General features: G+C 41.6%; 3 protein-coding genes across 4 annotated transcripts; all 3 read right to left on the bottom strand.

The window, feature by feature from the left end:
* Positions 1–5,573: 5,573 nt before the first annotated feature.
* On the bottom strand, positions 5,574–35,481 carry LOC100020573 (carboxypeptidase A5). Its single transcript, XM_007504321.3, has 12 exons — positions 35,297–35,481; positions 28,553–28,749; positions 27,935–28,016; positions 26,468–26,602; positions 23,956–24,054; positions 22,713–22,814; positions 21,584–21,685; positions 21,081–21,191; positions 19,901–19,991; positions 13,249–13,448; positions 7,155–7,239; positions 5,574–5,895 (listed from the first exon to the last, which is right to left on the bottom strand). Exons 2-12 carry the CDS (start codon positions 28,645–28,647, stop codon positions 5,708–5,710), a joined length of 1,290 nt encoding a protein of 429 aa, XP_007504383.2. The 5' UTR covers positions 28,648–28,749; positions 35,297–35,481; the 3' UTR covers positions 5,574–5,707.
* A 13,348-nt stretch (positions 35,482–48,829) lies between these two features.
* LOC100020543 (carboxypeptidase A4) lies at positions 48,830–81,072 on the bottom strand. Of its 2 annotated transcripts, none has more exons than XM_007504319.3 (11): positions 80,952–81,072; positions 71,497–71,578; positions 69,160–69,294; positions 68,408–68,506; positions 60,743–60,844; positions 58,803–58,904; positions 57,379–57,489; positions 56,267–56,357; positions 54,770–54,969; positions 51,179–51,263; positions 48,830–49,999 (listed from the first exon to the last, which is right to left on the bottom strand). In XM_007504319.3, exons 1-11 carry the CDS (start codon positions 81,026–81,028, stop codon positions 49,812–49,814), a joined length of 1,272 nt encoding a protein of 423 aa, XP_007504381.2. In that variant the 5' UTR covers positions 81,029–81,072; the 3' UTR covers positions 48,830–49,811. The 2 variants fall into 2 exon arrangements, with proteins under 2 accessions (XP_007504381.2, XP_007504382.2); XM_007504320.3 differs by lacking the exon at positions 80,952–81,072 and adding an exon at positions 79,273–79,559.
* A 2,180-nt stretch (positions 81,073–83,252) lies between these two features.
* Positions 83,253–137,217, bottom strand: LOC100617853 (carboxypeptidase A2). The gene is given in 15 exon segments (XM_056800659.1): positions 83,253–83,342; positions 83,344–83,507; positions 84,765–84,876; positions 97,732–97,888; positions 112,182–112,331; positions 115,411–115,441; positions 115,574–115,682; positions 116,274–116,390; positions 120,992–121,135; positions 122,706–122,807; positions 124,105–124,200; positions 125,158–125,292; positions 125,935–126,016; positions 128,910–128,929; positions 137,149–137,217. Coding segments are annotated over 15 exon segments (1,518 nt in total). The 3' UTR covers positions 83,253–83,312.
* Positions 137,218–144,179: the final 6,962 nt, after the last annotated feature.

Raw genomic sequence — 144,179 nt, 5'->3', positions numbered from 1 at the left:
CATTGATTGTAAGATGGAAGGTAAGGGTTTTAAAAGAGAGAGAGAGAGAGAGAGAGAAAGAGAGAGAGAGAGAGAGAGAGAGAGAGAGAGAGAGAGAGAGAGAGAAGAGGGGCAGGCAATGTGTTATGAGAAAGGTGAGAAGGAACAGATTCTTTTCTTTTTTAAACTTTTCCTATTAATGCCCCCGGTGGTGTGTGTGTGTGTGTGTGTGTGTGCACTGCAGGACTAAGATCAGGGTGCACATGTAAGGAATGAGGAAAATAATAGAAGAATAACAAAGGTAGAAATTATAGGAACCTTTCCTGTAAGTAAGGGTGAGGGAAAAGATAAGAATCACAGTCATAGTCACAGTGTGGGGTCAGAAGGGAACCAATGCTGGTGACAACGGGTTCAAGTTTATTGCAAACTGATAGATCTTTTAAAGGTAAAAACCACAGGAATTACAATCACCTGTGAGAAAGGTCTATGGGAAAGTGTAACAAGAATGTAGATAGTGCAGCTAGTGGGATAATGGTTGGGGCAAGATAGTGGTTCCAGGAATCATCCAGGGTTCATGGAATGGTCAGCAATCTTGTTATGGGAAACTAAAAGAAGATGGAGATGAGGGCACTTGGATTGTTCTCAGACAAACCATGAGAATTCAACCTCTGAGGAGGGCTCTCAGATCTTTATCTAAGATAAACCCAGAGATATCAACCTCTGACACTTTCCTTCTGTCATCATCAATTCTGACAGAAATGTGGCAAGGACTATGCAGTTGAAGTTAAGTAATTTGCCCAGAATCACCCAGCTAGGAAGGGTATGAAGCCAGATTTGAACCTAGTTCCTCCCAACTCCAGGCCTGGCATTCTATCCACTGTGCTCCCTTGACTGCTTCTGGGACAAATCGCCTTCATCGGGCGATTTGTCCCAGAATGTCCAAGAATGGTTTCTTGGAGGAAGAGGCACCTTAGTTGGTCTTTGAAGGAAGGGACGAAATTCGATAGAAGGAAAATACACCAGAGCAGTGGCAGAGGGTGAGGTAAGGGGAGGTGGGGAAGAATTCATTCAAGGATGAGAAACTGAGAGCAAGAGCATAGGGATAGAAGAAGGGGAGAGGAAAATGTGGGCTGGAACGTAGTCCAGTAGGGTTGCAATGTAGCATATGCAAAGACGAATATGAGATAATGCTGGAAGGGTAAGTTGAAATGAGACTGTAAAAGAGCTTTGATGGATACAGGATTAGAAATTAGACATCTCCAACCCCTGGCAATAAAGACATGGAAACAAAGAGAGGCAAAGGAAGAGGGAGACACAATTAAGGAGTGGGCAATTAGGTAGAGCTGTGGATAGAGCACAGAACCTGAAGTCAGAAAGAACAAACCCAGCCTCAGACACTTATGAGCTGTGTGATCCTGGGCAAGTTCCTTAACCCTGTTTGCCTTAGTTTTCTCATGTGTAAAATGAGCTGGAGAAGGAAATGGCAAAGCACTCCAGTATCTTTGCCCAGAAAGCCCCAAAATGGGGCTATGAAGACTCAGACACAACTGAACAGGAATTAAGAGGGAACTCAGGATTAAAAAGTCAGCAAAGAGGTAAGACCATTTTCCCTTTCATAAGCCACCTTTCTAAGAAAAGGACCCAAAATGGGTAAGGAATGGGATCCAAAATGGGTAAGGAATGGGATCCAAAAGGGACAAGGCTTTCTATAGGGAATGAAGTTGGAAAATGTTCAGAGAGTAGGGCTCAGGAAGAGAAGACAGAGAAGGAAAGGGGCACTGGGGTCAGCATGTGGACACTAAGTACTTGGATAGCAAGGTTACAAGATCTGGATGGAAAATGTTGAGAGTTAGAGAGAGGGACATCTAGGTGGCTCATAGACTGAGAGCCAGAGGTCCTGGGTTCAAATGTGACCTCAGATACTTCCTAGCTGTGTTACGCTGGGCAAGTCACTTAACCCCCACTGCCTAGCCCTTACCACTCTTCTGCCTTGGAACCAATGCTTAGTATTCACTCTAAGACAGAAGATAAAGGTTTTTTAAAGAAAGAGAGTTAGGGAGAAAGAAAATGTGGAAAACAAATTTTGACTACTTACCTAGGTCAGCCCTGCCTTTCACCACAGGTGCTGTTGTGTTGGAAGAAGATATCCTTAGACTCTATTCAGCCATAGATACTATGCCTGAGATAGTTTTAGATGACCACCTCCTCATAAACCACCTTTTTAAACCCTTACCATTTGTCTTAGAATTAATACTAAGTATGAAGAGTGGTAAAGGTTGGGCAGTTGGGGCTGAGATATTCTTAGCTCTGGAAGCCACCAGTTCTGTGAAATGAAATCAAGGACTGTGTCTCTTTGGGGGAATTACCTTATGATGCTGGAATAGGAAATCATACCCATCCCAGGGCAGCACCAGGCCAATGGCTGCCCAGCTAACCAATGGAGAAACCCAAGGCTGAAAGGAGAGAGACAATATCCAGGAGTAGTCCATGCATATCTCCTTAACGGAGCATAATCTGTGGTGTACTAACACACCTGGGGCTTTTTCTGTATTGGAAGGTCACTTGGTTACAGTGCTGAGAGAATTTAGAAGAGCTGTACCTTCTTCAGAGCTGGAGCTCCCATTGCTGCCAGAGATGTCACAAAGTTGTGACCCAAAGACGTCATCACCTCCGGAGCATCCTCCTGGTGGCCAGCCTTCTGAATGCCATGTGCCCAAACTTTCCATGTCTCTTTCTAGAAACTTGTATGCCATAGGGATATCATCATCCCACAAAAAGCCTTTCCATCTTTGGTAGGTCCTATTGTTGTTAGTTCTCTTCTGGAATAGCTTCAAGAGCTCTGAGTCACCTTCCATGAGGTCCATCAGAATAGAAAGGTGGTATAGTGTTAGATTTAAAATCAGGAATTCTTAGGTTTAAATTCTGTCTTGAAAATTAGTTTTGTAACCCTGGGCAAGTCACTTAATTTATCTGTTTCCTCATCTATAAAAATATGAATGAAGAACTCTAAAGAGTTCCCATCAGCTCCAAATCTATAAGCCTAAGAAAAAGAAGAAAAGGGAGTATGTGTTTTTTATGTTTTACCAAGTGTTTCCCACATCCATGACTTCATTGATTTCTTCATGATAGCCCAGTCAGTTGGGATCTCAGATGTAGAGATGAAAGAGATCTTGGATGCCATTTTGCCCAGCCCATTCATAGGATAGGCAAGGAGACTGAAGCCCAGAGATGAGGTGATTTACTCAAGGTTTGAAGGTGACAAGTCAGGCCTTCTTAACCCCATTGTGATGATGAAGAAACAAAAGAGATGAGAGGGAAGTAAGGTAAGACAAACAGAGATGGACACAGAGAAACAAATGGGCACAGAGAAAGATGGTGGGGGAGAAAAAAGGGGGAAGAAAAAGGGAGAGAGACACTCAGAGAAATGGACACAGAAAGAAGAAGAGAAGGAGAGGAAAAGGGAAGAGAGACAGAAATAGAAAGGCAGAGGGAAATTTAAGTGACTTATCCAAGGTCACAAACTAACGGTTCAGCGAAGAAAGCATTCCATCATCCCTCTCTTTTCTTCCACCTAGCCAAAGAGAAATATGCTTAGGAATATGGAACAACTTCAGTGTCTCAAAGGGGGGGGGGGGGCGGGCTAGAGATCCTCAGGTGGTCTCTGGCTTTTGTGGCTGTTTGCCAAGCGAGGTAGAGCACTGAGTCAACAGAACCAAAATGATGAGTTCCATTCCCAGGTGGGTCAACTAGTTTCACTCTGCTCTTGGGCCAAAGATTTCCTCCCAACCCCAGGCATCTCTCCAATAGAACGAGGTAGGTGTGATGACTCATTGCGAACCCATTCCTCCGAACGTAATGCTTCTGCAGAACTGTAAAAACATTTCTTCTTAGCTGCCCCCACTGAGGAACCCAACCATCCATCATGGCAACCCCTCCCAACATGAGCGCCATGTTCCAAATCTGAACTCTGCCCTTCTCTATGAAGAGCAGTGGGAAGGCGGAGGTCCCTTCAGGGCCAGCTTTGTTCCTGGGCAATTCCGCAGAGTGCATTCGCTGCTTTGTGGTTGTTGCTGCTGCTGTGATCTCTGTTTATAGTATTCTCTTCCGCCAACAGAGTCCAAGCTCTTGGAAGGCAGGCATCCATGTCTGATCTCCGTTTGGGATCCTCCACTTCAGCCATTTCAATTCAACAACTGCAAACTAGGCGCGGGGAATGGAGAGAGTAAAATGCACCCCTCTCTGCCCTCAAGAAGCGAGCATGCCTTGCGAGTCCAGAGGGAGGTGCCGCCGTCTACGCGCCTTCTTCCCACATCCCGAATATCCGGGATGACTAATTAGGTGAAGCCATGGCGGGGCACCGCAACTGCAAGTGTTTTTGACGGGGTGAAGTCTACGGGGAGCAACGACTTTGGTCGCTGGAAGGAGTGCAGAGCCCCAAACGTCACCAGTTCTTCTCTTTCCTTCAAGGCTTTCTGACTCCGACGGGTCCGCACTCGCATGCAGAGAGCCGAAAGGGATTTCCTTCCTCTAAGTAAGGAACTGAACTTAAAGGATGACCGTTTAGACATAAGCAGAGAACCTCAGCAGGAGTATTTCTTCTAAAGCTCACTTTGAAGTTAAATCCCAGAAGATCGCCAGCTCTCCCTGACGCTCCGGGCTAAAAGAGATTGGGGGGGGGGGGGGAGGGGAGGGGGAGGGGAAGGAAGGGGTCTTTCTCCTTTGGGGAGGGATGGAATATAGCCGGACGGAGGTAGCGGTTCTGCAGAAGAACATCGGGTGGCGCCCAAGAGCTATCTAGAGGCGGTGATTACCGAGGACCCGCCACAGCGCTGTCCGGAGGCGGAGAAAGATTTCTAGCATCCTTCTCCCAGTCCAGCACCATCCTTAGGAAAGAATGCATGAATGCAAGCTGCCCCGCGGGGTGGGGGAGGGGCGCGTCTAGGTGGCTCAATGGATGGAGAGCCAAGCCTGGAGCTAGAGGTCCTAGGTTCAAATTTGACCTCAGACACTTCCTAGTTGTGTGACTGGGCAAGACACGACCCCAATTGCCTAGCTCTTACCGCTCTTCTGCCTTGGAATCAAGTCGGAAGGAAAAGGTTCAATAATAATAATAGCTGAATCACTCATTTGAACCCTGAGAGGCAAGTACTGCGGGGGTGGGGTGGGGGATGTTACTATTACTACACTCATTTGGCAGAGGAAGAATCTGAGGCAGACGGAGGTTAAATGAATTGCCCAGGGTCACACGGTCAGTAAGTCCAAATTTGAAGTCAGGTCTTATGATTGCAGGCCCAGGGTTCTCTCCCATCCCATTCCCTAGTCCCGTTCTCTCTCCATGGTACTATGATCCGAAGGAGAGTTTGCAGATCCTTTTGGTTGTCATTTATTCAATACATTACTTAATTAAAAGTCTTCTGGTTTTCCATAACTGGTCCTCCAGGGAATATAAGGAATGGCGGTGGGAGCTTTCCTGCTTCCGATGCTGACCCAAACTGCGCTTTGGCCTTGGGGTGGACTTTCCGGGCTCCCCCTGTAAGTCCCTGTGCCGCCGCCCCCAGACGCAGGGAAGAGAACACCCATTTCCGAGGCAGGACAACGGGGCTAAAACGTGTTTTTATTGCTCGGAGGACAGAACTGGGGGGGCGGGGGGGAAGGCTGGCTGGAAGCGGAGGCACAGGAAAGGAACCGCTCTGGGTCTGGGGGAGGAAGGAGCCACTTTTCAGAGTGGCTAGTAGGGGTGGTCAAGGGCGTGCTTCATGATGGTCAGCAGAGCCGGCCATGTCTCTTCAGCCGTGGGGATGATCTGACTGGCGGGCAGCAAAAAACCGTAGACGCCGGTGTCCCGCAGCTCGAAGGAAAAGGAATACTTGATGTTGTGTTCATAGGCCCAATCAATGGTGATCCCATTGGCCACATCTGTGAGGAGAAAAAACGTGGCCACCGTCAGAAGCGCTTACTAAGCTCATCAGCTTTTCTTCCATGGGAGCAGCGAAGGAGGATGTCTATGGTGCTGGGAAAATAACCAAAAGGTGGGCGTCGGGAGGGACGGGCTGGTAAACTGAGGAGAGGCTGAGGAAGGCAGGGATGGGAAACGTGTTCACAGCGACAAGGAGATAGTCACTTTTTAAAAACCCTTCCCTTCCATCTTGGACTCAATGCTGTGTATTGGTTCCAAGGCAGAAGAGGGATAAGGGCTAGGCAATGGGGGTCAAGTGACTTGCCCAAGGAAGTATCTGAGGCCAGATTTGAACCCAAGACCTCTTATCTCTAGGCCTGGCTCTCCATCCACAGAGCTACCCAGCTGCCCCCTAGTGTCACTTCTTGAACAAAATGGTAGTGAAAGTCTAGAACATTCTAAGATACTTTTATACAGTAGGCTTCTGTTTCACAAGACCAATAGGATCTAAGATACTTTCTGTACATTGAAAATCATGCATAGGGGGTGGGGGTGGGCGGATGGGTACTCAGTGGACAGAGAGCCCGAGACTGGAGGTCCTGAATTCAAATTTGACCTCGGAAGTGTGGGCGAGTCACAACCTGCATGGCCTAAGACTGAAGGTATGAGGTTAACAAAACGATACATCATGGCAACCCCCACTATTTAGTCTGCATTTTTTATTCTAGGCACTTGATAATTTTCCTAGGGCTTGTCAGAGCTCCTCCCTCACTACTCATTATGAGTAACTAAAGCGTTAACTCTGCTCTCGCAGGCGCCAAGCAGGCGCTCCAGAAGAACGCCACGGCATGACGCAGTGGCTTCCAGGCTGCCAGACTGTGCAGCTGTGGAACGTGGCCTCCTGACAAACTCCTTCCGGCTACGCCCTCCTGCGCTGGAGCCCTGCCTCGGCATGGGCCGCGTTTGTGTGAAACAAGGTCCCGCCGTCTCCTCGAAGACATAAATACAAGGGAACCTTCTCGAGCCTTTCCCATCTCCAAAGTCCGCCTGTCTACTACGGCCCCTGTAGAGGAGCATCCCCTCGCCAGGGGGCCGCCGGGAACACGAGGTCCGGGCACACGAAGGGGCCGAGAGACGGCTCCCCGCATGGAATGAGAGGCTCTCTGGGGGAGATGACGGAGAGGAAGCAAGCGGGTCTCAGCTGGCTAATGGGCCAGTGGGGAAGGCACACGTGGCCCCGGAGTCTGCCGGGGTGGGGGAGGGGGGAAGGCTCACTCACAGATGGTGTTGATGGTTCTCCCAAAGACGTACTGGGTTCCGTGCACCTGGGAGAGGGCTTCCACGGCCTCCTGGGCCAGAGCATGCTGCAGAGAAACATCACCAGCGTTAGGAGAAGGGAGGAAGCAGGGCCTGGAATCTCTCTCCGAATGGGCACTGGCCCCGAGGCAGGAAGCTCGGGTCCTAGTCCTGGCTCAGCCAGGAACTTGCTGTTGGGTCTTGGGCAGGCCGTCCTAGGCCTCAGTTTCCTCACCATTTTTTTTGAGCCCCTACCTTCAGCCTTAGAGTGAATACCAAGGCAGAAGAGCAGTAAGGCCTAGGCAATGGGGGTAAAATGACTTGTGTGGTACCCGTCTGCTTCATGTGACCATCAAATAAATTGTTTCCCCTGGCAGCCAATGCATTGGAGGCTGCTCTAGCCAGACCAGTAAGCCTAGACGACTCCATCTTTCAACCCTAGTTGGCTTTGCCTTTCTGTTGAGTGAATGGAGAATGGAGAAGCAAGAGACACGGCTCTCCTGGCTCAGAGATCTGGGCCTGGAAGGACTGGAGAGTTGAAACCCTCATTTTACAGATGGTGAGGGTGAGAGAGAGCAGGGACATGCCCAAGGTCACACAGTTAGTGTCTGAGGTTGGATTTGAACCCAAGTCTTCCTATCCATTATGCCACTGTTCCAGGCAGGGTCAAAATCCAGCCTTCTGGCCCTGTGCTTGATCCCTCAGTTTAGGTGGAACTCTTCTGTCTCTGACCTCACATTGCTCATCATTTATAATTCTCTTATCTTATAACATTTACATTTGTGCACACGTGGATGCCTTCTTCCTCCTCCACCACCTCCCCCAACAAAACTGACTCAGTAAAATAAAGGACCCTCCCAGCCTCTAAGGACGCCCCAGCTACAATAACCTGGTGATTGCTACAGCATGGACATTCTGGCCATCAATGCCTCTCATAACCATCCGTGCCTGGTCATCCTGTGTGCCCAGGCCAGTGCTAAGTGTGGATTGGTGTCTACTGTGCTGCCAACAAGATGCTCCCCGGCTCAAGTGCTGGTGGCCCTCCTCTGCTCTCACTCCTGACCACCCAGCTTCCTTCTGGCCCCAACTGAAATCCCATCTTCTGTAAGAAGGCTTCCTCACCCCTCTTCACTCCAGGCCTTCCTTCTGCTCATTATTTCCTTCAGTACTGTACATAACTTGCTTTGTCTAGATTTGTTCCCATGTTGTCCCCCCACCCACCCCTCTTGGACTGTAAATTCTTTACGGGCAGACACTCTCTTTTGCCTCTTTTGGGATTCCCGGCACTTAGCCCATAACAGGTGCCTAATAAATGTTGATTGATTGATTGGCCATCCCATGCAACTCTTGTTTGCTTCCTCTGTAGCTTTATCATAGGAGGGGCACCCATGGTCTAGGAGACTTCTGAGGCTCAGTTGACATTGTAAGGATACTGGTGGATGGCAGAGACTGTCCCCATCTCTGCATGTCTTATCTATCAGCATTTTCTGTTTATGGATGTCTCTGAGGACTACCTTCCATGAATCAGCTTTGATATTTTCCTGTGGTTCCAACAATATCTTCCTTCCTAAAATCATTCTTCTTCCCATGAATAGTGCCAATCATTAGGTGTGGAGTCAGAGGGTTGAGATTCAAATCCCACTTCTGATGCTTATCTAGGTAAACTTGGACAGGTTACTTTATCTCCTCAGGCATCATTTTCCTTCTCTATAAAATAAGGGGGACCAGCCTCGATGGCCTCTAAGGTTCCATCTAGTTCTAAACCTTTGATCCTTTGAATCATACAAGGAGTCAGACAAGGTAGTAGTGGTAGTCTCTCGGTGATTGAGAATGACTATTGTCTTTGTGCAGTTTCATCTACGGTGTACCCCCATGTGACTTTGGAGTCCAAAGGCTGAGGCACAGAGTTTGTGGCACATGGGGCATGGAATGCCAGTTGTTATGGGAGGTGCGGTTGTGGCCTGGTGTTGGCATTCATGCGCAGCGGCAAGACGTCGACGTCGCTCATCTTCAAAGGTGGTGGTGGCATGGTTAATGTGGGTTCGCCAGCTGCTTCTGTCAGAGGCAGCCAGTTCTAGTTGCTTTGGTGTAATGCCAGCCCATTTCAAGTTGGACTTTAGCTGATCCTTGAATCTTTTCTTTGGTCGGCCTTGTTTCCTGAGTCCAGCTGACAGTTCACCATAGAATGCCTGTCTTGGTATTCGCTGTGGGTCCATGCGGATGACGTGTCCAGACCATCGTAGCTGGGTTTTGAGGACCATGACTTTGATGCTGGTGGAGCTGGCTCTGTCGAGGACTTCCTGGTTGGTGATTCGGTCCTGCCATCAGATCCTCATGATTGACCGGAGGGAGCGTTGGTGGAATTGCTCCAGCTGTTTCATGTGCTTCTGGTACAGTGTCCATGTTTCACAACCGTACAGGAGCAAGCTGAGGACCACTGCATTATATACTTTGAGCTTCATCGCAGTGCTTACACCTCTGTGTTGGAGGACTTTGCAGCGCAGCGGCCCGAGTGCCTGGCTGGCCTTTTGGATCCTGGCATTAATCATGTGGTCTAGGGATCTGTTGTTGGCGATGGTGCTGCCCAGGTACTTGAAAGTGTTGATGTTAGAAAGCTGCGTGCCATCGATTGTAATGCACGACTGGTTAGTTGGCCTCCCTGGTGCAGGTTGGAACAGCACCTCTGTTTTGCTGAGGCTGATAGTCAGGCCAAAGAGTTTTGTTGCGGTGGAGAACCTGTCCACAATGGTTTGGAGATGATTTTCTTGGTGGGCCATGAGAGCACAGTCATCTGCAAAGAGAGCTTCCAGGATGAGTCTCTCTGTTGTCTTTGTTTTTGCAGTCAGGCGGCGAAGGTCAAATAGTGAGCCATCCAGTTGGTATTTGATGTAGATGCTCAGGTCTAGATCCATCCTAGCATGTCGTAATACTTGGGTGAAAAATAGGTTGAATAGTACCAGAGCGAGGACACAGCCTTGTTTCACGCCATTGGAGATGTTGAAGCGATCGGAAGTCTCTCCACCAGATAGGACTTCCCCTGTCATGTCAACATGAAAGAGCTGGATCAGTTTGACGAATTTTGCTGGGCAACTGAGCTTGCTGAGGATCACCCACAATGCGTCCCTGTTCACTGTGTCGAACACCTTTGTCAGGTCTATGAAGACAATGTAGAGACTTAGGTTCTGCTCAAGGCATTTTTCCTGCATTTGCCTCACTGTGAAGACCATGTCGATGGTGCTGCGATCTGGTCAGAAGCCACATTGTGATTCAGGCAGGTTCTGCTCTGAAACAGATGACAGGAGTCTGTTGAGTATAACACGGGCGAGGATCTTTCCAGCAGTGAAGAGTAGTGAGATGCCTCTGTAGTTGTCACAGGCTGCTTATGAGCCTTTGTTCTTGTATAGGGCTATGATGGAGGCATCTCTGAGTTCTGGGGGCATGTCTTCCTCTTCCCATATGCTGGTCAGCACTATGTGGAATGCCTGGAGCGCCTTTCCATTTAAGGCCTTGTACACCTTGGTTGGGATTCCGTCTTTACCGGGTGCCTTGCCTGCACTCATTTGTTTAATGGCTTTTTGGACTTCCTCTATTGAAGGAGGGACATCAAGTTGTTCAATGGAGCGGTTTTGGGGGATCTGGTCAAGGGCGCTTTGGTCGACTGAAGAGGGTCGGTTGAGAAGCTGACTGAAGTGTTCTTTCCACCTGTTGCTGATGCCTTTTTTATCTTTTATGAGAGTGTCACCGTCAGAGGATAGCAAGGGAGTGGTGGTGGGTTTTAATGGCCCATAGACAGTCTTGAGGGCACTGAAAAATTCTTTGTAGTTTTTCATATCAGCAAACCGCTGGATTTCTTCTGCCTTTTTTTCCCACCATCGATCTTGCATCTTCCTGATCTCACGTTGCGCCGTGGCTTGGAGAGACTTGAATCTGTCCTTTTTAGGAGCAGAGTTTGGGTTATTTTGCCACTCCATAAAGGCTTTGTTCTTCTTGCTCAATAGGTCTTCAATAGCAGTGTTGTTCTTGTCAAACCAGTCCTGGTGGTTGTGTTGTTTTGGGCCTAGGACTGCCTTTGATGTTTCCTTCACTGCGTCTCTGAACTGGTTCCATTTCTCGGTTGAGCTTCTAGTGAGTGGTCCCTTGGCAGACAGCTTGTTGTCCAGGCAGGACTGGAATGTTTGCAAATAAGATGGATCTCTAAGATGACTCACGCGCGTTTTGGATGGCAAGGCGCAATGAACATTTGAAGAGTCGCTCTAACCAATCGGTGGTCTGTCCAGCATTCAGCTCCTCTCATGGCTCTGGTGATCTTTACATCCTGGATGTCTCGCCGGCGTACAATGATGTAGTCAATGAGATGCCACTGTTTTGATCTTGGGTGCATCCACGTTGTTTTTTATTTGTTCGCCATTCTGAACACAGTGTTCATGATGGTGAGTTCGAACTCTGAGCATTTGCTGAGTAGCAGTAGGCCATTGTTGTTCATTTTGCCCACACCGTGTTTGCCAAGCACTCCTTTCCATCTTTCATGGTCCTGGCCAACATGGGCATTGAAGTCTCTCAGTAGTATCAGCTTGTCATTTGTGGGCACTGAGTGCAGGACAGCACTCAGGTCAGAGTAGAACTGCTCGATGGTCTCCTCTGTGCTGGTCAGTGTTGGGGCATATGCGCTGATGATTGTGGCATACCGGTCTTTGCTGAGAGGCAAACGGATCTTCATGAGTCTCTCGCTGATGCCCACAGGCAAGTCTGGCAGCTGTTTGAGCAAACTGGTCTTGATAGCCAGGCCAACACTGTGGATTCTGTCTTCATTTGAGGCTCTACCTTTCCAGAAGAAGGTGTATCCAGTGGTGGGTTCACTGAGTGATCCCTCTTCTGGTAAGCGTGTTTCGCTTAGGGCTGCGATGTCGATGTTATATCACGCCAGCTCTTTACCGATTAGAGCTGCTCTTCTCTCAGGTCTTGGGGTATTCTCTCTATCCAGTAATGTCCTGATGTTCCATGCTCCTAGTAGGAGTTTCTTTGTATTTTTTCTTTGATTTCGACCGCTTAAAGGGATGACCCGCCAGCCGCGGTGTGCTGACCGGGTGTTTATAGGGCAGGCAATGTTTGGGACACCTTTTCTAGTCCCCTCCCTTGATTAGTATGAGCAGTGCTGTCCTAGAGAGGGCTGCTCAGTCGCCCAGGATGCTGCCAAACGTCCCTGCTGCCCACAGGGCCGAGCGACCACTGGTTTGTGGGCCGCCTACGTGCAGGATCGTGACTACAACTGCCAGTAGTCACCTCCACCTGTTGTGTTGTCACTCCCCCATCGCCGCAGGTCTTGAAGAGGGTGGACGGGGTTAGGATAGATGAGTGTGCACAAAGATACTTGTGTGTGAAAGAGATTTAAGTGGAAAAGCTGATGCACAGAGACAGTCCCACTCTCTCGGCTTTGGAAGCCTGCGTCCAGTGGCACGAAAAATTGTTACGTCTGGAGACTTCCTCAGCTGCATTGGATGGCCATGTTGTCCTTTGTGCTCCAACATGCCCTAAGCACTCCACAGTGCTTTGCTGCGTCGCCGTCTCAGCCGTTGAACCTTCTTATTGGTTTCTTCCATCTGTTCAGCCGAAGCAGTCTTCACATGCTGGGTGAGCAAAGCCCTGGTTCACCATGGGTCGACGACCCAATGGCTACCCTCACAAGGTTTGGCCGGCCTGTTGAAGCCGTTGCCCGGGGTGTGGCCGCTGCCACATGCTAGCAGCTACTGGGAGCCACAAGTGAGAGTTGGGTGTCAGGTGGGGGTCAGAGGCTGGAGAGCTGCCCTGGAGGGCACAACAAGCCCTCCATACCAGAGATACTACCCCTCCCTGTGCACCCCATACACCCCATACACAGACAGGGTAGGAGAACAACTTCCACATAGGGCATTTAGGCTTTTATCATGTGCATTGTGGAGGGTACCTGTGTTCTTTTCCTCCTTTAAACAGAGGGTCTGACACAAACCCCTGGGAAGTTGCCAAATCGGTCTTTCCAGTCTGCTCTGGGAAAATGGTTCTTCTCTCCCCATCCCATCTCTGCAATGTGGAAGGAATCTTACCAGTTCTTCATTATCATGAGTAGGCTCCTTCCTATAGCCATAGGGATACAGGAGCATCTGGGAATAGCTGTGGATGGAGATCAGGGCCTTGAAATGCTTGTGCTTCTGGATGAAGTTGGCAACAGAGGCCACTTCTGGCTCAGAGTGAGGGAAAGGTCCATGGTAGGTCTCTGAGCAAGGGTTCTTGCTAGAACCAACACCTAGAATTAAAATAGAAATTATACAACTGTAGTCTAGAAAAGCAGTAGGGTATAATAGAAAGAACCCAGATTGTGCTATATAAAACAGTGAGGGGGATTGTTTCAGAAAACCCTGGGAAGACTTATATGAACTGATGCAGAATGAAGGGAGCTGACCCAGGAGAGCATTGCATACAGTAACAGCAATATCATAACAATGATCAAATGTGAAAGATTTAGCTACTCTGATCAATTCCAAAGGACTTCCAATGAAAAATGCTATCCATATTAAGAGAGAGAGCTGATGATCTCTGAGGGCATATTAAAGTCTATTTTTAACTTTATTTTTCTTGTCTTTTTTGAGGCATCATAACCAATACTGAAATATGTTTTACCTGACTTCATATGTATAATTGATTATTGCTTACCTTCTCAATTGGCAGAAAAGGGGCTGGAGGGAGAGAGAGAATTTGGAACTCAAAATTTGAAAAAATGAATGTTAAAATAATGGAAATGAAGGAAGAAAGAGAGGGAGAGAGAGAGAGAGAGAAAGAGAAATAGAGAAGAAAAGAAGGAAAGAAGGAAGTGTGAATTTTAGATTTACTCCACCCTGCTTAGTCTTTAGAATTCTAGCAACCAGGAATGTATACACCCCCACTAAAGGGTTGACTATGAGGGAGGAAGGTCTGTGGCCCAAGTGTGCTAGCAAGTGATAAATCAGAAACAACTGACCCCCTGGGCTGTCCAAAGTCAAGATTAAGCCACAATTGGTGCATGTGAAACACAGGAAATGATGTAAAGAACTGCCTTTATATTTCTGATCACTTCCTGTGAGAGGGACTTTTGCATCTTTGGTGGTGGAACTTGACTTGGAGCTCAAGCGTGGGACCTCAGACAGCTTCCCTGAGATGATCATGTGGTGAGTGCAAGGCTTAATCCCCTTTCCCTGGCTTTCTGGAGGCACTAGCCTCCAAGGAGGCCCCTCATCTTGGAGGAGGCCTCATCGCTGGAAGCCAAGCTAGATTTAATCTTCTGGGAAGGCCCTTTGTCTGAGGCCTCTGAACTCCCCCCTGGCTCACTCCAAGCTGGAGCAGATCTTCCCCTTTCTCTCTCTATCGTTCCTAACTTCTTCCTTCTATTTTAAATAAACCACCATAAAATTCCATTCTCACTTGAGTATTTCATTGGGATTTAGAATTTAAATCCCTGGCAACCACTAAAAAATATATTCAGTCTCACCCCTAAAATTTACCCTTAACAGAAGGAAAGAAAAAAAGGAGGGAGGGAGGGACATGGGTTAGTTTTGGAGTCAGAAGGCCTGAGTTCACTATACCAGTGAATATATATAGTACCTTTGTGTCCTTGGACAAATCAATAGATTCATCTGTAAAGTGAGGGAGCTGAAAATAAGGGCCCTGAGCTCACAGAGTCACAGATTGTCTGAGTGGAAGGGGCCTCAGGAGCCATCTAACAAAAACCACTGCAAATTCTCTCTCAAATACACTTAGCAGGTGCTTGTACAGCCTTTGTTTGAGGCCAACCAGGGAGGGGATGATGTTTCTCCTCTCACTCTGGGATGCTCTTTGGCCTATGATATAGGACCTTGAGTAAGAACTCCAGAGAAATGGTCCTATCAGGCAGGTGGTCCCCTAATTTCTTGGCAAGTCACTGACCCAGCCTGGAAGCTCTCTGTCCCCCTAGATGTCTCAGCCCCTCTCCAAGAGGATTAGGACAGTCTTGGGGCTCCCATCAGCACAGCTAATCTCAGCTCCCTGAGTCAGAGTAACACCAAAGAAGGCCCCTTTGGAGGACCCTTGTCTTGTCCTGATCCCTTCCTCCTGGAGATTTCTAAGTTCGTGGTATACTGGGTCCAGGCCTAGAAATCAGGACCCCTGGGCTTCCCAGGACTGGCCAGGTGGTATCAGGCAAGCGATTTGACTTCTCTTGTCCTCAGATCCCTCCTCTGTAAAATGAGCGGGCTGGGCTAGAGGAACCCTAAGGCTCTTTCCAACTCTTAAAAACCCGGCATTCTAAATATCTGAGAACAGGAGGCAAATAAGCATAGGGTTGACTACTAGGGCTTGTAGGACAATTATAACAAATATTAGCTTACATATATAAAGGCTTTTCCTCACAAAAACCTTCAAAATACGTAGGACAAGTATCACTATTCCCATTTTATAGACAAAGAAACCAAGGCCTAGAGAAGTTTTGTAACTCACCCAAGATCATCATGAACAGAGTTAGGCCTTGACCTGAGACCACTTGCCTCCCCATTCAGGCCCCTATGTTGAAGTGAGATATTTGTAAAGCATTTGGCAGAGTGCTTGGCACATAGTAGGTATTTTTTAAACCCTTACCTTCCATCTTAAAACCAATACAGTGTATTGGTACTAAGGCAGAAGAGTGGTAAGGGCTAGGCAAGGGTGGTTAAGGGACTTGCCCAGAGTCGCATAGGGCGGAAATGTCTGAGGTCAGATTTGAACCCAGGACCTCCCATTTCTAGGCCTGATGCACAATCCCCTGAGCCACCCAGCTGCTCCCATGATAGACATTAATAAATGCTTGTTCCCTTTCCCCCTCCATTACACCACTCTACTTGTAAGGGCTCTCGTTCTTTAAGCATTTTAATTAACTGTATTTTCTCCCCTTATGAAAAGGTATAGATGACTGCAGAGCCTTCTTGAATGCTCTTCTCATGCTCTTTCCCTTCTTAGCCCTTGCCCAAGCCTCCCCCCAAACTCACAACGTAGTATAGAGGGCAGGGATGGGGGAGGTCTGTGCCTGGCTCCTGGGCCTTTGGACAGAAGCCCCTGGGGGATGCCTCAGGAGTGTGGCCAGTGGCCCACCCCAATGCCCCAACCTGAGCCTCCTTCCAGGGCCACAGACACACCAAGGGGACCCCAACTCTAGAGGCGGCTCCCCAAGTCCTTCCCTGCTCGTGAGGCCTCTTTCCCTGGGTCACCTCGGGAGCTGTATAGGTTGGACAGCCTGGACGTTGAATAACTCGACCATGGGATCCCTTGGAGATGCGCAGTGAGTGCCGGGCCTGGAAGCTGCAAGGTTCATCTTCCTGAGTTCAGATTTGACCTCGGACACTTATAGGTGACCCTGGGCCAGTCACTAACCCTGCTGGCCTCGGTTTCCTCATCTTTAAAATGAGCTGGAGAAGGAAATGGCCAACCCCTCCAGAATCTTTGCCAAGAGAACCCCAGATGTCGGCCAAGCCTGAAATGACTGAACAACAACAACAAGCTACCTCCGAGGAAGAAAAACCCATACTTGAGTCAGGGTTATTGGCAACAACTGCCGCCATCTGGTCCCTCCACCTTCCCCCAGACCAACGGTCCTTCCCTCCTTCCTTTGGTGATCGTCACAGGGAGCTCGCCCCTGCCCCAGGCTTCAGGTCAGTGAAGGGCAGTGGCTGTGGGAGCCTCTCTGGGGAGGTCACACCAGCCCACCCGACATCCTAGGCACCCCAGGGGCTCAGCAGCCAGCTGATCCTGAGCCTGAGCCTGAGCCAGCAGCCAGGCTCCCTGTCATCCCACAGGAATCTCAAGTTGGGATGGGGTGGGGGTCATGGGGCAGTTTCCACATTACTCATGAGAACAATTGAACTGAATTATGTGACTCCTGCCTGAGTCACCAAAGCCGCCACATCCTGCTTCTGGCCATAGCCAGGTCCCAGGGCCTCCTCCATCCCTCCTCCGCCCGGCTGCTTCCTCTCCTGGTTTGCTGCAGCCACATCTGGGGTAATGGGTCTCCTGACAGAAGCAGGATCTGCCCACGAGCCGGAGGCAAAGATCCTGCTGGAGACTCACAGACTAACTGAAAAGCTGCTTGGTGTGTCTGCCCGGAGGCTGCGCACCTGCTTCTGGGAGCAGCAGGGGAGAAAAACTCTGAACACTGAGAAATGGAGCCATTTGACAGCTCCACCACCCTTCCCTTCCTCCCAGTGTGTGCCAGGCACTCTGCCAGGTGCTGTGGGACACCAAAGCCTCAAAAGACAGGGGCTCTCTGCCCTTACACTTGCTGGAATAAGGGAGGCCCTAAAGGGACTTCACAGAGCTTCACACAGTGTTATAAGAATTCAGATGAGGAGCTGATCGCTTCTGGCTGAGATCAGGAAAGTTATCCTGGCGTCTGCCCCTTTGTAGGGAGGCGTGTGACCACCTGTGAGCATCCAGAACCCCCAATATGGAGAACTATCAAGGGGGGAGAGAAAGAAAAGAGAGAGAGAGAAAAATAGAGAGAGAAAAATAGAGAGAGAGAGAGAGAAAGAGAGAGAGAGAAAGAGAGAGAGAGAGAGAGAAAGAAAGAAAGAAAGAAAGAAAGAAAGAAAGAAAGAAAGAAAGAAAGAAAGAAAGAAAGAAAGAAAGAAAGAAAGAAAGAAAGAAAGAAAGAAAGAAAGAAAGAAAGAAAGAAAGAAAGAAAGAAAGAAAGAAAGAAAGAAAATTTCCATTTGCAAATATTATACCAAGAATGTGATTCTGTTGAATAGGGAATGGCTAAATAAGTTTTGATACAGGAATCTGACTCTCAGATTCTGAAAATTGGAGAATAAAGAAGCCAAGTCTGGGCTGTTTCTTTGGCATCTCCCTGACTTTCAGAGTCCTGAGGATCATGTCCAAATGCCCTCACTTAACAGAGAGGGAAATGGAGTCACACAGGGTCACAGGGCCAGGGCTCTTGACTCCAGTTTAGTCTTTTTTTTCCCTCTGAGTCTTCTAGAGCAGAATTCTTCCTGAGCTAGGCATTCTAATCCAGAGTCAGCCCTTAAGCATCCCCTGGTCATGTGGCCACCACCCTTGCCCTCCAGGTGAGACTCCCCTCGACCAGTGTCCTCTTCCCAGAGCCACAACTGATGAATCAACTTCTTGGCCTTTGGCCAAACACCTGGGATTCTTCCAAAGCTCTAGACAGAAATCTTCACAGCATCATCCATTTAGAGCTAGTAAGAATATTGAAATGCTGGAAAACTAGTACTGAATTATGGTACTGAATTTGGAAATGGTTTCTCTTTTTGGCCCAAGGACAATTTGGTTTTCACTTGACCCCCATTGCCTGCCCTTGCCACTCTTCTGCCTTGGAACAGATACACGGTATTGATTCTCAGACGGAAAGTAAGGGCTTTTGAAGGGAAAAAAAAAAGAACAATGTGGTTTGAAAGCTGAGGAAAGAATTTCTCCCCTTGAGCGAGGGGGAGAACCCCATGAAACTGGCTTAGGATCTCCTTTCTTTGGGTAAGATCTTTGTTAGGAATGAAAGGATTAAAGGTGAGCCTCAACCCATGTGAGAGAGGAGGTCATGTGATCCTCAGGCCCGAGGCAGCCATTTCTGGACTGCAGAGGATGTGGGTTGCCACACTGGGTGAACAGCTACAATTCCCTGACTTCAGGAGAAGGGGTGTCCTGCTCCCCAGCAAGTATCTGCAAGCAATGAAGGGGTCATGGGAACAGTAATCAGCACGGGCTAAGTCTTCGGATAAGACATATAGGTTGCTTGAGATTCGCAATTATGAGAAAACTCCTTCCATCCATCTTTAGATCTAGTCCACATAACCGGGGTCCTGGATTAGGGTCCCTAAACAACAAGTAGGGGGGGCGGGGAGGGGCGGCTCCGTTTCCCGGCTGTGCAGGGCCAGGTTCAAACAACGCTCAGTTTCCACAATCACAGCAAACCCCCAAACAACCACCTCCTCCCCTGCCAACGGAGGGAGATAAGAAGCACTGAAAATCCCCTCCTTCCATGGCCAGGCAGCCCAGCACCTCCCTCCCTCCCACCCTCCGCCTCGGAGATTGTTTGAGCGGCCAGTTTTCTGGACCAGACCCTAATCTCGCAGCCCACGTCACAATGACCCGGCTCCGGGGAGGGTCTCCTGGCCTCCTTAGGCCTTGAGGGCTCTGTGCTGACAGGCAGGGCTGTGACCATGCCAGGCCCTTGGAGGACATTCACCTTAGAGACCAGCCAATCCAAGCCCCTCATCTTTACAGAGAAAGAAAGGGAAGCCCCGTCGCCCTCTCTACCTCTCTTTTTGCTCTCGTCCTCTCTCCTCTGTCTCTGCCTCCTTCTCTGTTCCTTAGTGTAGCGCATATAACACGCTATGTATGTCCACAATATAAGCTATCCAAATGCAGGGATCGAGCATCAGTGCTGGTAAATATGTAGCGTTTAGCGCTGGGGGAGCCGCGTCCGCGGGACACCCTTTTAAGCTTAATCTGCATCAGGCCCTTTTTTCCTTCATCACGAGCTAAGTTTAGACAAGCCCCCAAGCAGTGAGTGGAGCTTGGGTTCGCACTGGTGACTGATTTGCTCCCGTCCCGCCTGGGTCTCCATCTCCAGCCCTCCCGGCTCCCTGGATCCCGCCCCCCCCCCCATCAGCCGGTATGCATTTAACTAGAGGATGGTAGGTCTTCTCAGGGCACAGAATGCAGCCAGGAGCCTTCCAGCCCCTCCTGGGGAAGATGCCGTACCTCCAAAGCCAGTCTCCCAGTTCCTGTTGGGATCTACCCCCTTGCAAGTGGAATTGAAATTGGAAGCTCTGTTCTTGCGCCACAGACGGTTCTAGGAGGAGAACACAGAGCGGGGATCTTAGTCTGGGGAAAGGGCACGGGCACTCGGGAGGGCGTGAGACTTGGTTTCGAATCCAGAACAAGGACTTATGGGCTGTGCCATTCAGGACAAGCTCTCTGGGTCCCAGCTTCTGAAGCACAGACTTTTGGGGCTGGAAGGGATCGAGCGGTCAGTCAATAAGCATTTATTAAGCGCCTCCTGTATGCTAGGTTATCTCATCCGACCCCTTCATGTAAAAAATGAGGAAACTGATGGCCCAAGAAGAAAAGCCAAGCCTGGGGAGGGGTCTCCTGGCTCCGTGTTTCAAGGATGGTTAGGAAATGAGGACAATAATCCTACTTCTTCTGTGCTGAGCGTAAGGAATTCGAGGGGTAAATGCAAGAGCTGGCTCTTCAGCTAATACTAAGCCAGGGGCCAGGCGGGGCTGTTACCATTATCTGCCCGGTGATCCCGGCCATGGGACAAAGGCCATTCCTGTGCTTTGGGTCACACTCTGGGGCAGCCCCACGGCCACCTCTGCTCCACAGAGAAGGGGAAGAGGAGTAGAGAATGAGAGGAGGAGCTAGCAGGGAGGGGTCATGATCAGAACAGGAGGGGGAGAAGGAGGCAGAGAGGTGGCCCAGCATACAGAGAGCCAGGCTAGAAACAGGAGGTCCCGGGTTCAGATTGGGCCTCAGACATTTCCTAGCTGTGAGACCCTGGGCAAGTCACTTAAGCCCCACTGCCTGGCCCTTACCGCTCTTCTGCCTTGGAGCCATGCCCAGCACTAATTCTAGGATGGAATGGGAGGGGATTTAAACATCATAATAATAGCAATTAGAGCAGTGGGGGGCCAAGGTCTGCCATGGAGACCCAATGGACCCAGACAAGGGGGTCCCAGATAGATGAAGTCCTCCACGGTTCTCTCACTCTGTGCCTGGGGACACGTGGCTTCCTGGGTCAGAGGGGCCTGAGGCGCCTGGCCCTGGCCCACAGCCTCCTCCGGGACAGGTGCCCGAGTTCTAGGGGAAGGGCAGGAGCCCCGCATCCCGTCCCTCCCTCCTTCCCGGGGGCTCCCCTACCCCCTCCGAAGCCACTCACCATGCTTTGGGTATAGGCAAACCCATCAGGGTTGGTGATGACTTCCAGGAAGATGTCCATGTGGTTCAAGACTTCGGTCAGCACCGGCTCCTCCCCATAATCCAAGGCGATCTGAAAGGAAGCAGGGACAGTGGCACAGGGGGTGTGGAGTGGGGACGCCCCCCAAAGCAGGCACGGGGAACTCGGGGGGACAGAACCAGGCAACAAGGCGCTGAGAGTCTCAGCGGCCACTTGCGGGATCCCTTCTCCGGCTGCGGCCTGGCTTCCTCTTCTTGTTAGACCCTTTACCTTTGGTCTTAGAAGCAATACTACATATCGATTCTAAGGCAGAAGAGCAGAAGGGCAATCGCGGTCAGGTGACCAGCCGCCTATGGATAGGGTGGGCTGGTTCCAAGGCAAGAAGAGCGGGAAGGGCTGGGCAATGGAAGTCACGGAGAGAGGCCGCGTCGGAGGCCCGATTCTACACGCTTTGGCTGAGGCCTGGCCTCGCGGTCCCCGCTGACCTTCATGGCCGTCCACACTCCAGTGGCCTGGGTGATCCACTCCCGGGCGTGAATGCCGGTGTCAATCCAGACGGCGGGCCGGGTCTTATTGCCGGTGCTGAACTAGGAGACAACAAAGCCAGCCCCCGAGGGGCGTTCCAGGGGCTCCCAGGGGCTCCGGCCACCCAGCCGGGAGGACCCTCCCCACAGCTCCGGGGCACGGACCAGCTGTACAGGAGGCATCCTTGGGGGCTTGCAGGTAGCCTGCGAGCGACCACTGGCACGTGTGTGCGTGCGTGTCGCCGGCTTCCCCACACCTCTAGGGACGAGGCCAGAAGAAAGGAGTGAAAAAGGATGTCTTCTCCAGGGGGCGCGGGGATGGGGATGAGCGCCGAGGAAGGAGAGCCCTTCGGCTGTCCAATAGAGGGTCCGCCCGGGCAGAGCTTCCTGGTGACAAGGCCCGGCCTTCCCTGGGCAGAGGGTCCTCGCACCATGAAGGCCGCCCAGTCCAGGGGAGGCCCTCGGCCACCTCTCGAGGGTCCCCCAGATGAAGGCTCTGACCCTGCAGTGGAGAGCTCTCTCCCCAAGAGGCTCACAATTATTTCCAAGACACTCGTGCATGAAGCAGAGTCCTCCCTCTTGGCTCAAATTCATTTATCAAGACAGCCTGTAAGTTGGCGGATTGTGGATAATTCTGTAAAAGGAAAAATCTCAAAACCACCTTTGTGGGAAAGGGCAGGAGGACTGCGTATCCCTGTTCCTGGCTAACAGACGGAGCGACAGAGACACCTAGAAGGACGACGAGGCCCACCCTGGGGCCTCTCCACCCCAGGGTGACGGTGCCAATCGGCAGCTCTCATTCCTCCATAATCCTCCCACCGAGGAGCCCCCCGAGTGTGTTTGGGGGCCCCTTGCTAGACGGGGTGCTGACGATCCCTGTCCGGGCACCCTACGAGGCGGGGCTCAGAGGTCCCTGCATGGAGACCCAAACGTGAAGCAAACCAGACAGACGGGCCCTCTCCCTACGAGTCCCAGAGGGGGAGACCCTCCGGACCGCTTGTCCTAACAGTCACCCGACCCCATGACTCCACGGGAGCACAGAAGGGAGGGGAGCCCCCAGGAAAGGATGAGCAGGGGGTCGAGGCATTACCTTCAGCACGAAAATGGACCGTTTCTCAAAGGTTTGACCAATCACAATTTTCGAGACCAGGTCTGCGTGCTCGGCCACAAAGTTGTCCATCCAGGTGTAGATCTGAAAGGAAGGCAGGTGAGAAGGCTGGCAGTGCCCGCGGAGAGGCATTCCAGCATTCACCTTGCCATCCACCAGACTGGCGCAAATAGGGGCCGCCTCCCTGAGATGAGCTCTCCCGGAGAAAGGACACGTCTTGGTATACAAGAAGAACAGTAAGGATGACGGGCCAGGGTCAGATTTTAGGCAGGAGGCAGATTTAGGGGGAACGTGCAGCCTCTCTTTAGGTCAACGTTAGGAAATCATGGCGGCGGTGACGATGGTGCTGAGGATAAGAGCATTAGCGTCCTTTGAATATGAAGCAGGATGTGTGTTCTGAGTTGGTTTTTCCAGGAGTAGAGATAGGCCAGGCTGCCCTGACTCATTGATTTGCACCCTAGGCCTCCCCAACCAATAACAGTCCTGTGGTGGGAGGCCTGAGGTGGGGAGTCAGGAGCTGTGAGACAGAATTAATTTGGGGAGGGGGCAGTTAGGTGTCTCAGTAGATAGAGCACCAAGCTTAGAGATGGGAGGTCCTGGGTTCAAATCTGGGCTCCGATACTTCCTAGCTGTGTGTCCCTGGGCAAGTCACTCTACCCCCATTGCCTAGGCCTTGAAACTCCTCCGCCTTGGAACCACTATGCAGTATGGATTCTAAAATGGAAGGTAAGAGTTTTAAAAAAAAAGATTTAACCCTGGGGGGGGGGGGGGACTATTCCCTCTGGGACCCAGAAGGTACACCTGCCAGAGCCAGAGAAAATAGTGGGGGATACTGGCCTATTTCTATGGAAAGCCAGTCCTGATGTTCTTGGCTGTTTTGATCCATCTTCCAATTATCTTAGGCTTATTTCCTAAATATTTGTTTTGTTCAGTCACGTGACCCATAGGCCACAGCATGCCAGTAACGTCCACAGGGCTTCTGGAGCGGTTGGCTTTTTCCTTCTTCCGTGAATTAAGGCAAACAGAAGTCAAAGGAGTCGCCCAGGGCCACACAGCTAGTAAGCACGAGGCAGGATTTGAACTCAGATCTGAACCCCAGGCCTGGTGTTCAGGCCCCCTCACTCTCTCCAGTAGTTGCTTTTTTGTCGACATGCTCTCTGTCCTGCTCTCCCCCAGCCCTCGCGGGGGCTCCCTAAGTGCCCACCCAATGGGGCTGAACACCTACCTCCTGGAGCGTGTGGTAAGAGTTGTACCTGAAGCCGCTCGTGCTCCTCTCCGTTCTCTGGGACGCCGACATGCCTTTCCGCTCCTCATCTAAGAGCACCTGCAACACAGCCCCCAGGCCAGGGGTCAGGGCCCAGGCCAGCCGCGCCCCCGAAGCACAGGGCTGGGGAAGGGGTCCGGAGTCTTGGCTCCGGCCTGGCTCCGCCACCTACGGGCTAGCTAACACGGAGGTCAGCCCGGAGCTGGGGAAGAGCCGGGAGCAGGCTTGCAAAGCGCCCACGGCGGGCGGGCAGGCCGGTGTGCTCGGGGCCCAGCTTCCTCAAGGTGGGATGAGGAGGCCCGAGATAACAAGCAAGCCGCCGCGGATGGGGCGCTTCAGGGTCCCAGAGTGCCCTCACAGAGGCCGCTGGTGCACACAGATAACACAGCCCCAGCCGGCACGCGCATAGGTCGCCCATCCTCTTAGAAGATAGCAGAAAGCTAGCAGGCTCTGGATCCACAAGATGGCCACGCATTAGAACACGAAACTTGGGCCGATTTGTCAATAAGTCAATTGATTTCCTCAAGAGATCTGCCCCTGTAGATTGCGCCCAATCTATAATTTGCCATCTAATGTAGATAAATGGAAAGTCCTAAACCTGGGTTTGAAAAATCAGTTTTATAAGCACGAAATAGAAGAACAGCCGGACGATCCTCACAAATGATTAGTTATAACAATTTACTCCTCTAGAAAGGATTCAGTATGCTGTAAGCTTTAAGGTTTGCAAAGAGCTTTACAGCAGCCCTGGCAGGGGGCACCATCATCATCAGCCCTAATTTCACACAGCAAACAGACGGGGTCCGAGTGGTTGGCTCAAGGTCACCCAGCGGGTGGAGACCTGAGGCGGGGTTTGCACGCTCCGTCCCGCCGCTTGGTGTGAAAAACAAAATTCTAGGAATTTTAATGGACGGCAAGTTTAAAGTAGGTCAATTTAGCCCCCGAAATATCGAAGGCCGCCTTCTGGTCCGCTCCTTACTCGAGGGCGCATGACAAACCCAGGTCAGCACGTGGTCCTGGGGGGCCCATCGCTCTACTGAGCTGGCCCGTCCACGGGCTCTCTAAGGTCTGGAGATGCCGCTGTCTTCGTCAGTGAACGCATCCATCCCTGGCTGACCACAGCCAGACAGAGTGTATGATCTGATGGTTCTGGAGCCAGACTTTTCCCAGATTCAAAATAACCCAAAGAGGAGTTTGGTCTGGAAAGTCTAATTTCCAGGCTAAAACTCGGCCGAATTCCACGTACGAGGGTACCCATAAGGGTCCCTCCTTGATCGTCCCTCCACAATAAATCAAACCAGTGCTCAAGAGAAGACGCCTGACCATTCCAGCATGATCTTTTTGTTCACCTAGCGACCCTCTGCATATAAAAAAGCAAATGTTTGCAGACTCGGGCTGAACTTTGTTGTTGTTTGGTCATTTTAGTCCTATCCAACTCTTGATCCAACGATCCGATTCAGGGTTTTCTTGGCAAAAAGACGAGCTTGGTTTGCCATTTCTTCCTCTGGTTCACTTTACAGATAAGGAAACGGAGACAAATAAGGCTAAGTGTCACATAGCTAGTAAGTGTCTGAGGCCAGATTCGCACTCTGATCTTCCTGACTCCTGGCCTAGCCCTCTAATCCCTATGCCCTGGATTGAACAGAGAGAGATGCTCAGACCTTTTCTAGTAGAACAAAAAAAAAAAGGAAAATTTCTAATGACAGGTTCTCTTACAAGTTTGAAATTTAGTTATTTGAATATATTGCTAACTAAGTTAGAAATTATATTTTGGATATTTGGATGTTCATTGGACCAGTTCTAGAAACTGCTCTTAATTATCTATTAGCCTTTCCTGTCCTCTTCCCACACCCTAAAAGGCAGGATGTGGATCAAAGGGCCTAATGGCTTCTTGCCTGTGACCGCCCCTGCCTTTGTTTAGCATGCCACCCAATGGAACCTATAGACGCACACACATACATAAATACAGCACAGGCCTGGGGTCAGGACGTGCCATTTACACCTAGAATCCCAAGTACTCGGGTCAAATCCGGAGCTCTGTGGGACCTCCGAGGTGGCCTAGTCTGATCCCCTCACTTCACAAGCGGCAGCCCGAGGCTCTCTACTACAGGCGACTTTCCCCACTGCAGCTTCAAGATATCGGGGTTCAGCACACGAAATCGAATGGGAATTTGGGGTAAGATTTGTGGAAGCCGCAAATGATACGTGAAAGGGAAACAGATGACACAGAAAAAGCTTTGAGATTCACCAACACATACTTGACCCAAAAGTTACAGTCAATGATGATAAACACCCCCAAAAAGAGGTCGAAAAAACTTGGGCTTCTCTGGTATGAAGGGAAGGTTTCGTTTAATTACATGGATTTTCCAGATCATGGGGTGCTGAGCCCCCAACCCCGCGACATGGACAAGACACCCCTACCACATTAGGGTAAGTAAAGTGAGGCACCAACCCCAGACCTAGTAAGAGACCTTACCTGGACGTCCTCTATCATGATGGTATAAGACATGCCGGTGGAATTCAGGTAGTTTTTGACAATTTTCAGGTTCGCGAAAGGCACCCTCATATCCACAGGGAGGCTGGGTCTCGCTGGGGAATGCCAGAAATCAATCTTGGGGCAGGCGGGGGTGGGGAGGAGAGAAGGAAGAGAAATGGAGTGTCCCTGTGTGATCTTGGACGCACACATCAGAGAGGCCGCGCCCCAATGTTGCTACTGAAAGGCCTCCTGGGGAGCAGTTAGAAAGCCAAGGCTCTCGCCCCAAAGAATGCTCCGTGTCCTGGGATGCCCAGGCCTACTCGGCACTGGGTAAATTCAGCTTTGCACCGGGGCCCCGCCGGGCCCGAGGACTCCCCAGCACCTCTAACGGGGCGAGGAGGGAGGCCGTGTCACTGGTCCTCGGCCCACGGGGGGACTGACAAGGGCCAGGAGCCGGGAGGAACTGCAGGCGGAGGCCATCCCTTCTCTTCTGTCATGGAAATGGCAGAAAAAAGTAGGGCAGGCATGTGGGATGCTTCGATTCTACTCTCAGGAGTCGACTGTGTCCCTGACATTAGCCGATGGCTTGTTTCTCCATTTTTCTCTCTGTCAAATGGGCGCGTGGTGGATCACAGTAACATTTATATAGTGCTCGCTAGGCGCCTACTACTGGGCTAAACCGTGTGCAGGGGGCACTACTGTCATCCCATCTTATCAACAGCATTACTAAGGGCGACACTAATAAAATAGCGAGCGTGTGTAAAGGCACTCACTGTGTGCCAAGCACTTCACAGACAGGCTCTCATTTGATCCCAACAACTCTGGAAGGTCCACGCTGTTGTGACCCCCGTTTTACAGATAATAATAATAACCACCACCAAACTGGCCAACATTTTTAGCGCTTGCTATGTGCCAGCCCTGTGGTAAGTGCTTTGCAGATATTATCTTATTTGAGCCTCATAAGACTCCTGGGAAGCAGGTGCTCTCATTATCCCCATTTTATAGTTGAGAAAACTGAGGCAGCCAGAGGGACTTGCCAAGGTCACACAGCTAGTATCAGGTTTGTACCAGGGGAAGACAGCCCTCCTCCAGCCCCAGCCCTTGACCCCCCCCCCCCCAGTTTGACAAGGTCTGCCTGGTTTCCCCGATCCTGCTGGAAGCCTAAAGGGGCAGCAGCTTCTTCTGGTCCCCAGCCCTATTTAGGACATTGTATTTTCCCAGCTGACTCCGGCCAGCCCCGGGGGCGGGGTCTGTCGCTCTTAGCACGGGCTCCCTCCCTTTCTAAAAGCACCCACATACATGCATCCACTTCTGAAGAGTAAAGTGAATTAAAATTAATCTGCGCATTTCCCAAGGGCTCCCCAGGGGTTCAAGAGACCAGGGAAACGGCTTCCTGCCATCTAGACTCGCTCCTATACTAGCATACAAGGAAACTAAGGGCAGGCAAGTGCCATGACTTGTCCTCACCTTCAGGGAATCTGAGTCCTTCAGTTTCCTCAGTAACTGAAGCTCCTTCTCGTCCTTGGCCTTGACCCGAAGAACCTGGTCCCTGGGAAGACAGAAGGCAGGGAGGCAGTCTGTGGTGGGGAGGCGGGAGGCGCGGGGAGAGCCGCCGGGACAGGACAGAAGGAGAGAAGCAAGGAGCTGCCAAGGATGGGGACCGGGCGGCGGCCGCCAAGGTGAGCATCGGCTGCAGAGAGTGAGGAAGAAAACGGAGAAAGAAGAGGCAACTGGAAGGGGAAGGGAGGGAGAGGACGTGAGGACGAGGAAAGAAGGCTGTCATGGAGAAGAGGGCGCCAACCTTGTTCTAGGATCTGTTCAGGGGCTCCGGACCCCCCCCCCCCAGGCTGGCTGCCCGGCCTTCCTCTAAGGGGCACCCAGTAGGATGCTAATCCGAGGAATGAATGAAGAGGGAGGGGGGATGTTTGACTGCCAATGGACCCATTGCACGGTGCTGAAACGGAGGCAGACCGAGAACAAAACTAAGCAGAAGAGGCGCTGAGACCAGAACCCAGCAGCGCTCCCCGCCTCAGCTCCATCCCGGCCACCCTGGTCCCGACCCCGAGGCGGAGAGCCTCTACTGACCCATTGAACATCTTTTGACTCCAGGTTGCCGCCAGGAAGAAGCTCAGGACCAGGGCGGCCCTCATGGCGAGCCGGAGCGGAGCCCCGTGTAGCATCCTTCTCCGCAGGACAGCAGGTGCTGCCCCTCTACTCAGGGCTCATGGCCACAGTCAGTAGCCGCGCACTCCCCAGCCGCCGCTCTCCGCGCGCTCGCTTATCTGGGGACAGACAGACACGTGTGACGTAGACGCGGCAGGATGCTCCGGGCTCCCGACACCTGGCTGGTCCCCACCTCTGAGCAGAGCCCCGCGACGGGACGGCAGAGAGGGAGCCTTCCTCTCAGCCCTGACATCCTTCCATTAGATTCCCCTCCGCGGATTTCACGGGAATCTTTCCTGACTTCGAGAGATGGCCGGGACCCCCCCGCCCTCCGTGGCGTGGCTCTGCTCCAGGACGATTTTAGGGAACACTTACCGGAAGCCAACAGAAAATCAAGACACCCCCCCCCCCCCCCCGTGTCATTCTGGGTTAGGCATGCCTCCTGGGCGAATGTCACTGGAAATAACAACGTTTTTAAGTCTCCATCGCACTTGTCTAATACTAAAGCAGCTCCTCTGCCCTGCCTAATCTAGTCCCCCTCGCCACCGCATCCGCCCTACACACTCTGCCACGTTCCCTTCGGCGAGTCCTGCTCCCGGGAGAGCCGGCTCCGCGTCCACCCTCAAAGCAGCCGGACCCCCTTGCCCTGGGGAGGAGGGTAGACCACAGCGCCAGCCGGAATCAGGATCACTTGAGTTCAATTTCAGCCTCAAACACTTACTAATTGCCTGACCCTCAGCAAGTCACTTGGTCTGTCTGCCTCAGTTTCTTCATCTGTAAAATGCACATAATCATAGCACCTACATTCCAGGGTTGTTGGAGGAAAAAATGCCATTAGATCTGCAGAGCGCTTAGCACAGGACCTGGAACGTGGTCATACACATTTGAGTCTAGATTTCCGTAGAGTCCTGAAGACCTGGGTTCAAGGCTGCCTCTGATGAGTGACTTGGGGGCCCTAGAGCAATGCCAGTACATCCGTCTGGGTCCCAGGCAACTAGCTGAGGCTTTTGAGTTAAAATGGGTTGCTGAGGGGCAGCTCCCTGTCTCGGGGGATGGAGAGCCAGGCTTGAAGACGGGAGGTTCTAGGTTCCAATCTGGCCTCAGACACTTCCTAGCTGGGTGACCCTGGGCAAGTCACTTGACCCCCACTGCCTAGCCCTTACCGCTCTTCTGCCCTGGAACCCATACACAGTATTGACTCCAAGACGGAAGGTGAGGGTTCAAAACAAAAAAGAATTCCTGATCGGTACCAGTGGAAGAGCACCCGTCCTACCACGATGGAGCCACAGGTCTGGAAACACCCCCAATATCTCTGCTCCTTAGAGCGGGGCTCCCTCTCAGCTTCACTCAGTCCACGTCTCCTTCAGAAATGTTTATTTGAGTTCATTGCATTCAATCAGTCAATATTGGGGTGCTCCCTCACAAATAATCTCACCCTGATTTCATGTTTCTGTTTCTCCTCCCACAAGGGCTCCTGGAGGCCGGGGAACAGGGGTGCTTCTTGTCCTTGTATCCCCACACCGACGCACAGAGCCTGGCCTTTAAGACTAATACAAACCCGCTGACTGATGATCTGTTAAACCCCAGGTGTGTGTGTGGGGGGGCAGTCAAGAGGAGGTCACTGGGCAGAAGAAACAGGACAAAAAGGCAGCCTGTAGGCCGACTCTGCAGGTGGGGCATCCTCCAGGAGGCCGGGGCATCACGGGGCTGGAGCCGGCCCAAACATTCCCGAGGATGCTCTGGCGGCTGGCCTTCCCCAGGCGGCCACCACCTCAGCCGCTCAGACCAGGGCACGGCGGAGCCTGTCATCGGGCTCTTTGGGCTGCAGAACCCAGTGACAGGCACAAAATCCACAGCAGAGGCAAAAAGACAGCCGGGCTCCTTCGACCTATTTCTGGTCAACAGAAAGGTCCCTCGTCAATGGCATTTCCCAGAAACCCTCCCCCGGCCCCCCCTTTCCCAGAAGCACAGATGGAGTGGATTCCAGGAAGAGAGGTTGGGGACATCCTGATGCTTTATGGCTGTTTGCTCCCCAGCCCCGCTGGGCCAGGAGGCTGCTGGACGCAGACAGGGCAGGCTGGATGAGGGAGGGCTCGGTTTCACCAGAAAGGCCCCGGGAGCAGTGCCAGGCAGCCCCCTTTCCTGAGTCACCCTCATCCCTGGGCCCGAGGCGGCTCAGGGAAGGCAGGAGTGGTCCAGGGAGACGACGCCCCCCACTCATCCTTGTCTCACATACCAGGCAGATGGACATCAATGTTGGAATTATGCATACATATATATAAATAACCGACATTATGTATTGGATCCTATGTAAGAATATGTGATCATAATATATGTGAGAATGGTATGCTGCAGTTATGCATAGTCAGAAATATATGGAGGACTCTATATTAGAATTATATATTCAAATAATATATGGGAACAATATATAGGAATGCATCAAAATAATACATATGAAAATAATGTTAGAATAACATATAGGAATAAAATCTATTAAAATAATATATAGGACTATGTATTAGAATAACATAGGAATATATTGGAATAATATGTGTGAGAATAATATATTAGAATTACATATATTAGAAAAATACAAATAGGACTCTATATTGGAATAATCTATATAGGAATATAGATTGAAATAAAATATAAGAGAACATATATTGTAATGACATATAGGAATCTATATTGGAATAATGTGTATTAGAATCTGGTCTCAGACACTCAGTATCTGAGTGACCCAGGGCAAGGCACTTAATGGCTGCCTGCCTCAGTTTCCTCATCGATAAAATGGAGCTACTATTAGCACCTCTTCCACAGAGTGGTTGTGAGGATCATATATGAGCACAATCTTAAAATGTTTATCATAGTCCTTGGCCCATATTAGGTACAATCTAAATGTTTATTACTTTATAGGGTTTTCTTTTCTTTTTTTTTTTAAGCACTTCCCTTCCATCTTAGAATGAATACTGTGTATTGGTTCCAAGGCAGAAGAGTGGTAAAGGCTAGGCAATGTGGGGGTTACGTGACTTGCCCAGGGTCACATAGCTAGGAAGTGTCAGGTCAAATTTGAACCGAGGACCTCCTGCCCCTAGACCTGGCTCTCAATCCACTGGGCCACCTGACTGCCAATAAGAGATATTACCCTCATCAGATCTGATGAACTCTAAGTGCAGACTGAAACTTTATCACTTTCTTTATTTTTCTTGCTTTTCTCCCCAACAGGACTGTCATGGAAATATGTTTTATATGATTTCACATGTATATTTCATATGATTGGTGTGTGTGCATAATATATATATACACTTTCTCATTGGATAAGAGAAGGACTGGAGGGAGGGAGAAAATTCAGAGTGCAATTTTTAAAAATATTAAAAATAAATTTATTAAAAGGAAGATTTTTAATAAAATGTTTCATTACACACTACCTATATCTAAAAAGGTCAAGCTGGTGATAACTAAGTGTGTGAAGGTGAAAGAAGGATGAGGCTGGTCCTATGGCAGGTGCAACTTATTGTTTTGCTGATTATTTGGACTTAAGAAAGTGATAGAGGAAAGGCAGATAGGTGGCTTAGTTGATAGAGAGCCAAGCCTAGAGACAGGACTTTGGCCAAGGCACTTAACCCCAGTTTCTTAGCTCTTACTGTTCTTCTGCCTTGGAACTAATATTTAGTATTGATTCTAAGATGCAAGGGAAGGGAAGGAGATGAAGGAAAGAAAGAAAGAAAGAAAGAAAGAAAGAAAGAAAGAAAGAAAGAAAGAAAGAGAGAGAGAGAGAGAGAGAGAGAGAGAGAGAGGGAGGGAGGGAGGGGAGGGGAGGGAGGGAGGAAGGAAGGAAGAAAGAAAGAAAGAAAGAAAGAAAGAAAGAAAGAAAGAAAGAAAGAAAGAAAGAAAGAAAGAAAGAAAGAAAGAAAGAAAGAAAGAAAGAAAGAAAGAAAGAAAGAAAGAAAGAAAGAAAGAAAGAAAGAAAGAAAGAAAGAAAGAAGAAAGAAAGAAAGAAAGAAAGAAAGAAAGAAAGAAAGAAAGAAAAAAGAAAGAAGAAAGGAGGAAGGGAGGAAGGAAGAGAAAGAAAGAAAGAAAGAAAGAAAGAAAGAAAGAAAGAAAGAAAGAAAGAAGAAAGAAAGAAAGAAAGAAAGAAAGAAAGAAAGAAAGAAAGAAAGAAAGAAAGAAAGAAAAGAAAGAAAGAAGGGAGGAAGGGAGGAAGGGAGGAAGGGAGTAAGTAAGTTAATGTTTCAGGTATACAATCTCCACTTGCAAAAATTACACCAAGAATGTGATTCTATTGATTAGGGAATGGCTAAATAAGTTTTGATACAGTAATGGGATATTACATTATAAGAAAGAGCAAACATAAAGATCACAGAAAAACATGGAAAGATATATGTGAACTGATGCAAACTGAAATAAGTCAAACCAGGAAAATATACAAAATGAAGACAATAATCGTATGTGAAAAGAGCAACCACCACAAAATAATGAAAACTGAAGTTTCAAAATCAGACCAGACTAAACTTGCTCCCCTTGATCCTTACCAAAAAAGAATTATGAAAAGATACTTCCCTCCTATTTCATAGAAGTGGGGATTCATGGGTGTGAAATATTATATATAATGTTGGATTTTTTTTTGAGTGAGCTGATTGGTTTTATTGATTTTTAAATTTTTAATAAGTTGACATGATTTTGTTAATTGGTTTTATGGATTTTTTAATGAGTTGATTGATTTTGCTGATTTTTTCCCCATAAAAAAAAATATTTTTTATAAAGGATGGCTCTTTGGAAAGGCTAAGGGAAACAAGGGAAAATATAGGCAATCTAACAACAAAATGAATCAATAAAATAGATTTTTAAACAAAATTTCAAAAAATAAAGTTGCATTTCATCAATTTTTAAAAGAATGTGATTCAGCTTATACAAAATATCAGATTACTGTCCAGAAATCTGTGTGAATAAATATATGTGCCATCGAGCACTCAAGAAGCAAGAGGTAAATAACATAATCAGAGTTCACAGATTCTCAAGCTGGGCCCCATCCACTAAGCCAGGGCTCTGATGCCAGCCTTCAGGTCTGCACATCTCATTTATGACTCGGGCACCAGCTGCCAACAGGGCCTATATTGTAAAGTGAGACCGATTCTCTATTTCGTGAGACTCAAGGGGGTTTGGGGACGCTAGCCAAACCCAACACCACACTTAAGTCTGCCATTAGGGAGAGAGAGGGAAAGGAACAAGCATTTATTAAGCACCTACTGTGTGCCAAACACTATGCTCATTTTACAAATATTACCTCACCACCCTGGGAGGTAGGTGCTATCATTTTCCACTAGCTGGCTGTGTAACTTTAGGCAAATTACTCAATACTGTCTTGTATCTCAGCTTCCCCATCTATAAATGGGAAGATGGAACTAAATGGCCTCTGAGTGCCATCTTTATTTTCACTAGCCTCTCCATGAAATCTAGTATTTCTTTGAGTATTATTATTATTAAACCCTTGCCTTCTGTCTTAGAATCACTACTAACATTTGGTTCCAAGGCAGAAGAGCAGTAAGGCCTAGGCAATGGAGGTTAAATGACTTACCCAGGGTCTCACAGCTAGGAAATGTCTAGAGGTCAAATTTGAACCCAGGACCTCCCACCTCTAGGCCTGGCTCTCAATTCCCTGAGCCACCTAGCTAACTCAGTTTCCTTCCATTATAAAAATCTAAATACCTTACTCTGGGATGGAGCTTCTTAGAAAAATGTGTTTTTAATCTCATAATTGACGGAAATTGCTAAATTTCAAAAAGTACCAGAGGGGATCATGACCTAAAAAAAACAAAACAAAACAGCAAAGAACCTCTGCTTTAAAGCAGTATAGAGAGTAAAGCAGACCATTCTTCACTTTATTTCTTCCATGAATTTTCTCTAATGTAAGTGATGTGAACATGGAAATATGTTTGTATGATAATACATGGATAACATATATATTGATATCTATTAACTACCATCATGGGGGGGGGGAGAAGGAGAGAAAACATGAATCATAAAATGTCAGAAAACAATTATTAAAAAGTGTACAGACCTATATAAACATTTTAATGAGAAAAAATTGAGTCAGTCCCAGAGATGGGAGGTCCTGGGTTCAAATCTGACCTCAGACACTTCCCAGCTGTGTGACCCTGGACAAGTCACTTAACCCCCATTGCCTAGCCCTTACCCCTCTTCTGCCTTGGAGTCAATACACAGTATTAATTCTAAGACAGAAGGTAAGGGTTAAAAAAATAAAAATACATTTAAGGCAATACAGAAAGCAAAGACTCATTATTGAGTGTCGTCCCCTCATTTCATACAGGAGGTAACCATAGCTCAGAGAGTGGCCTGATTTGTCCAAGGTCACACAAAGCAATAAGGAAGAGAATCAAATTAAGGATAATAACAGCATCCGCCTCCCAGGGCTGCCGTGAGGATGGGAGGAGAGGATGTTCACAAGGCGCTTAGCTCAGTGCCTGGCACACAGCAAGTGCTTAGTAAAGGCTTCTTCCCTTCTCTCCCACTGTGACAAGGTGCCCAAGGACCCACAGGGTGGGGGGGAGCACCCAGCCCCCCAGAGCAGGACCCCGCCCTGCCCCCGTCCCCCGTTTTCCGCTCCCCTTCTTTCCCATCCCCCACGCCCTCCACGCAAGCACTCACCACACCGCAGCTCCAGGTCTGGCCTCTCAGACCCACCTGGCAGGGGGACAGTGGGTGGGGTGGAAGCATTTCCTGCTGCTTCCTGCCTGGAGGTCGGAGCCTACAGGCTAAGGGGCGCCACTGCAGCCTCCGGGAGGACCTGTGAGAACTGTCTATCCAAGAGGCATCCCGTCCGCCAGTCAGCAAAGCGCCTCAGGCAGGGGAGTCCGCCTTGTTGCCCCCTGTGGTCAGAAAGAGGACTGCAGGACAAATGAACTCATGTTGATAACATCTGTGGACTGATAGCTATTGATGGTACAAAGTAACAAGTAGGAAGTGTAGGTTGAAATCCTGACTTGAGTGACCACGGGCCAATCTGAGCCTCTGTTACTTCATCTATAAAATGAAGGGACTGGAAGTCTTTTCTCTCCTCCTCCTCCTCCTCCTCCTGCTTCTCCTTCCCCCTTCCTTTGCTGCCTCCTTCTCCTCCTTCTTCCTCTACATTTTCTCCTTTTTCTTTCTTCCTCCTCCTCCTCCTCTTCCTCTTCTTTTCCCTTCCCTTCTTCTTCTTCCTTTTCTTCCTCTTCCTCCTCCTCTTCCTCTTCTTTTCCCTTCCCTTCTTCTTCTTCCTTTTCTTCCTCTTCCTCCTCCTCTTCCTCTTCTTTTTCATTCTCTTCTTCTTCTTCCTTTTCTTCCTCTTCCTCCTCCTCTTCTTCTCCCTCATCTTAAAATTAATACTAAGTATTGTTCTAAGGCAGAAGAGCATTAAGCGGGGGCAGCTGGGTAGCTCAGTGGATGGAGAGCCAGCCCTAGAGATGGGAGGTCCTAGGTTCAAATCTGGCCTCAGACACTTCCCAGCTGTGTGACCCTGGGCAAGTCACTTGACTCCCATTGCCTAGCCCTCACCACTCTTCTGCCTTGGAGCCAATACACAGTATTGACTCCAAGATGGAAGGTAAGGGTTTAAAAAAAAAAAGAAGAGCATTAAGGGATAGGCAATGGGGATTAAGTGACTTGTCCAAGGTCACACAGCTAGGAAGTATCTGAGGCCAGATTTTTAAAAAAGTCCGTCTCATCTGTCAATAAGCATTTATTAGGTACCTTCTCAGACAGGGGATATAAGGAAAGGCAAAAGATGGCTCCTGCTCTCAAGGAGATCACAGTCTAACAGTCAATTCAAGCTATACATCTGTAATCCTATGGTTTGTTTATTTTTTTAAACCAAGACAAAAAATGCAAAATGCATGGATGTCCCCCTTTGGAAAATGGCTGAACAAGTTGTGGTATATGATGGTGATGAAATACTAATGTGCTCTAGGAATGATGAATTGCTTGATTTCTATATGAACTGGAAAAATCTCCATAAACTGATACAGAGTAAAATGAACAGAACCAGGAGAACATTGTACACAGAAAGTGAAACATCGTGGGATGATCAAATGTAAATGCTCTGCTACTAGCAACAACGCAATGAACCAGAACAACTTTGAGGGGCTTATGAGAAAGAACGCCATCCACATCCAAAGAAAGAACTGAGGTTGGGGGTAGTTAATGACTTGCCTATGGTGAAAAAAAATATATTATTATATAGTCAGGTCAACTTGGTGGCTCAAATCGCCAGATCCAGACATAGGAGGTCCTGGGTTCAGATCTGGCCTCAGACACTTTCTAGCTATGTGACCCTGGGCAAGTCACTTAACCCCCATTGCCTAGCCCTTACTGCTGCTCTTCTGCCTTGTAACTAATACTTAGTATTGATTTTAAGACTGAAAATAAGAATTTTTAAAAAAATTATATTATTGTCATTTTTGGTCTTGACAAATTATAAACTCCTCAAGGATGTGAACTGTCATTTTTCTTTTTTTTTTAATTTTTCTTTTTATTTTCTTTAATTTTTTTAAAATTTTATAGTATTTTATTTGATCATTTCCATGCATTATTCATTAAAGACAAAGATCATTTTCTTTTCCTCCCTCCCACCCCCCGTAGCCGACGCGTGATTCCACTGGGTATCACATGTTGAACTGTCATTTTTCATCTTTTTATCCTGACCCCTTACTACAGTGTCTAACATATAATAAAAGGATCTCATCAATGTTTATGGAAGTGAATTAAATTCATACAGAAGTACAATTAAAGACCCAGCAGTTGTAAAGTTCCCTGGCTTATATGTAACCACGACCTCCCAACACTAATGAAGGTTGAATCAACTAAATCAGGTCCAGATCTTGAACTGCCAGTTACTGCTTAGCCCTGGCCCCTGAATGGATTATTCCTGACGCTGACATCCCTGTGGGGGTGTGGGGGGGGTGGTCCTTTCCATCTCTAAGTCTATGATCCTATTAGAGACACATTCACATCACAATGCTTTAATGAACCATAAGCAGTTAGATGATGCAATGAAAAGAGCACTGGGAAGACAATCTGGAAGACTCATCTTCATGATTTCAAATCCAGCCTCTAGCTGCATGACCATGGGAAAGTCCCTGAATCCTATTTGCCTCAGTTTCCTCATCTGTAAAATGAGCTGGAGAAGGAAATGGCAAACCTCCAGTATCTTTGTCAAAAAAAATGTCAGACATGACTGAAAGAAAAGTCATCACTCATATCAAACATCTCCACTTCCATTTTAGTGCTACCTGAATCCATCAAACATAGAAAATCCTGTTTGGGATCATTTCTATGTCCTCATTCCTGCCCAGAGGTCTAGAGTCAAACAATGGGAAAATATAGTCTCTGTTCATAAACGTCTTGGCTCTTGACACAACTGGAGTTTGGATACATGCAATTAACCCACCAGTGGTTTAGAAAGCACCCTATGAACTGGGGTATCTCTTCAGGTTGCAGCCAAAGGGTTTCGAGGGTCTTGGGAACACTCCTCTCCATGATTTGAAATTTCTTTAGATTTCTGTCTGTCCTAAAACTCCACCTCTGAAACAGGACACTGAAAAATTGCTGCCGGGGCTATGGCCAGGTGGTAGCTTCCAAATGTCATGAATTAAGCATCCAAAAATGGAGTGGGACAGCTGCCACGGAATCCTTTCCCTTCCACTTTTAAAGAACCCCACACCTAATATCAATGTCGCTCCCCAGGTTCTTTTGAACCTACAAGTCTTGGGAGGTAAACCAGGCAAATGAAGCTATGATAGTCTATTTAATATATATGATTGTATGTACTGGAAGCCAGAATGCCCCCTTTACAATAAAGTTATATTATAAGTAGATATCTGTGTGTATATGTAGTTCCCAGGCTGCATTCTAACCCTCTTCATAAAAATCAGGATTTATTTGAGGTTTAAGACCTTTCAAAACTTAGCCCCCTCCACCCTTTCCAGTCTTCCTACACCCTACTCCTTAACATATACTCTTCTATATGGTGAAAATCGTTTTCTGGTTATCCCACAAACAAGACACTCCATCTCTCAGCTCCAGGCATTTTTCCTGGCTGTTTTCCCGTACCTGGAATGCTCTCCCTCCTCTGAGCTATCTACTGGCTTCCCCAGTTTTCTTTAAGTCTGCACTAAAATCCCAGACTTCTACATAAAGAATTCTTCAATTCCTCTTGATTCTAGTGCGTCCTCCTTTTTATTCTGTATATAACTTGTTTGTATATATATATATATTTTTTTTTGCATGTTGTCTCCCCCCACTAGACTGTGGAATTGATAAAGCAAAGAAGGTGTCCATTGATGGGGGAATGGCTAAAGAATGTGGTAGGCATATGAATGTAATGGAATATTATGGCATTATCAGAAACAAGGAATATGAAGAAATTGGGGAAAATTTGGGGTGACTTTACGAATTGATACAATACCTTTTTTTTCCAAACCCTTATCTTCTGTCCTTGGAACAGCTCTTAGAGAAGGGCCTTCCCTCTGTTAATTATCTCCTCTTTATGGTCTTGGCACCTAGTAGATATTTAATAAGTGCTAATTGGGTATTGACTGATACTAAGCCCTGGAGATTAAAAAAAAAAAGCAAAAGACAGTCTCTGCCATCAAGAAGCTCACACTTCTAATAGGGGGAACCAAAACACATACAAACAAGCTACATTTGGAATAAATAGGAAATAATTAACAGAGAGAAGGCACTAGAATTAAGAAGGTTGGGCAAAGGCTTCCTGTAAAAGATGGGGTTTTTAATTGAGATTTAAAGGAAGCCAGAAAGGTCAGGAGGTAGAGGGGAGGCTGGGGAAGTTTTAGAGTCAAGAAATAAGAGGGTCTTGTTGTGGAATAGCTAGGGTCCTGCTACAATAAAAGTACTGCCAGAGATTGATATATGGTCTAATATTTATTTTTCCTCTAAATGATGGCCTCCTTTCATTTTCATCCTTGGAATATCTTTGTTTATTGGAATGTCTTGCCAAAGTATCTATAGACTGGTCTTGCCCTTTACTGCTTCTCTCTGTTTTATGACAAGACAAACTGCTCATGATGTTCATCATCCTTCCTCCTAAGATTTTACATTTTTAACCTTTAAAAATGTTTTACTTTTTATTTTCAGTTCCAAATTCTCTCCTTTCCAAAGTAAAATGGGGTAAATTATATCACATAAAGAGATGCAGTGACAGGGGGAATACTATTATAGTGAAGGGGAGAATGAGGTGGTGCAGGTAAGCTCCTAAAGGGGAGTCCTACTTACCCAGTTGCAAAGAATATGGCAGCTATGTGATCAATTTCAGTTGGTTGTCCAAAATGGTGGAACTTAGGAGATAATGTGATCCTGACCTCTCTCTTAACACTCACCTTTCAGATAGACATATTTAACTTCTATTTCCAGGGCCCATGATTTAGCCAGTATGGGTCCTCCTCTTATTTAGGCAAATCACAATTTCATGCCTTAGTAGTAATAATAATAGTTGGCAACTCTGTAGAGTTTTAAGTTTTCAATTAGCTACACCCATTATTTTAGACACATTAGCTAGACACTGAAGTCAGGAAGACCTGATATAAAATCTGACCTCACTCTTACTAGCTGTGTGACCCGATGTGAATGACAATCTCTTTATGCCACATTTTCCTCAACTATTAAAATGGGAATCATAATAGTACCGCAATTGTAAGGATTAAATGAGATAATATTTATAAGGCTGTTTTCAAACCTTAAAGCACTTTTCCCTTGCCAAAAAGAGTGGAAGAGTTTGCCATTTCCTTCTCTAGCTCATTTTGTAGATGAAGAAACTGAGGCAAACATTATTAAGTTATTTGCCCAGGGTCACCCAACTAGAAAGTATCTGCAGCTAGATTTGAACTCAGGTCTTCCTGACTCCAGGACTGGCACTCCATCTATTGAACCACCTAGTTATCATTATCATTATTATTATTAGATTAATTATTATTATTAGATAGATGTTACCTTCTAAGATATGGAAAGAGGGTAGCATGAGATAAAGCTGGAAAGGAAGACTGGGGCTCCAGAAAATTTAGGCTTAGAATAGTTAAGCGACTTTCCATTGTCTCAGATAGATGGGATTTGAACACTAGCCTCTTGTGATTTCAACCCTAACCCTAACCCTAAATACACTATTAGATTACACACTGTTTCTTTATTATTAATTAATAACTGGTTTATTAATATGGTTAATAATTCATGATTCAGATTGTTCTTAAAAAAACAAAAACAAAAAACAAACAACCCTTACAGAAGAACAGCAAGGGTTAGGCAATCAGGTTTAAGTGACTTGCCTAGGATCACATAGCTAGGAAGTGTCTGAGACCTGATTTGAATCCAGGACCTTTCAACTGCAGGCCTGGAACTCTATCTACTATATTGTGCCCTTTGTGCTCCACATTATTAATAATTAGTAATTAATATTATTATTAATTGATGTTCTTTGTTAGTTTCTGTGGCTAAAAAAATCACCTAGTAAATTGGGATGATAATAATAATAATAAATAATAAAATACTTTACATGATTTTATTTTATCCTCATAACAACCTTGTGAAGCAGATGCTATTACAATCTCCATTTTACTAATGAGGAAACAGATTGAGAAAGGGTTATGCAATCAGGTTTAAGTGACTTGCCCAGGGTCACACAGCTAGTAAGTATTAAGATAGCTTTTGAACTTAGGTCTTCCTAACTCCAAGTCCAGAACCTTTATCCACCATGCCAATCAACTACCCCTACAAATTTGGTTAAGCTGCTCCTTGGACATGTTAACTTGGAAAATAATTTTGAAGACAAATCTATCTTAAAATCAGAAGAATATATTGAGAGAGAAAAGTTAAGCATGCCTACAGGGCTAAGCCTCTCCCACTAGGAGAAGCCACCTACCATGGGACTGTGAGCAGGGCTTTTAAAGGTTAAAACCATAAGCAGGAATGGGATGATGGGCTAGAGATCCGTTCCTGAAGAGGATCAGGTCAGGATTCCTTAGGGATCCTTCATGAGAATATCTGGTTGAGCATTGTCTGTTCAACTGATCTCATTAGGGCTGCCAGGAGTTTTTCTGGAATGGAAGCCATGGGCTTCTGCTGCTGGAATTAGCAGGGATGACTGACATTCCTTACCATCACCCTCTGTATTATTACTATTAAAATATTCTAAGTATTTTAAATATCCACCAGTTCAAAGATGACAGTGACATAGTTAGTGCTTGGCCTGAGTCTTAAACCTTTCTACTTCAGGTGACCCTGCCAGAGCTTAAGTTCTACTGGCCCAGCCTCCAAGAACACAGGATTACCCACCACTCCCCATAATGAGGAATCCAAGAAAATTGTTAGTGGAGAGTATGGTTAAACATTTAATTAGAAATCAGGTTTTTCCTGCCTCTAACTGGGATATTAACCTTATATTTTATATTCCTGGGAATTTGGGTATGTTCCAACATATACTTGTCTCCCTGCACTCCACCCACAGTTTCTGTTGGGGAAGAAAAATTGTTTTGTCTTCTTTTGCTGTTCTATCTAGTGCTTCTTAAATTCCTGTCCTGTTATGAATCAAATCAACATGTGTTTAATGCGTTTCTATTGCGTCTAAGTCATCTCCATGGGAGACGTTGAAATTATAACTCTCGTTTGTATGGCGATTTCACAAAGCACTTTCCTTATAACAGTCCTGTAAGATGAGTCGTTAGAGTGGTCGATTCCCATATTCTATGCAGTGTGATTTTATTACTGGAGTTGGACAGGGTGGGATTGCTACGAGAGGGTGGAAGTAACATAACTCAGTTTTAGTCTTGCTTTGGGGTAATTTTGAGCAGCTACATGTCCTAGTGGATAGAGTCAGGAAGACTCACTTACCTAAGTTCAAATCTGGCCCCAGACACTTACTAGCTATAGCACCCAGTGCAAGTCGCTTAACACTATATTAACTAACTCAGTTTCCTCATCTGTAAAATATGCTGAAGAAGGAAATGGTTAACCACTCCAGTCTCTTTGCCAAGAAAACCCAAAATGAGGTCATGAATTGTTGCCAGGACTTGGGGAGAAAAAGCCCCCCAAAACAATCCAATAAAACCTGGTGTGATTGGCATTGGCCCTGGGGCATGATGGAGTGGAAAACTCTCCTCCTTACAGTCTCATCCTCCTTTGCAGTCTTGCCAAGTAGAGTCCCTATGATGATCTGAAGGGACTGAGGCTCCTAAGACTTAAAGGGAATTTTCTGATCTTCACTCAAAGAAGAGTTTCTTTACAAGGAGACAATCAAAGGTTCAGCAGAGAGGTTCACTTTCAAAAGGCAGATGAATAATACCCCAGGGCAGTGGAGACATTCAGCAGGACATTTCATCAGAGAAAGCAGCCCAGAGCCCCCTGTCATCACCAGAGGACATCAGTGCCTCTGCAGGATAGCAAGCAGAAGTGAGTATGTGTGTGTATTGTTGGGGGGCATTGGGGAGGATGCCACACTTGGAATATGAGCTGTCATGGCCATTGATGTTCCCCAAACACGCCTAGGTCTCCATGGGCCAGGATTTTAGGAGAGTGCCACCACTCCCCAGCTTTACAGGTCAGAGCAGGTCACCCAAATGTGAGAAACTTCTCTATTCAGCAAGAACAGAAGTACTGATATGGTTTTCAATTAATTTGAGCATTTATTAAGTGCCTACTCCATGCAATTTATTTTTCTGGATGTTTGGGGTTTAAAGACAAAAAGGAAACAAAACTTAAGGAAATGACATTTTCAGGACCCCAAGAATGATGCATACTCCCTCCTCATCCCCCCCCCACTTCACAGAATGCCTCAGTTCCTCCAAGATGGGCATCATAAGCACCACTTTCTATCCAAAGACTTGCATGATCCATTCAACTACTGGTGCATTCTACTCCTCTTTAATTATTGTTATTTAGTTGTGTCTTCATAACCCCTTTTGGAGTTTTCTTGGTAAAGATACTGGAGTGGCTTCCATTTCCTTCTCCTGCTCATTTTTTACAGATGAGGAAATTGAAGCAAACAGTTAAGTGACTTGCCCAGGGTCATACAACTAGTAAGAGTCAGAGGCTACATTTGAACTCAGGCCCTCCTGACTCCAGACCCAGTGAGCCAACTAGCTGCCCTTCTTTCTTAATTATCTTGTACTTAACTATCTTGTATTGTGTGTACATTTATTTAGAAAATATATTTTACTTGTCTCTCTTATTTGACATAAGGTCCTCAAGACTAGAGATTATTTCTATGTATCCATCCACAATGACACCTAGAAGTCACTTAATAGATGCTAGCTGATGGTTAACTGATGCTGAAGAAATACAGTGTGCACATAGAAAAATAAATACATGATAATTTGAGGAGGAAAAGAGCACTTAACAGCATGAGGGATAGGGGCCATAGCACACACCAGGACAAGGCTTCATGGAGGAGGTCATAAATGATGAGCCTTGAAGGAAGATTCCAAAAGGCAAGTATGTGGGAATTCCAGTTTGTGTAAACACAGAGACAGAAGGTAGAATGTTGTGTCTAGAGAACAAGTCATTGCCCAATTTGAGTGAGTGAAACCATAGGAAAGAAGCTGCAAAGGAAGGCTACACTAAGACTGGAAAAGAATATGAATCATGTAACTATGGGAAAATATTCTAAAATAAATAAATAAATATAATTAAAAAAAATAAAAATAGAAAAAAAAACTGTGCATAGCCAAAGAAATGACAAGCAAGATGATTTCAGAAAAAAGCTGGAAAGATCTGCAGGAACTGATGCAGAGTGAAATCAGAAGAACCAGAATAATGCTGTACACAATAAGAGCAATATTGTATTATGATCCAATGTGAAAACTTGGCTACTCTTAGCAATGCAATGATCTGGGACAATTCTGAAAGACTTCTGATGGAGAATGCTATCCAGTTGGAGTCGAATAGATGCAGATTAAAGCATACTCTCTTTCATATCAGTGTATTTATTATTTTATTTGGGGGTTTCATTTATGTATGAGTGTGATCTTACAACAATGGCCAATATGGAATTGTATTTTGCATGATAATAAAAATAAAAAAAATTTTAAACTGTGCATAGCCTTTGATCCAGCTATATGACTACTAGGTCTATATCCCAAAGAGGAAAAAAAAATTGGGGGGGAACCTATTTGTACAAAAATATTTATAGCAACTCTTTTTGTGATGGCAAAGAATTGGAAATTGAGGGGATGTCCATCAAAAGGGGAATGGCTGGAGAAGTTGTGGTGTTTGAGGATGATGGAATACTATTGTGCTATAAGAAATGACAAGCAGGATGATTTCAGAAAAACCTGGGAAGACTTACATGAACTGATGCGGAGGGAAGTAAGCAGAACCAGGAGAACATTTTATACTGTAATAATAATATTATATGAATAATTGTGAATGACTTCGTTATTCTTAGCAGTTCAGTGATCCAAATCAGTCCCCAAGGACTCATGATGAAAAATGCCATCTGCCTCCAGAGAAAAAACTAACTCTATACATACTATGTATATTTCATTTTCATTATTTTTTGTTCATTTTTTCCCAAAAAATGACTAATATGTGTAAAATTGAGATTTGAACCCCAGACTTCAATTCCTAGAAGTCTTTGGTAGTTCCCAGAATTCCCTATAATATCACCCTGAGTCCTCACCTGAGTGCGGGAACACAATTTGTATTTAAACTGACTCTCTGTCTACTTCGCCCCTCTCTCTACTTCCCGTTTTAAGCGGCTCTCTACCTAGCAGGCAAGATGTAGAGTAAGTGACTGTGCCGAGGCACATGCTTTCTTATTTTGTATTTTCTTTATTTCTTAATCTTTAATAAACCTCATAAAGCTATAATACTTTTAGCAGAGAAATTAATTTTAATTGTTACATGTGGAAAAATATTTTACATTATTACACATGTTAAAATCAGTTTGCTTGCCATTTTAGGGAAGGGAGAAGGGAAAGAGAAAGGGAAGAGGAGACTTTGGCTCAAATTTTTTTAAAATGAAAGTTAGAAATTGTTTTTATGTGTAATTGAGGGAAAAATAAAATATTAACTAAAAATAAATCTGGGCTGAGTTTATATTTTATCCTAGAAGTAATAGGGGGATAGTAAAACCTTTTGAGCAAGGCCACAACATGGTCAGAATAAATAATAATAAATAATAAATAATTCTGATGACTGCATGAAGGATAGACCAAGTAATGGACTGGTTGCATATTATCTGAGAAGTAGCCTAGACAATTCTGAGAAACTCATGATCGAGTTGACTATCAGGAAATGAATTATGCTCACTCTCACCTCTGAAAAGGAAGCAAGAAGAGCTGTTTTTTTGGAATCACCCTTCTGGAAAGTTCCCATTGGAGCTGACTACCTTGGTTGGTTAATGTACTATGTTTGTGGACCCTGTGACAAGGAAATCAACTTAAAAGACTGATGTATATTAATTTAAGGTTGCCAAGGAATTCAGCTATGTAATTCCTAAATGAAAACTCAAGTCAGCAGTCAACCTTTTATGGAGTTTAATTACAAACAGGAGGAAGAAAGGTATTAGAGATAGAGAGAGAGAGGGAGAGAGAAAGGGGAGAGAAGGGAATAGGGCTTAAATACCCCCTCTGTTTAGGCTGGGCCAAAAGGCTCAAGCCCTTAGATAGCTGAGGCAAAGAAAAGAGATCAGTCCCTATCACTCACATGACCAAAATGGAGAAACAGTCTCAGGGGCCTCCACCTCCAGCTTCCTTCAGAGCAAGCTTCTCAGAGCACAACCTCTCAGAGCAAAAACCTCTCCAACCAACCCCTCGTCCTCAGACCCCGCTATCTTTAAGCAAACCATCCAAGTTCCCTCCCCTCAGTTCTCACATCTACCAATCACTGTCCATGTCTTCCCTGTGCCAATGGTGGCTCTAGCTTAACCCAGGACCGCCCAGAGGTCTGTGGCTTTGCACATGTCTGTTGAAGGTCATATTCTCAAATAATTAAATCTTGATCCTTTGCTGCAGCCCTTCCTAAATCCTGTTACCCTGAGTAGGGTGGAGATTGGAATAATTAAATTTTGATCTATGCTGCAGCCTTTCCTAAATCCTGTTAGGACTGAGTAGGGTGGAGATTGTAATTTCCAAGACCTGGTTCTGTCATTCCAAGTATCTCTATTGTATCAATTCTAAAATCAATCATGACTCAAAGAACTTCTTGTTCTATGCTTAAGCATAAGGTCAAAGCCCTTTCCATTGTTCAGCAAAAGGTTTCTGTCCTAAAGTAATCTTACGTAGGGAGGAAAAGGAACCTCCCATGCCAATGGGGTTCACATTCCAATAGACTATCAGTAAGAAATTTTCCAAGTATGAAATTTCCCAATGGTGAAATTTCCAACATTTATAAGTCTAAGAAATTTTAAGGTTTACAACCCAAAGATACTTTCACTCTACACCATCCAGTTAACCCAACAGAGAAAACAAAAACCTAGCCTGTCTTTACTATACACCTAGCCCTGCCAGCTGCATCATAACACGTGATTCTAGGGGCAGTAGGTCTAGAGATGGCAGGTCCTGGGTTCAAATTTGACCTCAGACACTTCCTAGCTATGTGATCCTGAACAAGACACTTAACCCCAACTGCCTAGCCCTTGACTTTCTGTCTTAGAATTGTTACTAAAACAGAAAATAAGGGTTTGGGGGGGGGGGGGGCTGGAGGGATTCTAGTTATGAAAGCTACCAAAAAATCTGACAAGTTGACTCATCATGTTCTTCCTTATTGGGGGGGGGGGGTGGAGTAAATTTTTTCTATCTAACAGTTCTAGAGAAGGGAGGACTTAAATTGGAATTTGACCTCTGACACTTCCTAGCTATGTGACCCTGGATGAGTCACTTAACCCCCATTGCCCAGCCCTCACTACTCTTCTGCCTTGGAACCATTACTTCAAGTCTAAGACAGAAGATAAGGAATTTTCCCCCCTATGGATCACTTTCTGCCCTCTTGAATGAAATGTTTCTGTGGAGCCTGGCTTATATTTTGCAAATACACTGACAGAACAGAAAAATAAATACCTTTCTAATGCTTATGGAACATTTTCTGAGTTCTTTTCAAGTCAAGGAACCTAGGATTCGATCTTGATTTTTCTCCTGATTGACTGTAGGATCTTGGGTGAGTCACCTAACTGCTCTGTGTCTCAGTTTCCTCATCCATTAAAAAGTCAATAACACCCACAGTCGTAGTATGGTATAGAGTAAGGAAAGCTGGTTTGGGTCAGGAAGTCCGGAGTTAAGGTACTACTTCTTTTAAACCCTTACCTTCTGATGTGAAATCAACACGAAGGACTAAATATCAATTCCAAGACAGAAGAGAGGTTAAGGCAATTGGGATAGAGGAAGGTCCAGGGGCACACAGCTAAGGATATGTCTGAGATCAGATTTGAACCCAGCACATCTTGCCTCCAAGCCTGACACTCTACCCCCTGTGTTACCTGGCTGCCCTGCAAACATTCTTCCTGACACACACTAGCTGTTCAGTGCTTCATGAATTGCTTCACCTCTCAGTCCCCCAGACAACTCTGAGATTATAAATTGCAGGACAGTTACCAACCTGCATTGGGAAAGGACATTTTCCTTATAGGAGGTCCTTAACGCTGATTCAGACCCCCAAAAAAATCCTTAAAAGACAAAATGAAAAAAGAAATTGGGCCAATCTTCTTCATGCATAGCTTTATTTTATTTTTTATTTTTAAAATAAAACATTTTATATTTTACGTCTTGGAGTCAATACTGTATATTGGCTCCAAGGCAGAAGAGTGGTAAGGGCGAGGCAATGGGGGTCAAGTGACTTGCCCAGGGTCACACAGCTGGGAAGTGTCTGAGGCCAGATTTGATCTCAATCCACTGAGCTACCCAGCTGCATCCCCCCCCCCCCCCGTGCATAGCTTTATATATGATATAACATGCAAATACTTTGGGAAAGTTTTTTTAATGCTGCAAATATCAGATATTTATTATAACCATCAATCATTTCTTGGTCAGATTCTCTCTAACACAAGTTGCCAAGAAAGTCAGATTTCTTCCTTGAATCGGACACAAAGTAAACGAGAATGTAAGGGAACTTTTTTGTCATTCCCCAAAGTGAAGCACAGACAAAAGGTACACCCCAAATCATGGTGTCAACCCACAAAAGCAAATAAAGGAGAAGGAAACCAGAGCCAGTCTCAATCATGAGTATTTATTGAGTAATGTCTCTTTGCTATATACATCATAAACCAAGCATGGTGACAGCCTGGCACAGTTGGCAGAAAGGGCAGAAGTATAAAAGGAGGAAGAGAAAGAAAAGGAAGGAGAAAGAGAGTGGGGTTCAGGGTGAGAGAGAGAGAGGGAGAAAGAAGGAGAAAGAGATGGGGAGGTGAAAGGGAGGAAGAGAGAGAGGGAAGGAGGGAGAGGGAGAGAAGAGAGAGAAAGGAGAGAGGGAGAAAGAGAGAAGGGGAGAGAGAAGAAGAGGGAGAGAGGGGGGAGACTAGGAGGAGGGGGGAGAGAGGAGAGAGGAGGGAGAGACACAGAGACAGGCAGACAGAGACAGAGAGACAAAGAGGGAGAAAGAAGGAGAAAGCGAGAGAGAAGGGAGAGAGAGGGAGAGAGGGAGAAAAAGCAAGAAATTAACTTTTTGGGGTCATTCTTTTTATTTAAATGTTGGCAAACGGGTACAGAGGAGAAATATGGAAAACAGTAGATAAGAGATTATAGGTTAAGAAGTAGGAGGGACTTCAGAATCCATATCTAAAAAAAAAAAATTCCAGTTTCCTCCAATGCAGATCGTTTAAATATGCAATCGTTTAAATATGAGAAAACCAAGACCCAGGAATGTTGAGTGTCTTGCTTGGCCAAGGGCACTCAGGTAACAAGAAACAGAGGTAGGGTTTGAACCCAGGTCCCCTGACTCTAGAATCATCCTTTTCCTCTCCTTATCAGTCTGCCTATATAGAATGTTAGAGCTGGAAGAGACCTTGGTGATCATTGAGTATGACCCACAGATGAGAGAATTGCAGGGCAGAGATGTTAAGTGAGTTATCTAAAGTCACACCAGTCCTAAGTAGAAGATGGTTTTCTAGAGCTCCTCGAGAATATGTGTCTCTAAGTACACGTGTGAGCACAGCAGTCTTCCAGGCAGATGCTTCTGTGCTCCGGAGAGAGCTCTAGTAGAGGTGGTGGTGGACGTGCTTCATGATCACTTTCAGGGCCAGCCACGTCTCCTCGGCGGTCGGGAGGATCTGCTGGGCTGGCAGAAGGAAGCCGTAGTGTCCAGTGTCTCTCAGCTCGAAAGTGAACGCATATTTAATTCCATTCTCATAGGCCCAGTCTATGCTGCTGCCACTGGCCATGTCTGTAATTGAAAAAAGGAAATCCCTGATAGGTCTGGGTCTCACTGAACTGGCCTGTTGCCCTGAGCCTTCCAGGGACCTTCTATTCTTTCTGGAAATCATGACGTAGCCCCGAAATGTCCATCTCTTCCTGCAATATTGCCGAGAAGACTAACCAGCTGTGTGATCCTGAGCAAATCATAGCTTCTTAAGATCCCAGTTTCATCCCTCAGACCCTTCCTAGTTGTGTGACCCTGGGAAAGTCACTTCACCCCCATTGTCTAGCCCTTACCGGCTCTTCTGCCTTGGAACCAATACTCAGTGGTGATTCTAAGATGGAAGGTAAGAGTTAAAAAAAAATTCCAGTTTCCTCCAATGCAGACTCAGTAGTTAACTTGGGGGCTATGAGCTTGTTATAGGTATAAATATATATTAAAATATAATATATTAAAATATTTTTTAAAATATATAAAAAGTTTTAATGACTATGTTTAACTATATTGTGTCTAATACATTTTACAATTTCACTGGTTTCTTTTACAATCCTACATTTTATTTTATTCATTTAAAAACATTATTCTGAGAAGAGATTCATAGGCTGTATGTAGCAACAATAAACAACCTTGTAATGTGACGTCTGTAGTCCCTAGGAGAGACCCCCATCATGATCAATGGACAAGATCATGAAAAGAGTCTTGGATTCAGGGCATCTGGGCTCTGATCCTTCTTTGCTGCATCTCCTTGGGCAAGTCATTGACCTTCCCTAACCACATTCCTCATGTGTACAACGGAGATGATTGTACTACCAACCTCATCGGGATGTTACCAGGAAAATAATTTATAAAGCACAATAGGGAGAAGAATAATATTAGCAATAGCTAGCATTTGGGGCAGCAAAGTGGCACAGTAGGTAGAGTGCCAGGAGTCAGGAGGATCTGGGTTCAGACACTTCCTAGTTGTGGGCAAGTACTTAACCCCAGTTGTCTTGGAAGATAGAAAGTGAGGGTTTTAGAAACAGAAGCAATAGTTAGCCCTTGTAAATTTCCTCTGATATCATTATCATCATCATTTTAAAATCAGTCTGGTCTAAGATGGCACCCTCCCTGGCTTTGGTGGGCCAACCCTGGGTGTCTAATTTCTGGTCCCCTGCCACATTTCCATTCATGTATCAAAGCACTTTCCAGGTCACTGAGCAAACTTACATATAGTTGAACAGATGGGTCCCACTCTGTAGGAGGTGCCATACAAGGAAGCAAGGGCTTTGGCCGCACGATGTGCCACTTGGTCCTAGAGGGAGAGAAGAAGAGCAAAGTGATAAGTCATCATCCACCCTGAGAGGACCAACATTTCCATGCTGCTCCAGCTTATTTGATTTCCCTCTTCCTCATTCTCTTTGGGTCTCATCTGAGCAGAGAATGCCTAGCTGATGAGCTAGGTGGTGTCTAACTTAAATAGGGATGGATCCTTGCATATATTGACTCAGAAAACCACAAAACATTTTCCGTGTTGCATTACTTTTTTTTATTATTTTTTAAACATTTCCCAATATTTTAGTTTGGTTCACATTGTATTCTGGATATACCTCTCCAGTAGACAGTGTTAAACTTCAAATCAAGAAGACCTGAGTTTTAATCCTCCCTCAGACATTTATTAGACCCTAGACAAGTGGCTTAACTTCTGTTTCCCTCAATTTCATTGTCTGTAAAATGGGGACAACAAAAGCACCTACCTCCCAGGATTATTACAAGGATCCAGTGAGATAATAAGTATAAAGTACTTAAGATAGTGCCTTGCATACAGTAAATGCTGCAATTTGTTTTTTGTTCAATTGTTTCAGTCATTTCTGACTCTTCCTGACCCCATTCGGGAGCAAAGATCCTGGAGTGGTTTGCCATTTCCTTCTCCAGTTCATTCTACAGAGGATAAAACTGAGGCAAAGAGGGATAAGCGATTTGCCCAGGGTGACAGAGCTAGCGTGGGGCTGAATTTGCCCTCAGATCTTCCTGAATTCTTTTCAATGCTTTACCTAGCTGCCCTCTAAGAAGTGATAGCAGATCTTAATGCTGGTTCTAAAACCTAAATTTTGCCCTTGGCCCTGTGAATTTCTCTGGGAAATGGTTGTTTTCCCACCCTAGCCTATAGGACAGTGGGTCTTACTTAATTTTTATAATGTCATGGATCCTTTTGGCAATCTGATAAAACCTATTAACTTTTTAGAAAAATGTTTCTGGATGCATAAATCATATAGGATTACAAAGGACTAAATTTATTAAATGCTATTAAAATGCTTTTTTAAAAAAAGTTCATGAACCCCAGGTTAAGAATTCTAAAAGGTTCTACTCATTTTATGTGTGGAGTGGGCACAAAAACAATTCTGTTGCTCATTAACTTTTTTAATTAAAAAAAAAACCCTTACCTTTCATCTTAGAATTAAGATAATGTATAGGTTACAAGGCAGAAGAGCAGTAAGGATTAGGCAATGGAGGTGACTTACCCAAAGTCACACAGCTAGGAAGTATCTGGGGCCAACTTTGAACCCAGGACTTCCTGTCTCTGGATCTAACTCTCAATACGCTGAGCAACCTGCCCTTGCTCTTTAACTTTTTTTGGATTATTTGCTATTCTGTATTAACTAAATATTTTGCTATTAGATAAGTTAATGAGCAACAAAATTGTTTTTATGTCCATGCTACACACAAAGATGAGTAGTATCTTTTTGGATTCTTAACTTGGAGTCCATAGACTTGAAAAAAATATGTATATGTATATAATATTTTAATAACATCATTTTCCTTTGCAATCCTACATGTTTTATGTACACAGAAACATTTTTCTAAATTGATAGGTTTCATCAAATTGCCAAAAGGATCCAGGACGTTACCAAAATTAAGTAAGGTCCTCTGTTCTATAGGCAAGAGTGGGGAAATAACTGGGAATGGGGACTGTGACCTGGAAGGGCAGCTAAACCTGGCCCAAAAGATATCATTGAACTCTGAGGTTCAATGGGTCCCAGCACTGAGAGGGAACCTCAGGTACAAAGAGTTGTTGAATGAATACTAGAAGCCTTTCCTACTTGGTAGGACCTTCCAAGGGTTAGAATTCTCTAGGATCTCACAATGAGATATCAGAAAAAGACATTAAACAAAATTCTATATAATTAAGTTAATTTAAAAATCAAGGCAGAAGAGTTGTTCCTTGACTGGAGAATGCCTGAACAAATTGTGGTATATGATGATGATGGAATATTATTGTGCTATAAGGAATGGTGATCTGGAAGATCTCTATATGAATTGGGAGAACCTCAATGAACTGATGCAGAGGGAAACGAGCAGAACCAGGAGAACATTGTCCATAGAAAGTAAAGCATCGTGGAACAATCTAATGTAATGGACTTTGCTACTAGTAGCAATGCAACAAGCCAGGACACTCCCGAAGGTCTTATGGGAAAGAATGATGACCACAATGAGAGAAAGAACTTTGGGAGTAGAAACGCAAAAAACACAAAAAAAAATATGACGTCACTTGTCACATGTATATATGGGTATGTGATTTCGGGTTTAGGCTTTAAAAGATCCCTCTATAGCAAAAATGAATAATATGGAAATAGGTATCAAATTTGTACAACCCTGTGGAATTGGCTCTGGGAGTGGGGAGGGAAAGAAAATGAATCATGTAAATATAGAAAAATATCTAAAAATAAAAATTTCTTAAATGTAAAAATAAAAAATAAAAACCAAGGGGGTGCAGCTGGGTGGCTCAGTGGATTGAGAGCCAGGTCTAGAGATGGGAGGTCCTGGGTTCAAATTTGAATTCAGACACTTCCTAGCTGTGTGACCCTGGGCAACTTAACCCCCATTGCCTAGCCCTTACCACTCTTCTTCCTTGGAACCAATACACATATTGATTCTAATGCAGAAAGGAAGAGTTTTTAAAATAAAAAAAATAAAAATAAAAACTAAGGTACTTTTTTGGAGGTCGATAATATTCTGACTGACTCTTGACCTATAATCAGAAATAGCTCATGGTGAAAAAAAGGACATAGAAATTCCTATTCTTTCTCTGTTAATTACCATTGCAGATGAGTGTCATAACAGGAAGCCAGAAGTAGCAGGGCTGGGCCTCAGGGCACCTGCACCCCAACATTGCTCAGGTAATACTGATATAGCATTCATACCTCTATGGTGACAAATAATCCCCAATCAGCTTTCAGCTATGTGACCTACATGAGAAAGGGGCACTGTTGGGAGAGAGGAAGATGCTCGTAGAGTCCTACCTTCCCCTTACCAGACTTCTCCAGAGAAAACAACCTTTGGCATTTTCCCTACCGTAAGGTCTACCACTCATCGTTCCCCCATTTTGGGGTTCCATAAATTCGGACAACAGAATGAGGTAAGTGAAAAGGCCAGAGCAGAGAATGAGCACAGACTTCAGGGAAGTCCCAGAAATTCCTAAATTATTCCTCAGACTTGCTTGAGTCTGCCATGAAGCTGGTTCAAAAGGAAAATAAGAGAGCTATGGAAAGACCCGTTCTCTCCTCTTTGGCTGTTTTCACAGCCCAAAATGCAGAGGAGGAGCAGACAAACAGTGAACCTCTACTAAAATTGACCCAGGGCTTCGGACTTTTCTTTAAATGCAGGAAATCCTCAGAATCTTAGTGCAGGCTTAAGCAGTGAAAGGTTGGGGACACGGGACGGAGTGATGTTCTGATACCCCTTGGGTAAGATTCCAGAAGGGAGGGAGTAGCAAGGGTTAAAAGTCACTTGGGTGGAGGACCAAGGGATGTGGCCACTTACCAGTTCAGCAAAGTCACGGGGGTGCTTGCATGTGTACCCATAAGGATACATCAGGAGCTGTGAGTAGCTGTGGATGTCAATGAAGCTTTTGAAATTCCCATGGTTTTGGATGAAGTCTACCACAGATTTTACTTCTATTTCTGAATGGGGCTTGGGTCCATGGTACGCTTCGGAGCAGGGGTCGTTACTGGCTCCTTCTCCTGTGACAGGAAGCAAGCCAAGCAGACATAAATAAGAGCATAGACCCTCCAAGACTTGGGACAATTCAATACAAGAAGCATCTATGAAGTCGTGATGTACCAGGCACTGTCCTAGGTGCTGGGGACATACCAATGAAAATGGTCCCTGCCCTGAAGGTGCTTCCATTCTGCCATAGGATGACAGCAGGTAGACGGGTTTTTACTTCTATTATACTATATAATACAGCAATTTTTAGTGCAAATCCCCCCTCTCCAAAATTGCCAGGAGCCCTTCAGTCTCACCCCCAAATTTTCCTCTCTTTAAGCAGACATCCAGCTTGGTTTTGTCTATAATAATTTGACTGAAATGATAGAAGGCATCAAGTAGCTTTTCTTGTACTTGAAAGTTATCATTTACATTGGAAATCTCCCTCTACTACCATCCCATTTCAATGTCCCACCATGTTGTAGATGGGACCATGAAGTCACAAAAGCAGATCCTAGACAAGGTCAGAAAGGCTTCAAAAATAGAACAGAAACAGCCCAAGTTTGGAAAGGCTCACCACCAGCAGGTTAGTTACTGTGGAACCCATCAAAAAACATAGAGGAGACACCTACTATGTGATCAAATTAAATAATTGTAAAAAGTGCCTGGCACATAATTGGCTCTTAAAAAAAAAAAACCACACAACTCTTATATTCTGTCTTAAAATCAATAGTAAGTATAGGTTCTAAAGCAGAAAAGTGTGGGCTGGGTAATCAGGGTTAAATGACTTGCTCAGGGTCACACAGCTAGGAAGTGTCTGAAGTCACACTTGAACCTGGGACTTCCCATCTCCAGGTCTGGCTCTCTATCCACTGAGCCATCTAGCTATCCCACATAATAGACTCTTAATAAATATTTGTTCCTTTTCCTCCCCATCTCCTTTATTTGTTGTAAGAAGAGATGACTTTCCAGGAGAAAAAATCTATTGGGAGGTCAGCAAGCATGTTTCAATGAGTCAGCAAACATTTATTAAGAAGCACATACATGGGGCAGGTGGGTGGCTCAGTGGATTGAGAATCAGGCCTAGAGATGGGAGATCCTGGGTTAAAATTTGGCCTGACACTTCCTAGATGTGTGACCTTGGGCAAGTCACTTAACCCCCATTGCCTAGCCCTTGCTATTCTTCTGCCTTGGAGTCAATAAACAGTACTGACTCCAAGACAGAAGGTAAGGGTTTAAAAAAAAGAAGCACATGCTGTGCACCAGGCACAGTGATGATGTAAGTGATGTAAAAACCAAAGATATGGCATAAACTTAAGGCATATATCCTACCTGAAAAGCTTGCATTCCAGTTCCTATTTGGGTCAACTCCTACACATTGAATTCCAGGTACACGGGATCGAGTCTTCCTCCAGAAGCGGTTCTATGGAAAACCCACCCAAGAAAGAACAGTCAGATGCAAAGGATCCATTGTTGCCATTCAGTCATGCCCAACTCTTGTGACCCCATAGACCATGCTGCCCACGGGATTTTCTTGGCAAAGACTGGAGTTGTTTGCCATTTCCTTCTCTAGTGGACCAACAGAGGTTAAGTGACTTTCCCAGCTAGTAAGTGTCTGAGACCAGATTTGGACTCAGCTCTTCTTGACTCTAGGTCCAGCACTCTACCCACTGAGCCACCTAGCATTACTATGGCCCATACATTGCTCGCATAATTCTCAGCATTAGTAAGGAACTTAAAATTCCTAGGAGCACCAAACTGCTAAACTGGAAGAAAACTCAGAGGTCACCTACGTTAGTCCATTCTGTACCTGACCAGGAGTCTACCCTATAATCTCATCCAAAAGTAATCATGTAGCCTAGAAGATTCAGTGAAAGGGATCTCATTATTTCCCAAAGCAGGCAAGTCTCCTTTAAATGAATGCTATCCTTAAATTTTTTCTTTATATTGAATTTAAATCTGCCTCTCTACCCTGAGATCAGACAAAACAAATCTAGCTCTTTTCCCTCCTACTAGCATTTCAAAATACTTAAAGACAACCATTATTCCCCAGTGTCTTCTCTTCCACAAGCAAAACATCTGCAATTCCCCAATTCCTTCTATAGATCCTCAGTCTCTATTGGTCTTCAGTCCTTTCACCACTCTGGTGACCCTGTTCCAGACACTCTTCATGTCATTGTCCTTCCTGAAATATGATATCTCAAACTGAAGGTAATAATCCAGATCCAAACTCTCTTTGGGCCCAGGTGTGATCCAGCTGCCAACCATAGACTGGAGGAGTCTTGACTCAAGAAAGTATTTAAGTTTTTGACCAACCTTTACTGATTTGATAAGACTTCAATTCCTGTGCTCTTACTACTGTGATCCAATGCCTCCCACAAGCATTTATTTGCACAGCCAAGGTTCCTGACGACTCCCAACCCACTCCATCTGGAGTTACTCACTTTGGTTTGAGAATAGACATATCCATCAGGATTGGCCACAGGCATCAGGAAGATATCCATTTCATCCAAGATGGAGGTGATGCTTGATTCATTCCCATAGTCAGAAACAATCTAAGCAGAGACAAAGCCCCCATCAGATGTGCCATCTCCAGCCATGTTGTTGGTACCTCCTTTTCCCTCAAGTTCAACTATTTGGAGTATTGTTCTACTAATTGTATAATTATGTGATCACCTTCAGAGAGGTATATATTCAACTATATTGAAATTATTATTAAAATATTTTAAAAGCAAGTTCACAAACTCAAGGTTAAGAATCTCTGCTCTAAATTATCTTAAAGGCCACCTAATTCAATCTCATTTTAGAGACAAGAAAATGGAGAACCAGAGGCGAAATGATTTGACAGAGTTTGCACAATGATAATACCTAGTATTTATGCAGCACTTTAAGATTTCAAAGCACTTCATAATATTATCTTATTCGATCTTCACAACAACCCTGGATGTATGTGTTATTGTTATTGCCATTTTACAGATGAGAAAACACAGAGGCACCCAGAGATCAAAGAACTTGAGCAGGGTCAACAGAAGTTGGGCAACTTGCCCAGCTATTAAGTATTTAAGGTTGGATTTTAATTCAGGTCTTCCTGACTCTGGGTCCAGTGTACTAGCCACTGCTATCATCTAGCTCCAGAATTCGCTCCTGTGACTCTAAGTGTAGGAGGCTGGCCCATTCCTGTCTGAGTTTAAGTTCCTTCTTTTAATTGTAGGGAAGAGAGGAATAATATTTTCCAGCCTACATGGTAGGAGCCAGGAACTCCCCTTTTTATAACTTCTCCATACAGGATCATCTGACCCATAGGTTATTGAGGAGCTCCAAGAAGGCAAACTCACCCCAAACTCTCATTAATATATGAAATTCCACTCTCATTCTGTCCCCAGCTAAAATATAAATAGCCCTCAAAGGATGAACATGAGAAACTGTTATTGGGTACTCTCTCCTTCAAGGGAATGAATTCATTTGTCACTTTCCAATGTGACCACTAGCTAGAAATTGGTTTCTATCTGGAGGAGGTCAGAGACAGAACAAGAGCACTGAGAACCCAAAGAGGGCAAGGGGAGGCAAAGAAGGAGGAGCACTGAAGGCAACCTTTGCCTGCTTCACAATTTTGTCTGGGGCTGATCCTGTTGCTGAATGGTGTCTGAGAACAGAATGAACTCTGGTCATCTGCTGAGTTGTATACCATCAATAATATATTTTTGTTATCTAAGAAAATATTTTGTTCCAGTAACTTCCCATCATGCAGTAGGGTGTGTTCAGTCCAACGTGTCTTCCCCACTCAATCCCAGATACAGAAGACAAATCAGCACTCCTACAAGGTCCCAACTACCCACCAAAGTGTCTAGTACAAAAGAGGAGACATGACCTTCCTGGCTATCCATATTCCTGTAGCCTGAGAGATCCATTCACGAGAGTGGATTCCAGCATTCAGCCAAATGGCGGGTCTCTTGCCTTTCCCAGTGCTGAACTGTGAAATGGAAACCAAATCATAACACTAGCATACATTTCCATAATGTTACCAAGCATTTTCTCATAACAATACTGTGAAAGAAATTATTCCAATTTTAGAATCTCCATTTTACCACTGAAAAAATAGAATAACTTACCTGTGACCATACAGTTAGCAAGTGGCTGATCCAGGATCCAGACCCCAAGTCTACTGCTATTTCCATTATATCCCTTGTGGCAAGGAATACTCCTTTAGCTCTGTCTCTCTTTGCTAGTCTTTTCACCAGCTCCTTTTTTATGTATTTAAAATCATTCAAAGCCTAGTTTATATCAATGGCAGTATTTATCCAACTAGTCTGTTGAAAAGTAGCCCAGCTGGTTAGCAGTGGGAACCATCTTACAGCAATAAGGTCTCTACTGCCTTTTGGAGCTTCATGGACAATCTTTAAAGCAAATGGAAAGAAAACATTTGCTAATCATAATATTTGCAATCTTGGGTTGTACAAATGATGTGCAAGATATTATCTGCCAGGTTCTTTTTTTTCTTTCTTTTACCCTCATCCTCCATCTTAGAATCAAATCTGTGTATTGTGGAAGAGCAGTAAGGGCTACCCAATGGGTGTTAAGTGACTTGACCAGGGTCATATAGCTAGGAAATGTCTGAAGCCATATTTGAACACTGGACCACTGAGCCACTCAGCTGCCTCCTATCTGCCAGATTCTAATGAGCTCCCATGCATATGGCTGTTGGTGCTATGACCAAAGGTACTATTATGTCTTTTGAAAGACCCAAGATGAGATTATAACCCAGGCCTTAAAGATGCTGTGGGAACTCATTTCTGATTCATCTTCATAAATGATCTTAGTACCCAGAGTTAGAAAAATAGTTGTTGCTTCTCTTTGTTGATAACAGTGGTGAATTCCCATTTGTACCACTGGGGAGACTAGCCTTTCTAGATATACATTTTTTTTTAAGTCCAAGGTTAGATTTATTCTTCACATTGGCGAGTTAGCATTAGTTATTCCATAGTCTCAGTTTATAACCTTTAAGTCTGGCCAATTGTCTCTCAAATGTGTGCCTTTGGTCATAGGTAGACCAGGTGAGAAGACTGGAGGGAAGGGGAAAGTTGCCTACTACATAGACACTGTGTCTTACCTTCTCTCTTAGAATCAATACTGTGTACTGGTTCTAAAGCAGAAGAGTGGTAAGGGCTGGGAGAAATGGGAGTTAAGTGACTTGCCCAGGGTCACACAGCTAGGAAGTGTCTGAGGTCAGATTTGAACCCAGAACTGCCCATCCCCTGGGTCAGGCTTTCAATCCACTGAGCCACCCAGCTGCTCCCCATTTCTGCCCTTTTGGAATCAATAGTAATGTACTGACATGGCTATGCGTTGGGGCAAACCCTTGAGAAGTGAATTCTACCGCTGATTTGTATGCCCAAAGCCATCCTGTCAGGGTTCTAAAACTTCTGATCGCCCGGGGACTGTGACCTGCTTCTGGCCCCTTGGCGCCGAGCCGTCCCCACTCACAGTTTCAAGGCGCTCTGTGCCCGAGACTTCAGGAAAGCCACAGCCCAGCCTGGCACATACGAGTTCTCCATGAGACACATGGGCAAAAGCCATCTGGATGCCTACTGCCAAACTGTCTCACCGCTACCTGGTTTTCTCTTCCCGCTCTTTACGAACAGACAACTCTACAAATCAGATACGTATTGAACTCCTTTAGGAAACCAGCTCAAAGGTTCTGGATCTCCTCTTCCTCTCAGCTTCTCGTCGGTAACACGAGCGTGGAAAGCCCGTCCGAGGCTATTCCCTGCTGCGTCGCCGCCCCGGCGTCCTCACTGCGGTCCCACATACCTTTAGTACGTACAGCGGCCGCTTCTCAAAAGAACGCCCGATCTCCTGGCGACTCGCTAGGTTGGGGTAATCCGAAGCAATTCTGTCCATCTCCTGATAAAGCTGAAAGGGAAGGAGTTCATGAATGGCTGTTTTCATACAATGCGCCCCCCGCCAACTTTTCCCTCTAATTCTTCTTTCTTCCCTCAGGGCCGCGGAACCCTTGGCTCAGGGTACACCGGCCCTCCCATGCCGGTTCCTGGGACCTGCCTGCCACCAGCTGATTTTAGAAAACCACGTCCCGCGTTTGCTCTCATAAGGAACCCCTCACTTCGAAGATGCAAAGATCCAGAGATATATTACTGCTTCTGTGTATGAAAAACAACCAGAAGGCCAGCAAAGCTAGAGAATAGAGCAAATCTGGGGGATAATATTTAATCCACGTGTAAATATAGGCGGGAACTAGATTAAGGAGAGGCTTTAATTGCTAAATAATGGCCCTCTTTGATCTCCTGGGAAGATACCCAAAGGAAAAAGTTACTAATAGATAGAAAGGCAGCAATATTACCAAAAGCTAACCTAGATGTCTAACCACTGATGAAAGACTAATTAAATTTGAGGTCCATTTAGACTAACTGTTTCATTTTATAGATGAGGAAACTGGAGTCTAGAGATGTTAAGTGACTTGTCCAAGGTATATCAATGCAATAATGCCATTAAAAATATAACTAGAGGGGGCTGCTGGGTAGCTCAGTGGATTGAGAGTCAGACCTAGAGATGGGAGGTTCTAGGTTCAAATCTGGCCTCAGACACTTCCCAGCTGTGTGACCCTGAGCAAGTCGCTTAACCCCCATTGCCTAGCCCTTACCGCTCTTCTGCCTTAGAACCAATACACAGAATTGACTCCAAGACAGGAGGTAAGGGCCTTACCTCCTGTCTTGGAGTCAATTCTGTATTTTAAACAATCTGAAAAGACAAATGAAAGAGAAGAAACCAAAATCAGAAAGATATTGTAATATAGCCAATTATCACAATATGAAAGTAATATTGTATACACAAATACAGAAGTGAATGGACCGAGAATGGAAGCAAATTCAGAAAGGAGGGCCTATAAGCTGCCAGGAACATATTGTACATCAAAAATAATTTTGAAGGGGCAACTAGGTGGTGAAATAGAAAAATATTAATCTTTTTGTGACTATTTCTTGTTGCTGCAATGGTACTCTGACTTGGCTAGAGAGCAGCTGCTACTAAGTATGGGGACACACAATGCCTACTTGCAATGGAGAGAGATGAGAGACACTGTTGCTACAAGGGAATGCTCTGGGGTTTGCCTATTGATCCCTACTGATGACTAGTGGATCCGTATTTCTCCTAACTTCCTCCTACCCTCTCTCCCTCCCTCCTTGACCTACTCATCCCTGTCTCCCAAGCCTTTGGCTTCTTCCCTCCCCCCTGATTGAACTATAAAGATACTCTTTTTCCTTCTCAGGTAAGGGGTTTATTGGGATAACAGGATGGGAAACTGAGGTAAGAGGGATGAGAGTGTCCCTAATCTAAAATGAGGGAGAATTTGAGGATTTAGGAAAGTAATCCAGTCACAACTGTGACTCTAAGACAGAGAGATGGAGGACAATGGCTAAAATCTTCTTTCTTCTTCACTAAGAAAAGTCTCTTCTTCAGCCTGACTTTCCTCCAACTCTTGGTCAGTCAAATCTCAGAGAGAGCAGAGGTTTCTCCCTTAGTTAGAAGGCCCAAAGCCAAGCCAGCCCCACAAGGACAAAAGCTAACTGAGATCTGTTCTTAGCTTCTTCCCTTCCTCCAGTCAGCTTAACTCTCCAGAGCCAGAGACAAGATCCTCATTTCTCAGTTTCTCCTGGCCATCTCAACTCTCTAAGAGAGACAGAGTCAGAAGTCCCAGTTTCTCTTTTTGTGTCAGAGCCCAAAGCTAAGCCGTCCCACATGGGGGCTTCAACTGCCTCTCCTCCTGGGAACATTCTGTTTGGAACCTTCTTCTTGATTGACAGGCAGGTCCCCAGCCTTGGTTCTTGCATCTTGGCTTGTCCTGCAAAACCTCCCTTTCTTCAAGTCTCTATCACAATCCCTCCTTTTATTAGACAAAAAAAATGCAGCTTGCATTTTTCAATGATACTTACCTTATTAATAATAATTCTATCTATCTTAACTTTGCTCTGCTATAAATATACTCTTACCCCTCCCAAAATAACAAAATCCTAAACTCATTTTAGCTGTTCTATCTAAATGCTAAGCTAAGAATGGATTATAGGAAAATGGTTTATGTAAAGGGATTTACATGCACATAGTATTATACATCACAATAAGTAAATTAACAATTTTCAAATCATCTCAACAATGGCAATAACATATTGAATATGCAAATGTCTTATCCTAATGTCTATATAGTCCCTAAGAAAAATTTCCTAACACTAACAAATGCTAACCTACAATCCTAATGCAATCTAACTTCTATACTTCAGAACTACTATGTCTCTACCTTCTTAAGCCTTAAACTCACTAGGCTGTCACTATGTTAGTAGTTAGACTATTAATAACTTACTCTAATATAGTCAGCAAGTGATTTAATTAGTAATTACATGTGTACATAGGATCTATACAAATTTACATATGTACATCATTCTAAATTTCGGTGCAAACTCATGCAGAAAAGAAAAATCTTTGTCTGAATTTTTCACAGAAATTTCTCATCAGTGTGTCTTTTGCTTTCATGCAACTATGCACTTTGTATACTTACCCAAATCCATGAAATAGCTTACTTTGCTATGTAGGATGTGCATGCATACATATGTGATGTTCACATGTAGGACGCATTCTTACACATCCTTATGATCAAAAATTCCAAGATTTCAAAGTTCCAAAGTCCTTCCATGTCCATTCATGTTGCTTATAGAAACTCTCACTTCCTCTCTGGTCCTTCATCTGGTCTGCATGCCAGTTGCCTCGTCCAGTCTTGATCGAAGACGTGGTCTTCCAATCATGATCCACTGGTAAAATCAATCAGGAACCCAGAACACACGAACAAACCACAAACAAATGTGTGCAAGTAAGATCTTAACGTGTGTGTGAAAGTTACTTTTGCATGGAAGTAAGATGGAATCTTCTTGAGTGCCAGAATTTATCAATCTTTCTTCATGCATGCAAGTATGAATCATATATGTTCTCTTCATGCATGGGGGGGCAAGCTTTTGCATTTGTACTCTTTGTGCCTGCAGGTAAGGTATACAGGTGTTTGTACATGGATTGGTGTGAGCATTATGCCTGTGTTTATTGATTTCATTCTTTCTTTTTTTTTTCATCAAGGAGGTTTATCATATGGTCACTGCTATTGTTTCTTGAATGGTTACTGTCTGTAGTTCTTGGAGATAGTTCTTTTCGTTTTGTTACTCTTTCAGGCAGAGACTATTTTATAGTTTACGTTGAGGCTTTTTTTGGTTTTTGTTTTACTGCCTGTATTTCTTATTGGAACTGTATTATTTACTTCAGGGGTGCTATCCTTTCATTATTACAACATGTGCAGGGTTCTCTCTACTGTATTCTGGTGGCAAGTACTCGTGTGCTTTCCTGTGTTTCTGGTGAGAACTGCATGTGCTTATCAATTATTTTCCTAGGGCTACTCAATATTATGGGTATGATGCAATTTCACATGCAAAGCATGGAACCATGGATCTCTTTGATCAACCTTTAGAGACGTTGGGGTTGTCATCACGACCGTTGTTGGTCCGATCCATCTTGGTTCTGTAGGAGAGTCTCTATTAAAGTTCTTGACATAGACCTTATCACCTGGTTTTATCTTGTGCAATGAAAAATCTAGTGGTATTCTTTGCACGAGCAAACCCAGTCTCCACAGTTCTTCAATCCTATGTTGTATCTGTTTTAAGTATTCAGGAAGAACACATTCCCCTCTCAACATGGACAAGTAAGGTGGCTTTACTGTCTTACCATGCCAAAGTGGCTGACCATATAGCATTTCAAAAGGTGATATATGCAGGTCAGCCCTAGGCCTGGTTCTAATGTTGAACAAAGCAAGAGGCAAAACATCTGTCCATTTTAAATGTGTTTCTGAATACAGTTTACCTATCTGTGTCTTCAATTCTTTGTTCATACATTCGACCTGCCCAGAACTTTGGGACCGATAAACTGAATGGTAATTGCACTTAATCCCCAAGTTCTTATAGATTTCTTGTAGAATCTGGGAAGTAAAGTGAGACCACTTGTCCAAATCAATGGTATCAGGAATGCCATGTCTCGGTATAATCTCCTTCAATAGAAATCTCACTACCATAGCAGTGTCACTCTTCTTGGACAGACATGCTTCAACCCATCTATGCAGTCTATCCACTATAATCAATGTATATTTGTATCCCTTGTCTTTAGGCATGTTGATATAATCAATCTGAATACACTGGAAAGGCACATAGCTGAGTGGTCTGCCTCCCAATGCAACACTCCTTGATTATATCTCCTGCATGTTTCACATGCCTGACAAGTTCTAATGGCATTTGTTGTAATTCCTGGTGCTGTCCAACATCTCTTTATGGTATCCAGAATCCCTTGCACTATGTAATGCCCCTTTGCATGAATTACGGTGCATAGATGTTGATATAACTTCTTAGGGAGAATTGGTTTACCCCCTTGAGCAATCCAGATGCCTCTGATTAGTTTAGCACCTAGCTGCTCTTTCCATGACTGTGTCTCTTCTCTGTCGTAGGCTTCAGTGAGATTATGCCTTTCGATCAGAGAGAAATTCAGCACATGGTAGGGACCGAACCTTGCAGCATATTTCAATGTTATGTCTGCTCTATCATTCCCTAGGGATACCCTGTCCTTTCCATGAGTGTGTACCTTACAATGGATTATGGCCACCTCCTTAGGAAAGTCTACAGCACTTATAATATGATCTATCAGATTGCCATATGCAATTGGTTTCCCAGCTGAAGTTTTATACCCTCTGTTCTTCCGTATATATGATGACCAATGTACAGTGGAGAAAGCATAGTGTGAATCCAGAAATATATTAGCTCTTTTCCCACTAGCTAATTCTAGGGCCATGAGCAAAGCCTTGAGCTCGGCTCCTTGGGTGCTAACATGACTTGGCAATGATGTATGCCAAAGCATTTTGTCATTGTCAACTACCGCTGCCCCTGTGAATTTTCTCCCATCACGAACATAGGAGGACCCATCTATGTATAACTCTATTTCTGGATCAACAAAGGTGTATCTTTAACGCGTTCATTTGGCCTATGCATAAGTTCCACTATTTGATCACAATCATGCAATACTTCCCCACCCACTAGCAAATCAGGGGTCAGAGTTGCTGGGTTCAACAGTGCACATCTATGAATTGTGATGTTATCATTGCCTAACAAAATGACTTCATACTGGGGTGTTCTTGCATTGGTGAATGAATGCATATTCTGTGACTATAACAGTTTTTCAATATGGTGTGCAGAATACACATGCAATTTACATCCCAGTACTATATCATAGGACTTCTTGACTATTAGAGCTGTAGCTGCTATGCTCCTGAGGCAATGCACCATTCCTTGTGCAACTGTGCCTAGGATAGAACTATAAAACACAATAGCCCTCAGATTCAACCCAAAATACTGTGCTAACATTCCAGAAGTGATGTCTTTTGCTTCATGGACATACAAATGGAATTCTTTCTTATAATCAGGTATTCCCAAAGCTGGAGCTGATAGAATAGCTCCTTTCAACTGTGACAAATCATGTAAATGTTCCTTTTTCAATAGCAATGGTTCCTTAATATCCTTCTTTGTCAACTCAATCAAGCACTTGGAAATATGAGAATATCCCACTGCCTTGAGAAACTGGCAACCCCTAGAAAAGCTCTAAGTTCTTTCTTAGTTCTAGGGAAGCCTAGCTTCTGTATGTCTGCTATCCTTTTATTAGAGATTTTTCTGGTGCCCCCCTCCAGGACAAATTCTAAATATTCAACTGTTGGTAGTACCCATTGAATCTTCTTTTTAGAAACTTTATGTCCCCTCTTATAAAGTTCTATTAATAATTTCTTTGAATCTTCTAAACAAGTCTTAGGGTCAGGAGATGCTAGCAACAAATCATCTACGTAGTGTATCAATTTGCTACGTTTGAAAGTTATGGTAGCTAGATCTCTTTGCAACAGTTGACAAAATATTGAAGCAGACTCACAACATCCTTGCACTAATCTAGTATACCACAGCTGGGTTTGTCCCCATTGGAAAGCAAAAATATTTTGAGAATCAGGGTGCAATGGTATGGTAAAGTAAGCGTTGCTCAAGTCCAACCGTGTGTACCACCGTGCCTCTGCAGGTATCTGAGTTATAATATTATTTGGAGATGGTGTTACAGTATGTCTCTTCCTAATGAAATTATTCACAGCCCTCAAATCCATCACAAATCTCCAAGTGGGAGTGCCATCTTCATTTAGCTTATTCTTTCTAATAACTAAAATAGGGCTATTGTATTCAGATACCTTAGGTCTCAATATACTTTGCTCAAGCAAACTATTTATGATGGGTGTTATCCCTTCTCTTGCTTCTCTACTCAGTTTGTATTGTGGTATCTTAGGTGGTATCCCTTCGCTGACTTCAATCCTAACAGGAGTAATCGATTTAATCTGACCCACATCATTTTGATGTTTTGCAAACACCCCCTGTGGTATATCTGTGGGTATGTCATACATAGAAGTTACAACTTGAATCTTTTCAGGTTCTTCTTCAAGTTGTTCTAAATACAACAACGGATAGTGCTTCAGTGAATTCTTGGGTAGATGTAAATAAATTTCCCCAGATTTTTCACATTGTAATGTAGCCTGTATCTTGCACAAAAAAATCTCGTCCTAAAAGGTTGTCTGGGTATGATGGAATCAGAAGACGGTATGATCTATGGTGAGAGAACCTAATTTAACCATAGTGCTTTTGAGCTCAGGGACCTGTTGAATTTGTCCCGTTGCTCCAGCTACAGAAACTATACCCCCTATGTTGATATCCCCTGGGCATGTCTTTAGGACAGATTTTGAAGCACCCGTATCTAAAAGAGCCTTGTAGTTTTTCTGTCCCACCTTAATCCACACATATGGTTCTGGCTTGTGTGTAGCTAAAGAGTTTATTGCCACCGACTTAGTACTCATGTCTTCACTACCCTCAGCCAGTTGCATATGTAACTCAGTTAATTCTTTCTTCTACACTAAGAAAAGTCTCTCCTTCAGTCTGGTTTTCCTCCAACTCTTGGCCAGTCAAATCTCAGAGAGAGCAGAAACCACTCTCTCTTCAAGTCTCTATCACAGTGGCACAATGGATAGAGCACCAGGACTGGAGTTGGGAGGGTGTGAGTTCAAATCTAGCCTCAGACACTTCTAGCTGTGTGACCCTGGGCAAATCGCTAACCCTGTTTGCCTATCTCTCACCCCTCTGTCTTAGAGTTATAACTAAGACAGAAAATACGGGTTTTTAAAAAAGCAATTTTGAAGTACAAATTTTGTAGATTTAAGCTTGATACTAGTTGTAATTATACATGTGTAGTAAACCATTTCAATTTTTTTAAAAAAGGAGTTAAAAGCATTTTCTTTTACTTTGAATGAGACTAGTAAAGCTGCTACACTTAACCAAGGAAGCCACTAATCTGAATTTGCTCTGAAATAGTTACCTCTTCCAAGCTGTGATAAGCCCCATAGTTGAAATTTCCATTATTTCGTTCTTTTCCTCTATTATGTTTCATTTCTTTAATTTCTTCATCGAGGAGAGCCTAAAACAGACAATGACCGAATGATAAATGGGCAAAACCCCACTGGAGGAGGGGTCCTACTAACCAAAATTTCAGCCAACATGAACATTAACAGGAAAAGTGTCAACCAGAGCTTTTAAAACAGGGTCACATTTCTAGGAAATCTTCCTCCCACCTCCGCTCACCTGGCCCGTCTCTCCTCTCCTATTCATTCTTCCTGGAAACAGAGTTTGTACAGCTTAATTATATGTTCATGTTGACTGAACATCATAATGTCCCTGTTTAGTGGCCTGGCATCCGGCATCTAGAACCTCTGAAATAGGTCTTTTGAGAAAATATCTAGAAACAGTCTTGAAAGTTGCCTATGGATGGTTCATACCACTGCAGGTTAATTAAAATAAGGTCACAGCTGTAGGGTCTATCAAGTGGCCGCAGGCCAAAGTACAAATTCATCTATGACCCACCTCAGCAGAAGGGAGAATCCTAGTTGGATACTACCCTCGGGCCAAATTATAGGGTTGATGGTTGAGTTAACTAAGGTAATAGCATCCAGGTCCTTGAAAAGAAAGTATTTCAACCCCATAGGACCTCTTCTACAATCAAGGCCAATATTCTGGAAGATGAACGAGCCTTTGGCAAGAATGAACTTTCTGGTATGGTTTCAGTTTACCTACCTGGAGGTCTTCAATGGAGATGGAGTACTCTAAACCATGGGATTCCAGGAAGGATTTGACAAGTTTCAAACTAGATGATGGCACCACCACATCCACAGGACGCTTAGGGGTGGTGGGCAGTTTCCAGAAATTGAGCTGAAGAAAATCAAAAGAAGAAACTAAAAGAGCAATCCAGAAAGACAAACAGTAATCACGTTTCTCTAAAAACTACCACACTCATGAGACCTGGGGGGCCTCTTTGCAGAGAGAACGCTTAGGAACTGGAAAAACATCTAAAAGCAATAACTCTGTCCTATAGCTCATTGACCCTAGTTCAGGTTTTTATCACCTTTCACCAGAACTAATATAATAGCCTTCTAATTGGATTCCCTGCCTCAAGTCTAATCCAAATTCCAATTCTTCCTCCACTCAGTTAGTTGCCAAAGCAATTTTCCAAAACTGTAGGTCTGACCATAACATTCCCCTATTCATTAAGCTTCATTGATTCCTTGTTGGTTCTAGGATCAAATAGAAAGGTCCCTAGCTTTTAAAGCTCTTTACAAGTTGGCCCCATAGGGAGCAACTAGGTGGATTTCAGGGGACAGAGAGCCAGGCTTAGAGATGGGAGACCTAGGTTCAAATATGGCCTTAGACATTTTCTAGCTGTGTGACCCTATGCAAATCACATTGCCCTAAACACTCCTTTGCCATGGAATCAATACTTAGTATAGGTTCTAAGACAGAAAATAAGGGTTTAAAAACAAAAATAAAAACTTGGCTCCTTCCTACCTTTCCAGCCTTCTTAAAATGTAATTCTCTCTCTGCACCTTATAATTCAACTATGTTAAACATGCCTCGATCTCCCATCTCTATACCTTGGTACTTTAACCAAATGAGATAATACCTTGAAAACACTGAATACTAGTACATTGTAAATGTTAAGAAATGTTTCCTCTCCTCTTGCCCTCGTACTTGACAGTCTACCATATCTGGAATGGTCCCACTCAGAAAAATTGGAAAATGAGAAGGTGTCCATCGATTGGGGAATAGCTGAACAAATTGTGGTATCTGATGGTGATGGAATATTATTGTGCTGAAAGGAATAATGACCTGGAGGAATTCTATGTGAACTGGAACAACCTCCAGGAATTGATGCAGAGTGAATGGAGCAGAACCAGGGGAATATTACACACTGTGGTACAATCGAATGTAATGGACTTTTTCCCTAGCAACAATGCAATGATCCAGGACAATTCTGAGGGACTTATGAGAAAGAACACTATCCACATCCAGAGAAAGAACTGTGGGAGTAGAAACACAGAAGAAAAACAACTGCTTGATCCCATGGTTCGATGGATACATGATTGGGGTTTTGGAATTAAAAGATCACTCTATTGCAAATATTAATAATATGGAAATATGTTTTGAACAATGATATATGTATAACCCAGTACAATTGCTTGTCAGCTCTGGGAGGGGGAAGGGGACTGAAAGAACATGAATCATGCAACCATGGAAAATATTCTTAATTAATTATTTAAAAAAAAAGATATAGTGTATTATAGAAGGACAACCTGTGGTATGGTCCACGGGATCAAGAAAGATCCGATATGACTGAATAACAACAACAATAACAGAAGAACTGTCTGTGCCCAATTTATGAATGGTAGATCAAAAAAACTAGGGACAGAGTGGGCATCTGGTGAGATAAGAATATGACCAGGATGGAGAAGCTTAGAAAGAAAAAAAATGGAACCCCACTTATTTCGCCATTTTGCCTGAAGCCAGATCTTCTTTGTACAATTTGGAAGGAAAGAAGGCATATTGGAAAAGTTGGTGAATAAATAAATCTGCCCTGGGCAAGAAATGGGGAATTCTTTTCTCCTGCTTCCCAGTTTCCAAGGCAGTGATACTAAATCAATGATCTATATGTTTTCTTCCTTTCAATTCTAAGTGCTGGATGAGAGAGAGAGACGGAGAGAAAGTCAGAGAGATAGAGAGAGACAGAGAGAGAGACAGTGAAAAGACAGTCATGGAAAGAGACAGTGACAAAGACGGAAACAGAGACAGAGAGTCAGAGAAAGACAGAGAGATCTCCAGCCTTTGACATTTACTAGCTGTAGGATCTGGGCCAAGTTTCTCTGAACTTCAATTTTCTCATCCAGCAAATGGGAATACTTCCAGACTTAGCTTAAAGAGAAAAAGTAAGGGGAAAGTGATACAATTTATGCAAACTGCTTTACAAATATCAGCCATGAACCCCTTAGGTTTATAACTGCCAAAGCTGATAATAATATCAGTGAAAGATTATCCTACTCAGTGGTCAGAAGATACCAAACAGAAAAGGAAACGAGATACCTTGAAGTTCTCCATGTTCACCAGCTCATTCAATTTGTTCATCTGTTCTCCATCCCGGACTTTAATTTGAAAAACCTGGTGCCTAAAAAACAAAAAATAAACAAAAAAACCAGATGTCATATAGTTTTGACAGGCATCTCAAACCAGAGCCAAATTTCCCAAAGCCTGGGTAGATTTCAAATCAATAGATTTCCATCAGTTTGTCAGTTCATCATTCTGAGGAATCTCTGACAGCCTCAAAGCTGAGTGATTCTCTCTCTTGTGCCAATCAATCAATAAACATTTATTAAGTGACTGCTATGGTCCAGGCACTGTGCTAAGCCCTGGAGATAGAAAGAAAAACAAAAACACAATCCTCTCCCTCAAAGAGATCATATGTTAATAGAGGAGACCAAAAGATATTCAACAGGTAAATATAAGATATATACAAGGTAGATGAAAAGTGCCCTCAAAGAAGAAGTTGCTAAGAGTAAGTGAGATGTTGAATGAGCCTTATAGGAAACTAGGCACCAGGTGGTGATGAGGCCATAAATCATTCCAGCAATAGGGGATCACTAGTCAAAAGACCAGGAGATGAAAATTGCTTCTAGCAATGAGGAACAGTTTGGGAATAAGCATAAAGAATTCTGGGAGGCTGAAATTCAAATTTATTAAACAAATATTGATTAAGCAATTGTTATACTGTGGAGGCACAAAGACAAAAAGCAAAACTTGTCCTCTTCCTTAAGGACTTTATACCTTCTAAGTCTGGAGAGCTTTGGGAAAAGAAAGCCCTATCTGTCCCAAATAATGAGGGCAATGATAATGAATACCTGACATTTATATTGGACCTCCAGTTTTGCTCAGTACTTTCTAGGACAGCTAAGCGGTGCAATGGACAGGGAGTTTATCTCCCTAATTCAGACTAGATATCAGACACTTATTAGCTATGTGACCCTAGGCAAGTCACTTATTCTTATTTGCCTCAGTTTCTTCATCTGTAAAATGAACTAGAGAAGGAAATAAAAAACAACTCCAGTACCTTGCCAAGAAACTCCAAATGGGGTCACGAAAAGAGGGCTATAGCTGAATAACAACAGTACTTTCTACATATTATCTCATTTAAGACTCAAAACCACCCTATGAAGAAAGTACTCCCAGGAGTTATTATCAAGTGAAATATTATAAACACAGCACAGTACCTGGCATAGTCTTGTTGCTTAAAAACTGTTTCTCCTTGCTTCTTTCCATTTTACAAAGAAAGAAACCAAGGCACAAAAAAGATTGTGATTAGTATCAGCTGTGGGATTCAAAGTCAGGTCTTCCTGACTCTAGGGCTAGCCCTCTTTCACTTACAGTGTTGTTTCATAAGTTGTCAGTTACCATTATGTGACCATCACCTGCCAGAAGAATTAAATGAGTTCTGTTTGACCCAGGTCAGAGACAAAGCATGGCAGAGTGGATAGATTATTGAACTTGAAGCTGGAAGACTTCAATGCAATCCCACATGTGACCCTAGCTGTAGGACCATGGGTAAGTCACCATCTGACTTAGAACCCAGCCCTCTCAAAAGAATCCCACATATAAGCAATTAGTCAAGTCAGTCATTTTCTTTATTAAACTCCTAATAGATTCAAGATTCTCTGCTAGCCAGAGCTGGGCATAGAACAATGAAAACCAATATAGCCCCTACCCTCAAAGAACTTACAATCTAGTAGAACAACAATGCCTGTCATATAATATAATATAGCAGAAGAATCTGAGAGATTGCCCTGAGAGAATCAAGGTGGAAGAGAGCTTGTCTGGTCCTGAGAGAGATATTTTTTTAAACTTTAGTTTGTTTGCTTTTTGTTTTAGTTTTTGGTTTCTTTAAACCCTTACCTTTTGCTTTAGAATCAATACCAAGTATCAATTCTAAGGCAGAAGAGTAGTAAGGGTTAAATAATTTGGGTTAAATGACCTGTCCAGTGTCACCCAATGAGGAAGTATCTGAAGCTAGATTTGACTTCCCATATCTAGGCCTGGCACATTATCCACTGAGCCATCTAGCTGCCCCTATGAGGCATCTTCATGGAAGATGTGGTATTTGAGTTGGACATAGAACAGTGATGGTGAACATTTTAGAGACCTCATGCTATGACCCACTCCTAGAGACCTCACAGCTTCTGCTCCCCTCCTCCACCTTTCCTCAGACAGAAGAAGAAGCATTCCTATTGGGCTGCTAGGCAGAAGGATGGGTGAAGTGAAGAATGCCCTCAGGCACAGTAGAGAAGGGGAAGAGAGGTTCCAGTCCCTCTGCCTTTCTAGTAATGAACTTTGGTGGGCAACAACATGTGCCTTCTTTGGCACACATGCCATAGGTTTGCCACCATGGACATAAGAGTCAGCTAGGAAGCACAGAGAATAGAGTTCTAGGTCTGGAATCAGGAAGAGTTGAGTTCAAATTTGACCTTAGAAACTCACTAGCTATGTGATGGTAGGTAAGTCATTTAATCTCTGCCTCAGTGTCCCTATCTAGAAAATGGAGGTAATAGTATCTACCTCCCAGGGTTGTTATGAGAATCCAATGGGATAATAATTATAAAGCACTTAGTACAGTGCCTGGAACATAGTAAATGCTACATAAAAGTTAGCTATATAAATCCAGCCTCAAACACTTACTAGCTATGTGACCCTGAGCAAGTTACTTAACCTCTATGTCTCAGTGCCCTCAACTGAGGGATAATAATATAATGCACAAATATATAAAATAATATAATGCAAACAATATACATGTAGACAAAATGAGTATAACAATAGTATTCACCCCTACGTTTGCTGTAAGGATCAAATGAGATATTTGTAAAATACTTTGTAGATCTGGCACCTAACAGGTACTTAATAAATGCTTGTTTCAAACTGGGCATACCCTTTGATCCAGTAATACCACAACTAGGTCTGTATCCCAAAGAGATTTCTTTTTTTTTTTAATATATTTTATTTGATCATTTCCAAGCATTATTCGTTAAAGACATAGATCATTTTCTTTTCCTCCACCCACCCCCCATAGCCGACGCGTAAATCCACTGGGCATTACATATTTTCTTGATTTGAACCCGTTGATTTGTTGATAATATTTGCATTAGAGTGTTCATTTAGAGTCTCTCCTCTGTCATGTCCCCTCAACTGCTGTATTTAGGCAGTTGCTTTTCCTCGGTGTTTCCACTCCCATAGTTTATCCTTTGCTTATGAATAGTGTTTTTTTCTCCTGGATCCCTGCAAATTGTTCAGGGACATTACACCGCCACTCCGTAATGGAGAAGTCCATTACGTTCGATTATACTACAGTGTATTAGTCTCTGTGTACAATGTTTTCCTGGTTCTGCTCCTCTCACTCTGCATCACTTCCTGGAGGTTGTTCCAGTCTCCATGGAACTCCTCCACTTTATTATTCCTTTTAGCACAATAGTATTCCATCACCAACATATACCACAATTTGCTCAGCCATTCCCCAATTGATGGGCATCCCCTCGTTTTCCAGTTTTGGGCCACCACAAAGAGTGCAGCTATGAATATTTTTGTACAAGTCTTTTTGTCCATTATGTCTTTGGGGTACAGACCCAGCAGTGCTATGGCTGGATCAAAGGGTAGATATTCTTTTGTCGCCCTTCCCAAAGAGATTTCTAAAAAAGAGGGGGAGGACCTACTTGTACAAAAATATGTATAGCTCCAAGAGAACATTATACACAGTAACTAAAACACTGTGGGACGATCAAATGTGATGGACTTAGCTACACTTAGCAATGCAATGATCCAGGACATTTCTGAGGGATTTACAAGAAAGAACACTATCCACATTCAGAGAAAGAACTGTGGGAGTAGAAATACAGAAGAAAAACACATGATTAATCCCTTGTTTATATGGGTATAGGAGTTGGGGTTTTGGCTTTAAAAAATTGCTTTCTTTAAAAAAAATGAATAATATGGAAATAGGTTTTGAATGATAATACATTTATAACCCAGTGGAATTGCTTGTCAGCTCCAGGAGGGGGCAGGAAAGAGGGGAAGGAGACAACATCAATCATGTAACTTTGGAAAACTTATGTGTAAATTTGTTACTGGCATAAAATAAAGATAAAACTTAAAAATAAAATTAAAATGTCTCTAGCTGCTCTTTTTGTGGGCAAAGAATTGGAAAGTAAAGGGATGTCCCTCACTTGGGAAAAGGCTGAGCAAATTGTGGTATCTAATGGTGATGGAATACTATTGTGCTATAAGGAATGACGAATAGGATGATTTCAGAAAGATCTGGAAAGAGCTCCATGAACTGATGCAGAGTGAAATAAGCAGAACTGAGAGAACATCACAGTAACAGCAATACTGTGCGATGATCAGCTCAGAAAGACTTAACTACTCTCAGCAATCCAAAGATCCAGGGCAATTCTGAAAGGACTTAGGACAAAGGATACTTTCCACCTCCAGTGTAAGAAATTTTGGAGTCACAGCAGCAGCAGTATTGTTAAGCTAATTCTTGTAGGTGGGGGTCACATTATTGACTAGCAGTAGGCTACACATTTTGTTCTTCTGGCAGCAGAAAAAGCCAAGAGGACCTGGCTTCAAATGCTGGTTCTGTCACTTTAATAAACTTTAATAAACTTTAACCTATGGGACTTTTTGCAAACTACCTCACTTCTCAGGGTCTCAGTTTCCTCATCTGTAAAAAAAAAAAATGATTGCTCAATCCAACTCCTCGTGGCCCTATTTGGAATTTTCTTGACAAAGACACTGGAGTAGTTTGCCATTTCCTTCTCCAGCTTATTCTCCCCTTGAGGAAACTGAGGCGTACTGTTACTTGCCCAGTGTCTGAGGCCAGATTTGGACTCAGAAGGATAAATTTTCCTGATTCCAAACCCAGCACTTTATCCACTGTGCCTGAGGTTAGACCAGATCAACTAATCAATATTGATTAAGTGCCTATGACTCTGTGCCAGGAGCTGTGCTTAGCCCTGGAGCCAGAGAATCACTGAGGTACTTTCTAAGCTCTAAATGCCTAATTTAGTAGATTCTGTGAAGCACAGACAAGTCTCTCACATTCAGCTAAATGTTCAGTGAGTAGGGAGGGAGAGGTGGAATTGGCTGGAGCTTGGCAGTCCATATGGGGATTAAATTCACAAGACTGGCTTCCTTGACACCCTGGCACCTCTAAGGATGTGCCCCCCAATGGCTGAAAACACTCACATGGACACGAGTCAAAGGAGCAGTCCCTGCATGTCACGGAGACACTTTGTATAGTGATTTTCAGATGCTCATAAGAACATAGATTTGCAGTTGGGAGACATTCTAAGACCATTTAGGCCAATCTCATAATTTTACAGATGAGGAACCAGATCCAGAGATGAAATGTCTTGCCCAAGGCCATAAAGATGGTAGGCATTAAAATGTACCAGGATTTTTATCCATGTACTCTGACTCCAAAGGGCAGTGAAGTGGTGAAGTGGATAGAGCACCTGGCCTGGAGTCAGGAAGATCTGAATTCAAATCTAGCTGTGTGATCCCAGCCAAATCACTTAACCCCAATTTGCCTCTCTTCCTCATCTGTAAAATGGGGACACACTGGAGAAGGAAATGACAAATCACTCTAGTATCTTTGCTAAGAAGACCCCATAGACAACAAAGGGATCACGTAGAGTTGGGTACAACTGAACAACACTCTGACTGTGTACATCTGGCTCTTTCCATTTTAAGTCCATAGCCAGGACTTAGGAAAATAGCATTAGCTATCAAACGTTCTACTTGTGGATGCCAGTTCATTGGTGTTTCAATCAATCAATCTATAAACATTTATTAAGCACCTAATTTTTGCCAAAGGCTGTGCTAAGCTAAAAATAGGAAGAAAGCTGAAGGGTTTGGATTTTCTGTTTCCTGCATCATTAGTCATCTCATCTTCTGAAATTGCACCTGTGATTTTATTGGTCCTGGGAACTTTCAGTAAGGAAATTCCCTCTCTCAAAGTAGATCATCAGCTGCTCACTAACTCACAGTCCTAGAATTTGCCTGGGGCACTAAGGGGTTAGAGGCAAATAAGTGGCACCATGGATAAAGTACCAGGCATGGAGTCAGGAAGAACAGAGTTCAAATCCAGCCTCAGACACTCATTACCTATGAGACCTTGGATAAAACACTTAATCCTGTCTGCCTCCTTTTATGGCAAACCACCTCAGTATCTTTGTCAAGAAAATCCCAGATGGATTCCTAAAGAGCTGGCCATGACTGAAACAACTGCACAACACCTGAGAGGGTAAACCTGACTTGGAGGCAGCTAAGCAACTTGGTAGATAGAGTGCTGAGTTCAAATCCAGCCTCAAACGCTTACAAGCTATGTGCAAGTCATTTAACTCTGTTTGCCTTAATCCACTGAAGAAGGAAATGACAAACCTCCCTAGTATCTTTGCCAGGAAAATCCCATAATTGAGTCACAAGGAGTCAGACAATTCAACAACAACAAAACTTGATTTGCCCAGGCATACAGCCATCATGTGTCCAGTGATGGGACTAGAACCCATGACTTCCTAGCAGAGTAGAGATCTACTACAGTACACACTGCCTTCCTTACTAATTCATAGTAAGAACTATCAACACCTGCCTTGGGATAAATAAACCAGAGGAGTCGGGGGACCATATATTTAGTCTTTGGTTGGACAGGACCAGGGACTGAGAGCACCAGGACTCTGCCATACCAGAGTGCCCCCTGAGCCTCAAACACCCAGGGTAAGCTTTAAAGTTTAAACCACAAAGGTGGGGGGGGGGGAGGAAGCACAGAGCTTTTAGAGTTGCTGATGGACAATTAAGTACAAAAATGACTGCTTTCAGACTTGAGGGGCAGGGAACAACAGGAGGACTTGGAAGTTTGGTAAAGGGGGTGAGCAACAGCCCTACTTCTCTCCCCATCAAACTAAGAAGAGCTCATTGATGGAGTCTGGGTGCAAGATGCCAGCCCAGACTTTTGGACAACAAACTAGACATCCTGCTTGGCAGGTAAACATAACAAACCATCTTCTCTTTCTCACACCATCCTCAAGGTTAGCAAAATTCCTTGAGGCCAAAGAGTTGGGTTTCTAGACTTAATCCAAGACAGACCGGCTGAATTCTGAACTAAGTTCAGAAACAAAAGAATAGTGACTTAAACAATTACAGGAAGCACACAAGAGAGTGAGTCGAGTCTTTAGTCCTCAGCCTGTGGTTGGTTACTACAAAGACTTCTAAAAATGGGAGTTCTGCTAAAAGAGTGACAGAATTAAGCTCATCCCCCCCCTTTTTTTAACCCTTCTTTCCATCATAGAACCAATATTGTGCATTGGTTCCAAGGCAGAAGAGTGGTAAGGACTAGGCAATGGAGGTTAAGGGACTAGAGTAGGGTCAAACAGCAAGGAAATGAAATGTTTGAGACCACATTTGAACCCAGGACCTCCTATCTCTAGTGCTGGCTCTCTCTTCACTGAGCCACCTACTTCCCCACCTTGACTTTTTTTTTTAACCCTTACATTCCATCTTGGAATCAATACTGTGTATTGGTTTCAAGGCAGAAGAGTGGTAAGGGCTAGCCATGGGGGTTCAGTGACCTGCCCAGGGTCACACAGCTGGGAAGTGTCTGAGGCCAGATTTGAACCCAGGACCTTCTGTCTCTAGTCCTGGCTCTCAATCCACTAAGCCACCCAGCTGCCCTCTCCACCTTGACTTTTTTTTTTTTAACCCTTACCTTCTGTCCTAGAGTCAATACCAAGGCAAGAAGGGTGAGGCAATTGAATTTAAGGAACTTACCCAGGGTCTCACAGTAGGAATTATCTGAGACCAGATTTGAATCCAGGACCTACCCACTAAGCCACCTGGCTGCCCCAGACTATTAATAAAGAGTTTTCCTTAGAGGGTAATCATTGTGCCACTGTTGGGGGATCGATAAAACAATAGTCTACCGGCACCATGATGGGCCAGGACTTTTGAGCCAGTGGCTCAATTGAGTTCCTGACAACTTTTACCCGGCATCTCAGCAGGCAACTGGGAAAATTCCTACTGAGCTACCCAGAGAGAAATCTCTCCCCAGCTAGAGTGTATCCTCGCTCCGGAGAGCCACGCCACGGGCAGCAGAGATGGGTGTGCACAGAAGTTAATGTCACAACAGGCATCTCAGCCTCCCTGGTAATAAACAGCTCAGAGCGGCCCCGCCCTCCCCCCTCCCCTAGAGGACAAGCCTGGATTAGGAGAGCAGACGTCTTGCTCTCGCGGGGGCTGCAGCATCTTCTCCAGCACCAAGCTCCTGAATCCGGGGCTCCTCGCATTCCGAGAAGGTATTAAAGGCACAAAAGCTAGAGACAGGGATGGGATGGAGCATTGAGGTGCCTATAAAGGCAGGAAGTGGGGCAGAGCATGACCGACTCATCTAAAAGTATTTTCTAGAAGTTAAATTGAATAAAAGTACATTATGAACCAGGCGAGTTCTAATCTCGGAGTACTGGACCGGCCATTAGACCTCCGTTTGAAGCCTGTCGTTGACGCCACTTGGGACAAGCCCTGGGTTCCTTATCAACAAATAGGGGCAATTGGCGCTGTAGTACTTACCCAGCAGGCTTGTCCTGAGGCTCCAATGAATTGATAAATATGAAGTGCTTTTGTAAACTTTAAAGCACACTCTAAATTTGGTTACTATTAAAGAAGGTATCTCCAAAAGTCAAAGACTAAAATGCACTAACCTTTGGGTCATCCTCCCTTGCAAATGTCATATCAGTAAGTGAGGGAAAAAAAAAGAAAAAACTACTAAAGTTCCCCTTGTCAAAATGAGGCTCTGACCACAGTTAGAACCTCCTACCCCCATCCCCAATCTCTGCAACCCACTGGCTTTGGAAATGATTTTCTGCGCTGGGGCCAAAATAATTTACCATATGGTAGTCAGCTCTGCCTCTCTGTCTCTCTGTCTGCCTGTCTCTCTCTTTCTGTCTCTGTCTCTGTCTCTTTCTCTCAAACCATTACCTTCTGGCTTAGAATCAATGCTAAGTATTGGTTCCAAGGTAGAAGAGTGGTAAGGGCTAGGCAATGGGGTTAAGTGACTTGTCCAGGGTCACATAGAGGATAGGAAGTGTCAGATGCCACATTTTAATCCAGGATGTCACATCTCTAGGCCTAACCACTGAACCACCTAGCTGCCCCCCTCCCCCACCAACTCTCTTAATGTACCTCTCAAAACTCAGCAGAGTTTGTGCTTGGCCATCCAGCACATACATGCTCCAAATCTCAAGAACACAGGGTCCCCTGCAGCCCATGATCAGCTTAAATTTTGACAATTATTTCTAATTAATAATGAACTTGTACAGAAAGAAAAAAACACATGAGATTTAGAAAACTGGAGACAAAGACAGAAACAGAAAGAAGAAAATGAGAACCCTCCACCCCATGCACACACATATACTCAGGCATAACCAAAAAAATAAGCCAAAAAAGGAACTCACCCATTAAACTTTTCTTTGCAATATATGGACCCTATAAGGGCCCCGAAGACTAGTATCCACCTCATGTCCAGGAGCATTGGTCATCTAGTGCCTGAGTCAGGCTGTATTTATAAGAAGGCTGAAGAAGACTCAGGTTCCCAAAAATGCAAATGCAATTCCCACACCCTGTGCTGCCTTTACAATAACAGTCTGGCCCCGTTCCTATCAGTGTCTATGCATCTTCCATTCCTATGGGGTGATAAAAGGACAAACCACTTGACTGACAAGTTAAGAACTGGCTCTGCAGGCTCAGAGAGGTTGAACCCAGAGAGTCCTGCTCCTCCCTGGCCAACAGACCAGCAGCTTAATTCCATGCCACATAGTTGAACTTTTCCTTCCCTGCGGTTCAGAGGGATAAGACCAAAGAGACTGAGAACTCTTGTAACAGCAACAATAATAATAGCTAATAGAAGATATAGTATCTTAAGATCTGCAAGGAATTCGGAACTATACCCAAAGGGTGCTAAAAGACTGTCTGCCTTGTGATCCAGCTATAGCACTGCTGATTTTGTACCCCAAAGAGATAATAAGGAAAAAGACATGTACAAGAATATTCATAGCTGCGTTCTTTGTGGTGGCAAAAAATTGGAAAATGAGGGGATGTCCTTCAATTGGGGAATGACTGAACAAATTGTGGTATATGTTGGTGATGGAATACTATTGTGCTCAAAGGAATAATGAACTGGAGGAATTCCATGGGAAGTGGAACAACCTCCAGGAATTGATACAGAGTGAAAGGAGCAGAGCCAGGAGAACATTGTACACAGAGATTGATACACTGTGGTACAATCAAATGTAGTGGTTTCTCCACTAGCTGCAATGAAATAACCCAGGACAATTCTGAGGGACTTAGGAGAAAGAACACTATCCACATCCAGAGAAAGAACTGTGGGAGCAGAAACATAGAAGAAAAACAGGTGCTTGATCACATGGTTTGATGGGGATATGATTAGGGATATAGACTCTAAATGATCATCCTACCGCAAATATCAATAATATGGAAATAGGTTTTAATCAATGACATATGTAAAACCCAGTGGAACTGCTTGTTGGCTATGGGAGGGGGGACAGAGGAGGGGAAGGAAAGAACATGAATCATGAGACCATGAAAAAATATTCTAAATTAAGCAATTAAATAAAAAATTTCTCAGAAACAAACAACAACCAAAAAAAAAAAACATTTGCAAGGGGCTCTACAAATATTATCTTGTTTTATCCTCACAATTAACCCAAGAGGTAGACTCTGATTTTCCCCATTTTATGCACAGGTTCTAAACCCAAAATCCATGAATTTGTTTTTTGTCTTTTAACTATTTTGATCATTGTTTGGTAGACCTGTAATCCTACTATTTCATTTTATGCTTTTAAAAATATTATTCTGAGAAAGGAGAGAAATTTGATCAAAGTTAGTGGTCTGTATTAGGTTTGTATCCCAAAGAGATTTTTTTTTAATGGAAAGGACCTATTTGTACAAAAATATTTATAGCAGCACTTTGTGGTAGCAAAGAATTGGAAATTAAAGAAGGAGGTAGGAGGGAAAGAAGGCAGCGTTTGACTAATTGAAAAAAAAAAGAAATAAAGTGTCTGGAGTCACTTCCCCCAAAATTCTTTTTAATTTCTTCCCTTTCTAAACTTTTTTAAAACCTTGACCTTCCATTATAGAATCAATACTATAAATTGGTATATTATTTCACAAGGCAGAAGAGTGTTACGTGACTTGCCCTGGGTCACACAGCTAGAAGTATCTGAGACCAGATTTTAACCCAAGACCTCCCATCTCTGAGTCTCAATCCACTGAGCCATCTAGATAATCCCCTACATAGAAGGCTCTTAATGAGTGCCTTCCTGTTAACCAATATGTTTTTCCCCAGTCAAAAATGTAAGCATCTTTAGAGAAGAGACTTTCTTTCTTTCTTTCTTTCTTTCTTTCTTTCTTTCTTTCTTTCTTTCTTTCTTTCTTTCTTTCTTTCTTTCTTTCTTTCTTTCTTTCTTTCTTTCTTTCTTTCTTTCTTTCTTTCTTTCTTTCTTTCTTTCTTTCTTTCTTTCTTTCTTTCTTTCTTTCTTTCTTTCTTTCTTTCTTTCCTTTATGTCTCTAGTGCCCCGCAGCAGCTGCCTAGCACATATCAGGCATTTTGTAAATACTTGTTGAATGAATGACCAATTAAATGAATTCTGAAATCACAAGACAGAACAATGGCCCAAGGAAGTGAATGTTCACATAGATTGGACCATGAGGAAGAGAGGATCACACCCAAATTTTGCTTTAAAATGATGAGATTTTAATCATGTGGGTTTGTTTCCCTGTCTTAGAGTCCCAGAGAGCTAATATGGATGGTTTTGAACATAGTCCATATTCCATGATCATCTTCAGGCCCCTCCAAGTCTCTTCTGCAGTGGGAATAATCTGATGGGCTGGCAAGAAGAAGCCATAGCGACCTCTGTCTCTCAGTTCAAAGATAAAGGAATATTTGATGCCTTGTTCATAGGCCCAATCCATGCTTCCTCCACTGGCCAGGTCTGAAAGACAAAAGAGAAGCAGGACTGCCTATGATGCTTTCCCCAGGCTGCTTGCAGACCCAATCTAGCAAGCATTCATTAAATATCTAGTATGTGTAAGGCATCAGCGAGGTACAGACGCAAGGAACTTGCCCTCTACTGAAAGTTATGAATACTTAAATTCCAGTGTTCATAATGACTATTTATATTCCTCCTCTCCCATCCTTTTTTAAAAAACAAAAACCAAAAACTTTAGAATCAATTCTAAGAAGAGTGGGAAGGGCTAAGCACCTGGAGTTAAGTGACTTCCCCAAGATCAAACAGCTAGGAAGTTTCTGAGATTGGATCTGAACCCAGGTCCTCCTTACTCCATTCACTCTGCTACCTAACTGCCCCTGTCATTTTCTTTAAGGTAGCTGTGACATCTGTCATCCCATTAATCACCAGGGTTGATTCCATTGATGTGGCTGGCTAGGTGGATGTCCCCTTCCTCTCTCATGTAATTAGAATCTGTTCCCCAGAAACTCCAATTCCTAGAATCCCACGTTCCTTTTCAAGTTATGTGCTAAGGTAGGGAGGATATAAGTTTTGTGTAGCCCCACCTCTGATCACAGGCTCTGAAGCTGGGGTGAGTTGAAGCCAAGGAACTTACTCACGTGGGTTTGTTTTTTTGTTAGATAATAATTGGATTTGAACTTCTACTTCAAGTGATTCTGAATAAACTTTATAAATATAATTCTTGAAGTTACTGCACATTAATTTAAATATTACACTCACCACTCCATGCGCATCCCTCCTAAAACTACTTGTGGTCCAAAAGAATGACCTTCCCCAAAAAGAGGTTCCTCTATGGGGGGATAGGAGTACCGGGGCTCCCCTGCTAGATCAAGCCCCCAGGGTCCATTGAAAGATAGATGAGTGATGCTGGTTCTTTTGGGTCACTGCTACATGATGAGACAGGGAAGGATCACAGACCAGCAGAAGTGTTTTCCTCTCATCTGCATGCTTGCTGTCCAGTTCTCAGGAGTGTCTGATTATTCCCACCTGCTCTGAGTCCTGGCTTTTCTCATAGCCTTGAGCAGCACTGTTTATTTACCAACTTTTACACTTCTCTTGGTCAAGAGCCAAGACCCTGAACAAGATGGGCACTCGAGATTAAAGAGGGAGGAGAAGAGGTGATTTCCATTTCAAGTTGGAGGAGCTTGGGATGGAAACAGAGCGGATGGACACAGTAAACAAGTACTTTATGCATCAATACCAATGATATGCTTGTATTACCTACACAAACACTTTTCATCTTATACTCCTGTGTATTCATTGATTCCACAAACATCTGTGATTCAGCTACCAGGAGCCATAGAGCAACCAAAAGATCAATAAAACGCATCCCCTGCCCTCAAGGAGTTTGCCATATCATGTGGCAGAGGGCTTATTATGGTGATAGTCACGTGCATGACCAGGACGACTGGTTGGATCTACGTGGGAAAGCTGCCTACAGTGGCCTAGCTGGCCTTGTTAAGCAATAAAACACCTGTGAGGCACATCCTTGAAGGGGATGGAGAGAGGCAGCTGAGTCAGTGAGGGAACATGTTATTCCAAGGTCAGGCTAGGTAAAAGGGCAAAGGGAGAACAATGACATGAAGGGCAGTTCCCCCAGCTTAGGGAGAGGGGAAAGAGTTAGATAGGTTGTGTTAAGAAGGAGCAGGGCTGTTGGTTAGTTTTCTAAATTGCAAACCTGGAAATCCGCATGTTTTATGTCTCTTGACCACCCCATAGCTCCAGCATGGTCCTGAGTGAATAGTAAACAATCAACAAACACTTGAAATACCTAATAATTTATTTCCCCTAGGCACTAAAAGTATTTGTCTTTGGTCTCTCTGGGACCTAATCCCAGGGCTTTGGGTTATAACTATTTCCACTAAAAAAACATCCACTGGGTTCTAAAAAATGAGCCAGAGGAGCCACCATCATACCCATCAAAATAATCATCCATCCAGGGTATCATAGAAATGGAATTCATCCATTGGATGGGATGTGAGACCAGTTACTTTCCAAGTCTCCCTACTGATAGAATAAAACAAAAGACTCCTTAGCTTAATACTTTCGGGCAGCTAGATGGCATGCGGATAGGGCGCTGGGCCTGGAGTCAGGAAAACTGAGTTCAAATGCTATCTCAGATAATACTAGCTGTGTGATCCTGGGCAAGTCTCTCAACCCTGTTTGCCTCAGTTTCCTCATCTGTAAAATAAGCTGGAAAACTATTTCAGTAGCTTTGCCAAGAAAACTCCAAATGGAGTTGCAAAGATCAGACATGACTGAAATGACTGAACAAAGCATAACATTTAAATCCCTCCACAGTCTGATTCCAGTCTCTTCTTCCACTCTTGTATATTACTCCCTTTCCTGTTTCATCCAAATAGAAAACCACCTATTTCCCCAGTTCATTCTTCATTGTCCTATTTCCATACCTGGAACATATTCCCTTCATATGTTAAAAAATCCTTCTCTTCCTTCAAAGGCCAGATCAGGAGCCATCTCCCTCATAAAGACTGCTCTGATTTCCCCAGCTAAAAGCAATCATTCTTGATTTAATTCCAAAGCTCTGTCTCTACCTCTTTTGTGCCCTTAGTATATATATTATTCCACCCTTCTTTGGGTAAATGCCACCAACTATAAGACTTTAAGTACTATTTGGTAGGGACAGTGCCCTTTTTTGCCCCCTTTATCTTTTTACTTCCAGTGTCTAATGCAATGACTTGCAAATAGGAGAGCAACTAAGTTTGCTAATGCGAATGACTTTTCAGGTCCTTTTAATTCTGTGACTCAATGATTCTTTGAAAGAGCCCAAGCAATTGTTCATTGATAAAGCACCTATTAATTGAATTCCTGGTGCCTTTAGCAGTAGGGACACACACAGCCCACAGGAATGTTTAATTTGCCAAAGGAATATAAGCACTTCGGGGTGGAGTAGAACAGCTGTTCAGCTCCTCCACAGGTGAGCTTCAGAGCATCATACAATAGGAAGCAAGGAAGATGATTTCATTGAGACAACTATGCCAAGTGTGGTGATTGTATAAATTGAAATGAAGCCAGGAAAATGGGGTCAACTCTAGCCATGTAATACAGTAAGAATGTGTCTGAGCCTCAAATTGACCAAGAAGATACTTAAGCTGAATGAGCTCACAGCAGTCTCTATTGAATTTTGCCACAACCAGGCTCTCCCTGGCAAGGCAATCTAAGCCAGGTAACTTATTTGAAAAGGAGTGCTGGACCAGAATTTATGAGAGCTAGTTCATTGATCAGCAATCTGCAGATCTGATCATGCTACCCTGCTTGGCATCTCAACCTCCTATGTGCAGTTCAAGTCATATATGCCCATGTTGCCACTTACAATTGGCTGTTGTTACATTTAGGAAGAGTACACCAAATATAGGAAGATGGTGAAGGATGTTGGCAGTGATCAGTGTCCCTGGCCTTTCTTCCTTAGACTCTTACTTTGATCAGAACAATATCTCATGTGGTTAAAAAAAAGTCTGAGAAGAAAGGTCAACATAATAAGACAGAAAAGGAAAATGACTAATGTTGGAGGGCATGTGAGATAATTGGGACACTACGGTACTGTTGGTTGAATTGTGCACTGACAAACATTCTGGAGAGCAATCTGGAATTATGCCCCAAAGGCTATAAAACTGTGCATGTCCTGTGACCCAGCAATGTCACTACTAGTTCTGTTTCCAAAGAGATCAAAAGAAAAAAGGAAAAGGACCCGCATATTCAAAAATGTTTATAGTAGCTCTTTTTATGGTGGCAAAGAACTGGAAATTGAAGGGGTGTCCATGAACTGCAGAATGGCTGAACATGTTTAGTATATTATAGTGATGGAATACTATTTTGCTATAAGAAACGACAGGCAGAATGCAGGCAAAACTTATGAACTGATGCAAAGTAAAGTGAGCAGAAGAATACTGTACAAAGAAATGGCAATATTGTAACAATGATCAACTGAACAACTTAGCTATTCCCAGCAATATAATGATCCAAGAGACTTCAGAAGAATTCATAAAGAAAAATACTATCCATCTCCAAAGAAAGAACTGAAGGAGTCTCAAAGTAAATTGAAGGATTTTTTAAAACTTTCTTTTTCCTTCATTTGCAATAGGGATAAACTAGAAGCCTTCTCAATAAGATCAGGAGTGAAACAAGGATGCTCATTATCACCTCTATTATTTAACATTGTACTAGAAACACTAGCAGTAGCAATTAGAGAAGAAAAAGAAATTGAAGGTATTAAAATAGGCAAGGAGGAGACCAAGTTATCACTCTTTGCGGATGACATGATGGTCTACTTAAAGAATACTAGAGAATCAACCAAAAGCTAGTAAAAATGATCAACGACTTTAGCAAAGTTGCAAGATGCAAAATAAACTGGCATAAGTCATCAGCATTTCTATATATCTCCAACCCAGTTCAGCAGCAAGAATTAGAAAGAGAAATTCCGTTTAAAAACTCCCTAGACAATATAAAATATTTAGGAATCTATCTGCCAAGACAAACACAGGAACTATATAAACACAACTACAAAACACTCTCCACACAGCTAAAACTAGATCTAAACAATTGGAAAAACATTGATTGCTCATGGGTAGGATGAGCTAACAATAAAAATGGCAATCCTGCCCAAATTAATTTACTTTTTTAGTGCCATACCCATTGAACTACCAAAAAAACTTTTTTACTGAATTAGAAAAAAACCATAACAAGGTTCATTTGGAAGAACAAAAGATCAAGGATATCCAGGGAAATAATGAAAAAAAAATGTGAAGGAAGGTGACCTTGCAGTACTAGATCTCAAACTATACTATAAAGCAGTGGTCATCAAAACAATATGGTACTGGCTAAGAGACAAAAAGGAGGATCAGTGGAATAGACTAGGGGTAAATGACCTTAGCAAGACAGTCTATGATAAGCCCAAAGATCTCAGTTTTGGGAACCAAAACCCACTATTTGATAAAAACAGCTGGGAAAATTGGAAGACAGTGTGAGAGAGATTAGGTTTGGATCAACATCTCACACCCTACACCAAGATAAACTCAGAATGGGTGAATGACCTGAATATAAACAAGGAAACTATAAGCAAATTAGGTGAACACAGAATAGTATACTTGTCAGATCTTTGGGAAAGGAAAGACTTTAAAACCAAGCAAGAGCTAGAAAAATTTCACAAAATGCAAAATCAATAATTTTGATTCCATCAAATTAGAAAGTTTTTGTACAAACAAAACTAATGCATTCAAAATTAGAAGGGAAGCAACAAATTGGGAAACAATCTTTACAACAAAAACTTCTGACAAAGGTCTAATTATTCAAATTTATAAAGAGCTAAACCAATTGTACAAAATATCAAGCCATTCTCCAATTGATAAATGGGCAAGGGACATGAATAGGCAATTTTCAGTTAAAGAAATCAAAACTATTAATAAGCACATGAAAAAGTGTTCTAAATCTCTTATAATCAGAGAAATGTAAATCAAAAGCACTCTGAGGTATCACCTCACCCCTAGCATATTGGCTAACATGACAGCAAAGGAAAGTAATGAATGTTGGAGGGGGTGTGGCAAAGTTGGGATATTAATGCATTGTTGGTGGAGTTGTGAATTGATCCAACCATTCTGGAGGGCAATTTGGAACTATGCCCAAAGGGTGCTAAAAGACTTCCTGCCCTTTGATCCAGCCATAGCACTGCTGGGTTTGTACCCCAAAGATAACAAGGACAAAGACATGTTCAAAAATATTCATAGCTGCGCTCTTTGCGGTGGCAAAAAAATTGGAAAATGAGGGGATGCCCTTCAATTGGGGAAGGGCTGAACAAATTATGGTATATATTGGGCATGGAATATTATTGTGCTCAAAGGAATAATAAAGTGGAGGAATTCACTGGAATGACTTCCAGGAACTGATGCAGAGAGGAGCAGGACCAGGAAAACATTGTACACAGAGATACACTGTGGTACAATCGAATGTAATGGACTTCTCCATTAGTGGCAATGCAATGATCCTGAACAACTTGGAGGAATCTACGAGAAAAACCACAATCCACATTCAGAGGAAACACAGTGGGAGTAAAAACACCAAAGGAAAACAACTGCTTGAATACATGGGTCGAAGGGATATGGTTGGGGATGTAGACTCTAAATGAATATCCTAGTGCAAACATCAACAACATGGAAATAGGTTCTGATCAAGGACACAAGTAAAACCCAATGAAATTGTGAGTAGGTTGCGGGAAGGGTGGGTGAAGGGGAAGGAGGGAAATAATGTGATTATTGTAGCCAAGGAATAATATTCTAAATTGACTAAATAAAGTAATTCAAATGGGGAACAAAGAAAATATGCTAAATAAATTTAAAAACATTTTTAAATAAGTAAAATTTTAAAAAAGAAGAAGAAGGGGAAGCCAATGAAGAATATTAACTTTGATGGATGGCAGGAGGAATGTGGTGGGGTAGAACAGAAACCATTGTTCTGCTTCTATTCTAACTCAGGAGGTCAAAGCTACTTCCCCTCAATTAGTGATAAGAAAGAACTGATCTGTGCCTGGTTTTTCTTTTTCTTTTTTTTTTATTCCAAGTTAAACAAACATCAGTAAATTAAAAAAAAAAAACCCTTTCTTTTTCTTTTCTGTCTTTTTTTTGTCTGTCTTCTTCAATAAGACTAACATGGAAATGTATTTTGTATGACTACATATGTACAAACTATATAAAATTGTATTCTTATTAAGGGGTGATTGGGGGAAGGAAGGAGAAAATCTGGAACTTAAAATTTTTTTAAATGAATGTTCTAAACTGTTCTTACATGTAATTGGAAAATAAAATATTAAAAAGAAAGAAAAAAAAGAGGGGGAAGCTAAGTGGCTCAGTGGAGAGAGCCAGGCCTAGAGACGGAAGGACCAGAGTTCAAATAAGACTTCAGAAACTTCCTAACTGTGTGACCCTGGGCATGTCACTTAACACTAACCTTTACCACTCTTCTGCCTTGGAACCAATATACACTATTGATCTTAAGATGAAAAGGTAGAGTTTGCATTTAGGTTGTTTGTTTGTTTTTTTTAAACTCTTATCTTCCATCTTGGAAACAATCCTGTGTATTGGTTTCAAGACAGAAGAGTGGTAAGGACTAGGCAATGGGGGTTAAGTGACTTGCCCAGGGTCAAACAGCTAGGAAGTATCTGAGGTCATATTTGAACCCAGGTCCTCCCATCTTCAGGCCTGATTCTCAATCCACTGAGCCACCCAGCTCCCCCCACATACAATTTTTAAAAAACAAGTTCTATCTAATAATTTTTAAATTAATCAATAAAAATTTATTAAGGGATTTACAACATATTAAATACTATCCTAGGCACTGAGGACAAAAAAAAGACAAAAATTGAAGAATTCCCTGTTCTCAAGGAGTTTACAGTCTTTTTTCCCCTCACTTTTAAAAAGTTGATTTAATTGATTAATTAATTTAGGACATTTTTCCATGATTACATGATTCATGTTCTTTCCCTCCCCTTTTCCCTCCCCCTTCCCATAGCCAATGAGCAAGTACACAGGGTTTTCATGTGTCATTGATGAAGAGCTATTTCCATATCCCCATTGATCCATGTGATCAAGCAGTTGTTGTTTTCTTGCTCTAAATGTCCTTTCTCATAAGTCCCTCAGAATTGTCCTGGATCATTGCATTGCTGCTAGTAGAGAAGTCCATTACAATCAACAGTGTATCAGTCTCTGTGTACAATGTTCTCCTGGTTCTGCTCCTCTCACTCTGCATCAATTCCTGGAGGTTGTTCCAGTTCACATGGAATTCCTCCAGTTCATTATTCCTTTGAGCACAATAGTATTTCATCACCAACACATACCACAATTGGTTTACCCATTCTGCAATCAAAGGACATCCCTGTTAGGGGCCATCAAAGTCACACTGTTTGACATGGTCACTTGTGGAAACCAGAGGTATTAAAGTGGCCCCCAGGAAGGATGGAGATATCCACTCTGTGGAGACTTCTCTCACTAACATTCCTTATTATTGGAATTGCTATGATTGTTGTTCTCTCCATAGCCTCAGGAAAAATAATATGAGAGCAAAATGATTACAGGATTAATCCCCCATTATTCCCCCAGAATATCACCAAAAGATCATACTTACAAAATCAAACCTAAAGATTCCTATGGGTTAAACTTCTAACAAAACTACAGTTAAATTCTCCACCCCCACTACAAGTCAGGCATGACAGGTAAATTAATTACCCTCCAGGCTGTTATAGAGAAGTGTAACCATGAAAATGTGGTTTGCCAAGATTGTGACTTGCCAAAATTGTAAAGTTTTGGCCAAACTATAAAGATAAATTTTAGTGTCTTGATTTAAAATCTAAAATTAAGTGTTCACCATGGGAGAATTCCCAAATATGAAAATACCCACATCAGCTGGGTTTTATGGAGATTTTAATTAATAGAAATGAAGGAATTAAGTAAAGGAGAGAGAGAGAAAGAGAAAATAGTAGAAAGGGCGTAGGCCAAATGGGAGCGAGTCAGTCTTTATCACTCACCACAAGATCGTCTTCAAGTAAGCTCCAAACCTCCAAACTCAAACTCCAACTAACTTCCAATCCAAAAACTACTATAACTACTAACTCCAACCACCTCAAATTCAATAAGTCCCTTCCTTTTAAAGAAATTTTCTCTTATGTCACCTCCCCTAAATTTTTATGTCTACCAATCACTGAGGACGCTTTTTTTTTCCAGGACTGCCCATTCTTAGTTCTCATCTTCTTTTGTTCTCACTTTCTCTGGTTAGATAAAATCTACTGAGTACTTCACACCTCTTTTGTTAAGCAGCCTTTTGTAAGTTGCTTGACTTTTTAGGTATTAATTTAACCTTTATAGGTACTGAGCACCTTTTTGTATTAGATCTAAAAATAGACCTAGCTTATGTGTTTAGCTTCACTATAAGTATGTTAGGGACTTTTCATTGTTCAATCAGGAGTTTTCAACTTTATCTTCCTCTAAGGCACTGTCAGAGTAGGGTGGAGTAATTTTAAAAGTTCTCAATACATTCCTGACCAAGTACCTCCATTGTTACAATAGGGGAATAGCTTAATCAAATCTTCTGAAGTAGAGTCTGAGTAGTTTTAAGATTCACAGAAGTTAAACAGAAGGGATCAAAGTAAATACATATATAAAAAACAAGTTTATTAATGAAAGGGACAAGGGAATGGAAAGGGAATCAGGGAGTAACTTATTTTTTCTAACCCATCCAGATATTAAAATTTTAGCCTTTTAAATAACCTTAATCTAACTAAATAAAAGGATAATTAAAGATAAAGGGGATTAGTAAAGACCACAGGGCCCAGATTCTCACAATACCAGAGTCCTTGGTTGGGTCACACAGCTGTCTCAAGATGAGTCCTCACAAGGTTCAGAAAGGGAGGAAGATCACACACACACACACACACACACACACACACACACACACACCACCCATGAGTGTAGGGAGATCACTCACTCAACCTCTCCTTAAAGATGATCCAATTCCCAAGCAGCTCCAAAGATGGTTTCCTTCAGAGAGACTCTTCCACACACCCTTTCTGTCTGCTTCCTAGAGAGAGAGTCAGTTGCCAGTTTTCCAACTGTCTTATAATGCTACCCCAGTCCTTGCTCTGTGGAATCTTGGTTTGAAGGCTGTCATCCAGCCTTGTTAAATTCCATTGCTACAAGGCAGAGACTGTTATGTTACACCTCACTAACTTGTTTTACTAACTAAAGCCTAAGAAACACATCTAGAAGCCTTAGTGAAACATTGGAAAATGAAATCCTGATATTGGAAAATTACTTAAATCTGGGTTATGTTGATTAACAAAGAATTGACAACAATGTTGTGTGTTGATAGCCTCCTTAGAAATTTGATTTATTTTGTATTTGATTAAAGTAATGAATAATTGTCTGAACCTCATGGGTTATTGGGGAACTGACCCCTAATCATGCTGCTTATAATGAAAAAAACATCCATCTACTGTAAAAGCTTTGTGTTTGTTGTTGGAACCCATGAAATCAAAGTATGTATCTGTGTAACCACTGAGAGTATAAAAATAAAAATCAAACCAGTAAAGGTGGAGCAGTTGTGTGTGGTGCCTGGCTGCAGGCTGACAATCTCTACTGTCTTCCCATCATTCATTATCTGCTGACACCAACTCACCCAGTCAAGGACCCCCACACATTGCCTCATTTTCCAATGTTTTGCCACCACAAAGAGTACAGCTATCAATATTTGTGGACACATAGTTTCCCCTTTTATCTCTTTGGGGTCTTTTTTTATTGAAAATTTTTAATTAATTAATTTAGAATATTTTTCTATGGTTATATGACTTATGTTCTTTTCCTCCCCTCCTTCCACCCTCCTCCCATAGCCAATGAGCCATTCCACTGGCTTTTACATGTGTCATTGATTAAGATCTAGTTCAATATTATTAATACTTGCACTAGATTGATTGTTTAGAGTCTACATCCCCAATTATATCAACCCATGTGATTAAGCAGTTGTTTTTCTTCTGAGTTTCTGTTCCCATAGTTCTTTCTCTGGATTTGAAAAGCATTATTTCTCATAAGTCCCTTAGAATTGTCCTGGATTATTGTATTGCTGCCAGTAGAGTGTAAAAATTAAAATTAATCTCAATAATTAAAATATTATATTTTAGGAGATATATCATTAGAAGTAAAGGAATAAGAAGGTAACAAATAAAACCCCCCTCACCACTACCATTCTCAAGATAGAAAGCCAAAGAGTCAAAAGAGCCCAAGGCCTGGAACTCCAACTACCTAATATTCCCTGTCTATAGAAAGTACATAATGACAGGGAGTCAGTGGGTTCCTGGGAAATGTAGTTTTTAGGATAACAGATTTCTAATTATACCATCCCCATGGTCTCTCAAGTGGATCTTGTAAACATAACCAACTTTTAAATTACAATAATTTGAGGATAACAAGGAAAAAGAACAAAACCAATGATTACTTGGCACATTGACAAAAATCCAATTGGGGGCAGTCCCCTTTGGCATAAGAGTATACATACAAAAGCAAATGCATTCAACCCCACACAGTTCAAATCACTACATCCCAAAGTTCACTCTGCATCTTCTGGTGCAGTGTATGGTCTGTGGAGGCATCTTCATGGTGCCTTCTCCAAACAGTTCATCTTCTGGATTCAGGGAGGTACCATGTTTCTTATCCTAAAATTACCCTCAAAAGAATTTAAACTTTGCATTTTAGAATAATAATACATTCCTCCCTGAAGAGGATGTTGAAAAATACAGGTATCACTCAGGGATGCATGACTGAGTTATGAAGTATATGAATCAATTGGTAAGAGAAATAAAAAAAAAACATCAAAAAATCCAAATAAAAGAGAAAAGATAATTTCTGGATGAAATATAGAATATCAAAGTCTTATGTATAAAAATTCTAAGGAAAGGAAAATAAACTTCTAACAGATCTTTGAATCAGAGCCCAATTAAAGTGATTTATGCAATTGTGCACTTACCCAATCAGTAGCCAGGACTACAGAAAGTTAGCCACACTATGAAAGACAGAAAAAGGACTAGATTTATGTAGCAAATGGGAGCTAGGATATATCCAGAATTGATATACATGGTAGAATGTAGGACAAGGAAGATCTGCCATTGACATATGCCCAAACAGCCTTAACCTAGAACCCCAAACAAGTTCAAGTCCTCTTCTCTTGGATCAAAATTACATCAGTCCCATTGGGATTGGTCTCTTTGACCTTGTGCTTAATAGGCACTATGCGGTTTAGCTTTGTGCTTCTTTAGCACTGTGCAATGACTCTTTTTGTATTCCCTTCTTCTGGAATCAGTCAGAATCATTAAACAAAGTCCCATATTTTTTTTAAACAATAAATGGCATCATTTTTATAGTCTAAAGCTTTTGGGTATGCATTGACACTTGGGCAAATGTATTTTACACTTATATTACTGCGAAATAAAAAAAAATTTTAAAAATCTTCTCAATACTGGTGGCATGTGCTTCAAACATGAAAAGGAAAGAACAAATAAAACTGGAATACTATATTGCACCTGCAAGCAAAAATAATAATAATAAAGTTTTAAAAATCAAAAATATATAGCTTACAATCATTGACACACTGTCAGCAAAGAAAAGCTAGAATATAAAGGTTTCTCACCCCAAATGAGATCCATTTCCTTTTTTAAACTGGCCATGATCCACTGTGTGAGTGCAAATGATTTTCTACAAAGTAACAGGGTTTTTTTTTTATAAAGAACAATAGTACAACAGGCAATGCACATTCAAGAAGTATCAAAATCCCCAGTTATAGCCCATTTAATGACAATAGCAAACAAACCCAATATCATTAGGATTCACATGAGTCTGCTGTATGACATAAAAAGAAAAAAACCCTTAGAAGCTAATGGATACTTTTCACAAGTTTTTCAGGTGTAGTGTGATAGGGAGATTACATTTTGCAAAAGAGTGTGTAATGCAAATGTTAGAGTGATTGACAGGAGCATGGGACTGAGAGTCACATGGGAGCCTAAGGGTTAGGATCTGGGTAAAAATTCTAAGGTCCCAAAAGTCTTGGCAGTTCTCTCCTGATGGACCTGGAGTTGGAGGTTTGAAAACAGTTTTCTAAAGAGAGGATTCTTTTGAACTAGCTGCTGGCAGCTTGAAAAAGAAGATTGAGGATCCACTTTTCCACTGGAACTGTTTTGAACAGCTTTCATCTAAAGATCCTGGCCTATTTGATGAGACTCTATTTGTGAGATTTGGTTATTGGGGAAACTTATTGTTTTAGCTTACATAAAATAGGTTAAGATAGATTTATAGAAATTAGGGTTTTAGTTTAATTGTAATAATTCTCCTAACCCCTTTTCCTTCTTCCCTTTCCCAAACAATAAACCTGGATTTTTTATATGTTTCCTTCTTGTTCATTCCCCTACCAAATTCCACTATTACAGTAGCAATCTTTCAACCTTGGCTGAGATATTTTTTTAAATGTATTACTTTCATCATTACAAAAATGTGGCAGAGGAGTCTAGAAAAGACACAAAACTCTGTACTGTTGATATTGGCTCTATAAAATGTCACCAAGAATTTAGATCATTCTGGTGTAAGGGTAAAGTAAGCTGAAGAGTTACAAATGGGAGATGCTCCCTCTTGGGTGCCATTCAGGGGTACCACACACTAGGAACAACTTCCCAGCTCCTCTGATATGAGACTGTGATATGTTCCATCCATTAGCATTTTCACAAATGTGGAGGTGGGATATAATTGCACTTCACTTCAGCTACTAAAATTGACCCTTTTCCTCATGTTACAAATAACTCAGAGTCAGGCAAGATGATTAGTCAGAGCTATTGAAAAAAAATATAAAAATCACATCTGAAGACCCCTTCAAATCAAGTTGAGTTGTTTAGCTCATTAAATTTCCCAAAGGTTATTAACCAGGTTAATGGAGCACATCAGAAAAAGGCTGTCTTTATGGGCATATTACAATATTTTACATTATTTTGTTCAATAGTCATAGGGGAAGTAACAGAATGTATCTAAAAGCTAAAACACAGTAGATTAAAATGATTCAGTATAACCGAAAGATATTGATTAGATTAACACAGATAAACTTAAAACAACAAAATTAAATCTGAAAGCAATTAGCAAAATACAGTAAGATACAGAGACTTTTTTAAAACAGTGGAGTCTGAAAGGGTTTAAAAATTTCACCTCCAGACTCCTTAAAATTCCTTCTCTATCCTTTTGGATTCCTTTCTTCACACCTCTGGGATCTCCCATAGTGAGGGATAATTCCTCACTAAGCATAGTGTGCAGACATCTCAAATTGGATGTATTGTAAAGGTTGGGCAGGCCCAAATGGCAAAGGGTTGTAGGGAGATGAATTTCTCCCCTGTATTTCAGGCAAGATAATCAAAAGGACTAGTGCACCCAGGAATGATAAGAAGAAAAAGCATCCTAAAACTGGGAGCTGTTTGAAATAGGTAATGTACTGCTCTTTCATAGAGTGGGTCATGCTTGCAATTTTACTTCCTGTTTGGAAGAGTACCCTTCCTTCCCCTTCCCCCATAGGGTAAAAGCCTGGGGAGCAGCTTGCTTCCCCTGCCACATGGACAGGGAGTTTGGTATCTAATTGTTGCCTAAGGAAAACACACCCCGGGTTTTACCAGCAGCCCAGAGAGCAGCTCCAAGGACTCCCAGCTTGTGAATTCTGAAGACACAGTGGCTGCCAGCAGCAGCACAACAGGACCATCAATAGCAGCCAGGGCTGGGGGCTTATGATGCTTATGACCTTTTTGGAGTATAGACCCCACAGGGGCATGGCTGGATCAAAGGACAGATAGTCTTTTAAAGCCCTTTGGACATAGTTCCAAATTGCCTTCCAGAAAGGTTGGGTCAACTTACAATGCCACCAGTAATGCATTAATATCCCAATTCTGCCACATCTTGTCCAACATTCATTATTTTCCTTTTCTGTCATGTTAGCCAATCTGCTAAGTGTGAGGTGGTACCTAAGAGTTATTTTGATTTTCATTTTTCTAGTTATAAGAGATCTAGAACACTTTTTCATGTGCTTATTGATACTTTTGATTTCTTTATCTGAAAATTGCCTATTCATGTTCCTTGCCCACTTATCAATTGGGAAATGGTTTGGCTTTCTGTACAATAGATTTAGCTCCTTATAAATTTGAGTAATTAGACTTTGTCAGAGGTTTTTGTTATAAAGATTTTTTCTCAATTTTTTGCTTCCTTTCTAATTTTGGTTGCATTGGTTTTGTTTGTACAAAACATTTTTCATTTAATGTAATCAAAATTATTCATTTTATATTTTGTAATATTCGCTATCTCTTGCTTGGTCTTAAATTCTTTCCTTTCCCATACATCTGACAGGTATACTAATCTGTGTTCACCTAATTTACTTATAGTTTCCTTCTTTATATTCAAGTATTCACTGATTCTGAATTTATGTTGGTGTAGGGTGTGAGATGTTGATCTAAACTTAATGTCTCCCATACTGTTTTCAATTTTTCCTAGCAGTTTTTGTTAAATAGTGGATTTTTGTCCCAAAAGCTGGAATCATTGAGTTTATCATACATTGTCTTGCTGAGGTCATTTACCCTAAGTCTATTCCACTGATCCTCCTTTCTGTCTCTTAGCCAGTACCATATTGTTTTAATGACCACTGCTTTATAGTTCAGTATAAGATCTGGTACTGCTAGCCTTCCCCCCGCCCTTCACATTTTTGTTCATTATTTCCCTTGATAGTCTTGATATTTTGTTCTTCCAAATGAACTTTGTTGTAGTTTTTTTTCTACTTCAGTAAAAAAGTTTCTTGATAGTTTGAGTAGGATTGTCATTTTTATTATGTTTATTATGCTAGTTCTTCTAACTAACATAGCATCATCAGCAATTAATGCTTTTCCAATTATTTAGAACTAGTTTAATTGTGCGGAAAGTGTTTAGTATTTGTGTTCATATAATTCCTGTTTGTCTTGGTAAATAGATTCCTAAGTATTTTATATTGTCTATGGTGATTTTAAAGGGAATTTCTCTTTCTAACTCTTGCTGCTGAGTTGTGTTGGAAATATATAGAAATACTAATGATTTATGTGGGTTTATTTTGTATCTTGCAACTTTGCTATAGTTGTTGATTATTTCCACTAGCTTTTTAGTTGATTCTCTAGGATTCTTTAAATAGATCATCATATCATCTACAAAGAGTGATAGTTTGGTCTCCTCATCACCTATTTTCTTCTCTAATTGCTACTGCTAATGTTTCTAGTATTATGTTGTAAGAATTGAAATATTTCTACACAGTTATATGTTTTATTAAGTTTATTAGAAAGGGTAGACAATCATTCCTCTAAATAACCTGGCCATGTGGTCCCTAGCCTGCATGTCTCTTCCTCCCTCCCTTCACCTGCCTCCCCTGTTACCAACTTCTTCCTTATTCCTTCTCTTCTTGCTTCTCTCCCTCTCAAGCCCTAAAGTCTTGACTTTTATTGACATACAGCACATAGAGGGATGCAAACCTGGCACAACTATGTTATGTCAGGAATGTTTGATGGGCAGGTCAAGCTATTCAGGAGGGGGAGGGGATGAACTTCCTTGACACAATGTTAAATAATAGGAGTGATAATGGGCATCCTTGTTTCACTCCTGATCTTATTGAGAAGGTTTCTAATTTATCCCTATTGCAGATGATGCTTACTGATGGTTTTAAATATATACTGTTTATTATTTTTAGGAAAGGCCCTTCTATTCCTACACTTTCATGTGTTTTCAATAGGAATGAGTGTTATATTTTTTCAAAGGTTTTTTCTGCATCTGTTGAGATAATCATGTGATTTTTGTTGGTTTGCTTGTTGATATGATCAATTATGTGGATGGTTTTCCTAATATTGAACCATCCTTGCATTCCTGGTATGAACCCTACCTGATCATAGTGGATAACCCTTGTGATGACTTGCTGGAGTCTTTTTGCTAGTATCCTATTTAAGATTTTTGCATCTATATTCATTAGGGAGACTGGTCTATAGTTTTCTTTCTCTGTTTTTAATCTGCCTGGCTTTGGGATCAGTACCATGTTTGTGTCGTAAAAAAAATTTGGTAGAACCCTTTCTTGGCTTATTCTGTCAAATAGTTTGTATAATATTGGAATTAGTTGTTCTTTGAAGGCTTGATAGAATTCATTTGTGAATCCATCTGGAACTGGGAATTTTTTCTTAGGGAGTTCTTTGATGGCTTGTTCAATTTCTTTTTCTGATATGGGGTTGTTTAGGTAATTTATTTCTTCCTCTTTTAGTCTAGGCAATTTATATTTTTGTAAGTATTCATCCATATCACCTAGATTGCCATATTTGTTGCCATATAATTGGGCATAGTAGTTTTTAATGATTGCCTTAATTTCCTCTTCATTAGAGGTGGGGTCTCCCTTTTCATCTTGGATACTGCCAATTTGGTTTTTTCTTTCCTTTTTTTAATTAGACTGACTAGTACTTTGTCTATTTTATTTGTTTTTTCAAAGTACCAGGTTCTAGTCTTATTTATTAAATCAATAGTTCTTTGACTTTCAATTGTATTGATTTCTCCTTTGATTTTTAGGATCTCTAATTTAGTCTTCATCTGAGGATTTTTAATTTGTTCACTTTCTAGTTTTTTAATTTGCATGCCCAATTCATTGACCTCTGCCCTTCTTAATTTGTTTATATATGAACTCAAGGATATAAATTTCCCACTGAGTACTGCTTTGGCTGCATCCCATAGGTTTTGAAAGGATGTCTCACCATTGTCATTTTCTTCAATGAGGTTATTGATTGTTTCTATGATTTGTTCTTTAACTAGCCGGTTTTGGAGAATCATTTTGTTTAATTTCCAATTAATTTTTGATTCATCTCTCCATGTACCCTTACTAATTATTATTTTCATTGCATTGTGGTCTGAGAAGGTTGCATTTATTATTTCTGTCCTTTTGTAAAAATGGAGACTTGAATCCAGGACTCCATTCCCCAGAAGTCCTTGTTCACTTCCCAAAATGGCTTGTAACCTCACCTGCACCGAGAGCAAGATGGGGTATTTAATCTGGTTGTAAAGGCTACAGGCCCTCTTTTCTACTTCCACTTTGGAGCAGACGCATCTCTCATGATGTGAGTGAAATTGAATTGGGCCTGTCGGCCCACCTAGCACGTGACTTTCTTACTCGTATTTTCTTAAATTCCCAACCTTTAATAAACCTCTAAAAATATAATACTCCTTGCAGAGAGAAACTAATTTATACCTGCCTCAGTTTCCCTAAATTTTAATCTTTACAGTTTGCAATGTTTTTGTGCCCTAATACATGGTCAATTTTTGTGAATGTACCATGTGCTGCTAAAAAGAAGGTGTATTCCTTTTTATCCCTATTTATTTTTCTCCACATGTCTACTAACTCTAATTTTTCTAAGATTTCATTTGCTTCTCTCACCTCTTTCTTATTCATTTTTTGATATGATCATGTGATTTTTGTTGGTTTGCTTGTTGATATGATCAATTATGTGGATGGTTTTTCTAATATTAAACCATCCTTGCAATCCTGGTATAAATCCCATCTGATCATAGTGAATAATCCTTGTGATAACTTGCTGGATTATTTTTGCTAGCATTCTATTTAAGATTTTTACATCTGTGTTCATTAAGGAGAGTGGCCTACAGTTTTCTTTCTCTGTTTTTAGTCTGCCTGGTTTTAGAATCAGTACCATATTTGTGTCATAAAAGGAATTTGAAAACTCCTCCTTTGCTTATTTTTTCAAATAGTTTATATACTATTGGATTTAGTTCTTTAAATGTTTGATAGAATTCAGTTGTGATTCCATTTAGCCCTGGGGACGTTTTCTTGGAGAGTTTCTTGATGCCTTGTTCAATTTATTTTTCTGGGATGGGATGATTTATTTCCTCTTTCATTAATCTAGGCACTTATATTTTTGTAGATATTCACCCATTTCACTGATATTGTCATATATTGCCATATATTTGGGCAAAATAGTTCTTAATAATTACCTTAATTTCCTCTTCATTAGAGGTGAGATAGCCCTTTTCATCTTTGATACTGTTAATTTGATTTTCTTCTTTCTTGTTTAATTTAGATTAACCAGTACTTTATCTATTTTATTTGTTTTTTCAAAGTACCAACTCCTAGTCTTAGTTCAATCAATCTTTTGCTTTCAATTTTATTAATTTCTCCTTTGATTTTTATAATTTCCAAATTAGTTTTTATTTGGGTATTTTTAATTTGTTCTCTCTAGTTTTCTAAGTTGCATGCCTAATTCAATGACCTCTTCCCTCTCTAATTTGTTGATCTATGCACTCAAGGATATACATTTTCCCCTGAGTACTGCTTTGACTGCATCCCATAGATTTTGACAAGTTTTTTCCTCATTGCCATTCTCTTCAATGAAATCAGTAATTGTTTCTTTGATTTGTTCTTTGACTAACCAGTTTTAATTTATTTAATTAATTAATTAATAATATCTTTCCATTGTTACATGCTTTATATTCTTTTCCTCCCCTACTCCCTCCCCCCTCCTGTGGCCAATAAGCAATTCCACTGGGTTTTACATGTATCATTGATTACATGTGTCATTTCCATATTATTAATATTTATAATAGAATGATCATTTAGAGTCTATATCCTCAATCATATCCCCATCAATCCATGTGATCAAGGAGTTGTTTTTCTTCTGTGTTTCTACTCCCACAGTTCTTTCTCTAGATGTGGATAGCATTCTTTCTCATAAGTCCTACAGTTTACAGTCTTTTTTTGCCTCACTTTTAAAAAGTTGATTTAATTGATTAATTAATTTAGGATATTTTTCCATGATTCCATGATTCATATTCTTTCCCTCCCCTTTTCCCTCCCCCTTCCCATAGCCAATGAGCAAGTACACAGGGTTTTACATGTGTCATTGATGAAGAGCTATTTCCATATCCCCATCGATCCATGTGATCAAGCAGTTGCTGTTTTCTTGCTCTGAATGTCCTTTCTCATAAAACCCTCAGAACTGTCCTGGATCATTGCATTGCTGCTAGTAGAGAAGTTCATTACAATCAATTGTGCCACAATGTATCAGTCTCTGTGTACAATGTTCTCCTAGTTCTGCTCCTTTCACCCTGGAGGTCATTCCAGTTCACATGGAATTCCTCCAGTTCATTATTCCTTTCAGCACAATAGTATTCCATCACCAACAGGTACCACAATTTGTTCAGCCATTCCCCAATCGGAGGGCATTCCCTCTATTTCCAATGTTTTGCCACCACAGAGAGTGCCGCTATAAATATTTTTGTAAACGTATTTTTACCTTTTATTTCTTTGAGGTACAAACCGATCAGTGGTATGGCTGGATCAAAGGGCAGCCAGTCTTTTAAAGCCCTTTAGGCATAGTTCCAGATTGCTTTCCAGAATGGTTGGATTAGCGTCCCAATTTTGCCACATCCCCTCCAACGTTTATTACTTTCCTTTGCTGTCATATTGGCCAGTCTTCTGGGGGTGATGTACTACCTCAGAGTTGTATTTATTTGTGTTTTTCTAATTATGAGAGATTTAGAACATTTTTTCATATCCTTATTGATAATTTTAATTTCTTTATCCAAAAACTGCCTATTCATTTCCCTTGCCCCTTAGCTCCTTATAAATTTGAGAAATTAGATGTTTATCAGAAGTTTTTGTTACAAAGATTTTTTTCCCAATCTGTTGCTTCCCTTCTAATTTTGGTTGCATTGGTCTTATTTGTACAAAAACTTTAATTTAGTGAAATCAAAATTATCCATTTTACATTTTGTAATATTCTCTATCTCTTGCTTGGTCTTAAACTCTTTCCTTTCCCATAGATCTGACAGGTATACTATTTTGTGTTCACCTAATTTACTTATAGTTTCCTTCTTTGTATTTAAGTCATTCACCCATTCTGGATTTATCTTGTTGTAGGTTGTGAGTTGTTGATCTAAATTACATAATCTCTCCCATACTGTTTTCCAATTTTCCCATCAGTTTTTGTAAAATAGTGGGTTCTTGTCCCAAAAGCTGGGAAATACTTTTCTTTTGAGAACTATTTATTTTTTAACTATCTTTTAAAGTCTGGAAGTATTATTCCCTACCACATACCTGATTATTTAGTCCACTACTAATCTATGCCTTTCCGTAGTTAACTTTTTTTCCCTACATTTTCCTTAAAATCTCTTCTAAGGGATTTCAATCCTTATCTCTTGAAGTAGGAAAAAATTTTCAAGTACCAAATCCACAGGGGCCACACTAGTGTAAAGTCCCCATCTTTCTCCACAGAGCATATTTCTTTACCCAAAGGAGCATTCTTCAGTGGAACTTCCTCCCACCATTATAGTAAATTAATTTTTTCTTCCTTTTCCTTTTCATTCCTTCTGAATGTTTCTTTACTGACTCCTGTGTTTACTTTTCTTTTTCATAGACCACAGAGATCATCTCCCTTAAGTTGCTGTCTCTTGATTTGGCCATTGTCTTATTACATGTCCCTGTAATGCCAGAAATTTGTCCAGTTTACAATAAAACATCTGAGGTAGAACTCCAAGCCAATAATTACTTATTAGAAGGATGTGGTCCCCTCCAACAAATAGGCTCCCAGACATTCCTCATGGTCTGAGACCTCTACCTTCTCCAAAATACAGAGACACCCCCTTTATCCAGGGCAACCCATGGTAGTCCAGTGATGGACCCTGCACTTATATTATTCAGTATTATACTAAACCTTTTAAATGACCCCCACACTATCCCTTCCTTGTATTGCTTCCCTCCCCACTAGCCCATTTATTACCTTTCTACTTCTTGATAGGGCACAATACAATTCTCTGCCCCAATGGATCTGATTGTTCTTCCCTCTCTGAGTCAATTTTAAAGAGTGTAAGAATTAAGTATTACCTGTCTTCAATCTCTTTCCATTGTATTGGTCTTCTTCCCCCCTCCCCATGTACTTCTTTATGAAATATAAATTTACCCCATTTTATCTCTTTTCCCATTTCTCTTAGTATTATCCTCTTTTTTTGCCCCTAGTTTTATATATATATATATATATATATATATATATATATACATACACATTTCATCCTATACAGTTTGTCATTTTCCTTCTAAGTATACTTCTTCTAGCTACCCTGTTGATAATAATAATTTTTAAGAGTTACCAATATCATCTTTCCTTAGAGGTGTATAAATGGAGATTTTGAACCTTTGATTTATTCCCCAGAAGTACTTAGTATTTCCCAAAATTCCCTATAATATCTCCACATCTCCATGTTGGAGAGATCACGTTATTGGAATTTAACTGGCTGTAACTCCACCCATGCTCTGAACCAGCTCAAAAACAAGGCAAAGATAGTAAAAGACAAAAATAATGACCTAAAAAGAAAAATAAATCAAAAGGAAAAAGGAGATCAAAAAGCCAAGGATGAAATTCAGTCTTTAAAAATTAGAATTTAACAACTAGGAAATAAAAAAATTAATCAAGCCAAACAGCTTGGATTAGAGTGCTGTTTAAAACATCAGAGAAAAGATAGAAGGAGCAGCAGTGTGACTTTTTGTTGCATCTGGTGGCAAGTAGGGTTTTGATGTCTAAAACTGGAAAGGGCTAATTCAGAAAACATTGTGCTAAAACACTGTGGAATGATCAAATGTAATGGACTTTGCAATTAGTAGTAATGCATTAATCCAGGACAATCCCAAGAGACTTATGAGAAAGAATATTATTCACATCTAGAGAAAGAACTATGGGAGTAAAAATAGAAAAGAAAACATATGATTTATCACTGGTTTATATGGTGTATGATTTGGAGTTTTGGTTTAAAAAGTTAACTCTATTGCAAAAATAAATCATATGAAAATAGGTTCTGAGAGATAATACATGTATAACCCAGTGAAATTGCTTGCCAGAGCCAGGAGGGGGGAGGGAAGAAGAGAGGGAAGAGAACAGGAACCATACAACCATGGAAAAATATTTTAAAAATAATTTTAAAATGATATTAAAAAAAAAAAGAAAGCATGGTGGCACCCAACACTGGTAGTCTTCTAATGGGATGTGTTACAATAGGAAATAAGATTTAGGACATAAGAGTGATTGACAGGGCATGGGATTAGAATTTTCCCTGGAGCTGGTGGAATAGACTCCCAGAGAAACAGGTAAGCAACTGAAACAGTCTCTCTGGACCTGGATGAAGGAGGAGGCAGGTGTATTTTCCTGGAGCAGCTTGAGAAACCATCATTCAAATTACAAGCCTGGGAATATCTTTGGCTGTGGAAAAGAAAGCAGTCTTCATTCTTCTGCTGGACAGATGGAAGCAGCTGACCAACCCGAGAACAGACCACCTTTGGATATTTCTATTGGGATTTGGACTTTGTCCATAAAAAGACTCTGTTGTAAAATTACTAATCCCTAAAGACTTTGCCTTAAATGTACTTAGAAATAAGATAGATTTAATCAGATAATTTATAATTGAGAGTAAAATTATTAAGATCTCTCCATTTCCCCTCCTTTTTTTTTTTACCTTCCCTTTCCTTGTTTAATAAAATCAAAATATTTATATGTTCCCTCTATGTGTAAGGATAATTTTAGGGTCATGACATAATTTAAATTTAATTTTGGTCACCAGGGGATATCCCAAATAAAGTCAGTTTGGAAATCAATGGTGGTTTAATCAATAAAGAGGGAAGAAATCAAGGAGAAGAAAGAGGGAAAGGGTACAGGATCTCTCCCACCTGGCCTGTGCCAGGGGAAGTTCAAAGTCCTCCGCCACAAGGTTTCTGAAGATTAGAGGCTTCTAAGTGGATAGTGTTTGGAAAGTAAAGGAGAAAGAATCAGTCTAAATTCTGAGAGAGTTCAGAGAAGATGCCTCATCTGAACTAGGTTACTAGGCTTCCTCCAGTATGGTATCAAGGGAAACTCACTGCTAAACCGGACAATAGCTGCTGCCACACCAAGATGCCAAGATACTCAGCATGCTGTCAGACAGAGCCACCTCTCCACATAAAGAGGCCAGAGAGAGGAAGTGACGCGAAATATATAGAGGGTTTTACATCACTTTTCTGCATCTCACCTGTACCAATAGTAATTTAAGCTTGACTTAGAACAACCCAGGGGTCTGTCAGCTGTTTCTGATTTGTCATTTGCTAGCACATGTCTATCATAGGCCATCCTTCTAGGTACTTAATCCTTAAGTATGGGTGTAGACATTCCTGATTTTGTTAGACTAAGTAGGGTAGAGTAACCTAAAGTTCACATATGTTTCTTCCCCCAAAACCCTTCAATTCTATTATAATATTTCAAGTGTGGGGGGGGGGGAGTGGCTAGGTGGCCATTTGTTGAGAATTCAGAAGATACACACTTTGAGTTGGATTACATTATAGGAATGTCAAACTTGACTGCCACAAGCCTATAGAGTGTCCCAGATTAAAATGTAATATGGAAATGTTTGTTGTTGTTTGAATACATCTTTAAATCTTCAATCAACAGGGATAACTTGGAAAATTTAGGGAGACCTATTTTCCTCTCACCCCCACCCCTCTCCTTACCTCCTATACCCAAAAATAAAAGACCTCTTAGTTAAAAGATTTGATTGTGGGATTTGGTTATTAGGGGAAATCTTCAAGCTTACCATCTCTGAGAAGAACATTTCTAAAACAGTGGAAAGGGAACAGGAAGTAGTTTAGGGGGAGGGGCCCAAGATCCAGTCTTTTCCCTAGCTTGCTTCCTGGTGTTACTGCTCTAACATTTCCCTATTACCATAATTCCCCTAGTAGCAATATCTACTACGTTACAGAGGCAATAACAGATTGATCCCACTAAGTACTTGGAGCCATACAGTGATGTCACAGAATCAGCAACAGTTTGGGCCAATTTTTTTCTAAAGTGAGAGAAACAAGGAAAGAACTTTTGAAGCCTCAAAATTCTTTCTGAGAAAATATCCAATAACTTTCCCTGTCAGAGAATAGGGAATCTTGTTTAAATGACTTCCTGGCTAATAGAAGGGCTATTTTGGTTTTAACTCTTGCTATTGAAAATCTTACTGAAAACATTTTTTAGCTTAATATTTTGCATAATGTATTTTGCACAATTGCGTATATGTAATTTATATCAAATTACTAGCAATCTCAATGAGAGGGAAGTGGAAGAAGGGAGAGAATTTGGAACTCAACATTTTTAAAAACAAATGATAAAAATTGTTTTTACATGTAATTAGATAAAGATAAGATTTTTTTAAAGAATATTATTAATTTAATGTTTATCTGGTGTTCTTCCCCTGTGCTCTTAGCTTAGAATATTCTCCCTGGTATCATATTTATCTTTTTAAATGTTATCATTATTAAATTATAGATTATATAAAAGCATGACTGTGCCTTTTCCTCCATTTGGATTTTTGTATCCTTTGTGCCTTCTTAAGACCATGAACAGCTAGGTGGTGCAATGGATAGAGTGCCAAGCCTGGAGTCAGGAAGATATCTTTCTTGGTTCAAATCTAGCCTTACACACAGCTGTGTGACCCAGAGCAAATCATTTAACCCTATGTCTCAGTTTCCTCATTTGTAAAATGAATTGGAGAAGGAAATGGCAAACCACTCCATTTTTTTTGTCCCCAAAATCCCAAATGGGGTCACAAAGAATCAGAAATGACTGAAAAACAACTGAATAACAGCAAGGATGAGTACAGTGAACATAATTAAATCTTTTTTGACTCGGATTCATTTAGAATACCAATTCCCACTGTAAAGAGGTATACATGAAGAAGGCATAAGAGATTAGATTAAATGGGAACCCAGAACATACTATATTCTGGTATGTATGCCTTTTGCTTCATTTTTTAAGATAAAACATCATTTTGACTCAATTACTTATGACCCAGCTTTTCCCAAAAAATTGATGACAGCAAAGAATTATAATTTAAACTAAGAATTCTAAATAGTTGGCTCTAATTGTAGCTATAGTTTACATTTATATAGCATCATTTTCAAATTTCTTTTCATATTATCTTATTTGGTTGTAACAATGACCTTATAAGAGAAGTAGTGGAGATTGTTCTCGTTTTTATGGCAAGGAAACTGAGTCTCAGAGAAATTACAGGATTTACCCAAAGTCACATAACTAATACATGACAGCTGAGGCTCAATTCCAAACTTTTTTTTTTAACCTTTACCTTCTGACTTAGAATCAATACTAAGTATCCAAGGCAGAAAAGCAATAAAGATTGGATAATGGGGGTAGTTGACTTGCCCAGCTAGGGAACAGCTGGGGAGTGTTTGAGACCATATTTGAACCCAACACCTATCAATAGGCCTGGTTCTCTCTCTATCCAATGAGCCACCCAGCTGCCCCCCAATCTCAAATCTTACCTGAGATTTTACCTTACCTGCATTCTGTTTTTTTTGTAAACTTGAACTGTAAGGAATATTACAAACCCTGAGTATTACCCTCTTAGTTATATCCCTAAAACCCTAGGTCTCAAATAGCATTATCTATTTCCTTTGTACCAGCAGTGACCCCTCTGACTATTAAAGTGGTTACCATATTTAAGATCAAGAAAGAGATAGAGAACATTACAAAATGTAAAATGAATAATTTTGATTATTTTAAATTAAATTAAATTTAAATTTAAACCAATGCAACCAAAATTAGAAGGGAAGCAACAAACTGGGAAAAAAAGTTGATAACAAAATTCTATGACAAAGGTCTAATTTCCCAAATATATAAGGAACTAAATCTATTATACAAAAAAAACTCAAGCCATTCCCAAATTGATAAGTGGGCAAGGGACATGAATAGGCAATTTTCAGATAAAGAAATCAAAACTATCAATAAGCACACGAAAAAGTGTTCTAAATCCCTCCTAGTTAAAGAAATGGAAATAAAAACAACTCTGACATACCACCTCATACCTATCAGATTGGCCAATATTGATTGGCAAGATTGGCAAAGGAAAGTGATAAATGTTGGAGGGGATGTGGCAAAATTGGGACACTAATACACTGCTGGTGGAATTGTGAATTGATCCAACCATTCTGGAAGGCAATCTGGAACTATGCCCAAAGTGCTTTAAAAGACTGTCAGCCCTTTCATCCAGTCATACCACTGCTGGGTTTATACCCCAAAGAGATAATAAAGAAAAAGACTTGTACAAAAATATTCATAGCTATGCTCTTTGTGGTGGCAAAAAATTGGAAAAAGAGGGAATGTCCTTCAATTGGGTAATGGCTGAACAAATTGTGGTATATGTTGGTCATGGAATACTATTGTGCTCAAACGAATAATAAAGTGGAAGAATTCCATGTGAACTGGAATGAATTCCAGGAACTGATGCACAGAGAAAGGAGCAGAAGCAAGAGAACCTTATACACTGAGTCTGATACACTGTGGCACAATTGAATGTAATGAACTTCTCTACTAGCAGTAATGCAATGATCTAGGACAATGCTGAGAGATTTATGAGAAAGAATGTTATCCACATTGCAAGAAGAACTGTGGGAGGAGAAACACAGAAGAAAAACATTTGATTTTTCACTTGTTTATATGGGTATTGGATGTGGAGTTTTGGTTTTTAAATGATTATTACAAAAAATGAATAATATAGAAATAGGCATTGAGTGATAATACAGGTATAACCCAGTGAAACTGCTTGCCAGCTCTGGGAGGGAGGGAGGGGAAAATGGGAGAGAAAGAACCTGAATCATATAACCATGGAAAAATACTTAAATAAAAAAAAATTTTTGGAAAATAAACATAAAAAAGACAAGAGGTCCTGGGTTCTGTTATGAGGAAGAGATAAGTTTAGTAGGAAAATAAAGGTTTGCAAAGGGCAGATGCATGAGTCCTGCAGAGAAAGATTCTGGAATACTGGAAGGAAGGCTTATGCTGGAACTGAGGGGTGGTTGTCTGTCTCTCTCTGGATGTAACCTGGGAAGAGTGGCTGCCTGTCCTGCGGTTGCTGATCCTATCCTGCTTGTTGTTATCCTGTTGCTGTGCTTCCTTGGGAGAAGAAATCTATGATCCTGCACTGTAGTAAGCTGAAGTCTGGGTCCATTTGGACCTGGGACCTACCCTGGGCCCTGCCAAATCTGTCACAGGCCATCACCTCTAGAAATACCCAAGAGAGGGATTTAGTGCAGGTTATTTAGAACAGGAACTGGGTTTATAGATTAGAGAGGAGAGGGTAATAAGTGTAGACTATTAAATCCCTGAAGACGCTCTTGGAGGAAGTTTAGATCTGGGTTTTGCAGCTAGTGAATTAGTGACAGAGATTTCCCTGACCTTCAAACTTCTCTCTCTCTCTCTCTCTCTCTCTCTCTCTCTCTCTCTCTCTCTCTCTCTCTCTCTCTCTCTCTCTCTCTCTGGAAATAAATTACACTTTCTATTTATCATATCCAACTCTGTGACTGAGTAAATCTGTGTGCTAGTCCCAGATCAGGCTCTGGCCTGGTCAGGACAAACTGTTAGGCCCTTCAACCCACAACTGGAAACCCTGGTGCTGTCCCAAAGTAATCCATTGATATCCTATCTGATCCTACCTCCCCCAAACCCCCTATTACAGTTCAAATCTGATCTAAGACATTTCCTAGTTGTGTGACCCTGGGCAAGTCACATAAGCCCCATTGCCTAGCCCCTACCACTCTTCTGCCTTAGTACCAATACCAAGTATTGATTCTAAGATGGAAGCATTTTTTTAAGTGATTGGTACATCCAATTCTGTGTCATGTCTTTGACAAATAGATTTTGCAAAAATGTTTGCCAAATCATGGAAAAGTTAAAATTTTCAGATTTTTCTTTTTATATTTCAGAAAACTTTGGCTTTAACTAAAAGGGGAAAAAACCCTTTGTTGTGTTCATCTTAAGTTGAGACTATCCAATTTCTAAGCACCACCTGGTGTGTGAAAGAAGGAAAAAATCAGAGCGAGTCTTTCCAACTTGTACCTTCAGGTTGGAGAAGTGGATATTATCTCAATGGATATTACGGTCTTATATCAAACTTGAAATTCAAGTAACAGAAGCAAAGCAGCCCAGAAAGTTCAGATAATTCTGGGAGGTGCCAATGACTCACCAGCTAATCAAAGTTTGGCACCTTGATCCATATATACCAAAAGGGGAACAGCAGCAGCTGGGAGTAGCTGTGAAGGCTGATGAAGGCTTTGATTTGCCCATGGTTCTTAATGAAGTCAGCAATGGATCTCACTTCAACTTCTGAGTGGGTGCTTGGTCCATGATATAATTCAGAGCAGGGGCTGGATCTGGATATAGGTCTTGTTGACAATTAAAAGATGCTCAGAGGGTGTTAGCTAGGTGGCTTAGTGGATAGAATGCCCAGCCTTGAGACATGAGGACCTAGTTTGAAATTTAGCCTCAGACACTTTCTAGCTAGGTGTGTGTGGGGTGACCCTGGACAAATCACTTACCCCCATTGCCCAGACCTTAGTGCTCTTTCTGCCTTGGAACCAATACTTAGTTTTGACTTTAAGACAAAAGGTAAGGGTTAAAAAAAAAAAACAAACACTGTAGAGCAGAGTTTAAAAGGGAATTCTTTGTTCTCTTTGCCTAGTTGGAATTAATACTTTGGTTAACAATAATTTAAGCACATCACTAGACAGTAAAGATAAGATTAATTCTCCTTTGTCTACCTTTTGATTGAATCAACACAATCTTGAACTAGGTGGAGGAGCTCCAAACCACTTAGTGAATTTATACCCTACTTAATGCTAGGTAAGAAACCAGCAAGATACTTGGGAAGAGTTCCACCCCTTTCTGACTCAATCAGTCAGAAACTTAATCTCTTAAGAATTCATAAGAGGGTGCAGCTGGGTAGCTCAGTGGATTGAGAGACAGTACCAGAGATGGGAGGTCCTGGGTTCAAATATGGCCTCAGAAATTTCCTAGCTATGTGACCCTGGGCAAGTCATTTGACCCCCCATTGCCTAGTCCTTACCACTCTTCTGCCTTAGAATCAATTCTAAAATGGAAGATAAGGGTATTAAAAAAAAAAAAAGAATTCACACCCTCAGAAACTCAATCACTCAGTAACTTGTAAGAGTTCACACCCTCAGAAACAATGAACCCCCTGGGCAGTGCTAGACAATTTTAGAAACTGTGATTGGCCCCTGTGAAGAGAGGCAGAGACAAGGGGTCACCATAAAAGCAAGCCCTGAACTCAGTCTGGGGAGATGGTCTTGGAGAAGATTATTTGAAGAGATTGTGTTCTGGAGATAGTCTTCTAACTGGGAGAGTCTTCAAGGGAGCTTTGCTGGAGACAGAGGCTCGGATCATGGTCTTTAAGCTCAGTTTCAATTTAGACTCTGACTCCCAGACTACTTCATTGGATGAGTGAAAGGCTGACTACTTTTCTAGTTTCCTAAGAGATTAGCTACCATCTTGGAGGAGGCTTTGTGGTTACTTACCACCAGCCTTCCTGGTTGAAAGCTTTTAGGCTGTTATTCCCCTCACATTTCTCTTCTTTATTATTCCCTCCATTTGTAAATATTTGTAAATAAATTTTCTGACTCAAAGTATAATAAATTTTGGTGACCACATAACTTCATAAAATTATTGTCCCACCATTAAATTTAACCCTTACATGGGAAAGCCCCTGAATTAGATCACTCTCTCTCCATGGGAATTATTAGACAGGATCTCCAAATCATAAAGCTATTTTTGGTTACAGGAGAAGCAATAGGATGCTGGAGGATTTGGTCCAAGACCCCAAATCCTGGAATTACTCGTGGTTATCTTAATGGGACCTAAAATTCTGGATGCACCTAGAGAAAGGAATTGAATATGTTCTTTCTTCACCTTCAGAGTATTCAAAGGGTATAGAGGGGAAAAATCATAGGTCAAACACAATCTTTGTCCCTTTTTTCATTTCAATTTTTTTGGAGAATGTGATATTATTCAGTATTTGGCATTTGACAATTTATCCTGACATGATACTGAATCTGTGAAATGACAGGGTTGGATTAGAACTCCCCTTCTGACTCCAAAACTCCCTCACTTGGCCCTGACAGACCTATTATTGATCTACAAGAGAGCATGGGTGGAAGTGAATGGGATCTAGAAAAGGGCATTAAATTTAATTCCATGTGCCCACTTGGGGAATATCAAAATTGTAAAAACTTTTTAACAGGGGAAAAGGACCTTCTGGTTCAAAAAAACTTTTAATAGCTCTTTTTATATTGGCAAAGAACTGGAAACTGAAGGGGTGTCCATCATTAGGAGAATGGCTGAACAAGATGTGGTACATTTTGGTGATAGAATACTCTTGACTATAAGAAACAATAAGCAAGATGATTTCAGAAAAAGTTGGAAAGCTCTGAAGGAACTGATGCAGAGAAAAATAAGCAGAACTGGAAAAACATTGTACACAATAACAGCAATATTGGCCCATGATTATCTGTGAAAACTTGGCTACTCTCAGCAATGTAATGATTTGGGACAATCTTGAAAGACTTCTGACAAGGAATGCTATCCACTTCTAGAGAGAAAACTGTTGGAGTCGTCCTTCACATCAGTATATTTATGGTTTTATTTTGGGATTTGGATTTATGTATGAGTTTGCTCTTACAACAATAACCAATATGGAAGTGTGTTTTGCATGACAATAAAATTAAATTAAAAAAGAAATATTGTGAAGAACTAAATTATTATCATCAAAATAAGGTTCCAAGATAAACCAAAGGGATTTATTACCAAAAAAAAAAATGCTATCTACAGCCAAAGAAGGAACTGTTGGAATCTGATTACAGATCAAACTACACCATCCTTCACTCTATTTCCTTCATGAGTTTTTTGCTGTATATATGATTTATGTCTTCAGTTATGACACAGGGAATAAGGACATATATGTTGCATGAAAACCCTGCTATAACCTATACCCAACTATTTACTGCTTCAGAGAGGGGTGGAGGGAGACAGTCTGAATTGCAAAATGTCAGAAAACAATTGTCAAAAATTGTTTCTGCATGTAATTGAAAAAATAAAATTTAATTTTAAAAAACCATATAACATTCAGGAGGAAAAAAAGTCTAGGTAAAATCATTCTTTTTGTATATATCTAATTCCTTCTTGGCCAATGTTTCCTTCAGGGTTCAGTGTATAGGTCAAAGTCAGTAATTCCAAAAGAAAGAAGATCATGGGAGCTGAAGAGGGATACATGGGACCATATGCTTGAGACCAAAAAGTCCTATAGAAATCTTCCAATCCAATGGCATTCATTTTACACATGTGGAAGCTGAGACCCAGATTGGGCAAGTGACTCTCCCAAAGTCATACAGGAACTAAGTAATAGGGAGAGGATTCTCAGATTCTCTGTCTCAGTTTTACTCATTAGAGAGGCAAGACATAAAACCACATTCTAAACCAAACAAAAATAGTCCAGTGCACATGAGTAGGAAGCTTACTCAGGACTTTTTGTTTATTTGTTTTTTCTTATAGTCTGTTATAAAGAAAAGAAAAAAAACATGTTCTCTGGGAACAAGTCTCCCACCTTCAAAGCCCACATCCCAATTCCTGTTTGCGTCAACACCAATGCAGAGGCTTCCAGAAAGCATGGATCGGGTCTTTGTCCACATGCAATCGTAGGAATCCCAACCAAAAAAAGAGGGAAAAAAAGCATAAGAAATGGTTCAGGTGCACAAGAAAACTCCCTTGGAACTTCCTCAGTTTCTCCACAAGCTGATCCTCAAGTGAGCACCTGTGGTTATGAAGAAACAGGTGTCTGATTAAAGAGATATTTGTGCCAGTCATCTAATCCTTTTCTCTGTTGTCTGGCCAAGAGGAGACAGGTAAAACCTCCCACATCTTGTTAAATAACCTAAAGACAATAGGTCTGTAGTTTGGACGTTTTTGCTATTTTGGTCCTAGATAAAGAGCCCTTGTGTAGTGAAAACATGTTTCTCAGTGGGAGTTTTGGATTTTTTTTTAACAGGGTAATTTTTTTAATATCTCCTAAACCTTACTTCACCATTTGGAGGCCTAACTTTGGCACACGGTGCTGTTTTAACTTTATATGGAAATTTACTAGCTACTTTGCTGAAGCCTCCCTAGTTCTGACTTCCCTTGACTGTGTATTCTGATAGTCTACCAACTTTGGCATAATAAAGTTGGGGCATTAGGTGGCCTCTTAGCACTCTGCATCTGGACACAAAGCCTGAAGAGTCTTAAGTGTTCAAGAGGAAATGCCTTACCCTCCCTTCGAAGTCAGGATGAAGCACTGTCCCCCACTCCCGATTCTCATCCAAGGCAAGGAGGAACGCCTCACTTCTATAGAGATGGCCAGAAGGGAGAATGTCCCAGAAACATTTCTGTATTAACCACATTACGCAGTAGAGCAATCACCAACAGTCCTTGGACTGCCTGATTATCTCCCACTCTTGGCTAAAGCACAGAGGGCTCCCTCCTCATCTCTCAGGAGTAATTTAAGCCCTGGTATGGGATTCCTGGGGTTCCATTCTCTTTTCCCAATAAGGTTTGTCTGTTTCTATTCTGACTGAATCTGGAATGTTTATTGCTGTCTATCCACTGACTTCTGGAGGCTGCTGGAGTCATCCCTTCTTGGCAGAATCCAAAGGAACCATCTGGATGGGCAACAGGTCAAGCAGAGACCACAAGTACCTATTCCTTAATTCGTGAGCCACTGACCAGAATTATGGCCGAGTGTCTTGACATCTGCCATCACCTCAGACAGGGATGGACAAGCAGCCTCAGTGCTGCGACTTCCAGGAAGTCAGAGGCAGGCCACTGAACCTTGTGTTTCAAGGGAAGGGACCCCTATACCCTATCCCTTTAACTCCCTAACCATTAGTTCAGTCAGCCGGACAGCCACAGCAATATCCCCATGAGCACGGTGCTGTGATTCAGAACTCAAAAGTAAATCCTTGGTTGAGGGACCTTAAGGTTCAAAGAGAAGGTCTCCCCTATTCTACCAGAACCATAAATTGCTAAATAAAGCTGAGACTAGGACTCTCAGTAGGTGCACCAGTCTCCTGGTGAGCAGGACACTGAGATTGCTCAAAAGCAAGGACTAGAAGTCTCAGCTCCCTTACTTCAGCAATAGGGAATCCCCTTCCTCTTTAGATCTGTGAGCACTAAGACTGTGACTAGGGTTAGCTGTTACAAGAACCTCAGTTACAGGCAATTAATCCTTCCCTCCAAGGCCAGGGCAAGGCTCTGGCCCTCCAGGTAGTGAAAGTGGCCACATAAGTAGCACTGCCACCACTGAAACTTCTTTGTTTTTACGATTTGGGGAGCAACTTTCAGGTGGCACTCATGGTAGCATCAGAAAGGATCGTGCCTATGTACATTGACAGAGCAATGATTTCACTGATCTGGGTTCTCCTTCTAGCAGATGCAAATCCCATCCTTTCCACTTCTTCTCATCCTGTGCAACTATATGCTCTTAGTGGACCTAGCCACTGCCTTCATCTTATGCCTTTAATATCTCAGGTGTTCCAGCATGTCACCTGGCTCCTCACTTTCGGTCCCTCTTCTTTGCCACAGGATTGGCCCATCTCTTTTCAGGTCTTATATGTTAGTAACCTTATCATATGATCTACCTAAATTCAATCACAATTTATTTTTCAAGGAGTAGAATTCCCCTTCACTTTGTTGTCAGTCCTACTGCTGAAACACAGAGATGTTTAGAAGGAGCCCACTCAGCTGCCTACATAAAAAATCCAGTCCAAGCATCCAAGAAAGTAGTCAAAGGGCCCTGCAGACCAAAACTATTCACAAAGCCATTTTATACTGAAAAATCAAGGTCACAGGCCCATCTATGTGACTGATCTCAGAGTGAAGAGAGCTCAGCAGACTACATTCAACTTAGGGAAATCCAAAAAGAGATCAACTTTGTCCCATTTTATTTTTTAAGACCACTGAAGAAGAGTAGAAGTCAAACAGGGGTTGCTCACTTTGGTGAAAGAGAACCCATATCCATCTGGGTTTGCTGCAGCAAGAGGAAGATATTAATTGTATCCAAAAGGGTCATTTCCATAATCAGATACAATCTAAACAGAGACAAAATGTTAACTGTCAGTTCACTTTTCCAGGCAATCCTGAGATGGAATGTTTCAGTTATATTTGTCAAAGTATGAGCTATAGGCATTCTTCTTGTAACTTGAATACCAGTTATCCATTCTGGTGAGGTTTTCTGCAGTATAAATCAGCTAGAATCTGTGATCTGTAGAATCCTTTGTTTTTCACTCTGATGGCCCCAACGACCCAAAGAATTTGAGATTTCCTTTTTCATATTAAGGGATGCTCAACTCTTGGGCAGAGTGGCTTTTCAATACAATACAATACAGGGGGCAGTTGGGTAGCTCAGTGGATTGAGAGCCAGGCCTAGAGATGGGAAGTCCTAGGTTCAAATCTGGCCTCAGACACTTCCCAGCTGTGTGACCCTGGGCAAGTCACTTGACCCCCATTGCCTAGCCCTTACCACTCTTCTGCCTTGGAGCCAATACACAGTATTGACTCCAAGACGGAAGGTAAGGGTTTAAAAAAATTGTTTTTAATACAATACAATACAATTTTTTACATAGAGAATCACAGATTCCTAAGTCAGAAGAGAACTCAATAGCCATCCAGTCTGATCCATAGCTGAACCCCCCCTACAACATTCTTGACCAGTCTCTGATCCAGCCTCTGCCCACATGTTCCTTACATGCAGCAACTGCTGTCTTGGATAGATTTGAGTTAAGGAACTACATTTGCTTAATTTACATGTCATTATGGTCATAGATTATGTTGAACAAAAACTTCACTTATGGTCATTAACCATAGTGAAGTATTCAATTATTAAATAGCTCTTTTGTTCTACTCCAAAGGCATGTAGGTGGCACAGTGGATAGAGTGTCAAGCCTGTTAGGAAGACTCATCTTTTTAAATTCAATTCTGGCCTCAGACTATTACTAATTATGTGACCCTAAGCAAGTCACTTAATTCTGTTGGCCTCAGTTTCCTCATCTGTAAAATGAACTGGAGAAGGAAATGGCAAACCACTCTAGTATCTTTGCCAATAAAATCCCAAATGGGATCATGAAGAGTCAGACATGACTGAAATGACTGAACAACAGCAACCACACCAAAGAGTAGCTACATTTTCATTATGTTGGAGGCAGATGGTCTGGGAGGAAGGCGAGACCATGTCCCAGAATCTCTATATGTGAGCTGATGGAGAAGGAATTCTCTCACTTCCTTTAACATTCTGAAATATAGTAAATCATTTCTGAATTACTTGAGAAGTACTATACTCGGTCAAACCCAGCACAGTGCTCTCTTTCTGCCAGTGATAACTCAAGGTATGAAAGGTCCCATGAGGTGGGTAAGATAAGTTTTCGTGGTTCAATCTGTAATTTTGTTGGTTCATACTGAACTTCCAGGAAGGGAATTCCCTTTTATCCAGTTAGGCAAATGACTGTTCTGCAACTTAGAGGATTGCCCCAAACCCTGAAAACGTAAGTAACTTGCCTAGCATCACAGTAGAGTTAGTGTGGGTCAAAGTCAGGGCTGGAACCTCTAGAGGTCCTCCTGATTCTTGGGATTACAATGCCTGGCTGCCTCACTACTGCAAGTATTGCGTTCATAGCACCATGGACAGTTACAGTTTGTCATAATGGTGTCATCTGGAGCATGCCATAAAAGTGAGTTTATCCTTTAGAATGCCAAAACTCTTATCTAAAAACTACCTTTTAAAATTTTCAGTTTCAGTGTTCAAGCTAGTATTTCGGGAGTTACTGAATAAGACAATCCATTCTTACTCCTAATGATTTTTTAAAACCCTGACCTTCTGCCTTAAAATCAATATCATGTATTGGTTCTAAGGCAGAAGAGCTGAGGGTCACTCAGGCAGAAAGTAGCTGAGCTCAGATTTAAACCCAGGTCCTCCTGTCTCCAGATATGTCTCCCTAGCCACTGAGTCACCTAGCACCCCACCCCTAATGATTTTTGTAAATGTTGATCATTTAACTTCTTAGGATTTTTTTTCTATGCTAAGAAAAAAAAAATCATCATTCTATCTTGTCTGTATATCCAAATCCCTCCTTTCCCTTGGGGGAAGGAGAAAAGATCTCGATTTTAACACTATCTCTGCCAGTGGAATTAAGCTCTTTAAGGGGATTAATTTTTGGTTTTATATCTCAATGCTCAATAGTGACTTTTAAACCTTTAGGTGTTTAATACAGATTTGAGGAATTGAATTTTAGCTGTGTTTATATAAGTTGCATGAGATTTATTTCCCTCATCTGTATAGTAAAGTCGTATATATGTAACCATTAGAATTCTCTCAGCTCTAAAACTGGGAATAAAGAAGTAGGTTCTAATAGAGGTCTATAACTTTGAACGAATCACTTCTACTCCACTCCATAATCTTACCATCTTCAAAATGGTAAGATTGTAGTAAAGTCCCTTCTAACAGTTAATACAGTAATTGCCTTCTTCATCCACATCTTTCTTTTTTTTTTTTTAAACCCTTACCTTCCGTCTTAGAATCAATTATTGTGTATTGGCTCCAAGGCAGAAGAGTGGTAAGGGCTAGGCAATGGGGCTTAAGTGACTTGCCCAGGGTCACACAGCTGGGAAGTGTCTGAGGCCAGATTTGAACCTAGGACTTCCCATCTCTAGGCCTGGCTCTCAATCCACTGAGATACCCAGTTGCCCCTCATCCTCATCTTTCTTAAGGCAAAGGCCCCAGCACATTGTTTTCCAGGTGTGGGTATACTCTAACCTAATACATTGTAGAAATAAAAGCAAAACAGAGATTATTAGATTGATTATTGGTATATCATTTCTGAATTACAACAACAACACATGATCTGACCCTTTATGTTTAAATCAAAATGGTCCCTGGTACCACACATATGGAGGAGTCAGATCTGAACCTAGAAAAAAGAAATCTATCATTTTAGGTGAAAATGACCTGATTGGCTGTCCTCAGTGCTGTAGTTTGGATAATCCACTCTATGGCGTGGATCCCAGGACTCATCCAGATGGCAGACTTGTTCCCTCTGGTGCCAAACTGTAAAGCAAAAAATAAAGTATGAGATCGTCCTATATTAGTTCATTCTTTTCTTATCCCTCCTATCCTATGACCCTCTTCCCATTCATAATTCTTGGTAGTTTAATTGGTGTGAGCAAATTAATTTTTATTAAATTCTTATCATATTGGCTCTGCCTACCATGAGCAATTAATACTTTTGCAGTTGTTTAGATCTGACCTTATTTATGAGAAAAGTGTTGTGTAATTGTGTTCATACAGTCCCTAGGTTTATGTTGGCAGATAGACTCCCAGGTCTTATTTGTTTTCTTCCCCCCTCTTCCTTTACTTTTTAGAACACAGGATAGAACCAGACTTGAGTGTTAATGTTTCTGACAGACTTTGATCAATTTTAGGTAATTCTATTCTCTCTTTAGTTGGTTAAAAATGTAGCATTTTACACTACCACCTTATAACTTGGTCCTGGTTTTTAGGAAATCAGAACAGAATAGCAAGGTAAATCATGGTATTCATCTCCCTTGAGATATCTAAATTATGGAAGCTTCTTTGTTTAGGGAATGATTTATGTTATCCTTCATGAAGACAATGGGATGGGTAGCATAATTTCTGAAGACTTGATTTAGAATCAGATTTTTTTTTTTTTAGAATCAGATTTTATAATTTAACAGAGTTTTTAATCTGAGACAATTGAATTAGATCAGCATAATCTAGGAATGAGGATTAGGGGAATGGAAAATTGAAATATCTTGGGACTGTCACCTTCTAATATGTGGTGAAATTCATACCATTCACACTATTCCACATGTTTGAAATTTTAGTATGATCTTTAACTCTGTTCTCCACTATCAAGGGCTATTGTTCCTCCCTTAGAAATGTCTTTCATTTAGCCCTTCTTCAGTATCTGCTTGCATATTAAAGTAACTTCATATCAGAGCTTCTTATCTCTAGTTCCCCCAGGCCTTCCTACTCATTTTGCATAAGACCACCAGAATGATTATTCTTATGCAAAGACCTAGTTATGTCCTTTCTCTGCTGAAAAATCTTTAGAGCTACCCTATTGTCTATCAAATGAAGTTCAGATATCTTTGCCTGGCATTTAAGGCTCTATACAGTCTTGACATCCATCGTAGCTTTACCTTTCATAGAGTTCAATCAATGTTTATTGAATCTTCATCATACCCAGCTGCTGTTTGGAGAGGAATGAGCAATTCCCTGAAAGCATGGAAAGATAGAAACCATTAAGAAACAGGGTACCTTAATCGAATGTAATGGACTTCTCCATTAGTGGCAATGCAGTGATCATGAACAACCCAGAGTGATATAGGAGAAAAAACACTATCCACATCCAGAGGAAAAACTGTGGGAGTAGAAACACAGAAGAAAAACAACTGCTTGATTACATGGGTTGAGGGGAGATGGTTGGGGGTGTAGACTCTAAATGAACATCCTAGTGCAAACAGCAACATGGAAATGGGTTCTGATTAAGGACACAAGTAATACCCAGTGGAATTTCGTGTCGGCTATGGGAAGGGCAGGGGGAGGGAAGGGAGAAATAGAATATGATGTTTGTAACCAAGGAATATTGTTTGAAATTGACCAAATAAAATTTAAAAAAAAAACAGGGTACCTTGAGCACCTCCATGGGCCATTTTTCAAAAGAATATCCTATTTTCAGTTTGTATGGTAGACTAGGATACTGATCCACAAGGTCATCCATTTCTTGGAAAATCTAAAAGTTTAAGAGTACGGCCAAACAAATTTGTTACATCAGCTAGCATTTAAACTGAGGATAACTTTCTTTTTCCCTGTTCCACCCTACCAATGCATTAGTAGCAAGGGTAGTTGTGTCAGTTGCACATTGGGGATGCTAAAATTTTAATCTGAGATAGTTAATAATGGACCTTGTTTCCAATCCTTGCTGAAAAAAAGATACCCATTTGTAGCAGGAGAAATATATTTCCTTCTCTCCATGACAGGAATGTATTTCCATCTTAATCAGTTCAGATGGGAAGCTTCCTAAAATGGCTTCCTCACCTTCTTAAATAGAAGAAAATGAGCTCAATTTTTACTAGAAATATTTCAGTAAAATATAATATTCAATAGAAAGTTAGCTCTTTGAGAGAAGGCATATGGTTTTTGTTTTGTCTTTGTATCCTCAATATCCTCAATATTGTACTTGGTAAACACTTAGTAAATGGTCTCATAATTGAAATGAATTAGATTTTCTTGGTTGATAAGTTCTTTCTTCTTATTTCCATGCATTATTTTCCCTCTATCCCATCCTTTTTCTTAGGCAAAGCTTCCATATACCTATTGAGAGCACCAGAGACAGTGGTAATGCCACTGTCTCTGCCAGCAGGAAGTACAGTAGGTATAGTAAGAGGATAGCAGTAGTAGGATCCTCCACTTCAGAAAGACCCCACAGCTACCAATTTAGTGGCCAGATCCTCAGTCTTTTCCTAATGTGAGGACTCAGGTCTAGAGGAAACAAACTATTTAGATGCAAGAATTCTTAGCTTTTTTTTGTATCATAGCTCTCTAGCAGCCTAGCCTATGGATTCCTCAGAATGATGGGGTGTTTTTGTTTTTTGTTTTTAAAAACCTTTACCTTCCCACTTAGAATCTATACTAAGTATTGGTTTCAAGGCTAGGCAAATGAGAGGTAAGGGCTAGGCAAATGAGGTTAAGTGACTTGCTCAGGGACACATAGCTAGGAAGTATCTGAGGCCAGGTTGGAGGTCAAATTGGAACCCAAGACCTCTCATCTCCAGGACTGACTCTCCAGTCACTGAACTACCTAGGTACCCCCCAGAGTGATGTTTTTAAAGGAATAAAATAAAACACATATAATTACAAAGGGAAATAATTATCTTGAAATAGCTATTAAAATACTTGAGAAAAAAAGAAAAGAAAAACAAGTTCATGGATCTCAGGTTAGGAACCCTTGGTTAGAGTTTCAGGGAAGAAGCTGAGGTCAGGGGCTAGCTCCTTAAGAAAGCTTAAGTTAAACAGTCTGAAAAACGCACCTTTTCCACAGTATGGTAAGGTCCAAAATTGAAGCTGCCTCTACTTCATCTTATTTGATGAAAAAGCAACTCTTTCTTTTCTTGGTCCAGATGAACCTAGGATAAATCACTTACATTTATCAGCTATTTGTGGCTAAGCACTGTCATGTAAGCAATAACGAAAGAAGTGGGAACTAGAAAAAAAATGCAACAAAAATCTTGTAGAAAAGCACATGACAATTCAGACTGTAGCAGTCACATCATTCTCGCCTGGTATAGAACCAGCTGAGGTGCTGTACATTGTCCTCAAAGAGAAAATCAATGGTCAAACTAAAGTTAACATTTTACCAGTAGTTTTCTTGATCAGAAAAGACATTAACTGTTCAATGGAAGAAAAACTTGGGGGCAGCTGGGTATCTCAGTGGATTGAGAGCCAGGCCTAGAGATGGGAGGTCCTAGGTTCAAATCTGACCTCAGACATTTCCCAGCTGTGTGACCCTGGGCAAGTCACTTAAGCCCCATTGCCTAGCCCTTACCACTCTTCTGCCTTGGAGCCAATACACAATAATTGATTCTAAGACGGAAGGTAAGGGTTTAAAAAAAAATGGAAGAAAAACTTAGGCTGGCTACATCACTCCATATAAGAAGAGTCCACGGCCAGCTAGTGGTTGGCTTGCATAATAATAAAGAACCTGCCTCTGTTGGAAGAGTCAGGTAATTTTGCCCCCAGCCATAAATCAGAGTTGATTGATTCACAGATGTAGCAAGGGGGTAGTGCTGAAAAAACCCAAGACCTTCATAAAAGTAGACTAGTGGTCATAGATGCTCAGTTCTATGTATACCCAGAGAACTGTCTTCTTATCCTTCTCATCTACAGATTACATTCATAAGAAAAGGAAAGAGAGGTTCCCATTTCCCATGAGATGGAGCTACCCATGGAAAAGGGCTTAATCAGTTTATTTCAGAGCCAAATGGGAGCTCTAGAAGGATAAAAGAAAATTATGAGAATGGCCTTATGATTAGTTCATTTTAACCAGTTGGATTTAGAGGAGGAAAGAACTTTGGGGTACTCACCTGCACATTTTCAATCATGATAGAATAAGGAATTCCATGGGACTCCAAGAAAATTTTGATTGCCTGCACTCTGGAAAAGGGAGTTCTAACATGTACCCCTTCCCCTGAAATGGTGAGGGGCTTCCAGAAATCAAGCTATAAAGGTAAAGAGCAAAACCAAACTGGGATGATTATTTCAGGCAATGGCTTTGTTTTAACTTCCCTCCAATTTGATAACCCCTTTGGAAGTACTATAACATTGTCACAAGCAGTCTGAATACCAAAATTGTAGGCTGGTATATGGACCCTAGAGTATTAAAAACTCTGTGGTCCTTAATAATGATTTGGTATTATGATGGGCTGAATTAAAAAAAAAAGAAAACTGGGGCTGTATATCATAGTAAAATTCATCTATTAGAATGCAATAGTATATTACTAATTTGTAAATAATACCTAGTAATTTTTTTCAAACCTTTTAGTTTATCTTTTTTTTAACCCTTGCCATCCAAGCCGTTCTCTAATTAATAAATGGCAAGTTTCTGGACAACCTTTTGCCTAGTCTTTGCCCTTTTGTCTTAGATTTCTTATGAAGGCAGAAGGTAAGGTTTTGATAGAAATAAATTAAATGAAATGAAAGGAGTAGACTGGATGCCCTCAAACATCCTTTTAGCTCTAAGTCTAGGTAAGTGTTCTGTTATATTAGTACAGATATATTTCCAGAGGGGGAATCCCAGGCACCCTTTCTTAACTCCATGGAAAATCCACTTTGGCAAACAAGGATCCCACCAGAACAAGTACCTAAAGGTGAGTTGCTGCTTCCAGTAGCTTCAGATTTTTAACTTGCTTTTCATTCCTTGGTATGATCTCAAGAACCTGGTCTCTGAAGAAGATCAAACCCCAAAGGTGGCTTTAGACACATATCATTCCCTGTGGTTACTTTCTTTTATTCCACAGAAGGATAAATCTAATGTTACAGATAAATAAGCCAACAATTTGATAACCAACCTGTTTTAGAATGGCTCAACTATTTCTCTCTTGGGTTGTTTTGGCTGTGAGGTTTACAAATATGTTATGTTTTTATTTTAATATAGAAGCCTGAAGAAACATAGCTATAGTCAATCTTCAACATTCATGCATTTAGCTTTTGCCATTTCAAGTATTCCCATGACTTTATTAGTAACCTCATTTTCACTTTCATATTGGCAATTGTGCACATTCATGGTTGGGTATAAGTAGAGAAAAAAATGAAAGGCATAAGGTAAGTTTGGGGAGCAACTGGTATCCTACTGGATGCTCCATTGGTCTTGTTAGCCCTAACATTGTAAGGAGCTCCCTGACATTCATTGCATGTTTTCATTTTTGCTTTTAAAATTCAAGTTTGTGTTATAATTATGTCCTTAAAGCATACTGCAAGTCCTTTGTCCAAGTGTGCAAAAGTCAGTGATGTGACTTGGAGAGAAAATAAAGATGTTAGATAAACTTCCTGCCAGAATGTCTGCAGCTGCTATCAGCTTCAAATTTGATGTTAGAGTGATGATTTGTTATTTTTTGTTCAAAGATATTTTAGTTCCCAATTACATATAATAATTTTCAATATACTTTTCCCAAAAGTACAAAATCCATATTGTTTCTCTCCCTCCCTTCTTTCCCCCTTCCTGATAATGGTAAGCAATTTGATCTGGATTATACATATATTATCATTCAAAACATACTTCCAAATTGGTCATTGTTGTAGTAAAAGAATTTTCATATAAAACCAAAACCCCAAATAAAACTAACTAAACTAATTTGAAAGATATACTTTGATCTGCATCTGACTCCAACAGTTCTTTCTCTAGCGGTAGATAGCATTCTCTGTCAGAAATCCTTCAGAATTGTCCTGGATTATTGTATTGCTGAAAATAGCTAAGTCTTTCACAGTTGAGCATCATACAGTATTGCTGTTCCTTTGTACAATTGTACAATGTTCTCCTGGTTCTGCTCATTTTGCTCTGCATTAGTTCATGTAGATCTTTCCAGCCTTTTCTGAAATGTGATGATTCTTTATACAGTCCAATGCCCTCACACTGATAGCTGACAGTGGAAGTTAAGATTCAGGTTAGAAAATGTTTCATTTGGGGGCAGCTAGGTAGCTCAGTAGATAGAGCACCAGGCCTGGAGTCAGAAGGATGTGGGTTCAAATATGACCTCAGATATTGCTTATCTATGTGATCATGGACAAGTCACTTCATCCCATTTGCCAAGCCCTTACCATTCTTTTCACCTTGAAACAGATACTTAGTGTTAATTCTAAGACAGGAAAAGAGGTTTTTAAAAAATGTTTTCCTTTTAAGAATTTCATCTGTTCATAGTATTTATGGTACTATAGATTTCACATGTTATAAAAATGAATATTGCCTGAAATCAGTGTTTATTTATTATTTAATGTGTTTATTTTATTTTTGTTAAGATCTAGCACAGAAAGTCAGAATTCTAGAGAATTACTAGTGAAGAAAAACATTCTGTTACCAATTTTATTTTGTATACTAGATTTTATGAGTTATTTCACAGTTACTATGTTATGAAAAGTATCAGAATTAATGTTTTGTTAAAATGTATCTTTATTAATCTCTGGAGAAAGATTACAATTTGTGGTGACTGTGGGAACTTAATCCCCAATTTCCTATAGGTTCAATGTATCAACATTTGTGGTTTGTTTGTTTTTTTAAGCCCTTACCTTCCATCTTGGAAGCCAATACACAATGGCTTGCAGTCAACGCTAAAAACCCACACAAAATCATTACACTGGAATAAATTTATTTATTTATTTATTTTTTTAAATCCTTACCTTCCATCTTGGAGTCAATACTGTGTATTGGCTCCAAGGCAGAAGAGTGGTAAGGGCTAGGCAACGGGTTAAGTGACTTGCCCAGGATCACACAGTTGGGAAGTGTCTGAGACCAGGACCTCCAGTCTCTAGGCCTGGCTCTCAATCCACTCAGCTACCCAGCTGCCCCCAACATTTGTGTTCTTGACAGATCAGTTTCTAGGAATACTACCCCTCAGAAAGTTGAGGATTGACTATATATGAAATCTGTCTTATGTTATCAGATGAAAATATAAAGATTTTTAAAATCTTCTCCCAAATTAGAGTCATGGTAGCTGCAAGATACACTTGTGTGGAGTGAGAAATTAGTGTGTTCTTTTCAAGGTAATAGTTAATAATATATCCAAAATGAACATGCCCTAGGACCCCAGTAAAATTAGTCTCTCCTAGGATTGCCTCAATCCAGCCAGAATACAAAGGTCTCTTAAATACCTGAGTGAGACAGAAACAAATTATGTCATTACTAAACTATACAAAGTGTTTGGGGGGTTGTGGGATATGTCCTTCAAGTTGATACTTTTCTCCCAGTTTCTGTAAACCTTACTCCATGTACCATATAGCTATCTGCATTTTGAGTGAATATGCAGATTCGAACCCCTAACCAAACACTGACCAGAGTTGTCCAATTGAATCTGTGTGGTTATATAAATTAGAACCTCTGACTGAATTCTGTGGGTGTTAGAAAGAGGGTTAGAAAGTAGGTAGTAGGTCAAGGATGTGAGGGGTTTTTCTCTCTTTCTCTCTTAATAAGCAAGTGCATTGTGATTGATGACTAACCAGTCTCTTGAAACTGGCTAGACTACCACTGTACACACACTGATTCTCAACAGTTATTATCTGTCCTTTATTTAGAAGAGGACCAAAGACATCAAAGTACTATTACACTTGATGATCAGCAAAGCTGTACCTTGTTCCCCACACTCCAACCTGGGCAAAAAAAAAAAAAGGGTTGGAAGATTTCTGTCAATTGAATAGCCCTGAAAAGAACAAGTAGTTGGTAAAGCTCTTTTAAGAGCTATGTAGAAAAATCCAGGACAATTTATAAGTCAATCAACCCATGTAGTAAGAAAGCTGGCAAACTAATCTTGAGAGAGGGGGGCATTCAGATTGTAAAGTACATTCTCACTTGGGCTTCTCAGTTCTCAAAATGTGTTTATTTTGCATATATTTCCTATTTACTTGTTTATCTTTCTATATGTTGTTTCCCTGTTAAAATAAAAGCTTCTTTTAAAAAATAAACTTATTTAATTAATTAATTTAGAATATTTTTCCATGGTTACATGATTCATGTTCTTTCCTTCCCTTCCCCCTTTCCCCTCTCAGAGCTAACGAGCAACTCCACTGAGTTATACATGTATCATTGTTCAAAACCTATTTCCATATTATTACTATTTGCAATAGAGTGATCATTTAGAATCAACATCCCCAATCATATCCCCATAGAACCATGTGATCAAGCAGTTGTTTTTCTTCTGTGTTTCTATTCCCACAGTTCTTTCTCTCGATGTGAATAGTGTTCTTTCTCATAAGTCCCTCAGAATTGTCCTGGATCATTGCATTGCTGGTAATAGAGAAGTCCATTACATTCAATTGTACCACAGTGTATCAGTCTCTGTGTATAATGTTCTCCTGGTTCTGCTCCTCTCACTCTGCATCAGTTCCTGAAGGTCATTCCAGTTCACATGGAATTTCTCCAGTTCAGTATTCCTTTGAGCACTATGGTATTCCATCACCAAGAGATTTGTTCAGTCATTCCCCAATCGAAGGGCATTCCCTCATTTTCCAATGTTTTGCCACCACAAAGAGTGCAGGTATAAATATTGTTGTACACTTATTTTCCCCCTTTATTTCTTTGGGGTATAAGCCCATCAGTGGTATAGCTGGGTCAAAGGGCAGCCAGTCTTTTAAAGCCCTTTGGGCATAGTTTCAGATTGCCTTCCAGAATGGTCGGATCAATTCACAACTCTACCAGCAGTGTATTAGTGTCCCAAATTTGCCACATCCCCTTCAACATTTATTACTTTCCTTTGCTGTCATATTGGTCAATCTGCTGGGTGTGAGGTGGTCACTCAGAGTTGTTTTGATTTGCATTTCTCTAATTATGAGAGACTTAGAACACTTTTTCATGTGCCTATTATAGTTTTGATTTCTTTATCTGAAAATTACCTATTCATGTCCCTTGCCTATTTATCAATTGGGGAATGGCTTGCTTTTTGGTACAATTGATTTAGCTCCTTATAAATTTGAGTAATTAGACTTTTGTCAGAGTTTTTTGTTATAAAGATTTTTTTCCTAATTTGTTACTTCCCTTCTAATTTTGGTTGCATTGGTTTTGTTTGTACAAAACCTTTTTAATTTAATATAATCAAAATTATTTATTTTATATTTTGTAATGTTCTCTATCTCTTGCTTGGTTTTAAAATCTTTCCTTTCCCAAAGATCTGACAGGTAAACTATTCTATGTTCACCTAGCTTACTTATAGTTTCCTTCGTTATATTTAAGTCATCCACCCATTCGGAATTTGTCTTGGTGTAAGATGTTGATCCAAACCCAATCTCTCCCATACAGTATTCCAATTTTCCCAGCAGTTTTTATCAAATTGTGGATTTTTGTTGCCAAAACTTGGATCTTTGGGTTTATCATAGACCGTCTTGCTGAGGTCACTTACCCCAAGTCTATTCCACTGATCCTCCTTTCTGTCTCTTAGCCAGTACCATATGGTTTTGATGACCACTGCTTTATAGTATAGTTTGAGATCTGTGACTGCAAGGCCACTTCCCTTCACATTTTAAAAAATATTTCCCTGGATATTCTTGATCTTTTGTTCTTCCAAATGAACTTTGTTATTATTTTTTCTAATTCACTAAAAAAAAGTTTCTTGATAAAAATAAGAGCTTCTTGAGAGCAGGCGTGCTTTGTATTTGTATCCCTGGCACCTAGTACACTAACTCATCCACACATTCAGTTCTACATAAAAACTTAATAATAAATTGAATTCAACTGAACTAGTCAGTCACAACATTGACAGTTTCACTTATTCAAGAACCTTAGTATCACATCAGTGTCGATATGGGCAATACTGAATTATTCCTGTTACTAGCTACTTCATTAGATAATTATAATAATATTAGCTAACGTTTCTATAGTGCTCTAAAGTTGCAAAGCCCTAAAGTTAGAAACTCATTTAATCCTCCTAAAGTCTTTTAATATTTTAACTATTCCCTCATATAACATATATCAAATCTGAACCTATTTACAGGCATGTACAAGGATTTCTGTACAAATATTCTAAAATTTTAACTTTTGCAATCTTAAAACTATTCCTACAGTGGAGATAGCTGTAGTGATTTGCCATTTCCTTCTCCAGCTCATTTTACAGATGAGGAACTGAGGCAAACAGGGTTGCACCTCTAGTAAGTGCCTGCAGCCAGGCTTGAACTCATGAAGATGCTAAATCCAGTGCTCTATCCTTTGTGCTACCTGACTACCCAAAATTAGATTGGACCAAATAGCTCTTGAGGTACCTTATGGTTCTGGGATTCAGCGAAGTAAAGGTGTTTTTAAAGAAGATTGCCAAGGAAGTTGTCTTTGCTTTTGCTCATTGTTATTGGTATGAAAAATTACCTTTGAAGGATTAGTTTCTCCTTTAAAAAAAAATAAAAACAAAACGGAGAAGGCAGTGTGTTTGTAAAAGGGATAAATGTCATAGCTGGATGGGCCCTAGTGCTTGGCCAATCCAGCATTTTCACTATATGAGTCAAGTGAGCTAGCATTTGTTGAGCATCTACCCCATGCCTAACCCTGGGCTAAACTCTGCTGAATATTTTAAGAAAGAAAGACTAAAGACAACCGCTCCCTAGGAGCTCACAATTTAGTTGGGGAGACAAGAAATAAACCACTAAATGCAGTTATGGTTGAGGTGCCAGGGCCTGGATTCAGGAAGACTTATCTTCCCCAGTTCAAGTAGAGCCTCAGGCACTTACCAACTGTGTGACCCTGGGCAAGTCATTTAAGCCTGTTTGTCTTAGTTTCTTCTGTAGTCTGTAAAATGAACCAGAGAAGACTCCAGTAACTTTGCCAAGAAATCTTGAAATGGAATCATGAAGTCAGACACAACTGAAACAACTGAACAACAGAAACCCAAATAAGTCAGCACAGGAGTAAACTTCACTTTATACATTCTAGAGTGTAGCATACACCATCAATATGTAATGGACATGAGTGTCTCACAGTTCTACAATAGACATACATCTGCAGAAGATATTTACTACATACTTTCCTCCCTCCTCTCTCCTCCTGAGTTACCTGGCTCAGAGAGAGTAGCATGAGAGAAAGTAGTTTGGGGTAAAATCAGTTAGGGCAGGGTAAAGACACTTAGGAAAACAAAAAGGAAATTGTTACTTAAACTGTTATAAGGAAAGAATGTATCCTTGTTAATATAGTTATTTGCACTAAATCAAAAGGAAAGAGAATCAATTAGGATTGTTAGTGGCTCACAAAGTAATTTGTTAGATTGTCTAAAGAGAAAGGGAGAATTCCAGGAACTCCTGAGGTCCTGGGATTTTTCCTTCCTAAACTTAAAGGTTTTAGAGAGAAAGGAGATATTGGAGAGAGATGTTTTGCCCAGATATCACATACCAAAGCAAAACAAAATAACTAAACTAATCATCAAAAAAAAAGTCAAACTTTCAAATACAGAACAAAATGGAATCACACATTCTCCCTAAAAATCCACTTTCAAAATAAGTTAGTAAATGTGAAAGATAGCTATTATCAGCAATGCAACAATCCAGGGCAGCTCCAAGGAACTCAAGACCAAAAAGGTCATCCACTGCTGTAGAGGGAATCGGCAAAGTCCAAATGAAGATCGATGCATGACATTCTTTACTTTATTTACTCCATTTTGTATGATATAAATCTTCTTTCATAAAATGATGAACATGGAAATATGTATTATATAATATATAAGTTGTAATATTTAAAGGAATTGTAGGGATCAAAGGGGGCACAGAGGGTAAGGAAGGTTTTGTACCAGGGAATGGAAGGGTTGAAGGGACAGAGGGAATATGGCTGCTGGTGAGGTAAAAGGAGAGATGCCCCCTGCTGAGAGGCTATCTCTGAAAAATGGAGTTCCCAGAAATGGGCCACCTATTATAGCCTGAGGGGGGTGTTTTCTCTATTGATTTATGTTGAAGATACCCCAGAGCAGGTAAGCACAGACCCTCCTGAGGGACAAGCCTCCCCCAGACCAAGGTAGCCCAGCAGGGGTCCAAAAAGGACCATTTATGGTTGAATGGCTGTCCTGAGATTTTACTCCCTTTATGTCCCCTGAAATGATAATCCTCTTATCTGACTGCAGTTATTTAAATAAAGATGAATTTAATAACAAGTTTGGATTAGGGAGGTATGGGGAAGAGGGAATCGGGATTTCCCTAGATTGGGTTTGAGTCTTTCTCTGCTTTTGAGCGGAGGCCAGGCCTCACAGGCTGGTGGAAGGTTTCTTTTATTCCTGTCTATACTAATCTGTGCTAGTTTTCTTAAATTCAAAGTCTTAGCAGTAGATAGCAAGAGGAAGAAAAGGTTCTGACCTGCAGAACTGAGTGGGCCTGTCTCTTTGGGCTGACACCCTAAAGACCAGCCTTACAATTCAAACTGCTCCCCTTCAATCCTTTTGTTCGATGACATGATCACACGAATCCAGGTAGAGCACGCAGTTGGGAAAATCAGGAATAGAGGCCCTTCTATCCAAAGACAGGGAGAGAGGCTTCTTCCAGTTCCAGGGCCAGGAAGAGAGAGTCTGCCACTCCCGGTTGTCCCTCCTCCACCAACTGTCATTATTGTCAATATCTTCTCTCTAACATTCCAACCGCTGTTTGTTCCACCTGAGTAGCAGAGAGTCTAAAACTTGTTTCAGTTTTCCTTTCCACAAGCATCCCCTTTTTTGTTGTGACCTTCCCAAGGACATTTATTTTTATTATACTCACCAATGTACTAAATCTAATTTCTAACTAGTCCTCCCCCCAAAATAATAAACTTCCCTCAATTATTCTATCACTATTCTATGCTAACTTTATCTACTCTAAGGAATTCTATGCAGGAAAGTTTGGATAAGGGTAGTTTTGGGGTTTTACAATAAATTCAATACAATAAATATTTAAACAAAACTATTACAAAGAAATTTGAATCTTAGCGCTAATACTACATACTCTTGCTAAGTTAAACCAATACAAACATTTTTCCTATTTTATATATCTATAATTATTTGCAGACTATTTTATCTATGTATATTTCCATTAAACACAATTTCAGCATCAGCTTTACAATAAACAGTTAAGAGTTTACTATCTGCCAATGCAGCTTAAGTCTAATTCTAAGTATAATTAACTGTCTATGCTATGCTTAACTTAATTTACTCCTAATCTATGCTCTACTTATTATAACTATTCTTTATGTCCCTAGTCTAATCTATAAACTAATTTTATGTACAACATATATACATGCTATGCTAAATATTTACAGACTATGATTTTTTTACTAACCTAATTATAGTATATACATTATTCATATAGATTATTTACATATGATACAATAATATACATTGTTCTGCATCCTGATGTCAGTCAAATAGAAATATCTATTGATCTTTCTATTTGCCTAAGACCTTATGGAACTAACTATATACATATTTACATTTTGCATAAATAAAATTTCAGACACTTGTTTATTTACACAAGGTCTAACATATGTTAGTTTGTGATTTTGTGTTTTGTGTCTAATAATGTTGTGTTGGATACTTATCAAGTTTCTTCAGATTTCCACTTCTCATGCTGACTGATGGATCTCTTCTTTCTTCCAAGTTATGTAATATTGCATACTATTTCCTTAATATGTGAAATTAATTTTGTTTTATGATTCCATTGCACTCAGTCTTTACATATAAGTTCTGTTTTCCATCTGTCCTCTTCTTATATAAACAAATTTACAAAGTTCAGTCTTAACTGTCCACTTCAGCTTTTTTTTCTTTGTTTCTTCTCTCTAGTAGCTATTAAACAAATTTACAAAGTTCAAAGTCTAAGCTGTCCATTTCAGCTTTTTCTCTTTGTTTCTTCTCTCTAGCAGCTTTTCTTGATGCTTTTCCTCTGAGATGCTTTAAAATCTTTTCCTCTAGGCTGGTTTAAAATCTTTTCCTCTGGGATGGTTTTCCTCTAGAATGCTTTTCCTCTGGGATGCTTTTCCCCTGGGATAGAAAGTTGTCTTCTCACTGTGGCATGCTTGACTGCTAGGATCTTGTTGTCTCAAACATTATGTGTCACATTGTTTCTTTGTGGTGTACTTTTTTATGTTAATCAGTTTTTGTTTTCATTTCTCAGCACTACCTTTTATGTAACTCTCTTCAGATTTTTCTGGTTTTATGTGGGAACAGTGGAACCATGAGTGTTTCCCTGCAGTTTTCATAGCTGTCGCGGTAGTAAGCAATACTTCACGTGGTCCAGTCCATTTTATGTCTATATTCAATTTTCTATTGAAGCTTTTTAAGTATACTTTATCTCCTGGTTTGATGTTGTGCAAATTGTAATCCAGGGATACAACAAACTGTTGTATCAAGCCCATTTCATGCAACTCTGCTATTCTTATTTGTAAAGCTTGTGTGTATTTTGTTAATTGGCAATCTCCTCCAATCATTGCAATATAAGCTGGTTTACAAGCCCTTCCTTGACAAATTGTGTGTCCATATAGCACCTCAAATGGAGCAAAAAGCAGATCTCCACTGGGTCTTATTCTAAGATGGAACAGAACTAATAGCAGAATGTCTGTCCATTTTTGGTGTGTTTCTGCACAAAATTTTCCTATCAATGCTTTGATGTTTTTATTTAATCTCTCCACTTGCCCTGAACTTTGGGGATGATATGGTGTGTGGTATGTTGCTTATATTCCTGGATTTTTATAAATTTCGTTTAATATTGTTTGAGTAAAGTGACTCCCATAGTCTGAGTCCAATTTTGTGGGAATCCCAAATCTAGGTATGATTTCTTTTAATAGGATTTTAACCACAAATGCTGCATTGTTCTTTTTGGCAAGAAAAATTTCTGGCTATCTAGTCAGTCTGTCTATGATTACAAGGCAATACTTAAACCCTTTGTCTTTTGGCATATTGATAAAATTTATCTGTATGCATTCAAATGGAGTATATACTAAGGGATGACCTCCTAACCCTTTGGATACAAATTTTACATTTTTGACAGACTCTTATAGCATATGAGGATATTCCTGGTGCAGTCCAAAATCGTCTCACTGCTTAAGTTCCATAGTGTCCTTGTGCTTGTATTGCATTGCACACATGATAGAATAACATTCTAGGCAGAATGGGCTTGCCTAGTTGCAAAAACCATATACCTCTTATTTGTTTTGCCTTTCCCCAAACCAATATGTATTATATAATATACGTACAACTTATCATTTTGCCTGCCATCTTGGGGAAGAGGGAGTAATGGGAGGGAGGGAGAGAATATGGATCACAAAATATAGGGAAATGATTATTGAAAGTTGTATTCACATGTAATTTAGGAGGAATATTTTTTCAACTAATAATTTTTTAAAAAGAGAGAAATAAAGTAGAGGCATCTATGGGGCAACTAGGTGGTGCAGTAGATAGAGTACTAGGACTGGAGTCAAGAAGACCTGAATTCAAATTCAGCCTCAGATAGTTATTACCTTTGTTGATCCCTGACAAGTCACTTAACTACTGTCTGCCTCAGTTTCCTTATCTGTAGGAAGGTTGAGAGTCAGAGAAGATTGGGAGAAGAGTGGGAAGCTTCATTATTTTGGATATTTAGTTTCTCTTTCTTAATTCTTTTATACTTTTCCATCTTTTTTTTCTACCATCCCACTCATTACTCCAATGTTTGGAACACTCCACTTCTAATTTGAAAGATGGATCCATCTGGTAGTTTCAGATGCCATTAAACTTTCTCCTAAAAGTAGGGATAAGGGCAGGATTTGTGATTTCATTGGTATAGTGTTGCAATGGGAAGTAATGCTTAGTTCATAAGAATGATTGGCAAGGGCATGAAATCAGAATCTTTCCTGGAGCCTGGTGAAGTAGAATCCCTGAGGAACAGTTGATCAACTGTCAATATCTCTGGACCTGAGCGAAGAAGGCGACAAGTGTGTTTTCTGAAGCAGCTTGAGGATCATCTTTCAAGTTACAAGCCATATCTTTGGCTGTGGATAAGAAGTCAGACTTCAGTCTTCTGCTGGACAGAGATTAAAGAAGCTGATACAACTGGAGAAATACCATCTGTGAACATATCTTCTGGGATTCTTGGATTTTGCTCACCAAGGACTCTTTTGTAAGATACTGGTCGCTGATAGACTTTGCCTTTAGAAAACTTAGAGATTAGATAGAATAAGCCAGATAGCATATATACATTTATTGGGTAAAAGAAGTTAAGATTTCTCCCTTATCCCTTTTTCCTGTCTTCCTTTCCCCTCTCTGCTAAATAAAATAAAAATATTTAAATGTTATTCCCCCTTGTGTTTCTTCCCTAAAACCCTTCCAATCTAATTGTACCATTTAAATAGGGAACTCTACGGTGAAGAAATTCCCTCTACCAGGGCTGGAATCTGAAATTTGGAGCCTCAGAGTTACCTAGAACATTACATAGCTAAGTGACTTACCCAGATTCAGATAGTCAACATGTATTAGAAACAGAACTAGGACCCAGGCACTCCCAGGATCAAGATCAGTTTTATCCATTAAGTCATGATGTCTCTCACTAATAACATAGTTTCTAAAGATGTTTACACATATGCTACAAAAAGGCACCCTGAGCCCCTGACAGTCTTAGGTAACAAAAAAAAAAAATTGAAAGTAGAATTTACCCCTCAAATGTTTCCTGGCAGGATAAATACCCAATTAGGACACCAAAAAACAGGACAGACCTCATGGTCAGATTTTCTCCAAGTTTCTTTATTTAAAGGAAACTGTGGTTAAAACCTTGCTACTTGTAGGTAACTCACTCTTTCTCTTATGCACTAATTTCCTCATCTATTAAATGATGATAATAAAACATATTATCTTCTGACTATTGTAAAAGTTCTTTGTAAACTTTAAAGGACTGGATAAATGTTTACCTATTCATAATTAATTTTTTTTTTACTTTGTTAGGGCCAGCAGCAAATATTATACTGGAAGCTTTTTTGTTCTCAATACCATGCCTACCTGTGTTCCCTTTCCTACCTAGAATGCTGACTGGCAAGAATGTCTTTAAAATCCTAGGAAAACTGTACCTCCTACAGGGAGTCTTTATTTTTACAGATGAGGAAAGGGGGTTTCAGAGAGGTGATTTAGTGACTTGCCCAAGGTCACATTGGGAGCTTGTAGCAGAGTTAAGATTTGCACAGTGAGGCATAGAATTACTTTGAGCTCTTCCCAATTCTTTGTCTAAGCCCCCTTAAGACCAAGCTAGTAATAATGATGACAGTATCTATGTAGCACTTACTACGTGCTAAGCACTTTATAATTATTGTCTCATCAGCCAAACTCCCTGCATTATAATATGTTCCCTAGCTAGGGCCCAGTACCATCTTCCCCATCCTTATTTCTGTATCTCCTTACACTTCTCTATTGGCTTGTGTGTTGTTCAGCCATGTCCAACTCTTTATGAATATACTGAGGTGGTTTGTCATGTCCTTCTCCAGATCATTTTACAGATGATGAAACTGAGGGCAACAACTATAAGTGATTTGTCCAGGGTCACACAGCTAGAAAGTGTCTGAGGCCACATTTGAACCCAGAGCCTCCCATCTCCAGACCTGACTATCTACTGAGTCATCTAGCTGCCCCCACTACAAATGGTAATATCTAGTGGGTTCGGGTTCTGTTACCCTTATGTGATTATTGTTGAGCCTCTGGATAGGGAGGGGAATTTATTGTATTTGTTAGGACTTTTCATTTTCCAAAGGACTTCCAAGGTCTATCATTTCATTTTATTCTTAGAACATTCTCCTAAGATAGGTCTAGTAAATAAAACAAGTATGAAGGACATGGTTTCCTGGACTGGGGAGTGTGTGAAAACGGGGGGGGGGGGGGGGGGGGGCACAAGAAGGGAAAGTGTGAGCATTAAATTATCTTCCTAGTTCACCATTTTATGGAGGGTGGGTCCCCATTCTTCTTGTCTCAAGGAGGTAAGGGTTTTTATGTGCACTAATCCACTGATACAATTCAACTGACAAATTTGCAGACAATTACATTCAAGGCACTGGCTAGATGTTGTAACTGTTAGAGACAGAGATACATATAGCCGCATCCCAATTTGTGTAAATAATGAATCCTGGGAAGACAGCTAGCTAGAATATTCGAGATTCAAATTCAGTCTCAGACACTTATTATCTATGAGACCCTGAGTAAATCACTTAGTTTGTCTCAGTTTTTTCACCTGTAAAATGGAATAATAATAGCACCTACCTCCCAGATATGGGGAACAGTTGGGTGTTTTTACAAAGCTCATAACACAGTGCCTGACATCAAGTAGTAAGTGCTGGTTCTCCTTCATTCTTCTCCCCCTCCATCAAATAGTCTCATGTATTTTACTTCCCATCCTTCGAAGTTGGAATTATGTAAAATATACAATGTGAGGTTGAATAATACAACCACTTCTCAGGACTTAGCCATAATTAGCCATTGACCTTGCCTTTGTGGAGTTAAAATCCCAGTAGAGAATATGAGCCACACACAAATGATATGAATTAACAAAGACAAAATAAAAAACACAAGTGGACAGGAAAGCGTGAGTTATACTAGAAGTCTAAGAAAGGAGAACTGAATTTAGAGTTAGAAAAGTGGGATGAGAAGCCCCTGAGGTGCCATTTATCAGTTGTGGAAGGTTACAGAAGTCATTTTCCCTTCTGGGGATCATTTTCTTATAAAATGAAAGGATTAGGTTAGGTAACCTTCATGGCACTAGCTATGTGACCCCTGGCAAATCACTTAACTTTGTTTGCCTTAGTTTCCTCATTTTTAAAATGAATTGGAGAAGGAAATGGCCAACCACTCCAATATCTTCCACAAGAAAACCCCAAATGGGGTCATGAAGGATGAATGGGACTTTATTAAAAGAGATTAGAGAGAAGGGGAACAATCCAAGCACCTAGGCACAGGAAAAGGTAGGCAGAGGGTGAGGCATGATTAGAAATAACCTTGGATTTAAAAAAAAAAAACTTCTTAAATACAAAATGAGGGAGATGTGGCTAAAAAGCAGTGAAAAGGAACTGGAGTTTTTAATGGACCACATACTCAATAGAAGTCTTTGAATGAGGCGGTAGCCCAGAAAGCTGACACAATCTTACATAGCAGGAGAGTAAACCAAAAAGGTTAACCAAAATGGTGAGGCTCTTCCAGGATCATATAAAAGAACTAATGATGTTTAACAGAAGACAGGGGAATATAACAGCTGCTTTCAAGCATTTGAAAGACATGCACATGAAAGAAATAACAATATTTGTTCTGTTTCTCCCTAGAGAATAGCAAAAGTTGGACGATTCACACTAAATTTAGAATCAGTTTAGGGGAAAACTTCCTGCTAACAATTAGGAAGATCCAGAAGTAGAAGGGCTGCCTTGTGAAGTAGTTCAGCCACTCGGATTTTTCAGGCAAAGGTTGTATAAAACTTGTAGGGTGTTTTATGGAAGAGATTTCTTGCTCTGTTCAAGATTGGTCTAAATGGCCTCTGATTCTATGACTCAGATTCTGATCCACTAGGAAAGGTTTAGGGGGATTGGGAGGAGAGAGGGAAGCTTCATTATTTGGGATATTTAGTTTCTCTTAATTCTTTCATACTTTTCCATCCTGTTTTTTCTACCACCTCACTCATTACTCCAATGTCTGGACCACTCCACTTCAAATTTAAAAGACAGAGAGAGATACCTGGTAGTTTCAGATACCATTAAACTTTCTCCTAAAAGTGGGGATAAGGGCAGGCTTTGTGATTTCACAGGTTTAGGGAACTCTAAGGTGAAGAAATTCCTCCTATCAGTGCTGGAATCTGCAACTTAGAGTCTCAAAGTTGCCTAAAACACTACATAGCTAAGTGACTTGCCCAGATTCAGATAGTCAGCATATATTAGAAACAGAACTAGGACCCAGGCATTCCCAGGATCAAGGCCAGTTCTATCCACTAAGTCATGATCCTTCTCACTAATAACATAGTTTCTAAAGATGTTTACAGACATACTAAAGCAGCCTGAGCCCCTGACAATCTTAGGTAACAAAAACAAACAACAATTGAAATTAGAACTTACCCCTCAAATGTTTCCTGGCAGGATATATACCCAATTAGGACACCAAAAAAACAGGATAGACCTCATGGCCAAAGATTTTCCTAAGGTCCAATAGTCAACCACCCAACAGATCTTTATAGAAACTGTGGTTAGAACTTTGGTCCTCTCAGAACATAAATGAATTTCCACATGGTAGAATTCTCACCAGTTTCAAGAACTCTCAAAGAAATAATCACACACACCTGGCATATTTTTTAAACCAATCAATACATTTTCCAATCAAATAATGAGATAAAGAATAACTATTAGAGGTTTTTTTTAAGAGATTACAGATAAGAGCTTTTAAAATCTCTTTGGGAAAGAAAATATAATCGCCAGCGGATATCAAGGACACAAAACGTATTTATGGTTGTTGTATAAAAGTGACACTTGGAATTTATCCAGTGATAGGAAACAGATTTATAATCTTGGAAAATGAAGTCCTTCCCAGGCCCACAACAGAAAGCAAGCTATCCAAAGACAGCCTACCATACTCTATCAGTTTATTTATTTCTTCATTTTTAAAAATAAAGTGCATCCAGGAAGGGCTAAGATCATCTTACAGATTAAGAAACTGAGGCCCAGGGGTTGAGTACCATAACCAAAGTCACACAGATTGGAAGTTACTTAGTCCATGTCAAGGTGGAGCTCCATGTTGAGGTTTTCCAGTCATTTCTCTTTTCTAAAGCAGTCACAACAGAAGACTTGTCAAAATCCTTTTTAGTCCATACTTCTGAAGTAGTGGTGATGACTGACAAAGAAACGGGACACTAAGTCATATACAAGGATCCCTGCCACCATAGAATAGCTTGGAAAATCATGTAGTGACATTATCTTGTATTTTATTGTATTTTTATTTATTTTATTAAATATTTTCCAGTTACATATTAATCTGCTTCTGAACACACTGGAGAATGTTGTGGCTTGAATGCTGTTAGTGGACTATAGTTTGAGATCTCTGCCCTAAAATACTACTCCCATCTGGCACACCAGAGCTCTGCTTTTCATTAAACAGTGGAAGAACTCTCTGATTCTGGAAATCATGTTTTATAGAACTTTATTAAGTTATATAAAATTTGGGGTGGGAAGAGGAAACTGAACCTATAATTGCAATGGTATAGGGAATTCTCATCAAGGAACTCCCTCCACCAGGTAAAGGACATTCTCTGGCATAATGTCTAAGAGTACCTGGAGCACTGAAATGATAAGTAACTTGCTTGGGTCTGCCACACAATCTATGTCAGAGGTGAGTCTCAAACTCAATTCTTCCTGAGTTGGAGGCTAACGTTATCCATTCTGCAACATTGCAACCAGCCCTAATAAATATGCCTTTAAATGTGAAACTCATAACTAATAGAACTGGGTCTGGGCTTATGATTTGATTATTACGGGGAATTCCTGAGTGAGGAAACTCTTGGTAGCAATGCAAAACTGTTCCTTTTCTGCAACTTGTGGCTTTAAAACAGTTGCCTAGGGTACCGAGTGGGTAGGTAGGTGGCAAAGTGGATTAGAACACTGACTGATCTTGGAATCAGGAAAACCTGAGTGCAGATCTGTCCTCAGACACTTACTAGCTGTGTGATCCTGGGCAAGTCACTGAATCCTTTTTTGCCTCGGTTTCCTCATCTATAAAATGATCTGGACAAGGAAATATCAAACTACTCTATTATATCTTTGCCAAAAAAAAAAAACCCAAATAGGATAATGAAGAATTAGACATGTCTGAAAACAATTGAACAAGAACACAACAATTTAGGAAATTGCTGATTTAACTAATTTCATCTTTTTTGGCAGTAAATGTGAATAAAAGTATAGTAGTCTGGAAACCAGGCATTCTGGCCTTCACTGGATCAATTAGTCCATCACCAAGCTTTACTTAGAGCCTACTAGGTAAACTATGAAAGATTCTTAAGTAAGGAAGAGTCTCCTTGGGCTCTTGAGCTGCATTTCCATTTGCCAGGGGGACTATTCCACTTGGATCTGCTGGTACCAGAAGTTCAACATTCTGGCTAATACTTCTCATCTGTGAGTTCTCAGGCAAGACCTTTTCCAGTCTCTAGGCCTCAGTTTTCTCATTTATGAAATTAATTGAATGAGATCATCATTAAGGTCCTTTCCAGCTCTAAAATCCATGTCTAAAACTGACTCACCCTGTTTTCCTCTAAATCTATCCCTCCTCTAGCTTCCTTATTTCTCCTTTTAAAAAATCATCTATCTTAGGACTGGTACTAAATACTGATTCTAAGGCAGTGGAGTCATAAGGGCTAGGCAGTGGGGGTTAAGTAAGCCCAGGGTCACAGAGCTAGGAAATGTCCAAGATCAGATTTGAAGCCAGGTCCTACCATCTCTGTCCTTTGTGCTCCATAGCTGCTCCTACCTTATTTCTCTTAATAGTTTTGTCATTCATTCTCCCAGTTGTCCATACTCAGTCATCTCTGATCCCTTCCTCTCTATCTCTTCCACAACCAGACTACTGCCAAGTATTATGATTTCTGCCTCTGCAATGGTCCTCCCATTATTCTGTAACTTTCCATTACCATTCCTACTACTCTAGTCCAGGCTTTCATTACCTCTTGCCTCAATCACTAGGTTCCTTATCTGTCTTCTGACCTTATCTTTTAGTCATTTAATTAGATAAGGCATGTGCTGGGAGCCATCAGGCCACAACACCTTGACAAAGTCACTTGTGGCAGCTAAAGAGGTCACAGAGTGGCCCCTTGGCTGCCACGAGTGACTTTGTCAAGGAGTCATGGCCTGATGACTCCCAGCAAGCATGTAAAGAAATGGGCAGACCTTAAAGTACAATATAAATGCTAGTTTTCATTATTGTTATTATTACTATTCCAATATATTCCATTT

This window comes from Monodelphis domestica, chromosome 5 (assembly GCF_027887165.1).
Source record: "Monodelphis domestica isolate mMonDom1 chromosome 5, mMonDom1.pri, whole genome shotgun sequence".
In the NCBI taxonomy this organism is placed as follows: domain Eukaryota; kingdom Metazoa; phylum Chordata; class Mammalia; order Didelphimorphia; family Didelphidae; genus Monodelphis; species Monodelphis domestica.
This window is presented reverse-complemented; position numbering and strand designations above follow the sequence as displayed.

Coding starts and splice junctions, on each gene's coding strand:
- LOC100020573 (XM_007504321.3), bottom strand. CDS start 28,647: ATGCTACACGGGGCTCCGCTCCGGCTCGCCATGAGGGCCGCCCTGGTC. Junction 26,603..27,934: donor AGGACTCAGATTCCCTGAAG/GTGAGGACAAGT, acceptor GCCTGCCCCAAG/ATTGATTTCTGGCATTCCCC. Junction 7,240..13,248: donor CTCATGATAATGAAGAACTG/GTAAGATTCCTT, acceptor GTTTCTCTGCAG/CATGCTCTGGCCCAGGAGGC.
- LOC100020543 (XM_007504319.3), bottom strand. CDS start 81,028: ATGCTCCTGGACATGAGGTGGATACTAGTCTTCGGGGCCCTTATAGGG. Junction 56,358..57,378: donor ATGTCTATTCTCAAACCAAA/GTGAGTAACTCC, acceptor GGTTTTCCATAG/AACCGCTTCTGGAGGAAGAC. Junction 51,264..54,769: donor CCCGTGACTTTGCTGAACTG/GTAAGTGGCCAC, acceptor CTCTCCCTCTAG/GACCAAGTGGCACATCGTGC.